The 130,895-nt window shown below is 42.6% G+C and overlaps 16 protein-coding genes across 32 annotated transcripts in view; 8 read left to right on the forward strand and 8 right to left on the reverse strand.

Moving 5' to 3' along the window:
- Window positions 1–1,931, reverse strand: part of znf384a (zinc finger protein 384 a) — a 10,792-nt gene extending 8,861 nt beyond the window's left edge. For 3 of the 4 annotated variants that reach the window (XM_084031647.1, XM_084031648.1, XM_084031646.1), the window contains exon 1: window positions 1,778–1,931. The gene's annotated coding sequence lies outside the window, so the exon portion shown is untranslated. The remainder of the gene's footprint in view (window positions 1–1,777) is intronic. The other variant, XM_084031649.1, reaches the window with a different exon arrangement.
- Window positions 1,932–5,880: 3,949 nt separating this feature from the next.
- On the reverse strand, window positions 5,881–11,245 carry flot1a (flotillin 1a). Its single transcript, XM_084031656.1, has 13 exons — window positions 11,104–11,245; window positions 10,654–10,717; window positions 10,314–10,389; window positions 9,734–9,824; window positions 9,089–9,232; window positions 8,858–8,977; window positions 8,532–8,627; window positions 8,297–8,449; window positions 8,008–8,189; window positions 7,709–7,754; window positions 7,463–7,600; window positions 6,923–7,087; window positions 5,881–6,380 (listed from the first exon to the last, which is right to left on the reverse strand). Exons 2-13 carry the CDS (start codon window positions 10,694–10,696, stop codon window positions 6,360–6,362), a joined length of 1,275 nt encoding a protein of 424 aa, XP_083887782.1. The 5' UTR covers window positions 10,697–10,717; window positions 11,104–11,245; the 3' UTR covers window positions 5,881–6,359.
- A 1,084-nt stretch (window positions 11,246–12,329) lies between these two features.
- LOC311027583 (tubulin beta chain-like) lies at window positions 12,330–17,593 on the forward strand (the record flags this gene model as incomplete). Its single annotated transcript, XM_084031654.1, has 5 exons — window positions 12,330–12,471; window positions 15,785–15,893; window positions 16,137–16,247; window positions 16,425–16,669; window positions 16,781–17,593. The coding sequence occupies exons 1-5, from the start codon at window positions 12,415–12,417 to the stop codon at window positions 17,591–17,593; spliced, it is 1,335 nt and encodes a 444-aa protein (XP_083887780.1). The 5' UTR covers window positions 12,330–12,414.
- Window positions 17,461–28,063, reverse strand: LOC311027586 (class I histocompatibility antigen, F10 alpha chain-like). 5 transcript variants are annotated; one of them, XM_084031659.1, is made up of 12 exons: window positions 27,911–28,063; window positions 27,155–27,421; window positions 26,452–26,730; window positions 25,774–26,067; window positions 23,750–23,878; window positions 23,507–23,524; window positions 20,387–20,440; window positions 20,257–20,296; window positions 18,561–18,633; window positions 18,403–18,468; window positions 18,144–18,229; window positions 17,461–17,599 (listed from the first exon to the last, which is right to left on the reverse strand). In XM_084031659.1, exons 1-9 carry the CDS (start codon window positions 27,957–27,959, stop codon window positions 18,624–18,626), a joined length of 1,140 nt encoding a protein of 379 aa, XP_083887785.1. In that variant the 5' UTR covers window positions 27,960–28,063; the 3' UTR covers window positions 17,461–17,599; window positions 18,144–18,229; window positions 18,403–18,468; window positions 18,561–18,623. The 5 variants fall into 5 exon arrangements, with proteins under 5 accessions (XP_083887785.1, XP_083887784.1, XP_083887783.1 ...); XM_084031658.1 differs by having other exon boundaries at window positions 18,144–18,234; XM_084031657.1 differs by lacking the exons at window positions 17,461–17,599; window positions 18,144–18,229 and having other exon boundaries at window positions 18,259–18,468.
- A 1,468-nt stretch (window positions 28,064–29,531) lies between these two features.
- hsd17b8 (hydroxysteroid (17-beta) dehydrogenase 8) lies at window positions 29,532–32,221 on the reverse strand. The gene is made up of 9 exons (XM_084031662.1): window positions 32,067–32,221; window positions 31,341–31,543; window positions 31,129–31,245; window positions 30,919–31,014; window positions 30,456–30,541; window positions 30,276–30,360; window positions 30,114–30,156; window positions 29,835–29,909; window positions 29,532–29,742 (listed from the first exon to the last, which is right to left on the reverse strand). The coding sequence occupies exons 1-9, from the start codon at window positions 32,110–32,112 to the stop codon at window positions 29,723–29,725; spliced, it is 771 nt and encodes a 256-aa protein (XP_083887788.1). The 5' UTR covers window positions 32,113–32,221; the 3' UTR covers window positions 29,532–29,722.
- A 534-nt stretch (window positions 32,222–32,755) lies between these two features.
- On the reverse strand, window positions 32,756–40,603 carry daxx (death-domain associated protein). Of its 3 annotated transcripts, XM_084031640.1 has the most exons (12): window positions 40,488–40,505; window positions 40,275–40,348; window positions 39,282–39,557; window positions 38,576–39,010; window positions 38,214–38,345; window positions 38,009–38,125; window positions 37,476–37,707; window positions 37,174–37,343; window positions 36,772–36,934; window positions 35,961–36,528; window positions 35,401–35,536; window positions 32,756–35,084 (listed from the first exon to the last, which is right to left on the reverse strand). In XM_084031640.1, the coding sequence occupies exons 3-12, from the start codon at window positions 39,525–39,527 to the stop codon at window positions 35,025–35,027; spliced, it is 2,259 nt and encodes a 752-aa protein (XP_083887766.1). In that variant the 5' UTR covers window positions 39,528–39,557; window positions 40,275–40,348; window positions 40,488–40,505; the 3' UTR covers window positions 32,756–35,024. The 3 variants fall into 3 exon arrangements, with proteins under 3 accessions (XP_083887766.1, XP_083887765.1, XP_083887764.1); XM_084031639.1 differs by lacking the exon at window positions 40,275–40,348 and having other exon boundaries at window positions 40,488–40,603; XM_084031638.1 differs by having other exon boundaries at window positions 40,275–40,597.
- Window positions 40,604–41,556: 953 nt separating this feature from the next.
- On the reverse strand, window positions 41,557–46,010 carry tapbp.1 (TAP binding protein (tapasin), tandem duplicate 1). Its single transcript, XM_084032130.1, has 8 exons — window positions 45,851–46,010; window positions 44,987–45,181; window positions 44,101–44,349; window positions 43,651–44,010; window positions 43,014–43,337; window positions 42,667–42,768; window positions 42,412–42,440; window positions 41,557–42,275 (listed from the first exon to the last, which is right to left on the reverse strand). The coding sequence occupies exons 1-8, from the start codon at window positions 45,909–45,911 to the stop codon at window positions 42,264–42,266; spliced, it is 1,332 nt and encodes a 443-aa protein (XP_083888256.1). The 5' UTR covers window positions 45,912–46,010; the 3' UTR covers window positions 41,557–42,263.
- Window positions 46,011–47,979: 1,969 nt separating this feature from the next.
- Window positions 47,980–53,706, forward strand: LOC311027861 (class I histocompatibility antigen, F10 alpha chain-like). Its single transcript, XM_084032043.1, has 8 exons — window positions 47,980–48,169; window positions 48,681–48,947; window positions 49,293–49,568; window positions 49,964–50,257; window positions 50,562–50,666; window positions 51,557–51,610; window positions 51,701–51,740; window positions 51,859–53,706. The coding sequence occupies exons 1-6, from the start codon at window positions 48,121–48,123 to the stop codon at window positions 51,604–51,606; spliced, it is 1,041 nt and encodes a 346-aa protein (XP_083888169.1). The 5' UTR covers window positions 47,980–48,120; the 3' UTR covers window positions 51,607–51,610; window positions 51,701–51,740; window positions 51,859–53,706.
- A 3,798-nt stretch (window positions 53,707–57,504) lies between these two features.
- LOC311027859 (class I histocompatibility antigen, F10 alpha chain-like) lies at window positions 57,505–81,966 on the forward strand. Of its 5 annotated transcripts, none has more exons than XM_084032036.1 (8): window positions 57,505–57,678; window positions 58,544–58,810; window positions 63,924–64,202; window positions 64,604–64,897; window positions 65,202–65,306; window positions 66,234–66,287; window positions 66,378–66,417; window positions 66,536–67,380. In XM_084032036.1, exons 1-8 carry the CDS (start codon window positions 57,621–57,623, stop codon window positions 66,543–66,545), a joined length of 1,107 nt encoding a protein of 368 aa, XP_083888162.1. In that variant the 5' UTR covers window positions 57,505–57,620; the 3' UTR covers window positions 66,546–67,380. The 5 variants fall into 5 exon arrangements, with proteins under 5 accessions (XP_083888162.1, XP_083888161.1, XP_083888165.1 ...); XM_084032035.1 differs by lacking the exon at window positions 58,544–58,810 and adding an exon at window positions 63,211–63,477 and having other exon boundaries at window positions 57,507–57,678; XM_084032037.1 differs by lacking the exons at window positions 57,505–57,678; window positions 58,544–58,810 and adding exons at window positions 61,907–62,797; window positions 63,211–63,477.
- Window positions 68,229–83,329, forward strand: LOC311027860 (class I histocompatibility antigen, F10 alpha chain-like). 3 transcript variants are annotated; one of them, XM_084032041.1, is made up of 7 exons: window positions 68,229–68,371; window positions 69,543–69,809; window positions 80,452–80,730; window positions 81,120–81,413; window positions 81,718–81,825; window positions 82,025–82,130; window positions 82,242–83,329. In XM_084032041.1, the coding sequence occupies exons 1-6, from the start codon at window positions 68,314–68,316 to the stop codon at window positions 82,102–82,104; spliced, it is 1,086 nt and encodes a 361-aa protein (XP_083888167.1). In that variant the 5' UTR covers window positions 68,229–68,313; the 3' UTR covers window positions 82,105–82,130; window positions 82,242–83,329. The 3 variants fall into 3 exon arrangements, with proteins under 3 accessions (XP_083888167.1, XP_083888168.1, XP_083888166.1); XM_084032042.1 differs by having other exon boundaries at window positions 68,252–68,371; window positions 69,151–69,809; XM_084032040.1 differs by lacking the exons at window positions 68,229–68,371; window positions 69,543–69,809 and adding exons at window positions 77,848–78,022; window positions 78,888–79,154.
- A 1,329-nt stretch (window positions 83,330–84,658) lies between these two features.
- On the reverse strand, window positions 84,659–87,767 carry psmb8a (proteasome 20S subunit beta 8A). The gene is made up of 6 exons (XM_084032044.1): window positions 87,407–87,767; window positions 87,001–87,142; window positions 86,731–86,842; window positions 86,260–86,389; window positions 85,661–85,865; window positions 84,659–85,005 (listed from the first exon to the last, which is right to left on the reverse strand). The coding sequence occupies exons 1-6, from the start codon at window positions 87,554–87,556 to the stop codon at window positions 84,917–84,919; spliced, it is 828 nt and encodes a 275-aa protein (XP_083888170.1). The 5' UTR covers window positions 87,557–87,767; the 3' UTR covers window positions 84,659–84,916.
- A 573-nt stretch (window positions 87,768–88,340) lies between these two features.
- Window positions 88,341–90,863, reverse strand: LOC311027863 (proteasome subunit beta type-7-like). Its single transcript, XM_084032045.1, has 8 exons — window positions 90,729–90,863; window positions 90,519–90,603; window positions 90,003–90,100; window positions 89,607–89,747; window positions 89,328–89,443; window positions 89,141–89,199; window positions 88,730–88,881; window positions 88,341–88,501 (listed from the first exon to the last, which is right to left on the reverse strand). The coding sequence occupies exons 1-8, from the start codon at window positions 90,788–90,790 to the stop codon at window positions 88,390–88,392; spliced, it is 825 nt and encodes a 274-aa protein (XP_083888171.1). The 5' UTR covers window positions 90,791–90,863; the 3' UTR covers window positions 88,341–88,389.
- Window positions 90,835–93,608, forward strand: LOC311027864 (proteasome subunit beta type-6-B like protein-like; the record flags this gene model as incomplete). The annotated part of the gene is made up of 6 exons (XM_084032046.1): window positions 90,835–90,951; window positions 91,343–91,413; window positions 92,011–92,142; window positions 92,255–92,384; window positions 92,491–92,635; window positions 93,229–93,608. 6 exons carry the CDS (start codon window positions 90,835–90,837, stop codon window positions 93,354–93,356), a joined length of 723 nt encoding a protein of 240 aa, XP_083888172.1. The 3' UTR covers window positions 93,357–93,608.
- A 417-nt stretch (window positions 93,609–94,025) lies between these two features.
- Window positions 94,026–96,208, forward strand: psmb9a (proteasome 20S subunit beta 9a). The gene is made up of 6 exons (XM_084032047.1): window positions 94,026–94,227; window positions 94,317–94,384; window positions 94,830–94,961; window positions 95,353–95,482; window positions 95,726–95,867; window positions 95,991–96,208. The coding sequence occupies exons 1-6, from the start codon at window positions 94,177–94,179 to the stop codon at window positions 96,116–96,118; spliced, it is 651 nt and encodes a 216-aa protein (XP_083888173.1). The 5' UTR covers window positions 94,026–94,176; the 3' UTR covers window positions 96,119–96,208.
- A 215-nt stretch (window positions 96,209–96,423) lies between these two features.
- On the forward strand, window positions 96,424–101,048 carry tap2a (transporter associated with antigen processing, subunit type a). Its single transcript, XM_084032034.1, has 11 exons — window positions 96,424–96,970; window positions 97,234–97,348; window positions 97,434–97,564; window positions 97,982–98,187; window positions 98,291–98,488; window positions 98,636–98,764; window positions 98,968–99,156; window positions 99,309–99,482; window positions 99,733–99,892; window positions 100,056–100,192; window positions 100,456–101,048. The coding sequence occupies exons 1-11, from the start codon at window positions 96,469–96,471 to the stop codon at window positions 100,675–100,677; spliced, it is 2,163 nt and encodes a 720-aa protein (XP_083888160.1). The 5' UTR covers window positions 96,424–96,468; the 3' UTR covers window positions 100,678–101,048.
- A 7,558-nt stretch (window positions 101,049–108,606) lies between these two features.
- Window positions 108,607–119,232, forward strand: brd2a (bromodomain containing 2a). Of its 2 annotated transcripts, none has more exons than XM_084032496.1 (12): window positions 108,607–110,710; window positions 113,111–113,417; window positions 113,746–113,883; window positions 114,180–114,321; window positions 115,032–115,231; window positions 115,340–115,885; window positions 116,015–116,143; window positions 116,233–116,424; window positions 116,585–116,850; window positions 117,033–117,352; window positions 117,494–117,622; window positions 117,858–119,232. In XM_084032496.1, the coding sequence occupies exons 1-12, from the start codon at window positions 110,679–110,681 to the stop codon at window positions 117,980–117,982; spliced, it is 2,526 nt and encodes an 841-aa protein (XP_083888622.1). In that variant the 5' UTR covers window positions 108,607–110,678; the 3' UTR covers window positions 117,983–119,232. The 2 variants fall into 2 exon arrangements, with proteins under 2 accessions (XP_083888622.1, XP_083888621.1); XM_084032495.1 differs by having other exon boundaries at window positions 108,609–110,710; window positions 117,855–119,232.
- Window positions 119,233–130,895: the final 11,663 nt, after the last annotated feature.

A 130,895-nucleotide genomic window follows, 5' to 3' on the forward strand; every position in this document is an offset into this window, starting at 1 on the left:
TCCGGTGACACACACACTGAACAAGTTTCATGATGAGCGTGGAGCACAAGCAGGCAGGACCGCTCAGGTTTAAATGTGGCCGGTTAAAGCGTCCACATTGAGAGGCAAGCAACCATTGCTGAGGGATCTCAGTCCAGAAAAGATGTGTAAGACGGATGTAACAACTTCCTGGTCGAAGGGGAAATGTTTTAGGTTCATGCTGATGAGGGTTGTTGCTGCATTGTTATAATAGTTTATCAGATTTACAGAGAAGAGGATGTGAAAGGAATCAGGCTCAAGATGTTCAATCCCGGGGGGGGATGGACATTGAGAAAAATCTAGAGGAGGACAGAAGATGCAAGTTGAGAAAAACACTAATTGTAATCAGTCTTTGAGGCTAATCTCTTATAACACAGCCCATGCCATGCACTTCCTTACTCGTCTCTCACAGTTGGCTATTAATAAATTGCACAATATTAAGAGTGGTTGCTTTGTCCGTGTTAATGTGTCTAGTTTTGGAGTGCAACCCTAATGCTGTGTCATAATTGTCTGTTTATTTGCCTGTTAGAGTAACAAACTAGATGCTGGTGCAGTACATGTTGAGTGCACAATATGGCTTGTTGAAGACTAAAAAATCTATCGTCTATCTTTTCATTATCAAACCTCCGGTCTTCTGTTTTCCGATCATCTCCCACTGACACATAGGCAACATGTTTTCTGCAGCACAAAGAGGGAAGTTTCATTGTTCTACGTTTGGCACGCATTTGCAATTTTTCAACTTCCACATAGGTTTTCTAACACCGTCACAGAGCAACGGTGAAATATGTTTTCTGTATGCATGTGGAGACTGTTAAATGCCATGCATAGTATGCCACATACCAAGAAAAGAAAGCATGTAACTGCATGTTAGTAAAGCCTGAGTGACACTTGAAATAACTAATAGCAGGTTAGCCCTTTGGAGAGTGTTGGCCCGTGGGAAAAAAAACAGCAATGCATTAATAAAACAAACTCTTACAACAACTGAGATAACAATATATTGCATGCAAAACATTCGCAGTGCATCACTCAAAGGCGTGTTTCACGTTGTTTTCATGAACTCTCCTCTGCAGATGCACAGCCTAAACATGACCTAACGCTTTTTTTAGAGAGGCTGTTTGACAATTCAGGGGGTCCATTGCTAGTCAACGCTTCGGAGCTCAGAGAGCCATGTTTGGCGAGGGGCTCCAAAACTGTGGCACAGCTAGCTTCGGCGGGTTAGCAGCGATTCATGAAATCCTGTAAATACGAAATGTGTCATTAAATGTCTGATTCAGGAGCACTCAGCATCGATGTGTTACACAGCACCAGCTGCCACCATCTCAACCCGATAACTGTGTGTTACGAACATGGCTAGCGTTTAGCTGGTTAACGCAACAAGCCGAGGGGGAGCTAGCTAACTTGCCTCCATTAATTTTCTCCCTTTTGTTCGCTGGCTTTGCTCTAGCTTACAAGCGGGCCTGTATGTTCGCAGGCTAAGCCCGCTCGCCACTTGGTAAACACAAACATCCTCGCCCCCCCTCACGCCTCCATGCCTCGCTCCCTGTAGCTCGCCTCGCCGAGAGAAAATAAAAAAAGAGAAAAAAAAAAAGTCTGGAATAAAAAAAAAAAACCCAAGACAGAAAAAAAAACCGTCGACGCCGTCGCCTCTGTAGGAGACGCAGCTTCATGCAGACTTCCGGCGGTTGGGACGACGGTGCTCTCAGACACACTGAAAATAACAGTTAATTAACAACGGAATAATAACTCCTGTGTTAATTACCGGTGAAATCGACTCCCCGTCAACCCCCCCGGAGCCTCTTCGGGTCGGGACAGTTGGAAACTTTGACCAAATCCGCCTCTCAAACCCTTCAGATATGGCTTTTTTTTTCTTCGGTTTTTTTTTTCTTTTTTTCTTTCCCTCCAGCTCTCCTCAGCGCAGTCGGAGGTGAACAGACGCGTTTCCGGTCGCACTTTCAAAAATAAAACACGTATTGATTATCCATCGAGTCAAAAAAAAAAACGATTTTAAAAGTACCCAGATGTAAAATTTAAACATGTATTAGTGACATAATTTAAATTTGTAATTAAATAACAATTGTCTGACATTTATTCAAATAACATAATGACTATTTGCAAAGTAAAGCTGCCCTCAATATGTAATGTATGAGTCTGTTTGTTCTCCACACATTAATACTTGCTTTCTCAGGCGGTTAATGTCTTAATTTTGAAGACAAATTCTCTTACTTCCTGTATGTCGTTTTTAAATAATCTTTATTTAAAAACGGTCAGCCTACACAGCAAAAGGAACATCAGATTTACACACAGAGATGAAGCCTTGCAAAAACACAAACTTAAAAAAAGACCACAGAAATTAGACAAATCCAAGTAGGAAAAAAACATGTGTGACAATACATTCACGTAAAAACGTTTAAGATATTGCACACATTCATTGTTTCATAGCTTTTTTGGTTCAATTTCCAACATAATTTCAAAGAATTTTTTTTTTTTAATGTAGAATTAGCCGAGAACTGAAATGAGATCAATGAGGGGAAATGCATAAATGTCTCTGACTAACTTCCTGTACTATCCTGCCTATCTCTAGCTAACTTGACACAGCTGCCAATGTCGAATACAGTGCTTTCCGGTGTAGCATATTAAGTATCCCGTCAGTGTCAGTAGCTACACATCCCTTTTCAAAAGGTCTGCATTGCTGCAGTGTTCTTATATCCACAATATAAAGTTACTTTTACTTCAGAAAATGGCCCACTTCTTTTGTCAACAATTCTCACGGCTTTAGCATTAAAAACCAGGCATTCTGACAGATCATTGAAAGGGAAGTTTATTAGGACTCCACCATGCTTATTAGTGCTTAGAGGTCCCCAATGAAATGCTATTCCAATTAAAAAGCAACAAACAAACAAAACAAAAACAAAACTGGAACAAATATACAAAGTTAAAAACATGCACAAATCACAAACAGAAATATAAAGCCAATAAAACCAATAAAAAAAACATATAATAAAAAAAATTGTAGAGGACATATGTGGTTTCCATTCTCGAAATGAATGACAACTTTATTGTGTGGCTTGTAGAATAGAACAGTTTCCTAAAAAAAAAAACACATTTCCTGAAGTGCACAGAGAGTAATTAAAAAGCAACAAAGTGGTTTCTTCCTGGCCACACCTTCACCAGTGACTTGAAACAACACAGAGAACACCACTGAACTGATTATAGCTTAAATACATTTATATTGAAACACTGCCGTTAGTAGGAGTTAGTAGAGTTGTTAATGGTGGCTTGTGAAGCAAACAATGCTATTTAATATCAAATATATACTATATAAAGACATCTATATCAACAAAGGGCCACTTCAGCATGTTATTACACTTCACATCCAGCTACAGAGATGCATTTCATTTTCTATAGCTAAACAATGAACCTCCTTTGGTAATTCCACAGTAAAGTAGCACACAAATTACGGTTCAAGTGTGAGAGGCATGCATGCATAATAACAGCAGTATTGATCTTCAGACAAATACCTTCAGAAAGCGATTTCAACAGATTTGACTGTGCTGGGCTGAGAAGAGAACATATATATATATAAATGAAGAAAAGAGTGGGGAAAAAGTACAAGCCGGTCATCATTTGATGATCAGAAATGTAACCAACTGCATCTCGCACATGTCTCTTCACACTTTAATAACAAAAAAATCTACATACTGAGTTCAGCATCCAATCCAGTCATCTCATAATTACACTGTGGTACTCCCATTGCTACAATCGAAGGCTAAAGCTAAACTTTACCCAACATTTAGCTCTAGTTCCACAAGCGACACCTGAATGAGAGCTGCTACATAACAGGCCATAAAAACACAACGTGTGCCACTTTCCTTAAGGTATACATCTAGTACAGTGAATGTATTACTGGGCGGCAGAGTGGCAAAGTCTCAAGGGAACCTGAACCACAAGATCCAGGTTCAGGCCCCTATTTTGTTGCTCAGCATGGACTGGGAGAGAGGTACCTAACTCAGATGCACATCACAGCAAAAACACACTGCTTTTTATCTGTGAACTTTCATCATAAATAACAAAATTCATATAATAATTTATAAATTAAGACATTCTCTTGTAACACATAACGTGATATTCTCATTGTATATAATTTCTGGTATTCTAAGGATCCAGTAGAAAGGGCTGGAGGGTTTAAAGTGACTACTGCAGTGTTTTCCGATGATGGATACCAAATGGTAAGTATGGTTAGTGAGCCACTTGCTAATACGTTTGCAGCGAAAAAGTGCCGTATGGGGCGGCTGCACAGGTTTTTAAAGTTTGACATGATATTATACTGGTATGCCTTGAGTCAAAGTGTCAAAGTGTCAAACTATCTTCCTAAAATATTGACATTGATTCAGCATGAGGAAACGAGAAGATCTGAGTGTAGACAGAGAAGACACAAATATGAAATAGAAATAAATAAAAAATATATAAAATACATAATAATGGCAATTTAATAATTTACTACCTGTTAGTTTGCAACCATCCATGACAACTTTAAAGACTTAAGGTTGATGTGATCACCCTTAAATATGAATTCTGTCAGAAACTATATGGTGAGAAATGAGCGATGACTAAAACCACAGGCCGTGGCTTTGGTCTAGTATTGCAATGCTAGTAGCATTAGCAAACGAAGGTCTGTTTGTGTTAAACATCCATGTTAAGATGCACTTAAGGTTCGGCAGCAAGGCAGTCATGGAGGAGATATTAAATCTAAACACAGGCAGCGGACGGAGACTCACGTGAGACGGTTGGGACGAAGGTTGAACAAGACCTCGTATCTGGCTGGACCGGGTTTTTAATGATAAGCTAAATTTCTCATCATCAGCGATTATTTTGTTTAACACCACACGAAACAAAATCCATCTCTCGCTCTCGAGAACCTGCAGCCTGTCCGTTGGTCACCATGGCAACACCTTCCCGGCATTAGCAGCACCGCTGCGTTAGCGCCTCTGTACGTCATACTGTGGTATTTCCCCGTAGTCTCCCATTTAAGAATACTGGGGGTGTTTTATATAAATAAATGTCACACAGTGTTGTGGTGACTAAACATCATGTTTTCAGGCGCAGCCAGTGGCTGAGTGTTGGCTAATGCTAGTAAAAATGCTAAGCCAACCATGTTATCACTGTAAACAGGCCCAGTTTTCTCCAACAACAACGTATCCAACGAGCCAATTGATCACGTAAACATGTCGATGAAGTTTGCGATGCTTCACTTATAGTTTTGTTGTCTATTGGGGGGTGAAGTTAGATTGTCTAGACGCTGGCTGCAGGCGTGCTAACACTGTGCTAACGCTAGCTACGGCTGCTGCATGGGATTTAGCGTAGGAGGCCTACGTCACTCGACTGACCAATGGTGCAACTTGATCAGTCACTCACTTACTCACTCATTTACTTACTTGCTTACTTACTTACTCACTCATTTACTTACTCACTCACTCACTCATTTACTTACTTACTTACTCACTCACTCACTCACTCATTTACTTACTTACTTACTTACTTACTCACTCACTCATTTACTTACTTACTTACTTACTTACTCACTCATTTACTTACTCACTCACTCACTCATTTACTTACTTACTTACTCACTCACTCACTCACTCATTTACTTACTTACTCACTCACTCACTCATTTACTTACTTACTCACTCACTCACTCATTTACTTACTTACTCACTCACTCACTCACTCACTCATTTACTTACTTACTTACTTACTTACTTACTTACTTACTCACTCATTTACTTACTTACTCACTCACTCATTTACTTACTTACTCACTCACTCACTCACTCATTTACTTACTTACTTACTTACTTACTTACTTACTTACTTACTTACTCACTTACTCACTTACTTACTTACTCAGCCACAGAGCCACTTAAAGGGCTGGCCCTCTACAGTCCAGCCATAAAGTACAGACACACAGAGGGCTACTGTTACATTTGCTGCTTGTTTCGATGCCAACGTAAAGTAAGTCACAGGCTCACATCTTGTGGTGTTGTAATTTGAATGCTCTGTGTAAGCAGACTACATAAAAACAAAAACAGCAGTAACTGTAGTCAGCTGAGCACAATACTGTAACCCAGATAGACCTGCGTGTAACAAACAAGAAAAAGAAGAACAATGTGTGCCATTTCTACAACACAGAAGCATCACAGCGACACGTGGACAGCTACGAGGAGGGAAAACGGCCAACCGGATGGTGTAAGACAGTAAAAGAGGAGTGGAGGAGAGAGGCTGTGTTACTGTGGTCGTGTCTGCAGACTCATGCAGAGTCCAGGGAGGCTGGCTGATTCTCTTCAGCCTGTACGAGAGGTCACCTGCAGAACGGAGAAGATCATTATCATTATAACTCAACTCTAGGGCTCAAATTCATTTTTTTACAGTCTGGTTCACTCTCACCGCCCTGATTACGGCGAATTAAGTAGAATCATACTTTTCCTGGTTTGGCTGGACGTGGAAGTGGAATACATTACCTTTATGGACATAATAAGATGATAAAAAAAAACAACACAGGTTAAAAATGACATAAGTTCCAAAGTTGGAATTGACATTTTAAAAAAAGGAACAAAGACCATTTGCAAAGTTTTATGCGATAAATTAAATCAGATAATTGTTTGAGTTAAAGGGTCGGAGCTACTTTTGCACCTTTTCGTACATGTGATATTTATGTTGTTTGTGAATGTGGGCGGGTTCAAATCCTGGTTTGAATCTGGACAAGACATACAGGTTAATTGATGACTCACTTCTTCTGCCCCCTTTTGGCAAAAAAATCAAATCAAGGTATATTTGGTATATTGTGCTTTCTTGCGTCCTCCATGATGCATTTGTCGTGACATGTTTTCGTATGTGGCCGCGTTACCTGGGAGATCTCGATGCCGGTCAGCTTCCCCACAGCCTCGGGGATGCGGACCATGAGGTCCAGCACCTCTCCTGACAGTTTGGCTGCGCCCACCTCCCCGTGTCCGCTGGACACCATGGTAATCTTGTTGGCCTCACACAGGGGCTTGCTGATCTCTTCTGCCATCTGGTGGAAGACAGATATCACCAAATGTTTACAATTCGCTCCTCGGCAGGTGAAAGATGAAGGACGTGAAGTGACTGAGAAACACAGAGATGAGAGCGTACGCTTAGCAGTGAGACTAAATGAATTAAATCAACCATGATTTTTAGATTCCATTCATTTAAATACATATTAATTTGCAAAATAGAATTATTTGTCTTTATGGTTTTAAAGGTTTTTTTTTACATTTTCTGAAAAGTAATACTGTGACTAAATATCCAAAGAAAACAATTGACTGACTGCCAATAATTAGCTGTTAAAAGGTCAGTGATGTTTACAATAACACTGTATATGAAAGGTAGTAAACCTGTTATGGGCTGTACAGTGCGGGTCTCTTACCAGAGGCAGTTTCTCCAGCAGCATGTCCACCATGGCTCCATCCTTGTACTGCCGGAAGGCCTCGGCCTTCTTCGCCATCTGCTCTGCCTCAGCGCGACCTTTGGCCTCCACTGCAAACGCCTCAGCCTCGCCTTTAATCTGAAGGAGACAAGAGGAGAACTCTTCGTACCGGAAAAACACATATTTCACAAAATCCTCAACGAGATTTCCATTTTATTTAGACAACTAAAGACAGTTGTGACTCACCCTGATGGCCTCGGCATCGGCCTCCGCCTCCATGATCAACTTCAGACTGGACAGAGAGACGGAGTCAGATGGGTCGGCCATTAGTGAACTATACTATAATATCCTGAACAACAGGACAATGTGATCTATCTATATCTTCACTTATTTGCAGGATTTGTTTTCCTTCAGGTTTGATATTTTATCTATTAGTAAACAGAACTGATTGGTCGGCTGCAGGTGAATAAATTAAACTCTTTTATGTTAAATTTTCATTATTAAGTTGACTTATAACGTAGTATATGAAGCATCTTTCAACTCACCGCTGAGCCTCGGCCAGTTTCTCCAGGCGGTACCTCTCAGCCTCGGCGGGTTTCTTCACCTTGGCCTCCAGCTCCTTCTCCCGGCGGGTGATCTCCTGCTCCTGCAGCGTGATCTGCTGCGTCCGCTCCACCACCTGGATCTGCATCCTCTCCTCCTCGATGCGCTGCTTCGTCTTCGCTACCTGGGAGATATACGTAAGTAGACTATTCCATCATTCAACATCAGAAGAAGCCCACAATTGCGTTACTGATCGCCATCACACATGACCCAGATCGTATTCATGTGTACCTGCAGCTGGTAGGCCATCTCCGACTCGGCCTTCTTGGTGTTGACCTCGATGTCGTAGGCGGCCTTCTTCAGCTCATAGTCCCTCTGGGCCTTCGCCATGTCGATCTCATTTTTATACTGAGCCGAGATCTTCTCCTGCATCGCATGGGCTTCCTGTAGAGAGAGTAACACCGACACATATCAAGGGTGACGAAGGACATCCTGGAGGACGGAGACAACGTGAACAGCGTCTCACCCTGATCACAGCGTCTCTCTTGTTCTTGGCCTCTCCAATGCGAGCGTCTTTCTGAACCTGAGCTGTTCGAGCCTTCCCCAGAGAATGCAGGTAATCCTGCGTAACGCAGAGAGGTGTCATTTTTCACGATTCACAGGATACAAGAACAATGCTTTGGTATCTGACCTGCTGTGATGTACAACAGAAAACAGAAGTGAGAAACGGTGCGTGTCATTCTTTGTCGTGCAGGTTGTTTTTATTGAATCCCGGTGAACCCACGACATAAACACACTTTACACCGTTTTTTTAAAGTTATAAAAAAGGCTGATTGTAAGGTAAGTGGTTACCTGGTCGTCGTGGACATCTTTGAGCGTGTAGCTGACCACGCTGATGCCCATGTTGACCAGGTCAGAGGAGGCCACCTTAAAAACCTGCTCTGAGAACTTCTTACGGTCCTTGTAGATCTCCTGTAAGAGGAACACGTTTTACCACCTCTCAATGCTAGAAGAGTATAGCAGTTAAAGGTTCCTCACAGTAACTCTGAAGTCCAGTAAATCCAACACTGAAGACAAACAGACCTCAACAGTCAGGTGGGCGATGATGGCCCGCTGGTGACCCTCCAGCGTTTCCAGGGCGATCTGAGCGATCTCGGCCTCCGACTTCCCCATGAACATTTGGCAGGCCGCAGCCAGCATCTGTTTATTCTGACCCTGGATCTTCATCTGCAGGAAACAGCAACACGTTTATTATGAAGACGCAATGATATTCATCCCCATGTCCACAATTCAATTAAACAGGTTATAAAACTAAAGATAACAGCAGCAGTGGCTATAATAAAATGATATATGATAAAGCAGAAACAGTAGCTCATTCATAATAGGAATATAGCAGAAATAATAGCAGCAGTGGGTGTCGAGCAGCAGGTACAACCACGGTCCAGCTGCACCTGCAAACTTTTCTATATTATATATTTCTATTCTAGAATGAGAGCAACTGTAAAGTGACCTAATTTCCCCCCAGAGATCAATAACGTGTTTCTGATTCTGACATTTGTTCATAGCTGTCTCGCTGCCATCGTGGTAGAGATGTTAAAAATAGAATCTGTGCACAGAATGTAAGAGAAACAAGCTTTTTGTGTGGAAAAACAAAAGTGTTTATGTTTTCGTTCGGTGTATCCATGACGACCACGTCTTGTTCCCCCGCTGGAGTCGTCTCACGCTGACCTGGGCTATGCCGGTGACAGAGATGGGCACTCCGTGGCGAGTGTAGACCTTATCGCTCTTCACATTCAGAGTCAGAGTGTTCAGGGAAATCCTGGAGAGAGGCACGGTGAGACATGATTATTGATCTAATGGTGTACATATTATAGTGCAGTCATTTAGAAAATATAGATGTTATTAATCATTTTTAATGTAGTGACGCGGAGGAAGCTGGTCACCGTTTTAAATATGTGTCATTCTGGCTCCAACTACACGTTTTCAATCACATTCATATGATTTCTTACTTTTTTTAGATGTTATGCTGCTGCAGTGCCGTTTGCCTTCAGAATCAGAAATACTTCTATATAATATTGATCCCCGGGAGGGAAATGGAACGTTACAGTTGCTCTTTATATGTATAGAATAAACAAGTATAAACAAGAATCAAATAGGAAAACAGTATTAATGGAAGAGTATTGCACAGTAGAATTAGTGTACAATTATTGCACAATTTAATCTATAGTAGATCTGCTAACGACGTTAAGTTAAAAAGCAGCAGCGTCGGGGATATTAAAGCAGACAGTGGACGGAGACATTTGCCAACCTCTGTATCTGCTGGATGCACGGGACGACGAACACTCGGCCTCCAGGGATCATCAGTGGAGGAGAGCGACAGAATCCTGGGAGAGGTGAGAGAGACTGGAGTAGACTGGAGGAGCATCATGTTTAACTTCACACTTAGACTTTCTACCAAAAAAGAATTAAATAGCATTGAGTAATTGAGTTTTTTTAATTGCTTATTACATTTTGACATTTGAGTAAATGCTATCATTAATGTTTTTGTTTTTTATTGGTGTATTTTTGTATATTTTGTCTACTAAAAAACAAACAAGACACTCTAAAAGGTTATGTATTGTAGGTTTTTGTTGATAGCATCATCATACCTGACACCACCATAGCCTCGTTGGGACCACAGGTGTAGAACATGTTAGCTGATCCTCTTTAAAACTTAGAAAAAACAAAGAAACACACACACATTTTATTATCTTAATAATAATAATAATAATAATAATAATAATAATAATAATAATAATAATAATAATAATAATAATAAGGCCTCCAAAACTGCAGAAAGGTTTCTATGACTCAGGGTTGTGATGCTCCAGAGGGCAGACCTGACCAACGTGGCTAAAATCTAATTTACGCAGATACTGCGCAGTAAAAAAAAGTCCCGCACATTAGAGGCACTTATTAAGAAAAATAAATAAATGAATAAAATAAAGCCTACATAGAGTGCTAGCGGCTAGCTGTCTATCCATTAAGTGTGTCCCACATAGGTTGTTTACGATGCGCGGATGGATGTGGACGGAGGCGCAGTGCAGCGACACACTTACCGGTTGGTGTAATGATGGTGGTTTGTGGCGAACGAGGGTGAATGAGGAGAAATGAGTGGCTGTGTCTGTCTGCGTGAGAGTGAATGAAATGTTTTTGCCCCAGTTCACGGTTATTCCCGTTGGATAGCAGCTGGTGTGACCAGTAAGTGCAACACACACACACACACACACACACACACAGCTCAGCGGCTTTTATTCAGCACACCCATCATCCAGACTGTGTGCGTCCGCCATCTAGTGGCGCGGTGGCGAACTGACATAATACACCTGATTTAGGGGAAACGAGCATCTTCAGTTAAGATGCCTCTCTGCTAATGGCGATGCAGGAAGAAGCAGTCAGTATTTTCCACTGCTGGCTCATAATAAACTGGGTTATTAAAAATACCTTCATACATGAAGTAACTATAGTAACCGTGTGAGGAAATGTGGTCCAAATGCATACAATTTGTTTGAATGTACATTGAAGTATTGCAGATTTACCTCAACATCGATATGTGTAACAAATGTTTCCCAAACTCCAGTTTAACATTCCAAACTATATATATAAAAATATACATATATATGTATGTTGTTATCATTATTATTATTGTGCGATAAACAGACATTAGATAAGTTCAACTTTATTCCTACAGAGGGAAATTGTTGTACAGCAGCTGCAATACAAAGTAGGACTAAAAGGGCTAGTATAAAAGTATAAGATTACAATAACAATGAAGTGCAAATAAAGTGCAAGTCCAAAATGTGTATATGTGGTCGACATGTACATTTTATCACCTCATTATAAAATTAAATATAATCTAACTATTATATTATATTGTATTGTGTTATATTATATTATATTTTATATTATATTATATTATATTATATTATATTATATTATATATTATATTATATTATATTATATTATATATTATATTATATTATATTATATATTATATTATATTATATTATATTATATTATATATTGTATTGTATTGTATTGTATTGTATTGTATTGTATTGTACATTGTTTCATTTAGGTTGGTGGGGCTCCAACGGGGCAGTGATGACAAAACCTTGCACTCCTTCCTTCTCTTCCGGTCCTTGCCTTTGATACATGGAAACCCCTTTATTAACTAAATCTGTCGTTTCAGCCAATCAGCGCCGAGGCTCTAGCAATAGCAGCCAATGACCGACGTGAAGAGCGTGACGGCAGGCGTTGAGCCCCGCCCCCAGCTGAGAGCAGCGCTCCCTCTCTCCGTGCGTCCGTCAGTAGACCTGCAGCAGCGCTTCATCCCGCCGACCCCCCGCTGTCATCACTAGCCTTCCATCATGAGGGAAATCGTGCACATCCAGGCCGGCCAGTGCGGGAACCAAATTGGTGCAAAGGTGAGGAAAAATTCACTTTTTCTTCTAGCAGTTTACTCAAGTTTTTCCTTCCAGTTATGCTTTGTTTATTATTTTAAAAGAGAACTTTCTTTTATTGTGTGTTTTGACAGTTTGATACAAAAAAAATGTTTTATTTCATAGCTAAAATAAACTAATATTTTATGTTAGACGACACGAAAACATATATTTCTAGAAGACATAACGGGAGCAGAACCCAACAAACATCAGTTGACCCAGCACTTAGGGTAGTTTATGCTTTGAACGTGACTTCTCCCGTCATCCACCACAAGCAGCGAGCGGCTAACGACAGGTCATCCTCGTCGCGGCGAGCCAAGTTCAAGGTTTGTGCACACTATATTGAATTCATATGTCCGTCTTGCGTTACGTATTAATGTAGTATCTATATATTGTCGTTATCATTGAAGCACACACAGATGCAGTTCATTGGTTTTAGCCGTTTACCAAATTAATTAATGAAACGTCCATAATGCCAGCGGGCTTTTGGTCATGTTTATTGAGTAATTTATTTATTTATTTATTTATTTGTTTATTTCGGGCATGTACATTTAGTCATCATCACATTTAGTCATCATCACACATCTTGCTCACACAGTAAACATGTATACACATGGCCGAAAGGGAAAGCGGGAGAAGCCAAGGCTTATCTAGTCCCGCCCCCATTACCCACAGGGGGGAAAAGAAAGAGAAAAAATAAATAAATACAAAATAAATAATAATAATAATAATAAATTAAAGAAATAAATTAAAAATTAAAAAAAAGTTAGCCAGCTAGCTCGCTGGTTCGCTAGCCTGGCAGCCGGGAGCCAGTGGGCTAATTATCCGGCTGGTTTGCTCGCCAGTCCGGTACTTCGCCAGCTAGCCGGTTTGTTGGGTGCGCGCGAGCTAACTAATGGGCTAGTTCACCGGTAGTTGCTTTGCTATCATACATGTAAACCGCCAGCTAGCCGGTACGCTGGGTGCGTGCGAGCTAACTAACAGGCTAGTTCACCGGTAGTTGCTTTGCTATCATACATGTAAACCGCCAGCTAGCCGGTACGCTGGGTGCGTGCGAGCTAACTAATGGGCTAGTTCACCGGTAGTTGCTTTGCTATCATACATGTAAACCGCCAGCTAGCCGGTACGCTGGGTGCGTGCGAGCTAACTAATGGGCTAGTTCACCGGTAGTTGCTTTGCTATCATACATGTAAACTGCCAGCTAGCCGGTACGCCGGGTGCGCGCGAGCTAACTAACAGGCTATTTGACCGGCAGTTGCTTTGCTATCATACATGTAAACCGCCAGCTAGCCGGTACGCCTGGTGCGCGCGAGCTAACTTACAAGCTAGTGAACTAGCTTGTTAGTTAGCTCGCGCGCAAAACAGCAGGAGCATTAAAAACGCGCGCCGCGCAGTGTGAGAGCGAGAAGCACTGGGGTGACGACTTCTAGATGGCCATTACTGTTTATTATATTAAACCAGGTTTTGTCTTTTAATTAAGTTATTTATCTATTATTGTTCCAGGTCAATGGGCAGCGTTGTAGAAAAACTCACAGTGGCAGCTGACAGACCTCCATGATAGTTTTAAAGGTAAGAGCATAATTTTATCATTCCCACTAAGCAGATGGCCTGCATAGCTAGGTAAAGGGATTATTTGAAAAGTCATGTAATTGACTGCATTATGTTTTAGTGCTCATTCAGTCTTGCTTGTATTTTAAGTTAATAAATTGTTACTGAAAATGCATTTTAATTCCAATAGCTTCATGTAATTGACCCCATATTTTTAGCTGTTCTCCGTTGTAAAAAATAAAGATGTCTTTGTGTTTTGTTTTTGTCTTTCAGATGAGGGAATTGATGAGGAGAGTGTTCTTCTTTTAGAAGAGGGGTCCATCAGGCAGTTGATCCCGAAAGCAAGATATATTACATTTATTCGTGTTATTTTGCAGTGCTGTCAATTGTTGAAGATTGTTTTGTACCTTAATCCTCTGATCTGCCAAAAGTTGAATAAATATTTTTACTATATACTAACATTGTTTAAAAGTGTTTATTGTGTTAATTATAGGATGTATTTGAGAGGGTTTGTAATGTAACTGTTTACGAGACATGGGTATTCTGTTACAGTAAAACACAACATCACGACAATCACCATTTTTGAGGTAGAATTATCCCATTGCAGTTTGTATGAATCAGCATTAGGGTGGAATATTATATAAAGTATAATTTGCCTAATATTTAACCAATTCATATGGTAGAATTTACCCAGGGTTGAAATTAATTTGACCCAGCATTTGAATTAAATGTGGAACCCATTTTGTTGGGTCAAATTAACTACTGCTGGGTTGGTCCAATAGTTACCCAGCCATTTTTTTAGGGTGTAGTCCTTTAATGTGTTCATATTTATTTTTGAATAAATCTAAAAATTGAGTCTTTGTTTAAAATTACTTTTTTTTAATACTTGTTGAACCACTATTGACATATATTGCACTCGTTAGTGTTTTAAAGTTTTAGGTTTATGTATTAATACAAGAGGAGGATTCCTCTATCCTCTACATAGTCCTCTATATAGTCCTCTATCCTCCATATAGTCCTCTACATAGTCCTCTACATAGTCCTCTATCCTCTACATATTCCTCTACATATTCCTCTACATAGTCCTCTACATAGTCCTCTATCCTCTACGTAGTCCTCTACATAGTCCTCTATCCTCTACATAGTCCTCTACAGCAGGGTTTCCTGGCAGGGCAACGAGCGGCGTGGCAGCAACATATGTGGTGACTCAAACTCCCTGATCAGTGAAGACGAGTGCATTTACAGAGGATTTAGTCGGACTGAGGTCGTCCTCATTTCACAATGGATTAACTCCGCTTCAGTTCACGAATTTACTAAATCTAGCTTCAACCAAAACCTGCTCCGGTCTGCAGTTAGGAATGGGACATATATAAAACATTTATGTCACCATTATCCTGGGAAAATAATTGTGATTCATTTGGCCCTCAAAATATGCTCTGAACTTAAAATAGCATCTAAACATACTGGAATAACTTAATATACACACACAGTATGAGGCACAGATTAGGGTCAGTTGACTGAGCTGGTGTGACAGTCTGCGCTTGAATCTTAACACAGTTTGACGTTAATGTGTCGGCATGTAGAATCAAGGCCGACAGAATCCTCCGCTCCGACTGAGCCTCGACGACGAGGGGAACAAGAAGTCTGAGGATTTATAGACGTTTCAGAGGCCAACGTTTGTGTTAATGTGTGTGACTCGCATCTGTTGTGGAGTCCATATTTACTGATGCCTGTGCGTTTGTGTGCTTAGTTCTGGGAGGTGATCAGCGATGAGCACGGCATCGACCCAACAGGAACCTACCACGGCGACAGCGGCCTGCAGCTGGACCGGATCAGTGTGTATTACAACGAGGCCACCGGTAAGTTCATCCCGACACACAGCCGAGGTCGGATCAAACTCCCCCCGGTGGAGACACGGACTCACTGCAGCTGCAAGGAACAGAACACATGCAACCTTTACGAGCCTCATAAAAGTTCTACAGTGTACCCATCAATCCAGACTCCATTAAAAAAAAAAGCATTTTAGAGTTCTTTGCTTGTCGTCTTGCCACCTCCACCTTTGGAGACAAAAATGAGCTGACATGTTGTTTCTGTGTGTCCAGGTGGGAAGTACGTTCCCAGGGCCATCCTCGTGGACCTGGAACCAGGCACCATGGACTCGGTCCGCTCTGGACCTTTTGGACAAATCTTCAGACCTGACAACTTCGTCTTTGGTAAGAAGTTTGAGTCTTTAATGTGGCCCTCTTTTGCAAAGGAGGTCAGAGGTCAGGCTGGGATACAAACCGGCAGTCAAGGAGCTTGTAGAGTTCGCCCAAGGGACACTTTGACAGGATGAGTCGCTCAAACTCAGTGCTACAGCCCCCCGTGTGTGTTGTTGTCTTGCTCCCCAGGTCAAAGTGGAGCTGGAAACAACTGGGCCAAAGGTCACTACACGGAGGGGGCGGAGCTGGTGGATTCGGTCCTGGACGTGGTGAGAAAAGAGGCGGAGAGCTGCGAGTGTCTGCAGGGTTTCCAGCTCACGCACTCTCTGGGAGGAGGGACCGGCTCCGGCATGGGCACGCTGCTCATCAGCAAGATCCGGGAGGAGTACCCGGACCGCATCATGAACACCTTCAGTGTGGTGCCCTCCCCGAAGGTAACACACACACCACTGTACTTAGATACAGTAAAAACCTCCGGGTTCATGACATCATCCAGAGGTGGGATCTATATGTTGTGATGATGTTCCTCGTCTCTTTGTCCTCAGGTGTCCGACACAGTGGTTGAGCCGTACAACGCCACGCTGTCGGTCCACCAGCTGGTAGAAAACACAGATGAGACCTACTGCATTGACAACGAGGCCCTTTATGACATTTGCTTCCGCACTCTCAAACTGACCACGCCCACCTACGGCGACCTCAACCACCTGGTGTCGGCCACCATGAGCGGCGTGACCACCTGTCTGCGTTTCCCCGGCCAGCTCAACGCCGACCTGAGGAAGCTGGCGGTCAACATGGTGCCCTTCCCCCGCCTCCACTTCTTCATGCCCGGCTTTGCCCCTCTGACCAGCAGGGGGAGCCAGCAGTACCGCGCCCTGACGGTGCCCGAGCTCACCCAGCAGGTGTTTGACGCCAAGAACATGATGGCGGCTTGCGACCCTCGCCACGGGCGCTACCTGACGGTGGCGGCGGTGTTCCGCGGCCGCATGTCCATGAAGGAGGTGGACGAGCAGATGCTGCACGTCCAGAACAAGAACAGCAGCTACTTCGTGGAGTGGATCCCCAACAACGTGAAGACGGCCGTCTGCGACATCCCGCCGCGAGGCCTCAAGATGGCCGTCACCTTCATCGGCAACAGCACGGCCATCCAGGAGCTGTTCAAGCGCATCTCGGAGCAGTTCACCGCCATGTTCCGCCGCAAGGCCTTCCTCCACTGGTACACGGGCGAGGGCATGGACGAGATGGAGTTCACGGAGGCCGAGAGCAACATGAACGACCTGGTGTCCGAGTACCAGCAGTACCAGGACGCCACGGCCGAGGAGGAGGGGGAGTTCGAGGAAGACGTGGAGGAGGACGCCTGAAATGAGCTGAAGAAAGAAGGAAAGGAAGGCTGGTTAGAGAAGAATGGGAGTCTGAGGAGGTTTTAATGGAGGGATGGAAACATAAAATACTTCCTTATTGTGTTCAAGTAGAATCTTCAACTGTTACTTTTCCTCCCTACAGTTTTAAACAAATGTCTGTACTTTATAATCCTCACGTTTTCAAAACTCGTTCCTTTAGTTTTAATGCATTTGAGGTGAATTATCCATTCTTTTTTTTTTACCTACTCAAAGGCAGAGACGAATCATTTTTGTTATCTGGTTTGAATTTTGGCATGTGTTACACGTCTGATGTTTGTCATTTTAAAAGATCTGACACTTTTACATTATACACTTCAATAAAGTTGCCAATAAAGTTGCATTGAACATAATTATTTTCACAATAAAATAGTGTCAACTGAAAAAAAACAAGATCATTTCTGATCTAAAGATTAAATTGCTGGAATGTTTTTTACACTTTGTTAAAGGGGAAGATTTCAACTAACATAAAAAGCTTATGAAATAAGTTGTGGTCACCAAATAAATAAAATACCCTTTAAAAGGGTCAGACGGGGTCCAGACTGAGGAGGTGTGGTCATAGATCCCATGTTGGATCCCACCGGGGCTTCTCTTCTGATTCTGAGCTTCCAAAGTAAAACACGGAAATATTACAAACAAAAAGGTATTTATTGGCACAAAAGTGTCTTAACACAGTATAGTACATGTTCACAATCAGGTTTATGGAACCTAATAAACTGTGATCGACAAAAAACAGCAAGCAGAATCATTTAAGCCTTGAATCCGCTACAAACCAGCTGGCCTCCCATTGGTCTTCTTCAGGTGTGATTGACAGCTGATTCATCCAATGAAAAGTCCACCTGACACCGACGGACACACAAAATGTTTAACGAGATGAAAAACCAACGTGTTTTTAAAGAAGCGGCCGTCAGAGACTTGAAGCTCAGCGTACCTGTCACTTCCAGGCTCGCTCCTGTGACGTAACGAGTCGTCTGAAGCCAGGAAGGCGCAGACATCAGCGACCTCTGGTGGAGGACGAGGAGAAGGACGGGGGAGGAATTATTTATAAGTTTCTACCAAACTAAGAGAGCAGACGTCCGCTGTCCCAAAACACCAGCAGGACATACTTTCAGAAACATCTCATTTCATTTTCACCATCAGTGTGCTGAGAAGCTCCAAACAGCCCAGAAGCCTTTAAGGACCCCCCATCATAAATATAAATATATAAAACATATAAATATATTTCAAAAACACATCAAAAGAGATATTATGTAACAACCTGATCTCATGTGAACAAATAATAATAATTAATTTTATTTATGGGCACTCAAGGTCCATAAACTCAAGGTCACCGTACAAATCCTCATATTCCACAAAGAAAAACCTCTAAGACGTCGCTCACCGTAAAAACAAACGTTAGTTTTCAAGAAATATTCAAACAAACTATTAATACAACTGGAAAATGTGTGTGTGCATGTGTGTGTGTGTTGGGGTCAGCAACACTGATCCAACAACGGAGAGAAAAACGCTAATATCTGTTATCTCTCGTTGATACCATCAAACTGCCGGATGCTACGAGTGTAGATATGAAAATGTGAATGCACGTTCATGGATGTGTGTCGACATGTGAATTTACATTTGTGAAAAGCCCAACAGCATTAAAAAAGTATTTATAAGTATTACAGTTCAGCTAGGCTGTATTATTTATAGATGAACATAAACACCAAAAAAATGTAATTTTGTAAACTAAAACAAAAAGCAAAAATCCAAATCATACTTAAGGTTATATAAAATATATACCAACCTAATTTTGAAATGTCGCATTCCAATCAATGAGCATCTACGATGACATCACCGACATCATCGATAATCCTCGGACAAGTCGCCTTTCAAATTACGCATCGTCATTTGATACATTTTTAATTCGCAAATATTGATTATCGCACCTTTTAAAGCCTTGTTGCGTTTGGCAACGTTAATGTTTTGGCCACATGAATATCGGGGACATTCAACCGGTTTTGTCGGTGATCCGGTTCTTTTGTTTATATTAGATTTCAGATTGTGTCAAACTTTGTACATAACAGAGTATAAAGTTATGGACTGAAGTTCACCCTCCTCTTCCTGCAGTCACTCACATCTGTCAAATACACAAGCATTAAAAATCCATCCATCCATCCACCCATCGTCTACCGCTTATCCTGTATTCAGGGTCGTGGGGGGGGGGGGGGGGGGGTGGAGTCGATCCCAGTTGTCATTGGGCGAAGGCAGGTTACACCCTGGACAGGTCGCCAGTCTATCACAGGGCCGACATGTAGAGACAAACAACCATTCATACTCACATTCACACCTACGGGCAATTTAGAGTCATCAATGAACCTATCCCCATCCTGCATGTCTTTGGACTGTGGGAGGAAGCCAGAGAACCCGGAGAGAACCCACGCTTACACGGGGAGAACATGCAAACTCCACACAGAAGGAACCCGGGCCGACCCGGGAATCGAACCCGGGAGCATTAAAAATGAACAGTGCAAAACGTAATAATATGGCAATAAAGGTATTAGAAATGGAAGGTGTGAAACCACTGGGATAGACAAGGAAATGTTTGTAAGTTCTCAACGTTCATCGTACAGACGTCACACATTAGTTACCTTTTATCCAACGGTGTGTTGCTGCTTGAACTCTCTGAATCTGAAGAGACCAAAATACAAAACAATAGTCAAGTAAAGGACAAAATCAGATAAAGAAGTGTTTTGTACGGACAAACAGATGGATATGGACCTGATTGGTTAATCAATGATCCTGTAGATTTAGTCTCACATTGGGTCTTCTTGTCTAAAAAACAGAACAAAATAAATCAACACAAGGCCAATCCTGGGTGACTGTCGTGACATTCTCTAGTCTATAGTGTTACTACTCACATATATATACACATTCACAGTATATCTGCAGTATCATACTAGCCTACTTTACCTATTCACTGTACAATGTACATCATTTGTAAGCATTAAAGTACACAAATAAGAGAATCCTCCTTCACCGCTTCATTTCAGTTAGAAAATGTCAAAAATGTCACATTCATCATTTTATCCCGTCAGATATTTGTGTTAAATTGTCATATTAGCGTATGAACTCATTCATCCTTCCATGCAGTTGGAATGAAAATTTAAAATATAGGGAGCGACTGCTTTTCAAGTGATTATTACTTTTAAATGTTATTATTATTTAAAGTTTGAATTGCACCAACTCTTATCTAGTAACAACTTGAACACTCATCAGCATGAACGCAGACTTTGTTAAAGGAAAACACCACCGCATTTCCATACTGAACTATGTTCTGCTCTGATCTTAGACGAGGTGATACATACCTCCCTCTCCTCTGTGCGTGCACTCAATGGCTCTTGCGCGCACTCCGCGCAGCGCTAATTTGCTAGCATGTAGCTTGTCCCAGTATATTCCTTAGGATCCAAAGGGGGGTGAAGTTAGAAGCGACCAAGCACTTCCACGTTGTCCCTATTTAAATACGGTTACGTGAGTAGTTACACGACCCAAGTTTGGTTACACAAAATGAAACATGCCAATTTTTCTAAGCGGATAACAAGGATAACTATATAGTATGGCGGAATAACAACTGGAAGCACTTCGACGTCGGCGCAGTAATATCATCACTCCCCTCCCCCTCTTACTTCCGTCAATAGAACCTACGTGACCTGCACGCCGTCGCCTGCACTACCTGTAGTAGTTTGTGCACAGTTGAGGAAGCATCAGGTTGTAGTAAGATAGTTTGTGAACAATCAAACATCATGGTTATAACGTGCATCGTACAGGGTTGTGAAAACAAGCAGAAGGTATATAGTCCCGTCATGTTTTGAGTGATGATATTACTGCGCCGACGTCGAAGTGCTTCCAGTTGTTATTCCGCCATACTATATAGTTATCCTTGTTATCCGCTTAGAAAAATTGGCATGTTTCATTTTGTGTAACCAAACTTGGGTCGTGTAACTACTCACGTAACCGTATTTAAATAGGGACAACGTGGAAGTGCTTGGTCGCTTCTAACTTCACCCCCCTTTGGATCCTAAGGACAAGCTACATGCTAGCAAATTAGCGCTGCGCGGAGTGCGCGCAAGAGCCATTGAGTGCACGCACAGAGGAGAGGGAGGTATGTATCACCTCGTCTAACATCAGAGCAGAACATAGTTCAGTATGGAAATGCGGTGGTGTTTTCCTTTAAGTACGTGAGAGACCAGACGACATGGTGACTACAGCAGTACCAGCAGAGGGCGCTGTTTCTCTGAGCCTTGCACCCCATGCTGCTGGTCGCTTCACATTTTGTTTTCAGCAGGAATTAAACCTTGACCAACTTTAGCACTCAGTGAAAGCCACTTTTGAAAATCAACGCAACAAAAATGTTAAAGGGATAGCTCGGAATTTTGGACATAAGACCTATTTTCCAAGTGAGCCGGTGTGTTCGAGACGTAAGGAGACGTTTTCAAGACATTTTATTCAGCTCTTCTAGTTGCCGAGTTCGCTTATGCTATGGCTAGCGCAAATCAATCGTTCTTAGCTAGCATGGCATTAAAAACAGTCTTGCCCACTCCACAGTGCACCCGAGGCAAATCCATTGTAACGGCAGACTATCGCTGTACATATGTGTTGATAGAATGTTTGAAATAAAACCAACCTTGCATTTTTAAGGATTTATGTCTCAGCAGCAGCAGCGTGTCATACTTCCTAGTAGGCTATGGCAGCGGCGGAGTGATATCACCTAGCACTTATAAGTTACCGGTTCTATAATAGTTTGTTTACCTGCTGTCATTGCTACAGACGCACAGTAGCCTGCAGTGCTAGTTTCTTCAATCTCACAGAAATGGACACTTTTGGAGAATATACTGAAACCTTTGAAGACTCTGATGAATATGAATATGCAGAGGAAGAATTGCGCGAGAGGGATGCTCAAAGGGCAGAACGTGAACAAGAGTCTGTGGAGACCAAGATAGCCCCTGCTGGAGCTGAGAACCGGGACCGAACAAACGGAGACTGGTGGTGCCAGGAGGGAATCCCCTGCAACGCGTCCGAGGGATTACGGGTCTACGGACGGAGCAGAGGTCCGGGTTCGCGGTGCGTAATTGTGGGTTCGCGTGGCCGTGGGCTGCCCGGTGTTTGCGTGAGGTCTAAGCGCTTTTTCACCCAGGTCTGAGGGTATGAGTCCCGACAATTCGTCCCGGTTCGATTGCCTATTTACGGGCAGTATTTCGGGCGGCGCGTTTTAGAGTTTTGAGTCCAACGGAGAGTCCGCATGTGTGGATTTGCGGAGCCGCCCACTGTCCGGTGTTGGTCTGCGGTCCAAGGGCTTTTCACCCAGCTCTGAGGGTACGAGGCCCGACTATTCGGCGGTGTTCATGTGTCTATTTACCAGAGGGAATCCTCGCAACGCGTCCGAGGGTTTACGGTTCTTCGGACGGACCATGGTCCGGGTTCGCGGTGCGTAATTGTGGCTTTGCGTGGCGGTGGGCTGCCCGGTGTTTGAGTGAGCTCCGAGGGCTTTTCAGACAGCCTTGGGGGTATAAGTGCCGACAGTTTGGCCCGGTTCGATTGCCTATTTACGGGCAGTATTTCGGGCGGCGCATCTTAGAGTTTTGAGTCCGACGGAGCAAAGTAAAATTCCGCTGCTGCTGAGAAACTAGTTCCTCAAAAAATGGATGATTCATGCGATGCAAGGTTTTGTTTCAAATATTATTCTATCAACACACATATGTACATCGACAGTCTAGTGTTTTAATGGATTTGCCTCGGGTGCACTGTGGAGTGGGCAAGACTGTTTTTAATGCCTGTCTAGCTAAGAACCATTGACTTGCGCTAGCCATAGCATAAGCGAATAATAAAACAGGATGTACTTACAAGTATGCGGGCATTTGTCTGAAAGAAAAACTGGGATTAAACAAAATACATGAAAAATAGGAGCAAATCTGATGAAACCTGAATCTGACAATAAAAATAACAATGAATGTTGAACTTGAATATGAGTTTGTGTCTTCTAGTCGTGACCTTATAGCGCTTGTTGTTGAAGTTTGCTGGATAAAGTCACCAACTCAAAGCCTGAAATCAAGAAGAGATGAGACAACGTCTCCGTTTGGGTCTTACAGTTCCTCTTTATGTGAACCACGAATCCAATCCCAGCGAGGACGAGAGCAAGAAGTACGACTGCAGCGATGACGATGATGACGGTGGTCATGTCAGTGGTCATGTCAGTGGTCATGTCAGTGGGCTTCTCTGTTGAGCACAAAACAAGAGGAAATAGTCACAACCTGAACAGATGAAGCAGGTTCCAGGAGAAGAACCTCCATTTGTCAACCGGACCACAATCCTGTATTCAGTGTGTTTGTTGGTCCTTTTGAAAACGTGATCCTGACTAATCTCCTGACAGATACATACATTCATCCAGTTATTAAATCATTCTACTCATCCTTTAAAACTGACCAGTAGTTCATTCAATACGGCGCTGTAGAAGAAAATGCGTTACCTTACAATTCTTATTTTAATCTCATACTAATATAGCTTTCTCTTGTACTCATCTAATGTCCTGCTGCCCCTATTTGATTGTGGTTAACTTGTGAGTCTTGATGAAAAGACCCTTGGATCTTCCCCCCTTCCTGAACTGTCTCCATAACATCTTTGTCTCACATACATTGATCAAGGCCCGACGAGTGGCTCCTGTTGTGACCAGTGTTGGGCAAGTTACTCTAAAAAATTAACTAGTTAAAGTACTAGTTACTTCTTCCAGAAAGTAACTAAAGTAGTTACTGAGTTACAAATTCTAAAAGTAACTATTGCGTTACTTTCAAATCATTTTTAAATACCGATGTGTCAAACAATTTGGACCCCATCTCCATCCCTCTTTGACGGAACTTAAAAAACATGTGCGTGTTCAATTATTTATGATAAATCTGAGTATTATAATGAAATGGATACTCAATACAATACAAGCAGAAATCCACAGTGCACAAATCTAAACCATTTTAGTGGAGATCTTATAATTACTATGCTTATAGAGTGGATTGGTAAAAATCACACAATATCTTTTGGAAAAGCATGTAGCAAAACATTATCAACCAATTCTAATCCAATAGTAGTAATAATAACAACAATAATAATAATAATACATTTTATTGATCAGATTGAAGTGGATACGCTGCTTTATTGGGAGCCAGTGAAGGTGTTGCAGGATGGGTGTAATGCATTTCTTTGAGTAACTTACACTTTGACTTCTAAAGAAGTCTCTTATGTCCACTTTTCTTTTTTTAGACATCCTGGCTGCGTCTAATTACCAAACACACACGCGCGCACATACGCACATGGACACCGATTCAAACGTTAATGTAAATGAAACCTCTGATATTACAATCCTTCTAGCTGACGTGAACCAGGCAGAACAAACTCCCAACTTCCAGTAGCGGACTCCTGTAGGACTCCTGACCGCAGACTAGCAGACCGTCGGTGTGCAAGCAAGATGGAGTGACAGCGGGGACGGCCAATCACACAAGAAACGGCAGAGCCAATCGAAGAGCTTGTGGGCGGTCTAAACTAAGGGAAACAGGCTTCAGCTTGAGCGGCCGTTTTCCGCTTGGTCCTAGTGCTTGACGCGTCTCTGTTTACTATAGCGTAACATTTGTTTCTTTCTGCCTTCAACGAGGTAACGCAACACATTTTTGGCAGTAACGATAACGGCGTTATAATAATGAGATAAGTAATCAATTGGATTACTCGTGACTGAAAAAAGTAACGGCGTTACTAACGCCGTTATTCCCATCACTGGCTGTGACATTGTCTAGCTGTCCCGAGAACAGTCACACCTTGTAGACATCCACAGATTTCTCTTCCTCTGCAGAGAGACGTGTTGATTCAATGCAAATCACTCATGACGCCTTCCCTTTTGTTCTCCAGAGAGTTCTGTATAAATCCACCTCGGCCAGGCCATTCGGTAGACTGGATCTTCATGGATACACTGTGAATTTCTTTTCTCCACTGTCAGTGATTAAACCTCATTTGAACCAGCTACAGAATTGGACCTGAAGAGTTTTTCTTCCACAGCGCCTACGACCTCTGAACTGTGGTTTGATTATTATGTTTCTAATAATGTTTCTCATCACTTCTGGTCTCAGTCTCACCTTCGTTGCTCCTGATGACGTCCAGTGTGTTGACGATGTCCTTCTTCACACCAGAGAGCTGAAACACACACTCGTACCTGCTCCGGTCTTCAGCTGCCACTGAGAGTTTCAGGTCGGCACTCATCTGGAAGGTTCCATCGTGGTTGGGGAGGATCTCTCCGAGGTCCACGTCCTCATGGAGATCCTCTCCATCTCTCCTCCAGAACAGTTCGGCTCTTTGAGGGTAGAAACCTGTAGCGTGGCAGCTGATTGGAGAGGAGGGAGTCTTCTGGAGGAAGGACACTGAGGGAAGCTCTGAGGAGAGAGAGTGTTTTGATTATTGCTACCATTGTATTTATATAGTATTGGGGCTTAACAAATATCTCCTGTAACACACTGTTCTATGTCATTCTGTCTTCTGAGTATAATATAGCAAGACAAGGAGACAAAAATAATCCTGTTCTGCTTCCTCTGCAACGTAACACAAACATTCAAAGTTATCAAAAGAAGATGCCCATTATCAGAGGCCATAGTTATATTTTCCATCATTATGATGAAAATGTTACTAAACAAGTCTCTTTTTCAAACAAGTATTTCAGACGATGTGAGCAACTCACCTTTCCTTTACATCAACAAACAAACAAACATATCTTTAAAATGATTGTGTCCAATTAACTATGTCAGGTCATGTGATTCTACCTTTTCTCAGCAGAGAGCTGCTCCCGTACTTCAAATACTTCTTCAGCCAATCAGGACAAATCTGGGTGAGGTAGTGTTTATACTGTTCTGTCAGAGCTTTACTATGATCCAGCTTTTGTTTGGTGATGAAAGCCTGGCGGTTTGGAGCGATCCATGTCTCTGTCTTCAGGTCAAACACTATGAAGTCTTCTCCATCAAAACCATATTGAAAATAACCATTAAATTTATCAGTCTCATCATCCCATTCACAGCCGTACATCCACTGGAAAATGTGGGCACCTGAGAGAGAGAGAGAGATTGTTTCCATGGAGACACACTGATCCACAGACAGCAACAGAGGAGCTACACCTGCTGCTGTGATTGGCTCCATGAAAGTCACTTACAGCCAATTAACAGTTAATTGATGTGTAATAATTATTATGCTTGCTATGTTTTATAAATAAAATATTGTTTATATTGTTTGCTTCGATGATTTGTACATTTTCTTTCTTTGTCGATGTATTCTTAATTTAATTAATTAATGTGATTTAATTGACATGCCCGAAATAAACAAATAAATAAATAAATAACAGTTGATACAGAGTGAGACACATTATTATTTAGTGCAGTATAGAAACATTGAGGTGTATATTGTGTGTTTATTAAAATACAGGATTAAAGTATCAACCAAATGTTGTCAGAATGAAGTGAAACATAAACAAACCTCCAGTTTGGTTGAAGCGCTTCTTTGCAACTTCAACGTTGTTTTTGTTGCCCTGCTGGTTACCCACATTGATCTCAGTGCTCGTCTGCCAGTACTGAGGATCATCTTCTGTGATTCTGTTCATCCAGTCCTGTTTGGGTTCTGCTCTCCTGGTGTTGCTGTCATAATGAATTATCTCAACGTCATCAACCAACCCAACAGACACATACTCTGGGAAGTTTGGGACTCCAGAGGACGACGTGGAGAAATACTTCAGAGAGTGAATCTCTGCAACAGACAATAAAATGATTTTTTTTTAATTAAAAATAATAATAAATTCCCCATGGACAAAGAGTAATCGCAGATATATCGGTATCAGCGCAAACGCTGACATATGTGCACATATAAAACATGCATGTTTAAAGAATCTAACTTTGAAATGGTGTCATTATATAGTTTTAACAGCAGAAAGGAAGTAAAATACCAACGAAAATAAAAAGAAACAAGAAATGAGAAAAAAAGTTCTCTCTCTCTCTATCTGCTACACAACGCTCCAGAAACCCTGTTCCCTGTGTGAATATATCTAAATAAATTAAATATAAATTAAATAAGTTAAAGGAGTACAACATATTGGCTACTTATGACTAAATTAATGTCTCATTTAGGCGTACTAAAGAAACACAAGGCCTATAAAATGACGGAAGGTGGTTAGTTTCGCTTTAACGCGACGTTCTACACAGTTCTTCAGTTATGGTTGTTTAGTCGCCTGATTCTTACCTGCTGCTGCTTTGTGGCAGATCAACAGCAACACCATGACCGCCCTCATTTTCTTCTTAGGACGAGATTTGGAGAAGAGAACACTTTGGAGAACATTTACTTGAATGTCGCCTCGCTGTTTCCCCTTATTGTCTCTCTGACACACAGCTTCAACCGTCTCGTCCGTGACATGAAGATACTTGAATCCGACCAATAGAAAATTCTACATTGGCTGTGCGTCACGAGTTACTAGGTGGAAGCAAAGAGAAGGGGTTGTTAGCAGTGATGCCACTAACGCGCTACTTAGTAACGCGTTACTGTAGTCGGACTACTTTTTTCAGTAACGAGTAGTCTAACGTGCTACTATTGCCAAACCAGTATTCAGTGTGTATTACAACGAGGCCACCGGTAAGTTCATCCCGACACACAGCCGAGGTCGGATCAAACTCCCCCCGGTGGAGACACGGACTCACTGCAGCTGCAAGGAATAGAACACATGCAACCTTTACGAGCCTCATAAAAGTTCTACAGTGCACCCATCAATCCAGACTCCATTAAAAAAAAAAAGCATTTTAGAGTTCTTTGCTTGTCGACTTGCCACCTCCACCTTTCGAGACAAAAATGAGCTGACATGTTGTTTCTGTGTGTCCAGGTGGGAAGTACGTGGTAGTAAGTACACCATGGACTCGGTCCGCTCTGGACCTTTTGTAGAATTTTAGAATGACACTGATTGATTTGAGTTAAGGACATCTCTGACTACATACAGACTGGAAATCAAGCATTTTTACTGTTAACATATATTACAAAGTAAATGTTCTACATCTTTACCAAATACGTAGATTTCTGAATATTTAAGGCGCTATAAAAATACTTTACTCAATAATTATTCGTTAAATGTAGGACTTTTACTTTGTAATTTCTCTTAATTGGTACAGTAGAAATGCTTGATTTTCAGTATGTGTGTAGTCAGAGATGTCCTCAATACAAATCTATCAGTATCATTCTGGAATTATTGAGAAAAGTATTCTTATAGCACCCCAAATATTCAGAAATATACCTATTATTCATTAAATGTAGGACTTTTACTTTGTAATTTATCTTAATTGGTACAGTAAAAATGCTTCATTTTTGTTATGTATGTAGTCAGAGATGTCCTCAACTCAAATCAATCAGTGTCATTCTGGAATTATTGAGAAAAGTATTCTTATAGCACCCCAAATATTCAGAAATATACCTATTATTCATTAAATGTAGGACTTTTACTTTGTAATTTATCTTAATTGGTACAGTAAAAATGCTTCATTTTTGTTATGTATGTAGTCAGAGATGTCCTCAACTCAAATCAATCAGTGTAATTCTGGAATTACCTCAAATATTCAGAAATCGACCTATTATTCGTTAAATGTAGGACTTTAACTTCGTAATTTCTCTTAATTGGTACAGTAAAAATGGTTCATATTAAACATACCTGTAGTCAATTATGTGTAGAAGTCAAATATACCACCCATAGCCAGGAATTATTGAGCAAAGTGTTTTTACAGGAAGTCAAATATGGTCAAAGATGCTTGATTTAAAATCCCATGTTGGATCCCACCGGGGCTTCTCTTCTGATTCTGAGCTTCCAAAGTAAAACATGGAAATATTACAAACAAAAAGGTATTTATTGGCACAAAAGTGGCTTCACACAGTATAGTACATGTTCACAATCAGGTTTATGGAACCTAATAAACTGTGATCGACAAAAAACAGCAAGCAGAATCATTTAAGCATTGAATCCGCTACAAACAAGCTGGCCTCCCATTGGTCTTCTTCATCATGTGATTGACAGCTGATTCATCCAATGAAAAGTCCACCTGACACCGACGGACACACAGAAGGTTGAACGAGATGAAAAACCAACGTGTTTTTAAAGAAGCGGCCGTCAGAGACTTGAAGCTCAGCGTACCTGTCACTTCCAGGCTCGCTCCTGTGACGTAACGAGAGTCGTCGGAAGCCAGGAAGGCGCAGACATCAGCGACCTCTGGTGGAGGACAAGGAGAAGGACGGGAGAGGAATTATTTATACCTTTTTAAAGAACTTCTTCCACAGAAACAAACATGTTTTTAGCTGCAGCAGCAGAGTTTGGAGCTTAGAAAAGTACACATCCTCTCCATTATGCATAATAATAATAATAATATAATTATAATAATAAGGTTGTGATGAGTTAAATAGAGTTTTCACTGACCTGCAGGCTCGCCCATTCTTCCCAGAGGCACCAAGGACTTCATCTGAAAGCCAACCGACAGGAAAATCCCCTCAACTAACCCTAATTACACTGAAGGGAATATCTTGTTTTTGAAAGGTTTGCATGCTATTCAGTGAGTCATGACCCGTGTGTGTGCCATACCTTGCTGAGAACCTTCTCTGGAACTTTATCCGTCATCGGCGTCGATATGAAACCTGGCAGCACACAATTACAGCGAATCCCAAACCTGCAGGCAAAGAGAAGGAAAAGCAACCGACTGGGTTTCTCCTCTGGTTCTGAAGCCTAAACTCCTTGACGTGTGATCGTCTGTGTTCGTTGTACCTGCTGAGCTCTTTGGCGGCGGTCCTGGTTAGACCCTCCACTCCGGCTTTAGAGGCGGCGTAGTTCGCCTGTCCGATGTTCCCCACCTGCAAACGTTCAGACACGAGGAAAACACGAGGAGACTTCACTGTCATTATTCTTGGCTTTAAGTTGATCAGAGAGGTAAAAGGAAACATTCCTTCACATCGAGTGAAACAAATTCAACTTCATTTGGTTTGATACAAAGAAAAAGCAGAAAGTCTCAATCTTAGAGGGGACATATGCTCATTTTCAGGTTCACACACATTTTGGGTTTCTACTAGAACACATTTCTTTGCTTTTAAACACATTATTTTCCCACGTTGCCTGTGTGGATCTCCCCGTATTCACGATCCCACTATCAAACTTATCGTTTGGTCCTTTCCGGATACAAACTTCACAGCTTCAGCTGAATATCGAGACTGTAAAATAGAAATGAGCTCACCTTTCCCACGATGCTGCCCACAGTGACGATGGATCCTTTGGGTGCTCCACAGGCCACCAGAGCCTGAGCCACAGCCTGAATGACCAAGAATGAACCCTGGGAGAGGGAAAGATGACCGAATTAACCACGTCACTCTCTTCTGCTCTTCGTCTAAGAGACAGACAGGCAGAGAGACAGGTCTGTCTGATGATGAACAAACTGTCATGCTACCTTCAGGTTGACCTGGAGGACTCTGTCAAAGTGAGCCTCCGCCATGTTGAGCAGGAAGTCGTCCTGGGTGATGCCCGCTGCGTTCACGCACACCGAGGGAGGCTGAAAGTATCGAGTCTGCAGAGGAAGAGGAGGAACCGAGATGGACAAACAGGCCCTGCAGCGTTGTAGCACAAAGTCAAGAGGGCAACAAAAAAGCAGCACACACACACCTGCACACTCGTGAGCATCTTCTTCACGCTCTCCGACGACGACACATCCACCACAACCGCCGTGTGACCCTGTCCTCGGAGGTCACTGGGCAGGCTCCCGAGGGTCTCATTGGCCGACTCCTCGCTGATGTCGGCGACCACCACGGAGGCGCCCTCGGAGGCCAGACGCTGACACACCGCACGTCCAATCCCGCTGCCGCCACCTGGGTGGGAAGAGCAGCATGAAGTCAGCATGTGTGAAGCTTGTTTCATGACCTGAGGAAGGAGTCTGGATACGTTTGACAGGAAGGAGGTCACTCATTTGAACGGCCAGAGGTCACTTAATGACCTTCCACTTGAACCTCTTTGCTTCATCTGGACTTGTGTCTGCAAACTGAACCCCCAGAGACCCAAAACTCAAGTGAATGTAACTTTTTCTTCTATCCCAGACAGCTTCACTTCTACTGCCTGACTTTGGAAGTTTACCAGGAAAAAATATACTTTATTGAAATGATTACAGCCAATGAATCAATTAGAAAATACATCTATTGGTCTAACTATTTCGTCATGTATTACGTAGAGACCGTGTGGTTGCTGCTTCTCCACATTAAGGCGCAGCTGCTTCGTTGAATTATGAAGTGAAACGTCTTTGTTTTGCTGGTCGGACAAAACAAAGACTTGGTGATTCACACACAAAACGATTCAAGCAGAGAATCGATAATGATGAACGGTGAAACGTAAACGTACCGGTGACAACTGCCAACCTTGATATAAGCCTTGTGGCAGCCGCCATGATGGTTCCGCCTCCTTCCGGTTGTTAACGTTTGCCCCACATTCGAGTTTGACGCCGACAACGAACGCAAACTAGGATAATATTAATAGCAGCTTCCGGGGGCAGCTTTATCTGTATTTATCGATGTAGAGGCACTGCAACATGACTAAAAATCAAACAAACAGCTGCGATAACCGCTAGACGCGATCACGGCGCGACATCTCACGTCTGCCGTTTAAGCTTTATTTTGAAAGTGGTCACCGGAAGTGCCACTATCTATCTTTACACGAATGCTGGAGTTGCTTGTTCTGGCCACTAGAGGGCGTTACGGCTACGGATATACTTTGGTAAAAAGTAAACTGAGGTGAAACTGTTGTTCAACAGGACTTGTAGTTTTTACATCAAATAAATATTTTTCTTTTCATCGTCATGTCAGCTAGCAAGATAGCTAGCTACTTTAGCCAATCAAGGATGCCAGTATATTTATCTTGTACCAATTTTCACTGTTTATATAACATCAGCAAATAAAATGTCTTAAGATTTTCATGATTATGTTGTTGTCTCATTGCATAACAAAGAGAAAATAAAAATTAATACTGTTCATTTGAAATACATTATTTATTGCCAAGAAGCCACAGATGCAAGCTAGTGATATGGAGTAACGATGTAGCAGCCCTCTTTTATCCAGATTTCAACATCTCCATGCAGCTACCATAATGCCAGGGATGGTTATGCATGAACCCGCCATGATGGGATGACTTTATGAATAATTGGTTGTTTTGGTTGTTGGTTCATGGCCGATACCAGATTCACTAAATAAAGTCAGCATGGATGCATCCGTAGCTCCAACTACAAATGTGGGATAAAACAGTGGCGTGATCTGTGACAACATCAACCAGCTGAGCAGACAAACGCTGCTTTTAAAATTACATTCACTTAATAAAATTCATCCCACAGCTTTTGAGGAATAAACAGATCTTTTAAATACTGATAAATGTTTAATTTATTTACAAGAACCAAGCCAAACACAGAAAAGCAACAGAGGCTTCTTTTAATTTATAAAAAAAGTATAATTTATTTATAAAAAAAAACAAAAAAAAAATGAAAATAAAAAATAAAATCACAGTGAACTATGGATCACTCCGCTGCATAAATGAGGCCAGTTCGATTGTATCAATGATAACTACATTCCAGGGTCTACATTCTAGCAAGTCTGAAAAGACCGTTCACCCTAAAGTACTATTTCACCTGTGTGGGACGATTTAAATAAAAAGGGGATTCACAAGAAAATGACAAAACAGGGAATTGTTGTCATGAAAAAAAAAATGTAACGTCCCCTCAGACTTCAACATGCTAATGCTGCATTACATGAGGACCAGTCAGACAGGTCGCTAGAATAAAGCTCACGAATCAAAGGCTTCATCGCATGTGCAACACTATTTAAAGTCATACTCTCAAAGATTTTTAATTTAAATAAATGTGTTCAGTCACTATCTATTGCCCGAATGAGGAATGGTGACTGAGCGCCACTAGAGTTTTATGAACTGGGTGTGGAAAATCACAAGAGGTGACCGTTTGGAGTCATTTTATCAACCTGCGCCGACACATGATCATCGGTGTCAGAATAAAAAGCTCCTCTCGTCATTAGACGTAAGTGTTTCGGGTCCTTAACGGGGCCAGGTTTGTTTGAAATTAAATTAAAACATTCAGGGGTGATGTCCAGGTGGATAAATGTAGTCGTCGTGGCAGAGACACAGCTTCCCAGTGTCATGGCGAAATGCATTAAAGGAGATCCGAACTTCCACTCTTTTGCTTTGCGTCACAAGGAAACATGTTTGTGCTATAGCTACTTCAAGGACGAGGCTCACTGTCAATGAATCCCATGATTGATCAGCTGCTCTCGTATTTCCAACAGCAGGACATGAATGTGGGAGAGACTTGACATAAACCAGAATCCATTATAACGAAGAGCAACGGTGTAGCATGGGATTTGTTGACAATAAGAAAATATAGAATATTACTGAACCTCTTCACCATACAGACCAACAGCTGTATGGGAACTATTCAGCCACCCTGCAGCAGACATAGGCCTGAATAAAAATAGCAACTTACTTTATTACAAACCTAAAAAATAGAAATATGTTTGGAGGGGAAACATAAAAAAATGTTTTTTTGTAAATGTTCTCTATTATCAAACCACACGGCTCACTGATTCAATGCACATCATAAATAGCAAGTAAAACAACGTCGTCTCAAAGTTCCTTTGATACAGACCATACCTCTCCCCTTTATGAAAAAAAAAAACAATGCATTTGAAATATAAAAATTTAAACAAACTGGCAGTGAGCTAACGAAGACCTCGCCAGTCAAGTGTCTGTGAAAACAGTTCATGTTTTCAGGCACTGTTATTTTTTCGCCTAAGCCACACTTAGAAAAGTTCTCCATGTTCAGCAAAAAACAACAACAACCTCATTTCTTTTGATTGCTACTGCCAGCTGACGCATGACGAGTGTTGCACTGAAAGACGGGAAACAGCGACAGAAGTTTGGCTGCTTGGATCGCCGGTCCATCCGGATGAGGTCGTCTTCACTGCGGCGCTAAAAGTACAGAGAAACCGGAAGTAGAGAAAAGGACACCTGTATTCTCTGGTGCACACGGTAGAAAAAGTGGCATATGATACTAAATCCATAGTGTTCCCTGTCTTCCACAGCAGTAGCAGCTGTTTTGTAAAAAAAATAAATAATAAAAAAACGACAAAAAAAAAAAAACGACAAAAAAACCCTAGAAATTTCAAAGTTTAATCGAGAAAAAAATGCTTGCTTTCCCCCTCTTCGTACAAGCCAGCCAACAAGGATGGTCCTTAAAAATGCATTGTTGTCCCGTAATACAGATGCAAAGTGGAAGAATCTTGCAGTAGTGTGAGAGGTCAAAGGTCATTCTGAGTCCGACAGGATGATGACCTCATCCGGGTCACACTGGGTGGCCACGTTGACCTGGAAACGCAAACACACAGTTAGAGTGTGATCTGAATGTATCACCATATATAGAATATATATACATTTGTTCTGATATTCATGGAAATTGTATTTATAAAAGATAGCTTTGTTTCAGTTAATTCTTTGTAGTGGGCTGGACTGCATTGGCTCAGTTATTCTATTTTTACTTGGCTATAAACAGTGTTGGACAACATCTTCATCCTCACACAGCCTTCATCAGTTTAAACTGACTTTAAAAGGTCTTTTTACAACAACAAAAACGGTTTTATTGTTGCATAAAAAGGCCGATCATCTCATGTCTACGTGCCCCCACCTTGTTTTTCTTGGGAGGTGGCGTCGACTGCGAGCTGCTGACCATGTGACGGGTTGGAGTGTCGGCTCGGGTTGACTCTGCCTGCTGCGGAGAACTGCAGCTGAAAACGCCCATATCCAGAGGGATATCGACCTCACTGAGGAGGAACCAGGAGGGATGTCGGAGAGTATAAAAGAAGGAGAAGAAAAAACAAATAATGGTTAAACAGCTTTGCTAATAAATTAAACCTGGAGAAAACGTTTCTTTGCAGAGAGCATTGTCACTGATCAGTGAAAATACTCTTAATATAGCGTACACTTAAACTGATTTGGATTCTTTTACAGTGTCTAAAACATTGCTGGTGCTCCAAACTCCATCTACTGCAGCCCCCGTAAAAACATCCCTTCAAGCTTCTATTTCCCTCATTCTTGTTTTGATAAACCTATGAAACTGAAAACATCTGAAACCCGATCCAACAATACGTGCATGTAAAGTGTAATCGATTTATACCCACCCCTAAGAAATGATCATATTAATTATTATGTCACATGTTTTCTCCACGTCCCTGAGCCTTACAGTACCTGTCGTGGATGAGTATGTGCTTTGTATTTCTTGAGTTCCCCTTCGTATCGTCCTCCCTCTTCCTCTTCCGGCTCCTCGTGACTCTGACGCTGCCGTTGGTCGTCTGCGTGTCACAGTTTTCCACGATGGCTGCTGGCGACAGTGGCAAAGACACGCCGTTGGCTGCCGCCGGGGACGCATCTGCCGCCGGGGACGCGTCTGTGGGGTCCTCCGTGACCATGCTGGTGCTCACCAGCACGACCGAAAGGTGATTGGAGGAATCCACGGGCTCCTCCAATCCTGCATGGGTGCCGTTAGACAGCGGCGTCTGGTTATCAGTCTGCATCGACTCCGATTGGCTGGGGCTCTGTCTAGGGGAGGGGAGGTCGGACAGCGGAGAGATTTGAGACTTGCTCTCATCAGAAAGAGGACTGAGTCCACTTGCTGGCTCCTCATCCTCATCTTTCACGCTTCCTTCTTCCCCTGCAGAAACACTTCCTGCCAACGGAGCCATCTGGTCGTCCTTGTTGTTACCATCACACGCTTGTTCTGCCTCGTTACTGTCGTCCTCCTCGTTCTCATCGTCGTCTATAGAAGATGGGAAATTAATGCAATTAAATCTACTCTCTAAGTTTCCGTCTCCCTGCCACCCGGACTGTACCGATCAAGTGAGGGAAACCTTGTAACTATAAACATGCAAAAGAGAAGCCCAGGAGATATTCAGCACTAATTAAGGAGCTCTAAATGAGTCTTAATAACCAAATACAATCCGAGAGGAACCTGGATCACAACTTTCAAATTCAAAACCTATATTTAATTAACATCTCTAACCTGGTCCATCATGCTGAGTGCTGGCCTGGATCTCTTCCTCAATGTCTGTGTCTGATGATTCATCGTCTTCATCGTCATCATCCTCCACCTCTTCCTCTTCCTTCTCCTCCTCTGCCACTCCGTTCACCTCTTTATTTCTGTCTCCGTTTTCTGATTTGTGGGCCTGAAAACAGATGTGTGAGGGTCAAACAGATGTGAGAGGGTCAGACAGCAGGAGGAGAGGAAGAGAGTGTGAAGAAAACAAAAAGAAACATTAATGATGTTATTTTTAGTCATAATTTATTATTCTGATGATGATATTGAATGAAACTTAATATTTCTGAGAAGAAATGCAGTTGAAAGATTCTACCACTACGGCACAGTCATGTGTTGATAGAAACCAGAAGCATGTGCATCTCATACCTCTTTCTCCTTGCTGTCCTTCTCCAGTCGTTTGGCCCTCTCCTGCTCCTCCGTGTCCTCTTGTCTGTTGGCGTACTTGGTGATGACCTCCTCCAGACTGGACAGAGCCACTTCTCTGTTCGCCCGAAGCTTCCGCAGCAGTGAGGGGTCTGTCAGAGCCGGGTCTGTGGCTTTAGAGGGTGGTGGAGAAAAGCATGGAAAGATGTTGGAAAGCACTTTTATACACGGCGCTGCCGTTCTGTAAAGTCAAAAACAACAATCTAAAAGTCCAGACTGTCAGTGCAACCAGCCTGACACCTTACTAGGCTTGTAGGCGTCGGTGAGGCGCGAGCCGAAGTTGTACACCAGGTCCAGGTGACGTCTCTCCTGCAAGCTGCTCCCCGTCTCTCTGAAAGCCTCCTGGGCGATCTGGTTCAGCTGTTTCCGGCTCAGTTGGAGCTTGTGGCGCTCGTTGGCGCGCAGCACCTGCTGGAGGATGTCTTGGTAATCAGGAGGGTTACGCTGTGCGTCGGGACTGTTGATGAAACGCTCGATCTGACAAGAGGAGGGAACACAGTGTACGGGATCAGGAGGGTATCAAATGCAGCCACAGAAACATACAAAAAATGTTCTCATGTAACTTTGCTTTTATATTAAATGCATAAATAAGCTAACACTACAACTTCTACCACTGATTGTCCCTGATTAAGTTTTTATTTTGGCCCTCTACCCAAGTCCTTTAACATTGGTATCTGCTGATTTGGAGTCTTATCTGATACTTATATTAACTCAAATGTTGATTAGATATGTATCCGACACCTGTTGACATCTAAGACACATAAGACAACCAGCTCACCTTCCTGTTGATTTCCGGATAACGAGTGCTATTGTAGCGGATCCTCTGCTCAATGACTCGGCCCGTCAGAGTGCCGCAGTCCTTTAGTTCACACAGCTTTTCATAAATCTTCATCATCTGGAAGAGAAAAGAGAAGAAGAGGTGGGACTAGATGTCAAACAACCTGGATAAAGTGTTTCTGACCAGCATCAAACTCCAGGCTGACCTTGCGTTTCAGCTTGTGTTCCTGGATGTATAAAGAGTCCTCGGCTCCGAGGTCGTCTAAATTCAGCTCGGCCTGCTGCAGACGGGAAATCTCGTCGTTGTACACCTTCAGTAGGTTCTCCAGGTACGCTATCTGAGAGAAATTGAGAAAAGACACAGTGTGTCAGGTGTGTTTGCCTAAACATACTTCTAAGGCCTGTACTACAAGGTGAGTTCAACATACCCGGGGTATATTTGGGTTACCTGGCTTAACTAACCCTTCATAGTACGGGACTGAATTTTTAGAGTCAACAGCTAAATTATTTAGGCCGTTCTCCGACCAAAACACGACTAATCACACACCTACTGGTGTCCGACACTAACCTGTTTCCTGGATGCCCTCTTTGCCTTTTTCTCTGCTTCCTGTTCTTCCTTATTATCGCCCTCATTCTGCCCTGAGGTGGAAGGTTGCCCCTCCTCCGCTGCCGGTTGCTCTTCCTCATCCATTTGATTTTTACTCTCTTTGAGGAACTCAGAGGTAAACTGGACAGAAGTTGATGTTGAGGTAGAAGGCCGGGGTTCAACCTTGCTGAGGATCTGCCTCCTCTTGGCCGCGTGCTGCCTGAGTGCAGTGCACAGTTCATTAATGTAGACAAAGGCTTTGGATCGGTTGGCCTGAGCGCGAGTCAAACATCGTCCCAAGGTGTTCCTGAACTCCACGGACGACAGATAGACAGGAGAGGCCTTGGCGTGCTTGGTTTGGAGGAAGGTCAAGACTTCCGGGCAGTCCTTGGTGAGAGCTGAACAGTGCTCCACAAACTAGGAGGAGGGAGAGAAGAAAACATGAAGGGTGAGACGGCAATGTGACAGAGGAGGGACGCAAGGAGAATACAAATAAGAGTTCTGAAGGTTGCTTTTAATTGCAGCATTTCAATTCTACAAAATATCAGGGTGAGAAATCAACCAGGCTAATTAAAAAAACATTGTTTTCACACATTTCTAAATTATCTGTGGGACAGATTAAAAACACATGGTTAGAATTGACGTGCTACTTCGGATCAAACCCTCAGTTTGTGCAATAAACGCTCACCTCGGTGAACAACCTCTGATTCTCTGCCTGCAGAACATGGGTGTCCTTCTTTGCCGAGGCAAAAGGCGACTGGGTAATGTGGGTCGGCGCAGGCTGCTGAGCTCTGAGTCGCGAGACCTTTTTGGTTTGTTGCTGAGGGGACGAGGTGGCGGCGGCGGCGGCGGCGGAGCAGGAGGGCTGAGGACTCTCCTCTTCATCGTCAAGGACGATGATCTTATCCGCCATCGAGGCTGGAGCCACCGCCATCCGAAATGTGATTTCTGCTTTCAGAGGACACTAACGGGGAGAATTTTGATCAGGGCAACAGAAGATACAAGATGGCGATACGGAAAAGTGTTCTGGGGGAACATGAGGGTTGTGGTGGGGCTAATAACAGTAGTAATGACTATGAGTATATTTTCTATTAATAAGCGAAATAAGCCAATAATTAAAGCTTTTAAATAAATGTAAACAACGATATTGACTTAAATGTGGATTGTAAGGTAGCACACGAAAGAAACACTCAATACAAGCACGAATACATTCAGATATGTTCTATTATATATTTAATTTCCCAGCATGCATAGAAGATGTGACGCAAATGTACGGAGCCCCTTAAGGGACATTTTATTATGTTTTGGCTTTTTGTGAGGTTTCGTCTGTCTCGCCTCACAAACATCAAAACCTTTTAATAATAATAATAATCTGACGTCCCTTCCGGGTCCCGCACACCTCACCAATATGCAGTAGCTACTTTGATATTCTCCCTCCCTTAGTATACATGTTTTTACTCCACATATACATCATATACACACTACGAATACTCCCCATTAATACACGGGCAAACAAAAGAAGCCGTTTAACATAATTTGAGGAATTAAACGAACCGCCAAGACAAACAAAACAAGTGAAGCTGAACCGCGACGTGTCGGAATGACAGTAACGTCAACTAACGTTACACACACACCGGCACATTAAGAGATAAAGGGTTGCGACACACTCACGCATACAGACCTGTGTGTTTTATGAGGCGTCTGACGTGACGACAATAGAGGATAACGTCCCACCACGACGCACCATTAAAAATCCTGTGTGCCAGTTAGCGAACGTTGGTTAGCATCCGCTAGCTAGTTAGCATAGTGACAAGTAAGTGAGTGAAGTAAGAAACTAAACGAGCCAGAAGAAATGGAAAATAAATTGTTGTTTTTTTTTCATGACATAACTTACCGGACAAACAAATCCGCGATACTATTTAAAACCATGTATTTAATCCCAGAGACTTCCTGTTTACAAAATCAAGCTCGCTGTCTTTAGCTATGCTATCCACTCGAGAGCGAACGGCTTGCCGAAAGTGTACCCGCTAAAGTGACGTCAGCATCGCTGCTTCTGATTGGTCCAGAGATGGTTAACGGCCAGTAATGTCGTTCGCCATTGGCTGACTTGCTCCCGTTGAGTACCATTGATTCGTTTTGTGTGTGTGTGTTTTTAAGCATCGTTTTGTCAACATTCAGGAAGAGCCTTAAAACCTAAAAATAACATTACATAAACTACTGTATCAAACGCCCATTAACCCAAATGCTTTACCTAATCACACATCATCAATCAACAACATATATACCGAACATAAAATGTCATAAATGTCTAATAAATCATTTCTTTCTCCCAAGATTGACAGGTTTTCATAGTTTACATATATTTAATAATTATTCATAATTAATCAATCTTGAATATCTGATGAGTGGCTGGGATTAAACAGTTTCGTTTTATGTATAGTTTCATTACTTTCTATTATGTCTGCCTTCAGATTCTAATAATTTGTAGATATTAAACACCACTCCACAACAAAACGGTCACCATTTAGTTTTACTCTGAAAGGGACAAACGGAAGTTACACTCGCATTAATGCTAGCTTTACACCCCACACTGACTTCTCTCATTGAAATACGGAGGAGCATCTGTTTGGTACCTACTTCCTTCGCTACTATCAACATCTACATTATTATTTTAAAAAAACACACACATTTAAATAGGACTTTAACCAGCAACGTTTTATAGCACTTAATGGATTTCATCGCAATGTATCTCGACGTCTAAACTTTTACATAATTTGTCAAATTAAAATAATAATAATAATTTCTTTATTTATCCTTCTTTCAAGTATGATTATTGATATCTTATAGGCTTGGCCCCGTTTCGGGCTTGTGACCTCACCTGCAAAATGTTCAAGCTTATTTTTTCAAATGTCTTACCGTCTCTTTTGTGCAAATAAACAAATAAAAACAATACAATCAGACCATTTCCTTCACACTTTTGTATGTTTTTAATATTAGCCCAGGCAAACACATAATGAGAGAAAAAAACATCTGTAAAAATAGTTTCTGTATTTACATAAACAGGATTCCATTTTTGGGTTAGACAACTTAGTCTCATATTAATTTTACCATTGTGGAGCATTATGATTAGTATGTTTTTGTTGTTGAAATATGTTTTGTAGTTCTTTCTCTTACTTAAAACAAGCACACACACACACACACCTCATTATTACTTCAAAGATATATACATATTTTTTGCATTTAAACATACAGGAAACATTAACATCTCAAAATGTAAGTTATTTCCACACATTTCCTTTTCAAAATTCCTCTTCTGTTAAGATTCTGGTCTTTTTCCAGTGTTCATGACAAGAAACAGTATGTATGTGGAAGGCCAAACTGATATAACAACATCACAACACAGTCACAGAAAATAGTCAATGTACCACAGCAGAACAGTATGCACATCCCTACGTATTATTACTATTTGAGCAAAATTGTGAAAAACAACCGATGCAAGCAAGCTTCTACATGGATCTGTGAGAAAGTGAAAAGATGTAGCACAACGCTAGCTTTGAAAAAAGTCATAACTGTCTATTGGAACAGGAGGATCATCACTTCTGAAACACCCATCCTGGATTTGGAAACAGACAGGTTTGTTGGTTCGGTATCACACTTCCTTCCTTCTTCTTTACTTGTCTTTCTATAAGTGGAAGAAGCACAAAGTTGATATTTGGGAGAAGACATGCAGAGCAGCCGGGAGCGGCTCCAGACTTAACATAAACTAGAAGAAGACAAGTGGTGCATCTATGTGAAGAAATCTGAAAAAGTAACATTACCCTGTCTTGTTGAGCAGCGTCGTCTGAGCCTGTGTGCAGGAAAAAGACAAACCGGTGAATACAGAAATTAAATATATATATTTTTAAATAGTTTAGTGTTCAAGCACATGCATAAAACATATTTACATTTTGTCAGATTTCTCCAAGTATGTCCTTATCTTATTAATAATATAATCCCTTTTGCAGTTACAAATTATTAAAACAAACTATCAGTTATTAAGTATACAGGCTTTTCTTTTGCAGATTACTTGTTACCTGAGCTGGTGAAGGTCCAGGAGATGAACTTGATGAGACCGTAGAGCACCAGCGCTACACCGACCATTGCCATCGAGTCCTCAATGGAGGGAGAACTGAACCCTGAAGGGAGCAGAGATGGACTATTAGAATGATTGATTCCCATTTATCTGAGCTGCATCCTGTCCTCAAGCTTGATGAAAATAATGAATTTAATGACCTTTTAAATGAAAATAATATCTATAAACCTTCCCTCTCTAAATCATTCATTATTGACAGCCTGCAGAAAAATCCCTATCTGGCCTAAAATTAAAGTCCAAACCTATTGTCGAAAAAGAGCTTAATTAATGTCTTAAAACAACGATTACCAATGACGTTGACGGCGGTGCTGAGCCGTCGTGTGCCTCCAAGATGGACGGCCACACAGGTGACCTCCCCTCCTCCGCCCAGGTCCAGCTTAGCGGGGTCGAGCTCCAGCCGGGTGCTCTGACTGTAGGTTCCATCCCAGGCCTGTCTGTGTCCCGTTACGCTGCCTGATCCCAGAGACCTGGACTTCCCATCGGCGCCTTTAAACTCCCAGCTCAGCTCCAGGGAGAGCGGGGCAAAGCCGGACGCCTCACAATGAACGGTCAGCGCCTGGCCGGGAACAGCGAGGGGCAGAGGGGACGGGTGGATGGAGAGGGATGGAGGTTCTGGGTGGAACGAGGAAAAAGAGTGGAGCAGCAGAGAAAAAAGGGAAGACAATGAGAGGAATGTAATAATAACGGTTATAAAGGTTATATGTGCTCTTGTTTGAAGTTTTATTGGCCAGCAGATACTAAACAACACCATGAGACTGATAAATGGTGCACTCGAGTACATTTTCCCGTCATCTCCAGACCTGCTTTAGAGAGAGAATGTTCTCCGAGAGCAGAGGTCAAGGGTTAGAAAAATAATTACAATTCTAAAGCATGAAGGATTTTCTTCAAACACAGCAAAAAAAAAAAGCGCAATCCATCCGCTCACCTACAATCTCAAGCTCCACCGCCACCTGAGCCACGATGTACGGCAGATACACCGTACAAATATACATCCCGGAGTGACGCACTTTGGCCTCCTGCAGGATCAGGGACACATTTCCTTTGTTGCGCGAACCCTCAAAGTCCAGCGTGGCGCCTTCCTCTTGTGCGTCAGCCAAGCGGTCCGTTTTACCGTCGTAGGCCAGGACCACGCGTCCGTCGCCTCTGAACTGGTAGCGCCACTCTACGGCGTACCCCGATCCGGATAGAGGCGAGGAGGGGTCGACCCAGTAGCCGCAATCCAGCAGCACTGGTTCCCCAAGTCTGGCCTGCACCGAGACCGTCTTACTGGTCAAACTCATGATCACTGAGGAGACAGACAGGAGGAGGATGCTTTTGACTTTGTGTCTAAACGGTGGCAGACATGTGACTCGTGGTCTGGGTCATAAATCATTACCATTGTGCTCTTTGGATGCCGTGGCGGCACGCGTGACGGTGGAAACGACGAGCTCTCCGTTGAGGCCCCGGACAGAAGTTGAATACCAGTCAGCTTGCAGGTATATGGGACTGAAGGCGGAGTCTGTGAGCGGGGCAGCCCACCTGAGGGAGGAGGTATGTGGCAGGAAGGGGTTGATCTCACACTGGGGCTTCTGGATGGAGCCTCTGGGCGGGTTCAGAGAGCGGTGGCAGAGAGCGGCAGCTGGGTCTGAGGGAGGGGAACACGTACACATCGTCATAGAAACAGCACATCACTGACGCTCGCTTTGCTTCTACGTGAACGAAGAGACAAGAGAGTGGTGGATCTAAAGAGGGAGATACATGAGGCTATTTTAAAAAGACTTTAAAGACTTTTCTAATAAATATCTAATCTATTACAGAAAACCTGATAAGCTACATCATTATTGAATATTAAACGAAGAAACCATAAACAGATTTTTAGTTATTTTTCTAAATAGGGGGAAAAAAGAGGAGGATGCAGAGAATACATGCAATGCTATCTATTTAATGCTCTTTCTTCTTTGGGTGTGTAGATCCCCTCTGTTTAAATAACTATTTTAAGACTATCCTTATGGAATAATACCCAGAAGTCACATAAGGCCTGTCAATGCATGCCATTCACAGAAAATGTGCATTCATACTCTGGTATTTTAATGCTTTTATGAACCAATAGTACCTTTATATCTGTTATAATTTACCTTCAACTAGGAAGAAATGTGACACATTTGTATCTACAGACAACGAGCAGCAAATGCCACAGAATCACATTCAAAATCCACACTGGCTCTCGCCCACATCAAGATAAATGTGACGTCACACTTCCTGTCCTGTTGGTTCACACTAACCGGTTATAAAGAAGATCCTTTCGGGGCTGATGTCGGTTGGAGCGTGGTGGGCGTCTGCAGCGTGGCCGTGTGCCTCCGTCCTGATGCGAAGCAGGGATTTCTCCTGGCTTGTAGCTGCGGTTAAACCTCCTCCTCGACCCACTTTCTCCTGCACAAACCAGCACTCCAACACCGGACAGCTGCTGCTGCTGCAGGCTTTACAAAATACATTCAACAAGAAATTAACAATATGTTTTTTTTTAAACTGTGAGATGGGAGTCTGTTTTTTGACACAACCCTAATATTTATAAATAATAAATCTACTATTTATGTCAAATAAGGCCTCATAAGTAGTCATTGTCAGAGGAAATACAAAATATGGACGCAATTATGACAAGTTAAATGGCATCAAACACTGAAAATAAAAGTAAAACTGTGACTCACATCAAGGAGCCAACAAAGTTGTGTTTTTTTATTTATTTTTTTTCTCCTGCTTTTTCACGTAGAAGTTGGACTTTAAACAGATTTCTGATCAAATTACGCAGACTATCTATTTCAGTTGTTCCGAGTTGCGAGCTGTTCCCACTGTTTATACTGGGTGTTTCCAGTTTCGGCAGCGAGAGGGCGCTACTGCACCGAGACCAAACTCCCTTTAAAAATGTGCCGTAATTCAACATAAACTCTATTTAAGTTTAAAACATATACATAAACAATGCATACTTTAAAAGTATATCACGTGACTCGAGGTTGCGCTAAATTCGGCTCACGAAGAATCACATATGACTGTATTTTAATAGCTTTAAAGTTAAAGAAAAAGAAACGACGCATCCGGGCGACAGAGCAAAGGTGTCGTCGGGTAACATTAGCCTGTTAGCTTAAGTTTACCTCGGATTAAGTGGATCACCGTAAGCAGAGACAGTTTGTAGATCGTAGAGAAGTTCGTCATGGTTGCGTCCTCTCTCCTCGCTCTCGTGCACTTTATAGCAGCGTCGGTTTTCCCCTTCTACTCCGTGTTCTATTTAGTTTCGCTTTCACGTACACGGTGCCAAAATATCAGTTTCCGGTCGTACTTTCAGAATAAAGCAGACATGTTCAGCGCTTAGCGACGCCCAACTCAACGTTATATAGGGAAATTAAACTGTCAAACTCAAATAGGAAAACCCCTTCATCAGCAGTTCACTTCCTTGAATACGTTGAATTGTAGGTCGATAATAAGAAGTGCTTCAGCTGTACCGCTAGATGGCGCTCTTTGCCACACATTAACACACCTGGACTCATCTGGGTGTGCGCCTCCACCATTATATGACCCCTAGAATAAACTTTATTATATGTATATTTAACAGAAAATGTATTTCTTCTGAAGACATTAAAAGTTCCGTAATTAAAGACATCTGAAGAAAAAATAATTCGTATTATTTTAGAAGTTAATTTGCATATTGTGTTAAACAAAACCCTTCAGATGAGGTCAGATGAGGACAAGAGAAACGGAAACAGTGAGCGGCGTACTCCTTAAGCCTTTTATCGACCCTTTAATACATCAGGGATTTTAGGTGCTTTTAACTGGAAACTGTTTTTTTAAGTATTTATAACTAATTTTCATTTAAATTAGTTATAAATACGTAAAAACATATTGAATGGAAATTAGGCCACTGATATTTTCCGTTCTATGGTATGGTAATATTGGCGATTTAAAGCAAATTGTACACATTTGAACTATGGCTTCTCAGTTGAATATCTGTTGAAGTTTTACTGATGCTCATGTTTGATTATCATATTCATATTCTTTATTTGGATCCCCATTAACTTGCACAAAGTGTTCGAGAAGAAATATGATGACAACCTTGTGCCAAAAAATGAGCAACTCATCTCTTGCCAGATCTCTTGTGGCACAGAATCGAAACCTAACAGGCTCATCACGTGATTTCCCAGAAACGGTACGGAGGCTGAGACAGGTGCTGTTTCTGCCCAGTAGAGGAGCTCTAACTCTGTTTGTTACTGAGTCCGGACAAGGAAACTGTCATCAAAGTCTCATATTTGACCAGAAACAGCAGGGTTCTGCAGAGAGAACATGACCACCAGGAGTTAAAGGAGTTCTAGCCTAGAAATGATAAATATTCATATTCATGAGAGAATGTATTATTTGGGAAGAGTACATGGAAAATCATTCAGGAAAACACAGTTCTCAATATTCTATTACATTTTGATCCCCCTAAATCCTACACACTGGCCCTTCAAATACACCCTGGTACTGCAAGTATATATTTCAGGTACTTTTCAGGAACACTTCCATCAGAGGGGGGATGTTGTACTTTTTACTCCACCACAGTAATGTGACAGCTTTAGTTACTTTTCAGGTCAATTAATCATTGGATTAAATGAGTGGTTCTGAACCGTTTTGGCTTGTTGCGTACAAAGAAACAGTGTAGTTGTTCCACATGTCTAGTTGTTAGAGGTTCCTCAGACTTAACAAATACCAAAACAACATGGAGGAAGGTAATACTTCTCACCCTCAACACATTGGTGTATATCAATATAATTAAGATTACTTGAGCTGGATTTCAAATGCAGGACTTTTATTTGTGATGGAGTGCTCTCATATCGATGTATTGATACTTTTACTGAAGTTAAGTATCCGAGTACTTCTTCCACCACAGCTGTCAAGTATGTGAGTACTTCTCAGGTAAATTATTTCAATTACATTTCTTCGGTTGCTTTGTATCGTGCCTTCTGGAAGTTACACTGATCTGTGATCTGTAGGAGGGTTTATGTTGTGATCCTGTCGTCCCTAAACAATAGGATGACGTCAAATAACGTCAAGGAAACATATTGTTACACTTGTTTACAAAAGTCTTTAAATGTCTTAAGAAAACCAACAATCATTTGACGAAGTTCAGGATTATTTATGACAAACCTCGGAGTATTTCTGCCCATAAGGTTCATTTCCTGCTAACAACCTCTTCTCTTTGCTTCCACCTAGTAACTCGTGACGCACAGCCAATGTAGAATTTTCTATTGGTCGGTTGAAGTAGCTCCATGTCACGGAGGAGACGGTCGAGGCTGTGTGTCAGAGAGACAACAAGGGGAAACAGCGAGGCGACATTCAAGTAAATGTTCATCAAAGTTTTCTCTTCTCCAAATCTCGTCCTAAGAAGAAAATGAGGGCGGTCATGGTGTTGCTGTTGATCTGCCACAACGCAGCAGCAGGTAAGAATCAGGCGACTAAACAACCATAACTGAAGAACTGTAGACTAACGTCGCGTTAAAGGGAAACTAACAACCGTCATTTTATAGGCCTTGTGTTTCTTTAGTAGGTCTAAATGAGACATTACTTTAGTCATAAGTAGGCAATATCTTGTACTCCTTTAACTTATTTTTATTTTATATTATTATTTTATATATATACTGTATATATATATATACATATAACATATATAATAACATATTTTTACAGGGGTTCTAGAGTGTTGTTCTGGAGAGTTGTGTAGATAGATAGATGGATAATTTGTTTCTCATTTCTTGTTTATTTTTATTTACTTCCTCTGCTGGTAAAACTATGTAATGACACCATTTCAAAGTTAGATTCTTTAAACATGCATGTTTAATATGTGCGCATATCGGCCAGCACTGATACCGATATATCTGCAATTACTCTTTGTCCATGGGGAATTCATTATTATAATTTAAAAATATATATATATTTTATTGTCTGTTACAGAGATTCACTCTCTGAAGTATTTCTACACGGCGTCCTCTGGAGTCCCAAACTTCCCAGAGTATGTGGCTGTTGGGTTGGTTGATGACGTTGAGATAATTCACTATGACAGCAACACCAGGAGAGCAGAACCCAAACAGGACTGGATGAACAGAATCACAGAAGATGATCCTCAGTACTGGCAGAGTGAGACTGAGATCTCTGTGAATAACCAGCAGGTCGCCAAAAGCAACATTGAAATTGCAAAGAAGCGCTTCAACCAAACTGGAGGTTTGTTTATATTTCACTTTCAAGAGTGATACACCTCAATGTTTCTATACTGCACTAAATAATACCATGTTCATTCCACTAATAACCAACAGAGATTATTAACACTTAATCTCCATCAGATTAGATCCCAATAACTTTATGTCGATCCATCCCAGCACACTCTGGTTGACTGTGTGTCTCACTCTGTATCAATGGTTAATTGGCTGTAAGTGGCTTTCATGGAGCCAATCACAGCAGCAGGTGTAGCTCCTCTGTTGTTGTTGATCAGTGTGTCTCCATGGAAACGATCTCTCTCTCTCTCTCTCTCTCTCTCTCTCTCTCTCTCTCTCTCTCTCTCTCTCTCAGGTGTCCACATTTTCCAGAGGATGTACGGCTGTGAATGGGATGATGAGACTAATGAGGTTAAAGCTTATTATCAATATGCTTTTGATGGAGAAGACTTCATAGCGTTTGACCTGAAGAGAGAGAAATGGACCGCTCCAAACCGCCAGGCTCTCATCACCAAACAAAAGTGGGCTTATAATAAAGGTCTGACAGAAGGGTTAAAAAACTACAACCAGACTTGTCGTTATTGGCTGAAGAAGTATTTGAAGTTCGGGAGCAGCTCTCTGCTGAGAAAAGGTAGAATCACATGACCTGACATAGTTAATTGGACACAATCATTTTATATATATATATGTTTGTTTGTTTGTTGATGTAAAGGAAAGGTGAGTTGCTCACATCGTCTGAAAAATAGTTGTTTGAAAAAGAGAATTGTTTCGTAACATTTTCATCATAATGATGGAAAATATAACTATGGCCTCTGATAATGGGCATCTTACTTTGATAACTTTGAATGTTTGTGTTACGTTGCAGAGGAAGCAGAACAGGATTATTTTTGTCTCCTTGTCTTGCTATATAATAATCAGAAGACAGAATGACATAGAACAGTGTGTTACTACAGGAGATATTTGTTAAACCCCAGTACTATATAAATACAATGGTAGCAATAATCAAAACTCTCTCTCTCCCCTCAGTCCTTCCCTCAGTGTCCTTCCTCCAGAAGACTCCCTCCTCTCCAATCAGCTGCCACGCTACAGGTTTCTACCCTCAAAGAGCCGAACTGTTCTGGAGGAGAGATGGAGAGGATCTCCATGAGGACGTGGACCTCGGAGAGATCCTCCCCAACCACGATGGAACCTTCCAGATGAGTGCCGACCTGAAACTCTCAGTGGCAGCTGAAGACCGGAGCAGGTACGAGTGTGTGTTTAAGCTCTCTGGTGTGAAGAAGGACATCGTCAACACACTGGACGTCATCAGGAGCAACAAAGGTGAGACTGAGACCAGAAGTGATGAGAAACATTATTAGAAACATAATAATCAAACCACAGTTCAGAGGTCGTAGGCGCCGTATTGAATGAACTACTGGTCAGTTTTAGAGGATGAGTAGAATGATTTAATAACTGGATGAATGTATGTATCTGTCAGGAGATCAGTCAGGATCACGTTTTCAAAAGGACCAACAAACACACTGAATACAGGATTGTGGTCCGGTTGACAAATGGAGGTTCTTCTCCTGGAACCTGCTTCATCTGTTCAGGTTGTGACTATTTCCTCTTGTTTTGTGCTCAACAGAGAAGCCCACTGACATGACCGCCGTCATCATCGTCATCGCTGCAGTCGTACTTCTTGCTCTCGTCCTCGCTGCGATTGGATTCGTGGTTCACAAAAAGAAGAACTGTAAGACCCAAACGGAGACGTTGTCTCATCTCTTCTTGAGTTCAGGCTTTGAGTTGGTGACTTTATCCAGCAAACTTCAACAACAAGCGCTATAAGGGCACGACTAGAAGACACAAACTCATATTCAAGTTCAACATTCATTATTATTTTTATTGTCAGATTCAGGTTTCATCAGATTTGCTCCTATTTTTCATGTATTTTGTTTAATCCCAGTTTTTCTTTCAGACAAATACCTGCATACTTGTTAGTACATCTTGTTTTATTATATTTAACATTTTTGTTGCGTTGATTTCCAAAAGTGGCTTTCACTGAGTGCTAAAGTTGGTCAAGGTTTAATTCCTGCTGAAAACAAAATGTGAAGCGACCAGCAGCATGGGGTGCAAGGCTCAGAGAAACAGCGCCCTCTGCTGGTGCTGCTGTAGTCACCATGTCGTCTGGTCTCTCACGTACTTAACAAAGTCTGCGTTCATGCTGATGAGCATTTAAGTTGTTACTAGATAAGAGTTGGTGCAATTCAAACTTTAAATAATAATAACATTTAAAAGTTATAATCACTTGAAAAGCAGTCGCTCCCTATATTTTAAATTTTCATTCCAACTGCATGGAAGGATGAATGAATGAAATGTTGCGGTGAAGAAGGATTCTCTTATTTGTGTACTTGATTGCTTACAAATGATGTTGTTCAACTACAATATCAATACATTGTTTAGTGAAAAGGTTAAGTAGAAAATAATAAGAATGAAATCAATACAAAATAAAAGGTTAGTATGATGCTGCAGATATACTGTGAATGTGTATATATATGTGAGTAGTAACACTATAGACTAGAGAATGTCATGACAGTCACCCAGGATTGCCCTTGTGTTGATTTATTTTGTTCTGTTTTTTAGACAAGAAGACCCCGTCTGAGACTTCATCTACAGGATCATTGATAAGCTGATCAGGTCCATATCCATCTGTTTGTCCGTACAAAACGCTTCTTTATCTGATTTTGTCCTTTACTTGACTATTGTTTTGTATTTTGGTCTCTTCAGACCCGGAGAGTTCAAGCAGCACCACACTGTTGGATAAAAGGTAACTAATGTGTGACGTCTGTACTATCCCAGTGGTTTCACACCTTCCATTCCTGATACCTTATTGCCATATTATTACGTTTTGCACTGTTCATTTTTAATGCTTGTGTATTTGACAGATGTGAGTGACTGCAGGAAGAGGAGGGTGAACTTCAGTCCATAACTTCAGACTCTGTTATGTACAAAGTTTGACACAGTCTGAAATCTAATATAAACAAAAGAGCCGGATCACCGACAAAACCGGTTGAATGTCCCCTAAATTCACGTGGACAAAACATTAACGTTGCCAAACGCAACAAGGCTTTAAAAGGTGCAATAATCTATATTTGAGAATAACAGATGTGCTGGAGCTTAAAGGACTGTACGAGAGTTTCACCTTAGGGGGGTTGGCGGATGCTTTAACTACTTCATAAATGTACCAAAATTACTCAAACCAAATAAACTTAATTCAACTGTTTGTATAAAGAGAGCGAGGGGAAACCAAATCAACACTTAGAACAATTTATTGCACTTGGGGAGAAAAAAGGGTTAATGTTCTTCAAATACTTATCACTTTAAAATTATGAGTCCTAATTAAATCCTATCAAATCTAAATTTAGTTGGGCGCCCGAATTATTATTCTAATACAAAAAATGTTCTGGCCAACGTTGCCGCGGTTACTGGAGAGGAGAGGCGGAGAAAACTGTTCGTCCGCCTGGAGAGAGAGCGAGTGCACCTTGTTGTTGACAGACGGTGAGGTGCTCGGCTGTAGAGTGTGGCTGACTGCTGCGGTGCCGGTGGAATCGGGAAGACGCTGCCCAGTCCAACGGATGCACAGTCTGCCCCTGCAGACTGCGACACACTGCGTATGGCGATGGGTGTCCTCTCTGGTTCCGTGGGTGAGCTAGCTTAAACGCTACCTCGCTCGGGGTATCTCCGCAGGCAGCCGGGCTGAGAACACGCGATCGCCTCTCGTTTGCCAAGGTGGAGGTACTCACAACAACTTCTACCACTTAAGCCACACTCGATCTGTCTTCGTAACAGCTTAATTCCTCCACTGCACGAACATGCTCAAAAACAACTGTCTAACTCACCGCGCGCGTTCTGATATTCATACACTTAACAGTCACATGACATTGTACGTAAACACAATTAAAAAAAAAAACTCAAACCCTCCGCGAAACAAACTAGAACTTATTTATACAAACAACATTACAGGCAGACAATGAAGTATGGGAAATTATAATAAACGAACTTCCACATATGAAAAACATGCCCTCTTTTATGGAATCCCACCCAAATTGCAGACCCTTCAGCACAACAGATATTAGAGTTTTTCTCTCCGTGGTTTGATCAGTGTTGCCGACACACTCACACACACACATTTTCCAGTTGTATAAATAATTAACGTTAATTGATGACTCTAAATGTCCAGTAGGTGTGAATGTGAGCGTGAATGGTTGTTTGTCTCTACATGTTGGCCCTGTGATAGACTGGCGACCTGTCCAGGGTGTACCCTGCCTTCGCCCAATGACAGCTGGGATCGGCTCCAGCGACCCTGAATACAGGATAAGCAGTAGACAATGTATGGATGGATGGATGTTGACATGAGATCAGGTTGTTACATAATATCTCTTTTGATGTGTTTTTGAAATATATTTCTATTTTTTATATATTTATATTTATGATGGGGGGTCCTTAAAGGCTTCTGGGCTGTTTGGAGCTTCTCAGCACACTGATGGTGAAAATGAAATGAGATGTTTCTGAAAGTATGTCCTGCTGGTGTTTTGGGACAGCGGACGTCTGCTCTCTTAATTTTGGTAGAAACTGAGCCGCGATGCTCAGAATCACTTCTGGTGTTGCATCAAGTCGATGATTGTACAACTAAGTTGCTCAATTTCATTGCTTTTCTACTTTGTGTTTTTTTTTGTCAATAAATTGTCCGATATTCCAAAATGCTGTGTCTTTTTGTGATTCCATATATGCTTAGAGATCTTGTGATCTTCAGTTTATTGATATGAAGGATATTGATTATTGGCATATGTATGCTAACTGAAGCAACAGGAAGTAAAGAAGGACAACACAAGACAGAAGGACTACAAAATAAAACAGGAAACCAACAAGAGACAGAAACTACAAAACAACAGATCATCACATTCAGTCGTGGTCAACTGTTAGTTTATTGATATGGAGGATATTGTGGTGACTATCTAAAACCAAAAACGTATTAGTCACCTGATGGTGGTTTGAGGACGAACTTTACTCGAGTTCAGAGGAAAAAAGAAAAGAAAAATTACGGTTGTGCAAAGGTTGGTCTCTTTGGGTGATGTTCCCATTTATTGCAACAAAAAATGTTATTAACAAATAGAAAAGTTCCTGGCTTTCCCCTGGCTTTTGGTAAGAACTGTGTGAACCCATCCATCCATCTAGTGTCTACCGCTTATCTTGTATTCAGGGTCGCGGGGGTGCTGGAGCCGATCCCAGCTGTCATTGGGCGAAGGCAGGGTACACCCTGGACAGGTCGCCAGTCTATCACAGGGCCGACATATAGAGACAAACAACCATTCACACCTACGGGCAAATTGGGACTGTGGGAGGAAGCCGGAGAACCCGGAGAGAACCCACGCTTACACGGGGAGAATCGAACCCGGGACCCTCTTGCTGTGAGGCGATAGTGCTACCCACTACACCACCGTGCAGCCCCCTGTGTGAACCCACCAACTCAAACTAATCACTACTCATTTCAGGCAGCTGGGCCGCTGCTGGGTGTCAAACAAACAAAAGAAAAAGGTACTGCACCCTTGTGGTCAAAATAAAACTTGCACAAGACACTAACTAAAAAGGTGGCTCCTACAAAACCCTTCAGATGAGAAGTCAGATGAGGACAAGAGAAACAGAAACAGTGACCAGGCTTGAATGGAGCGGCGTACTACTTTAGCCTTTTATTGACCCTTTAATTCATCAGGGTTTTTCTGTGCTTTTAACTGGAAACTTGTGTTTTTAAGTATTTATAACTAATTTACATTTAAATTAGTTATAAATACTTTAAAACGCATATTGAATAGAAATTAGGCCACTGATATGTTCCGTTCTATGGTATGGTAATATTGGCGATTTAAACAAATTGTACACATTTTAAGTATGGCTTCTCAGTTGAATATCTGTTGAAGTTTTACTGATGCTCATGTTTGATTATAATATTCATATTCTTTATTTGGATCCCCATTAACTTGCACAAAGTGTTCGGTGAACAAATGTGATGACAACCTTGTGCCAAAAAAATTGCAAATCATCTCTTGCCAGATCTCTTGTGGCACAGAATCGAAACCTAACAGGCTCATCACGTGATTTCCCAGAAATGGTACGGAGGCTTGTGCTGTTTCTGCCCAGTAGAGGAGCTCTAACTCTGTTTCTTACTGAGTCCGGACAAGGAAACTGTCATCAAAGTCTCATATTTACCAGAAACAGCAGGGTTCTGCAGAGAGAACATGACCACCAGGAGTTAAAGGAGTTCTAGCCTAGAAATGCTAAATATTCATATTCATGAGAGAATGTATTATTTGTGAAGAGTACATGGAAAATCATTCAGGAAAACACAGTTCTCAATATTCTATTACATTTTGATCCCCCTAAATCCTACACACTGGCCCTCCAAATACACCCTGGTACTGCAAGTATACATTTCAGGTACTTTTCAGGAACACTTCCATCAGAGGGGGGATGTTGTACTTTTTACTCCACCACAGTAATGTGACAGCTTTAGTTACTTTTCAGGTCAATTAATCATTGGATTAAACGAGCGGTTCTGAACCGTTTTGGCTTGTTGCGTACAAAGAAACAGTGTAGTTGTTCCACATGTCTAGTTGTTAGAGGTTCCTCAGACTTAACAAATACCAAAACAACATGGAGGAAGTTAATACTTCTCACCCTCAACACATTGGTGTATATCAATATAATTAAGATTACTTGAGCTGGATTTCAAATGTCGTAGAGGTTTTTCTTCGTGTGTCTGGAATATGATGATGTGTCAAACAGCCTGTTTTCTCCAAACGGTGAATGATTGATGCAACAATTCGTACGTCTCGTCGCTGCAATAAGAACGCCTTTCTAGCTTCTTGTTAGTCGTTCGTACGCCACGCCGTCTGCACTGCAACGTAAACACATCTGCATAAAGAAGCAGCGTCGTGAACAAGTGAGGACGTTTAGAACGTGAGTCTGCCGGTGGAGGGTCAAACAAACACACGACTTGCACCAAGGAGACCGGTGTCCCAGACCCGTGTCCCGGAGCGTTGCTGCTTTCTTTTAAAAGCTCATAGTTTCACGACGCGTTTCCTGTTAACTTGTTGACTCGCTGTGATGAATGTCTGATTGATGCTCTCATTGTTTTTATTTGACTTTGTATGGTGACCTTGAGTGTTTAGAAAGGCGCCCATAAATAAAATGAATTATTATCATTTGTTGACATGAGATCTGGTTGTTTCATCTCGTTTGATGTTTTTTTGAAATATATTTATATTTTTTATATATTTATATTTATGATGGGGGGTCCTTAAAGGCTTCTGGGCTGTTTGGAGCTTCTCAGCACACTGATGGTGAAAATGAAATGAGATGTTTCTGAAAGTATGTCCTGCTGGTGTTTTGGGACAGCGGACGTCTGCTCTCTTAGTTTGGTAGAAACTGAGCAGCGATGCTCAGAATCACTTCTGGTGTTGCATCAAGTAGATGATCGTACAACTAAGTTGCTCAATTTCATTGCTTTTCTACTTTGGTTTTTGTTTTTTTGTCAATAAATTGTCGGATATTCAAAAATCGTCTTTTTGTGATTCCATATATGCTTAGAGATCTTGTGATCTTCAGTTTATTGATATGAAGGATATTGATTATTGGCATATGTATGCTAACTGAAGCAACAGGAAGTAAAGAAGGAACTACAAAACAACAGATCATCACATTCAGTCGTGGTCAGCTGTTGGTTTATTGATAAGAAGGATATTGATTATTGGCATCTCTATGATGACTTCATTCGTGGTCGATCATTACTTTGTGGTTCATTGAGAGAAGGAAAGTCGGAGAAAACCTCACGTGGTTTCTCAGGAGCTCAAAGGCAGATACATGAAATGTCCACAGGGGGGCGCTGTCACGCTGCTGACTTCTCTGTGAAGATAAACTCTGGTATTGATCAGCTGTGATGAACTCAGGTATTGATCAGCAGTGAGCAGGAGGAGCTTTTGTTTAAAACTCAATATCATGAACAATATAAACACATTGTCTGGATAAAAGATGGGGCCCATATTGATTTGTTGATGATTCATAATTTAGTAATGGTATATAATACTGTATTCATCATATATAACACCGTGATAACAATTAATAACACGCATAATACATTCATTAACATAAATGACATGGCATTAATGCTAAATAATATAGTATGAATCATGAATGACACTGTCCCAGTTAAAGAAGTGAGAACAAAGGAGGAGTTTCCTTGTGAAACGGAATTCTCTCCTCTTTTCTAAAGTGCTTCAACAACAACTAGTGAGGCTGAAACAGAGTCCAGACGCTGGTCTTTGATCAGCAGGAGGTTAAATGCTCCTTTCAGGTGCGGACAGCGTTGAGAAACCAGAATAAAGGCTCTCCAGCGTCCTCTCACGCAGGCTGAAATAACATCGCTCCACTTTAACTTTCGTTATTAACCTCAGTGGCTCAGTCTTACCCGGCTATTAGTGACGTCGGTGCTCAGCTAAAATCCCCATTGGCTCAGACGGAGGGTGAAGTCAGCGCTCCTCCTGGTCTCAGCCTCACTTCAGCCCGGATAGAGCAGCAGCTCGGACGTCATCACTTTGCCTCCACAATAATAACAAGTGAAGAGTTGAAGACAGCTTGAGAAGGACAGGTGACGATGGAGACGTGGACTGTGCTTCTTCTCCTGGCCGTCGGCCTCCACAGCGCGGCCGCAGGTGAGTCCACACTTTAGTTGTTGGCTTTTAAGTTGCTCGCTTGGAACAGAAGAACTGCGTCATGTCTTTAAGCCCTGTTTATATGAGCCGACGCTTCTTTCGGTCGTCTTTGGTGTTCAGCTCCAGGACTTCCTCCAAGTTCGGGATGAAATGTGTCTCCACACTGAAACACTCGTCTGTTTGAATGTAGTACGTCACTACTGAGTTGGTTTGGTCAGATCTGAAGCTGTTTAGTAGAACGTCACTCACAAATCATCCGTATTAGCACATATTATCATATGACATATAGATCATATCAGAGTGTATAAATATTGTGTGATAAGTAAGAAGAAATCCAGGTGAAGAAATGACAAAGTTTGAGGTAATTCATGAGCAGCGTCTCCATTACATAGTTTGTCCTCCAGAGGGAGCTATTTCATGTTTAAACAACAGCAGCTAATGAATCTGTATGAAGTCTGTTCATGTTATGTGTTTATATTAAAAATGCTATCGGCTGATGTAGAACAAATATTAATATATCAGAATATTCTGGAATATAAAGCTGAGAGGATTTGGTTTCACACAACATGTTGTTTAACAACGATGTTGAGATTTAACTTCAGTTTACAGAAATCAAGATTTATGAAAGTGAGGGACAAACGGTCAGATTTGGTTTCTTGGTTCTTTCTGTATTTAAAAAAATAACTTTTATACTCAAACATCTGAAATCCACAAACACTCTGATTTTTGTGTTTGTTGAGTACAGCAGATATTATCAACGTGTATTGAATGTAGTTCTTCTGGATTGTTTGTGCAGGAAAACAACATTGTTCAGTGATTTGTTGAAGATAAAAACTGAGATCATGACGTTCATCTTGTGTTGCAGAGATTCACTCTCTGAAGTATTTCTTCACGTCGTCCTCTGGAGTCCCAAACTTCCCAGAGTTTGTGACTGTTGGGTTGGTTGATGACATTGAGATGGCTCACTATGACAGCAACACCATGAAAGCAGAACCCAAACAGGACTGGATGAGCAGAATCACAGAAGAGGATCCTCAGTACTGGCAGAGGGAGACTGAGAACTTTGTTGGTGTTCAGCAGGTCTTCAAAGCCAACATTGAAACTGCAAAGCAGCGCTTCAACCAAACTGGAGGTTTGTTTATGTTTGACTTTATTCTGACAACATTTGGTTTATACTTTCATCCTGTATTTTAATAAACACACACACACAGTCAGACAGGAACATGACTGAGACTACTGGATGCTGCTGGACTACACTGGTTCAGTGTTGCTGTCCATCCCATAATAAGCTCCAGAGGTCTACTGACCTGAGAGCAGGTCCAGTGAGCGTCCCACAGCGAGCTGCTTCACAACAAGTGTGCTGCAGCAGCAGCTTGTTTCAGGACACACAGCTGATGGAGGAACATGAGCGGCTGCTTTCTGAACGGACCAGCAGGACTGGAAACGGGACCCGGGCTGCTTCTGCTGGTCCACATACCAGACCAGGCTCAGCAGGTTTCCATGAAGCGGGCTGACTGGACCTCATGGTCCACGTCTCCTTCAGATCTCAGCGTGTCCATCCCATCAGATATATGACTCCCAAATATATGCTAGAAGGACAGCTTAGATTCACTGTCCGTGCCCCAGTGTGTCTGTGCCATAATACACATTTATATAACGCTGGAAGAAGGAATCCACCAGTTGATCAGCTGTTGATCCTCAGAGGAAGTCTTTATTTCATAAATATGTCAAACATTTTCTACTTCCACTTTCTCTAATATGAGAAATGTATGCGTTTCTCTGTTTTATATCATTTTATATTAAATACTGTTCAGTGTTGTTCAGACAAAAGATTTGAAGATTTCACCTTTAACCTCTCAGAACTTTTTTCTGAATAAAAGAACAACAATTGTGACAGACTCAATAATCAGAAGAATAATGAGCCACAAATATGGAGGATATTACAGAGTATTTAGTGTATTTATGCCACAATAAACAATTAATCGACTGGTTGATCAAAAGATAATCGGATTCAAGTCTTTTATTATGAAAAACCGTCAAACATTTTCTAGTTCCACTCTCTCAAATATGAGAATGTTTATTGATTGATTGATTGATTGATTTATCTTTATGGATTATCAGAAAAAGAAAATAGGATCACATGTCAAAGTGAAAACACGTATTTCCATCGTGATCCAAAGATGTTAGAAGACAAAGTAAACACAAAGAAGACATTCAACATAAAAACTACATAAAAAGTTAAAATATATTTCATCACCTGTTAGAGAAATAGAAAAACATCTCCAACACAAACGAGGAAAAATAACATCATCATCAATCAATCCATAATCCATAAAAACTCTCTCTCTCTCTCTCTCTCTCTCTCTCTCTCTCTCTCTCTCTCTCTCTCTCTCTCTCTCTCTCTCTCTCAGGTGTCCACATTTTCCAGTGGATGGTTGGCTGTGAATGGGATGATAAGACTGATAAGGTTAATGAGGTTAAAGGTTTTTTTCAATATGGTTATGATGGAGAAGACTTCATAGCGTTTGACCTGAAGACAGAGACATGGATCGCTCCAAAACAACAGGCTCTCCTCACCAAACACAAGTGGGATGTTAATAAAGGTCTGACAGAACAGACAAAACACTACATCACCCAGCTTTGTCCTGATTGGCTGAAGAAGTATTTGAAGTTCGGGAGCAGCTCTCTGCTGAGAAAAGGTAGAATCACATGACCTGATGTGGTTTCATGGACACCATGTTCATGTTCCTTCTTTTGTTTCTAACCGACAGTAACATTACACACATGTCACCAACACACACACACACACACACACACACACCTTCATCCCTCTGCCTCCTGTCTGTCTCAGTCCCTGTCTCTCTGTCTCTGTCTCACCCTCTGTCCTACCTTCCTCATCGATGTCTCTCCTCTTCATCAGTCTCATCATCTCTTCTGTCTCTTCTTTTCTCACTTATCTTCACATCACAGTTATTTTCATTGAATACATACAAACATAAATGGTGTATGTGTCACTAAGGCATTTCAGATCCATCAGACATGATCATTAATACACAGCAGATCATAATAATAAGGATGAAGAACCTCTAACCCGTCTCTCTCTCCTCAGACCTTCCCTCAGTGTCCTTCCTCCAGAAGACTCCCTCCTCTCCAATCAGCTGCCACGCTACAGGTTTCTACCCTCAAAGAGCCGAACTGTTCTGGAGGAGAGATGGAGAGGATCTCCATGAGGACGTGGACCTCGGAGAGATCCTCCCCAACCACGATGGAACCTTCCAGATGAGTGCCGACCTGAAACTCTCAGTGGCAGCTGAAGACCGGAGCAGGTACGAGTGTGTGTTTCAGCTCTCTGGTGTGAAGAAGGACATCGTCAACACACTGGACGTCATCAGGAGCAACAAAGGTGAGACTGAGACCAGACGTGATGAGAAACATTATTAGAAACATAATAATCAAACCACAGTTCAGAGGTCGTAGGCGCCGTATTGAATGAACTACTGGTCAGTTTTAGAGGATGAGTAGAATGATTTAATAACTGGATGAATGTATGTATCTGTCAGGAGATCAGTCAGGATCACGTTTTCAAAAGGACCAACAAACACACTGAATACAGGATTGTGGTCCGGTTGACAAATGGAGGTTCTTCTCCTGGAACCTGCTTCATCTGTTCAGGTTGTGACTATTTCCTCTTGTTTTGTGCTCAACAGAGAAGCCCACTGACATGACCACCGTCATCATCGTCATCGCTGCAGTCGTACTTCTTGCTCTCGTCCTCGCTGGGATTGGATTCATGGTTTACAAAAAGAGGAACTGTAAGACCCAAACGGAGACGTTGTCTCATCTCTTCTTGAGTTCAGGCTTTGAGTTGGTGACTTTATCCAGCAAACTTCAACTTCAACTCTTTTTGTTGTTCTCCAGATCCACTCCTTCCATCATGACCTTTCACAGTAAAAGCCCTGGACATGTCATATCCACAGGAAGGATTTCACATGTTCATGTTTTTTGTTGCAGCCGATTGTCATCAGTGTCCTGACAACAACTCTGAACCTGAAACTGTGGAACTGAAGGACAATCCTGAACCCAGACCCTAAAGGACCAACTCAGCACCCTGCACACCGTGAGTATCTTCACATGGAACATGGACTCTTAGAAATGCTGACGTGACTGAACCGTGGACACTTGAGGTCTAAATGATTCTGTAAATATGGTTTCCTCTTTGTCTCTTTAGGTTTATGGATAAATATTGGACTTGATCAAGGAGCGGTGCCGCCAGCTTCTCCTCCGTAAACTGGGAACTCATCGCTTCTTCATCGTTCACGTCATGAACCGTTGAATCAGGGTCGGGAATCTAGTGGTAGATGCTCATCCATTGGAATACAAAGAAAACAAGCTGTCGGCTTTCCTGGTGAGATCAATATCGGGGACACAAATGTAAATTTTCCAGTTGTGTAAATAGTTTGTATATTTCTTGAAAACTAAAGTTTGTTTTTACGATGATCGACGTCTTGGGGTTTTTCTTTGTGTGTCTGGAATATGATGATGTGTCAAACAGCCTGTTTTCTCCAAACGGTGAATGATTGATGCAACAATTCGTCGTCCCGTCGCTGCAATAAGAACGCCTTTCTAGCTTCTTGTTAGTCGTTCGTACGCCACGCCGTCTGCACTGCAACGTAAACACATCTGCATGAAGAAGCAGCGTCGTGAACAAGTGAGGACGTTTAGAACGTGAGTCTGCCGGTGGAGGGTCAAACAAACACACGACTTGCACCAAGGAGACCGGTGTCCCGGAGCGTTGCTGCTTTCTTTTAAAAGCTCGGAGTTTCACGACGGACTATTTCTGCCCATAAGGGTTCATTTCCTACTAACAACCTCTTCTCTTTGCTTCCACCTAGTTACTCGTGACGCACAGCCAATGTAGAATTTTCTATTGGTCGGTTGAAGTAGCTCCATATCACGGACGAGACGGTCGAGGCTGTGTCGCAGAGAGACAACAAGGGGAAACAGCGAGGCGAAATTCAAGTAAATGTTCATCAAAGTGTTCTCTTCTCCAAATCTCGTCCTAAGAAGAAAATGAGGGCGGTCATGGTGTTGCTGTTGATCTGCCACAAAGCAGCAGCAGGTAAGAATCAGGCGACTAAACAACCATAACTGAAGAACTGCGTAGACTAACGTCGCGTTAAAGCGAAACTAATCACCGTCATTTTATAGGCCTTGTGTTTCTTTAGTACGCCTAAATGAGACATTCATTTAGTCATAAGTAGGCAATATCTTGTACTCCTTTAACTTATTTAATTTATTTAGATATATTCACACAGGGAACAGGGTTTCTGGAGCGTTGTTTTGGAGAGTTGTGTAGCAGATAGACAGACAGACTGCCGACCGACACCATTTCGAAGTTAGATTCTTTAAACATGCACGTTTTATATGTGCGTTTGCGCTGATACCGATATATCTGCGATAACTCTTTGTCCATGGGGAATTCATTATTATTATTTTTTTATTTAAAAAAAATATTTTTATTGTCTGTTGCAGAGATTCACTCTCTGAAGTATTTCTACACGGCGTCCTCTGGAGTCCCAAACTTCCCAGAGTATGTGTCTGTTGGGTTGGTTGATGACGTTGAGATAACTCACTATGACAGCAACACCATGAGAGCAGAACCCAAACAGGACTGGATGAACAGAATCACAGAAGATGATCCTCAGTACTGGCAGAGGGAGACTGAGATCAATGTGGGTAACCAGCAGGTCAACAAAAACAACGTTAAAGTTGTAAAGCAGCGCTTCAACCAAACTGGAGGTTTGTTTATGTTTCACTTCATTCTGACAACATTTGGTTGATACTTTAATCCTGTATTTTAATAAACACACAATATACACCTCAATGTTTCTATACTGCACTAAATAATAATGTGTCTCACTCTGTATCAACTGTTATTTATTTGTTTATTTCGGGCTTGTCAATTAAATCACATTAATTAATTAAATTAAGACTACATCGACAAAGAAAGAAAATGTACAAATCATGAAAGCAAACAATATAAACAATATTTTATATATAAAACATAGCAAGCATAATAATTATTACACATCAATTAACTGTTAATTGGCTGTAAGTGACTTTCATGGAGCCAATCACAGCAGCAGGTGTAGCTCCTCTGTTGTTGTCTGTGGATCAGTGTGTCTCCATGGAAACAATCTCTCTCTCTCTCTCTCTCTCTCTCTCTCTCTCTCTCTCTCTCTCAGGTGCCCACATTTTCCAGTGGATGTACGGCTGTGAATGGGATGATGAGACTAATGATGTTAAAGGTTATAATCAATATGGTTATGATGGAGAAGACTTCATAGTGTTTGACCTGAAGACAGAGACATGGATCGCTCCAAAACAACAGGCTCTCCCCTCCAAACAAAAGCTGGATCATAATAAAGCTCAGACAGAACAGACAAAACACTACTTCACCCAGATTTGTCCTGATTGGCTGAAGAAGTATTTGAAGTACGGGAGCAGCTCTCTGCTGAGAAAAGGTAGAATCACATGACCTGACATAGTTAATTGGACGCAATAATTTTATAGATATGTTTGTTTGTTTGTTGATGGAAAGGAAAGGTGAGTTGCTCACAACGTCTGAAATAGTTGTTTGAAAAAGAGAATTGTTTAGTAACATTTTCATCATAATGATGGAAAATATAACTATGGCCTCTGATAATGGGCATCTTTCTTACTTTGATAACTTTGATTTTGGTCAGTTTGTGTTACGTTGCAGAGGAAGCAGAACAGGATTATTTTTGTCTCCTTGTCTCGCTATATAATACTCAGAAGACAGAATGACATAGAACAGTGTGTTACAGGAGATATTTGTTAAACCGCAGTACTATATAAATACAATGGTAGCAATAATCAAAACTCTCTCTCTCTCTCTCCTCAGACCTTCCCTCAGTGTCCTTCCTCCAGAAGACTCCCTCCTCTCCAATCAGCTGCCACGCTACAGGTTTCTACCCTCAAAGAGCCGAACTGTTCTGGAGGAGAGATGGAGAGGATCTCCATGAGGACGTGGACCTCGGAGAGATCCTCCCCAACCACGATGGAACCTTCCAGATGAGTGCCGACCTGAAACTCTCAGTGGCAGCTGAAGACCGGAGCAGGTACGAGTGTGTGTTTCAGCTCTCTGGTGTGAAGAAGGACATCGTCAACACACTGGACGTCATCAGGAGCAACGAAGGTGAGACTGAGACCAGAAGTGATGAGAAACATTATTAGAAACATAATAATCAAACCACAGTTCAGAGGTCGTAGGCGCCGTATTGAATGAACTACTGGTCAGTTTTAGAGGATGAGTAGAATGATTTAATAACTGGATGAATGTATGTATCTGTCAGGAGATCAGTCAGGATCACGTTTTCAAAAGGACCAACAAACACACTGAATACAGGATTGTGGTCCGGTTGACAAATGGAGGTTCTTCTCCTGGAACCTGCTTCATCTGTTCAGGTTGTGACTATTTCCTCTTGTTTTGTGCTCAACAGAGAAGCCCACTGACATGACCACCGTCATCATCGTCATCGCTGCAGTTGTACTTCTTGCTCTCGTCCTCGCTGCGATTGGATTCGTGGTTCACAAAAAGAAGAACAGTAAGACCCAAACGGAGACGTTGTCTCATCTCTTCTTGATTTCAGGCTTTGAGTTGGTGACTTTATCCAGCAAACTTCAACAACAAGCGCTATAAGGCCACGACTAGAAGACACAAACTCATATTCAAGTTCAACATTCATTATTATTTTTATTGTCAGATTCAGGTTTCATCAGATTTGCTCCTATTTTTCATGTATTGTGTTTAATCCCAGTTTTTCTTTCAGACAAATACCCGCATACTTGTTAGTAAATCTTGTTTAATTATATTTAACATTTTTGTTGCGTTGATTTTCAAAAGTGGCTTTCACTGAGTGCTAAAGTTGGTCAAGGTTTAATTCCTGCTGAAAACAAAATGTGAAGCGACCAGCAGCATGGGGTGCAAGGCTCAGAGAAACAGCGCCCTCTGCTGGTGCTGCTGTAGTCACCATGTCGTCTGGTCTCTCACGTACTTAACAAAGTCTGCGTTTATGCTGATGAGCCAACAAAATCCATTCAAGTTGTTACTAGATAAGAGTTGGTGCAATTCAAACTTTAAATAATAATAACATTTAAAAGTAATAATCACTTGAAAAGCAGTCGCTCCCTATATTTTAAATTTTCATTCCAACTGCATGGAAGGATGAATGAGTTCATACGCTGATTATGACAATTTAACACAAATATCTGACGGGACAAAATGATGAATGTGACATTTTTTACATTTTCTAACTGAAATGAAGCGGTGAAGGAGGATTCTCTTATTTGTGTACTTTATTGCTTACAAATGATGTACATTGTACAGTGAATAGGTAAAGTAGGCTAGTATGATGCTGCAGATATACTGTGAATGTGTATATATATGTGAGTAGTAACACTATAGACTAGAGAATGTCATGACAGTCACCCAGGATTGGCCTGGTGTTGATTTATTTTGTTCTGTTTTTTAGATGAGAAGACCCCGTCTGAGACTTCATCTACAGGATCGTTGCTAAGCCGATCAGGTCCATATCCATCTGTCTGTCCGTACAAAATGCTTCTTTATCTGATTTTGTCCTTTACTTGACTATTGTTTTGTATTTTGGTCTCTTCAGACTCGGAGAGTTCAAGCAGCAACACACCGTTGGATAAAAGGTAACTAATGTGTGACGTCTGTACTATCCCAGTGGTTTCACACCTTCCATTCCTGATACCTTATTGCCATATTATTACGTTTTGCACTGTTTATTTTTAATGCTTGTGTATTTGACAGATGTGAGTGACTGCAGGAAGAGGAGGGTGAACTTCAGTCCATAACTTCAGACTCTGTTATGTACAAAGTTTGACACAGTCTGAAATCTAATATAAACAAAAGAGCCGGATCACCGACAAAACCGGTTGAATGTCCCCTAAATTCACGTGGCCAAAACATTAACGTTGCCAAACGCAACAAGGCTTTAAAAGGAGCAATAATCAATATTTGCAAATTAAAAATGTATCATATGACGATGCGTAATTTGAAAGGCGCCTTGTCCGAGGATTATCGATGATGTCGGTGATCTCGTCGTAGATACTCATTGATTGGAATACGACATTTCAAAATTAGGTTGGTATATATTTTATATAACCTTAAGTATGATTTGGATTTTTGCTTTTTGTTTTAGCTTACAAAATGTCATTTTTTTGGTGTGTGTGTTCATCTATAAATAATACAGCCTAGCTGAACTGTAATACTTATAAATACTTTTTAATGCTGTTGGGCTTTTCACAAATGTAAATTCACATGTCGACACACATCCATGAACGTGCATTCACATTTTCATATCTACACTCCGGCAGTTTGATGGTATCAACGAGAGATAACAGATATTAGAGTTTTTCTCTCCGTTGTTGGATCAGTGTTGCCGACCCCAACACACACACACACAAACACACACACACACACATTTTCCAGTTGTATAAATATTGCTTCAATATTTCTTGAAAACTAACGTTTGTTTTTACGGTGAGCGACGTCTTAGAGGTTTTTCTTCGTGGAATATGAGGATGTGTTTGACTTTGTTCGGTAACCTTGAGTGTTTAGAAAGGCGCCCATAAATAAAATGATTTATTATTATTTGTTCACATGAGATCGGGTTGTTTCATAATATCTCTTTTGATGTGTTTTTGAAATATATTTATATTTTTTATATATTAATATTTATGATCGGGGGTCCTTAAAGGCTTCTGGGCTGTTTGGAGCTTCTCAGCACACTGATGGTGAAAATGAAATGAGATGTTTCTGAAAGTATGTCCTGCTGGTGTTTTGGGACAGCGGACGTCTGCTCTCTTAGTTTGGTAGAAACTGAGCAGCGACGCTCAGAATCACTTCTGGTGTTGCATCAAGTAGATGATTGTACAACTAAGTTGCTCAATTTCATTGCTTTTCTACTTTGTTTTGTTTTTTTGTCAATAAATTGTCTGATATTCCAAAATTCTGTCTTTTTGTGATTCCATATATGCTTAGAGATCTTGTGATCTTCAGTTTATTGACAAGAAGGATATTGATTATTGGCATCTTTATGATGACTCCAGTTTATTGACAAGAAGGATATTGATTATTGGCATCTTTAATGATGACTTCAGTCGTGAGCAGACACTACTGCAGAATGTGTGAGCTGCAGCTGACAGTGACCTCTGACCTCCCGCTGCATTCATACATTTCTGCACATTACATTGCATTAGCCTGCAGATGATCACAGCAGAGCTGATCAGCAGGAGGTTAAATGCTCCTTTCAGGTGCGGACAGCCATGAGAAACCAGAATAAAGGGTCTCCAGCGTCCTCTCACGCAGGCTGAAATAACATCGCTCCACTTTAACTTTCGTTATTAACCTCAGTGGCTCAGTCTTACCCGGCTATTAGTGACGTCGGTGCTCAGCTAAAATCCCATTGGCTCAGATTGAGGGTGAAGTCAGCGCGCCACTACTGCCAGACTCAGGACCGTCATCACTTTGCCTCCACAATAATAACAAGTGAAGAGTTGAAGACAGCTTGAGAAGGACAGGTGACGATGGAGACGTGGACTGTGCTTCTTCTCCTGGCCGTCGGCCTCCACAGCGCGGCCGCAGGTGAGTCCACACTTTAGTTGTTGGCTTTTAAGTTGCTCGCTTGTAACAGAAGAACTGCGTCATGTCTTTAAGCCCTGTTTATATGAGCCGACGCTCATGTATAAATATTGTGTGATAAGTAAGAAGAAATCCAGGTGAAGAAATGACAAAGTTTGAGGTAATTCATGAGCAGCGTCTCCATTACATAGTTTGTCCTCCAGAGGGAGCTATTTCATGTTTAAACAACAGCAGCTAATGAATCTGTATGAAGTCTGTTCATGTTATGTGTTTATATTAAAAATGCTATCGGCTGATGTAGAACAAATATTAATAGATCAGAATATTCTGGAATATAAAGCTGAGAGGATTTGGTTTCACACAACATGTTGTTTAACAACGATGTTGAGATTTAACTTCAGTTTACAGAAATCAAGATTTATGAAAGTGAGGGACAAACGGTCAGATTTGGTTTCTTGGTTCTTTCTGTATTTAAAAAATATCACTTTTATACTCAAACATCTGAAATCCACAAACACTCTGACGACAACATCAAACAAAATAAAACCTATTACTGGAATATGAAAAATAACAAACAGCAATAGAAGAGAGAGAGAAGCTGCTGTTTTAGCAGAAATTCATTATTTCAAACCTGAGAAGAAGAAATGTAAGTTTGATCAAAGTTTAAAGTATAAAATATAGACCATAAGGGAGTTGTATAATAATATGGAAGATGTTTGAATCTGTTGAATCTAGAAAATCAAAGATCATTTTATATTTCAGTGGGAGGTTTGTGATTTCAGACTTGAAACTAATGTGATGATGAGGAGTGTAAACTACTAACGATGCTTCCTGAAGAAGAAACCACTCCACCAACTGGAAACTAAACTGGACTTTCACTTCACATGGAGATGAAATCAAATGAACAACGCCTCTTTCTACAAACTGCTTTCTGTCAACCAAAGTCAGGAACACAACTGACCTAAATATGAGACTCCTTCACTATTTCATATCAGAATAAACACAGTTTTCAAGACAAAAGCACCAGAAACATGTTTGTGTTTGTTGAGTACAGCAGATATTATCAACGTGTATTGAATGTAGTTCTGTTGGATTGTGTGTGCAGGAAAACAACATTGTTCAGTGATTTGTTGAAGATAAAAACTGAGATCATGACGTTCATCTTGTGTTGCAGAGATTCACTCTCTGAAGTATTTCTACACGTCGTCCTCTGGAGTCCCAAACTTCCCAGAGTTTGTGACTGTTGGGTTGGTTGATGACATTGAGATAACTCACTATGACAGCAACACCAGGAGAGAAGAACCCAAACAGGACTGGATGAGCAGAATCACAGAAGATGATCCTCAGTACTGGCAGAGGGAGACTGAGAACTTTGTTGGTGTTCAGCAGGTCTTCAAAGCCAACATTGAAACTGCAAAGCAGCGCTTCAACCAAACTGGAGGTTTGTTTATGTTTGACTTTATTCTGACAACATTTGGTTTATACTTTCATCCTGTATTTTAATAAACACACACACAGTCAGACAGGAACATGACTGAGACTACTGGATGCTGCTGGACTACACTGGTTCACAAATATATGATAGAAGGACAGCTTAGATTCACTGTCCGTGCCCCAGTGTGTCTGTGCCATAATACACATTTATGTTGGGGTTGTAGCAGGAGCAGATTTGGTTATCAACAGTTAATTATTAATATCAATACGATTATCGGTATTAATAATTATATTTAATATGTTATCATGATATAATCATGAATATACGGGGCACCACCCTGGGATCAGGGAAAAGATAACCTAAAACTGTATTCAGTCTCAATATTAAGGTTTTATACTCACATGCCAATCATCGTGATCATTGGCATAGAAGCATAAAAACAATCTAACAATTAAAAAGGTGTGAAATTCAAGCACTAGCCTTCACAACCTGCTGTTATCCATTGACATATACACAACAAGCACAAGAGACCGCTAGTTATAATATAATAAGATTGATTAAAACCAGTAATAATGATCACAATCAATAACACTGCAATTAACAAAGCCGTATTACCTAACTACCTAACACACAAAACTAAGCTAAACAGAAGGAGAGACACACGTGGAGTGTGTGTGTGTGTGTGTGCGTGTGTGTGTGTGTGTGTGTGTGTGTGTGTGCGTGCGTGTGCGTGTGTGTGCGTGTGTGTCGAGAGAGAGAGAGAGAGAGAGGGAGAGATGGCTATGTGCGGCCACCAGATGGAGCTATTCCTCACAGCGTTCAGAGGCGGAGCCACTGACGTCAGGTGGAGTAGCGAGAGAGAGAGAGAGAGAGAGAGAGAGAGAGTGAGAGATGGCCGGATGCAGCCACCAGATGTAGCTATGTCCTCAGCGTCTGCCGGGAGCAGCTGGCGTAGGACACGTGTTTGCGGCGTAGATGTGTGTGTGTGGGTTAGCGGGACACAAACAAAAAGAGAGAGAATGCGCGAGCGATATTCTGAGGCTCAGAAGGCGTGCCGCTATCACACGGGCGCGCGTGAATGAACTGGCGTTTATTCCGCGAGACCGGTCTTTTAACTGATAGTAGAGGCTTTCTGAGCTCGCGAATATGGCGGAGGTTATAAACACTGTTACAGAAATCAACCCAGCGGCGTGGGTACACGATCAGCATTCAAATACAGCCGTACATGAACAAACGGACTCGGCGGTCCGCAATCAGAACTTAAAACACATTAACAAGAATTACAAGCATGTCCTACACTATCGAATCTCTGCTTCTGCCCAGACAAATAGCCTCTTACTTTTGTCGATGTGAGATGCGTCGATGTGAGGGTTCCGTCCGTGCGGTGATGGCGTTCCTTGACGCAGACAACGGATGGCAGTTCGTGGGCGCTCGTTCAGCGCCGGATCTAATTTAGTTGAAGAAAACCGTTAGTAATTCTTCCTTCTGCAGGGAACGATGAACAATCGCGGGGCTCAGCGATTTAGTCAGCTGATTTCAGACAGAGACGGGTCGAGTTATCCGTTCTGCTGGCAGCTGGGACAAAGAAAGTTTTTCTTCTTACCGCGGGGAACGGGAGAGTCGCGGTGTTGCGGCGGTCTCCTCGGTATCCAAAATGATAAACAACAGTCTGTTGCCTGTCCAGCGAGTTTGGGGGAAAGACTGCGGCCTAGGACAAAGGAAAACGCTGCAGACGTAATGTTCACCTCCTGTGTAACGCGAGTTACGTGGAGAGAGCGTTCCTCTGGCGACGCCTGATTATATAGCTTAGGCCGCTCCAGGGGACCCCCCGGGGTTCCCTGAAGATTGTCAGCCAATAGGGCACCAGTTGTGTGCATTTCTCACCTGGGTGAGATGTGAAGCTAAAATGGCGGTGTAGTTTTTAATCCCCTTTGTCCCTTTGTTCTGGCCGCATGTGTAGGCTTTTGTAGGCCGCATTGTGTAGTCCTAACGGTTAGGTCCCCAACAGTCCCCCTTTTGGTCTGAAGGTTGAGGTGTGGGACGCAACCTTCGGAGCAACATAAGGGCCGAACCGTCCATGTATTCCTTGAAACACGTGGGAGTCCAAACAGTCTGTGTATTCCATGGAAAAGAGGTTAAACAGTCATTCAGGTTAAAGTCCATAACTTGATGGAGGCATTGTCTGGGCAGAGATTGAGGCAAAGTCTGGGCAGAGATTGAGGCAAAGTCTGGGCAGAGACTTCTAACTAACTAACCTATATTAAACATCACTAAGGCACAATTTATACAAACATCAGCATTATCATTTCATTCGGGAAATTTCAAACAGGACCCATTCCTACTATGAAAAACAGAACGAAGACTGAAGGAAAGCGAGGAAAAGGAAAGGGGTTGGTGGTTGCTAGGCTTACTCCGGGAGGAGGTTGGAGTTAGCCTGTGGGATGTGTGTGGTATCTCTCCAAAACCTAACATTTAGTATGGCTTTAGCCTATGCGTATCCTGTTTCCCTATGATAGATAGATTGAGGCTGAATCTTATGCCCAGGTTCCTGGGGTCTACTGAGATCGGGATTGCATTGCCAAGACTATAAACCAAACGCACTTATGAAGGTTGCACCACAGTTGTAATAGCGGATTGGAGGATTTTCGTGACCAGGCATCTTAGGCATGTAAGGTGTTATTGAGCAGGCTGGAGTGTAAGTTGACAATGGCTACGATTCCCTGAGGGGTGTTGCCTAAGTTCTACAGTTGTTGTCACTGTGAGAAGGGTTTGATGTTTAGGTGTTAGTGCATGCGGTTACCCTGCTGTGGCCATGGTGAGTCTTCTCCTGGGTGAGAAGGAGACTGCCTCCCCCTTTCGGGTGCGGCAACTGCGATCTCTAAGAGGTGTGACAGGTTTGTAGGGCTTGATCTGATTCGCATGAACCCACTCGTGTCTGGCTGGGTGCCTTGGTTGTGAGACCCTGATGCGGTAAGCCACTGGTGATAGCTTACCAACGATCTCGAAGGTCCGATTCCTCATGAGGATGTCGTCCACGTAGATGAGGTTGCCGCGTGCAGCCGCGTCACTCATTGCCTTGTGGAGGAAGATGTTGAACTCGGCTGGGGAGTTCGAATACCCAAAAGGGCAGCGGTTCCAGGTATACTGGCGGTTCCCAAAGGAGAAGGCAAGCTTATATTGGTCTGTTGGTTCAACTTTCATTGTCCAGAAACCATTAGCGATGTCTACCGTTGAGAAGAAGCGGTCTCCCTTGACCTTAGCTAGCTCCTGATCCAGGTGAATCATGGGCCAGCGGGAGAGAGGAACCTGTTTGTTCAGTGGCCGGTAGTCGATGGTGAGATCAGTGGAGGTTCTAGACCAATTTTACTGAGGGGGCCTGGCTGGGGCCAGAGTTTTTGTCAGAGGGGCACATTCAACCCGGGGCGTATTATTAGTTCCGCCTTTTGCGTCGGCGTAAAAGGCGGAACTGATTAATACTGTATTATTCTTCGTTCGGAGGGGGGGCCACAGGGGGGTCCAGACTCAGTGTTACAGGGGCCCTGGCCCCTGCTGGCCCCCCCCCCAGAACCGCCACTGGGTGAGATGCCATTTCCCAGTGGGTGTCAAGACCGGCCAGATTGGAGAATTATATGTTGAGTTGCATTCCCGGATGATTTGCTTCTCCAGCAATTTATCCAGGATGTCTCGGATAGACTCGCATGCGGCTAACGGGATCCTGTACTGCCGTACGAAGGTCAGTGGCGCATTCGGATCAGTGGGGATGCGGACCGTGTGAAGTTGGGTCTCCCCACAGTCCTGCGAGTCTCGGGAGAAGATCGGCTGGAAGTCGTGGAACAACTTCTGTAGCGCGTCTCTCTGGTCCTCGGTAGTGAAGGACATGCTTGTCATTCTTGTTAATGTGTTTTAAGTTCTGATTGTGATCATTATTACTGATTTTAATAAATCTTATTATATTATAACTAGCGGTCTCTTGTGCTTGTTGTGTATATGTCACTGGATAACAGCAGGTTGTGAAGGCTAGTGCTTGAATTTCACACCTTTTTAATTGTTAGATTGTTTTTATGCTTCTATGCCAATGATCACGATGATTGGCATGTGAGTATAAAACCTTTATATTGAGACTGAATACAGTTTTAGGTTATCTTTTCCCTGATCCCAGGGTGGTGCCCCGTATATTCATGATTATATCATGATAACATATTAAATATAATTATTAATACTGATAATCATATTGATATTAATAATTAACTGTTGATAACCAAATCTGCTCCTGCTACAACCCCAATATATAATATTATAAAATATATAATATCTCTCTCTCTCTCTCTCTCTCTCTCTCTCTCTCTCTCTCTCTCTCTCTCTCTCTCTCTCTCTCTCTCTCTCTCTCTCAGGTGTCCACATTGTCCAGATCATGTACGGCTGTGAATGGGATGATGAGACTAATAAAGTTAATGGTTTTCATCAAGAGGGTTTTGATGGAGAAGACTTCATAGTGTTTGACCTGAAGACAGAGACATGGATCGCTGCAAAACAACAGGCTCTCCTCACCAAACACAAGTGGGATCTTAATAAAGCTCGGATAGAACAGAGAAAACACTACCTCACCCAGATTTGTCCTGATTGGCTGAAGAAGTATTTGAAGTTCGGGAGCAGCTCTCTGCTGAGAAAAGGTAGAATCACATGACCTGATGTGGTTTCATGGACACCATGTTCATGTTCCTTCTTTTGTTTCTAACCGACAGTAACATTACACACACACACACACACACACACACACACACACACACACACACACACCTTCATCCCTCTGCCTCCTGTCTGTCTCAGTCCCTGTCTCTCTGTCTCTGTCTCACCCTCTGTCCTACCTTCCTCATCGATGTCTCTCCTCTTCATCAGTCTCATTATCTCTTCTGTCTCTTCTTTTCTCACTTATCTTCACATCACAGTTATTTACATTGAATACATACAAACATAAATGGTGTATGTGTCACTAAGGCATTTCAGATCCATCAGACATGATCATTAATACACAGCAGATCATAATAATAAGGATAAAGAACCTCTAACCCGTCTCTCTCTCCTCAGAGCTTCCCTCAGTGTCCTTCCTCCAGAAGACTCCCTCCTCTCCAATCAGCTGCCACGCTACAGGTTTCTACCCTCAAAGAGCCGAACTGTTCTGGAGGAGAGATGGAGAGGATCTCCATGAGGACGTGGACCTCGGAGAGATCCTCCCCAACCACGATGGAACCTTCCAGATGAGTGCCGACCTGAAACTCTCAGTGGCAGCTGAAGACCGGAGCAGGTACGAGTGTGTGTTTCAGCTCTCTGGTGTGAAGAAGGACATCGTCAACACACTGGACGTCATCAGGAGCAACAAAGGTGAGACTGAGACCAGAAGTGATGAGAAACATTATTAGAAACATAATAATCAAACCACAGTTCAGAGGTCGTAGGCGCCGTATTGAATGAACTACTGGTCAGTTTTAGAGGATGAGTAGAATGATTTAATAACTGGATGAATGTATGTATCTGTCAGGAGATCAGTCAGGATCACGTTTTCAAAAGGACCAACAAACACACTGAATACAGGATTGTGGTCCGGTTGACAAATGGAGGTTCTTCTCCTGGAACCTGCTTCATCTGTTCAGGTTGTGACTATTTCCTCTTGTTTTGTGCTCAACAGAGAAGCCCACTGACATGACCACCGTCATCATCGTCATCGCTGCAGTCGTACTTCTTGCTCTCGTCCTCGCTGGGATTGGATTCGTGGTTCACAAAAAGAGGAACTGTAAGACCAAAACGGAGACGTTGTCTCATCTCTTCTTGAGTTCAGGCTTTGAGTTGGTGACACAAGTCAAATATATAGTCAAATGAAAATATAGTAAGCGCAAAGCCGGGCTAATTTCGATAAGCCTCGCTACCTTTAGCGAGAGTTGCGTTCCATCAACGTGACTTGAGGCACTCTCCGCTAAGTAACCATGGGAATTTATCCGACCAAACTAGCCTGCTCCGGGGCAGGCTAACCATCAGGCTTACTTTAGCGGGGGTTTCAGAGAAGTCCGTCTGTCGGAAACAACTGTACCAGCAGAAGGTTCCGCCAAGCCTAGTCCTCGTGATTTCGTCACGTGAAAGACCAAAAATTACCAGAATTACATATATGAAGTACAAACAGACTATATTTTCATCAAGCGTCTAAAAATACATGCTTGCAATTAAAAAAATATATGAATAAATCGTTTATTTTGTTTAAGAATGACTGGCCATATCATTATCTCAATCCCTCAGTTGGGTGAGTGGTGATGCACCTGCCCTCGATTGTGAACATCGTAGGTTCACATCCCGGCAAGGACATCTTATGTGTGTTTTTTTTTTTTTTGCTTGTATAATTGTCTGTAGATCAGAGAATTAGACCAACATTTTACCTTAACTATGATAAATATGTCATACAATTTCCCCAGAACCCAAATATAACTTGCAAAAACATGATAGACATAAAGATGTTATTATTAATAGCATGTTATAGATCCCAATGACAAAGGCATTGCTGCATGCAATTGTCAGCCACATAAATTCCTTTCAGGTGAGTTCATTAATAAGTTCATTGAATTGTTGAGATAAATGTGTTGGTCAATGTAGATGCATTTACTAGGCCTCTCTAAAAGAGAGAGAGAGAGAGAGAGAGAGAGAGAGAGAGAGAGAGAGAGAGAGAGAGAGAGAGAGAGAGAGAGAGAGAGAGAGTAACACAGACAACGTTAACCTGGCTTGAATTAGCCTCAACAAGGCGCGGCTGAAATGCGTTAATGGAATGGGTTTAGCCGCAAGTGGAAGTTGGCGTTAGTTCTAACCAGGCTTAACCAGGTAAGCGCCGCTTTAATTAGCGAGTTTGGTGGAATACCCCAATGATATTCCAAAATGCTGTCTTTTTGTGATTCCATATATGCTTACAGATCTTGTGATCTTCAGTTTATTGATATGAAGGATATTGATTATTGGCATATGTATGCTAACTGAAGCGACAGGAAGTAAAGAAGGACAACACAAGACAGAAGGACTACAAAATAAAACAGGAAACCAACAAGAGACAGAAACTACAAAACAGATCCGTCACATTCAGTCGTGGTCAACTGTTAGTCTATTGATATGGAGGATATTGATTATTGGCATCTCTATGATGACTTCAGTTTATTGATAAGAAGGATATTGATTATTGGCATCTCTATGATGACTTCAGTTTATTGTTATGAAGGATATTGATTATTGGCATCTCTATGATGACTTCATTCGTGGTCGATCATTACTTTGTGGTTCATTGAGAGAAGGAAAGTCAGGAGAAAACCTCACGTGGTTTCTCAGGAGCTCAAAGGCGGATACATGAAACGTCCACAGGGGGGCGCTGTCACGCTGCTGACTTCTCTGTGAAGATAAACTCTGGTATTGATCAGCTGTGATGAACTCAGGTATTGATCAGCAGTGAGCAGGAGGAGCTTTTGTTTGAAACTCAATATCATGAACAATATAAACACACTGTCTGGATAAAAGATGGGGCCCATATTGATTTGTTGATGATTAATAATTTAGTAATAGTATATAATACTGTATTCATCATATATAATACTGTGATAACAATTAATAACACGCATAATACATTCATTAACATAAATGACATGGCATTAATGCTAAATAATATAGTATGAATCATGAATGACACTGTCCCAGTTAAAGAAGTGAGAACAAAGGAGGAGTTTCCTTGTGAAACGGAATTCTCTCCTCTTTTCTAAAGTGCTTCAACAACAACTAGTGAGGCTGAAACAGAGTCCAGACGCTGGTCTTTGATCAGCAGGAGGTTAAATGCTCCTTTCAGGTGCGGACAGCGTTGAGAAACCAGAATAAAGGCTCTCCAGCGTCCTCTCACGCAGGCTGAAATAACATCGCTCCACTTTAACTTTCGTTATTAACCTCAGTGGCTCAGTCTTACCCGGCTATTAGTGACGTCGGTGCTCAGCTAAAATCCCCATTGGCTCAGACGGAGGGTGAAGTCAGCGCTCCTCCTGGTCTCAGCCTCACTTCAGCCCGGATAGAGCAGCAGCTCGGACGTCATCACTTTGCCTCCACAATAATAACAAGTGAAGAGTTGAAGACAGCTTGAGAAGGACAGGTGACGATGGAGACGTGGACTGTGCTTCTTCTCCTGGCCGTCGGCCTCCACAGCGCGGCCGCAGGTGAGTCCACACTTTAGTTGTTGGCTTTTAAGTTGCTCGCTTGTAACAGAAGAACTGCGTCATGTCTTTAAGCCCTGTTTATATGAGCCGACGCTTCTTTCGGTCGTCTTTGGTGTTCAGCTCCAGGACTTCCTCCAAGTTCGGGATGAAATGTGTCTCCACACTGAAACACTCGTCTGTTTGAATGTAGTACGTCACTACTGAGTTGGTTTGGTCAGATCTGAAGCTGTTTAGTAGAACGTCACTCACAAATCATCCGTATTAGCACATATTATCATATTACATATATATCATATCAGAGTGTATAAATATTGTGTGATAAGTAAGAAGAAATCCAGGTGAAGAAATGACAAAGTTTGAGGTAATTCATGAGCAGCGTCTCCATTACATAGTTTGTCCTCCAGAGGGAGCTATTTCATGTTTAAACAACAGCAGCTAATGAATCTGTATGAAGTCTGTTCATGTTATGTGTTTATATTAAAAATGCTATCGGCTGATGTAGAACAAATATTAATATATCAGAATATTCTGGAATATAAAGCTGAGAGGATTTGGTTTCACACAACATGTTGTTTAACAACGATGTTGAGATTTAACTTCAGTTTACAGAAATCAAGATTTATGAAAGTGAGGGACAAACGGTCAGATTTGGTTTCTTGGTTCTTTCTGTATTTAAAAAAATAACTTTTATACTCAAACATCTGAAATCCACAAACACTCTGATTTTTGTGTTTGTTGAGTACAGCAGATATTATCAACGTGTATTGAATGTAGTTCTTTTGGATTGTGTGTGCAGGAAAACAACATTGTTCAGTGATTTGTTGAAGATAAAAACTGAGATCATGACGTTCATCTTGTGTTGCAGAGATTCACTCTCTGAAGTATTTCTACACGGCGTCCTCTGGAGTCCCAAACTTCCCAGAGTTTGTGTATGTTGGGTTGGTTGATGACGTTGAGATAACTCACTATGACAGCAACACCATGAGATTCGAACCCAAACAGGACTGGATGAACAGAATCACAGAAGATGATCCTCAGTACTGGCAGAGGTACACTGAGTTCTCTGTGGGTGGCCAGCAGGTCTACATAAACAACATTGAAATCTTAAAGCAGCGCTTCAACCAAACTGGAGGTTTGTTTATGTTTGACTTTATTCTGACAACATTTGGTTTATACTTTCATCCTGTATTTTAATAAACACACACACAGTCAGACAGGAACATGACTGAGACTACTGGATGCTGCTGGACTACACTGGTTCAGTGTTGCTGTCCATCCCATAATAAGCTCCAGAGGTCTACTGACCTGAGAGCAGGTCCAGTGAGCGTCCCACAGCGAGCTGCTTCACAACAAGTGTGCTGCAGCAGCAGCTTGTTTCAGGACACACAGCTGATGGAGGAACATGAGCGGCTGCTTTCTGAACGGACCAGCAGGACTGGAAACGGGACCCGGGCTGCTTCTGCTGGTCCACATACCAGACCAGGCTCAGCAGGTTTCCATGAAGCGGGCTGACTGGACCTCATGGTCCACGTCTCCTTCAGATCTCAGCGTGTCCATCCCATCAGATATATGACTCCCAAATATATGCTAGAAGGACAGCTTAGATTCACTGTCCGTGCCCCAGTGTGTCTGTGCCATAATACACATTTATATAACGCTGGAAGAAGGAATCCACCAGTTGATCAGCTGTTGATCCTCAGAGGAAGTCTTTATTTCATAAATATGTCAAACATTTTCTACTTCCACTTTCTCTAATATGAGAAATGTTTTACATCATTTTATATTAAATACTGTTCAGTGTTGAAGATTTGAAGATTTCACCTACCTCTCAGAACTTAACAGCATCGTTCTCTATTTCTCAACATTTTTCAGTGTAAATAATTTATTGATTCATTGAAAAAAGTTTGTGACAGAATCAATAATGACAAGAATAATTAGTTTCAGCCCCAAATATGGAAGATATTACAGAGTATTTAGTGTATTTATGCCACAATAAACAATGAATCGGTTGGTTGATCAACAGATAATCAGATTCAAGTCTTTTATAAGATAAATGTCAAACATTTTCTAGTTACACTTTCTCCAATATGAGAATGTTGGTTGATTTATTGATAGATAGATTGATTGATTTGTCTTTATGGATTATCAGAAAAAGAAAATAGGATCACATGTCAAAGTGAAAACACGTATTTCCATCGTGATCCAAAGATGTTAGAAGACAAAGTAAACACAAAGAAGACATTCAACATAAAAACGACATAAAAAGTTAAAATATATTTCATCACCTGTTAGAGAAATAGAAAAACATCTCCAACACAAACGAGGAAAAATAACATCATCATCAATCAATCCATAATCCATAAAAACTCTCTCTCTCTCTCTCTCTCTCTCTCTCTCTTTCTCTCTCTCTCTCTCTCTCTCTCTCTCAGGTGTCCACATTTTCCAGTGGATGTACGGCTGTGAATGGGATGATGAGACTAATAATGGAAATGGTTTTATGCAATATGGTTATGATGGAGAAGACTTCATAGTGTTTGACCTGAAGACAGAGACATGGATCGCTCCAAAACAACAGGCTCTCCTCACCAAACACAAGTGGGATCTTAATAAAGCTCGGATAGAACAGTTTAAACACTACCTCACCCAGCTTTGTCCTGATTGGGTGAAGAAGTATTTGAAGATCGGGAGCAGCTCTCTGCTGAGAAAAGGTAGAATCACATGACCTGATGTAGTTTCATGGACACCATGTTCATGTTCCTTCTTTTGTTTCTAACCGACAGTAACATTACACACACACACACACACACACCTTCATCCCTCTGCCTCCTGTCTGTCTCAGTCCCTGTCTCTCTGTCTCTGTCTCACCCTCTGTCCTACCTTCCTCATCGATGTCTCTCCTCTTCATCAGTCTCATTATCTCTTCTGTCTCTTCTTTTCTCACTTATCTTCACATCACAGTTATTTACATTGAATACATACAAACATAAATGGTGTATGTGTCACTAAGGCATTTCAGATCCATCAGACATGATCATTAATACACAGCAGATCATAATAATAAGGATAAAGAACCTCTAACCCGTCTCTCTCTCCTCAGAGCTTCCCTCAGTGTCCTTCATCCAGAAGACTCCCTCCTCTCCAATCAGCTGCCACGCTACAGGTTTCTACCCTCAAAGAGCCGTACTGTTCTGGAGGAGAGATGGAGAGGATCTCCATGAGGACGTGGACCTCGGAGAGATCCTCCCCAACCACGATGGAACCTTCCAGATGAGTGCCGACCTGAAACTCTCAGTGGCAGCTGAAGACCGGAGCAGGTACGAGTGTGTGTTTCAGCTCTCTGGTGTGAAGAAGGACATCGTCAACACACTGGACGTCATCAGGAGCAACAAAGGTGAGACTGAGACCAGACGTGATGAGAAACATTATTAGAAACATAATAATCAAACCACAGTTCAGAGGTCGTAGGCGCCGTATTGAATGAACTACTGGTGAGTTTTAGAGGATGAGTAGAATGATTTAATAACTGGATGAATGTATGTATCTGTCAGGAGATCAGTCAGGATCACGTTTTCAAAAGGACCAACAAACACACTGAATACAGGATTGTGGTCCGGTTGACAAATGGAGGTTCTTCTCCTGGAACCTGCTTCATCTGTTCAGGTTGTGACTATTTCCTCTTGTTTTGTGCTCAACAGAGAAGCCCACTGACATGACCACCGTCATCATCGTCATCGCTGCAGTCGTACTTCTTGCTCTCGTCCTCGCTGCTGGGATTGGATTCGTGGTTTACAAAAAGAGGAACTGTAAGACCCAAACGGAGACGTTGTCTCATCTCTTCTTGAGTTCAGGCTTTGAGTTGGTGACTTTATCCAGTAAACTTCAACTTCAACTCTTTTTGTTGTTCTCCAGATCCACTCCTTCCATCATGACCTTTCACAGTAAAAGCCCTGGACATGTCATATCCACAGGAAGTATTTCACATGTTCATGTTTTTTGTTGCAGCCGATTGTCATCAGTGTCCTGACAACAACTCTGAACCTGAAACTGAGAAACTGAAGGACAATCCTGAACCCAGACCCTAAAGGACCAACTCAGCACCCTGCACACCGTGAGTATCTTCACATGGAACATGGACTCTTAGAAATGCTGACGTGACTGAACCGTGGACACTTGAGGTCTAAATGATTCTGTAAATATGGTTTCCTCTTTGTCTCTTTAGGTTTATGGATAAATATTGGACTTGATCAAGGAGCGGTGCCACCAGCTTCTCCTCCGTAAACTGGGAACTCATCGCTTCTTCATCGTTCACGTCATGAAGCGTTGAATCAGGGTCGGGAATCTAGTAGTAGATGCTCATCCATTGGAATACAAAGAAAACAAGCTGGGAAAATGAGTTAAATTAATACATTCATATTTTACAAACACAATCAAACACAAACTCTGACATTAAACTATTTGGATCATTTTGTTTCAATTTACAAAAATGTAATTTCCTCATTAAAACCAAACGAGGAGGATTTGTGTGTTCATCTCCAACAAATGCAGCAGAGATGCTCGTTAACACTTCTGCTGTCGGGCTTTCCTGGTGAAATCAATATCGGGACACAAATGTAAATTCAGTGTAATGGTTGTCTCTGTGTCGGTGATAAACTGGCCTCCAGCTCTACCCAGAATGCACTGGGGTTCACTCCCGTCTCCCTCAGTGACTCAGCAGGATGAGCTGGAGAGGAAATGGATGGATGGAGTTTGTTTATGACAACATGAAACAAACGATGATGGGTTTTATCAAAACGCCGACACACACACACACACACACACACAGAGAGAAATACACACACACACACACACACATACACACACACACACACACACACACACATGATAGACTTCAGCATTGATTCTCCAGTTGTGTAAATGTTTTGCTTGTTTATTTCTTTAAAACTAAAGATCTTGTTTTGATTCTAAGCAGCGAATAAATAATAATTTATGTCCTTGAGGGTTTTTTTCTTTCATATTATCTTTTGACGTTTTAAAACAATATTGTATTTAAATTTGAGCTGAGATCCTAAAAGGCTTTCAGGTTGCTTGAAGCTTTGAAACAAACTGGTTGACATGTTCTTCTATATGTGGTGGAGCATCTTGGGGACGTTTTCTCTCTTAGTTTGTAGAAATTGAACAGCGATGTTTAAAATCTCTTCTTGTGTTCGGGGGTCATAGAGGTGGTTTAAGTAGAATAAATGTCAAATATTGTTTCACACCGTTTGTACTTTTGTGTTGCTTTGCAATAAATTGCCCAATAATCCACAATCCTGCGTCGTGTTGTGATTCCAGTCGCTCTGATCAGCTGAATGTTCAGGATTCACTTCTGTCACAGAGACTAACTGGACGCGTCTCCGACCGAGAGATGGAAAACTAAAGAGCAGGAAGAACTCAAGTATTCCTGCAAACCTGAGATTCTTCACAGAGTTGGACTTTTTACACAACAAGAACACAAATGGCATGATTGTGTTTGTTTGTGGAGCCATTTTGCATCCCCTCCCTGTCGTCTGGTTTGTTGCTTTCTCTAAGAAGAAGAAGGTCTAACAGAACATTTCAATGTGTTTTCCTCCATGGAGGCATATTAGGTTTATTCATGTAAAAACAGAAAAAGTGATGATTCCTGTTATTTCATATTCCTTGTGTATGTGTGTGTGTATGTGTGTGCGTGTGTGTGTGTGTGTGTGTGTATGTGTGTGTGTGTGTGATCCAGCTAGTCTCCAGTCTACTGTGTCTTGCTTTGGTTTCCCTGTAGAAACCTGTTGCACTGAAATCTGCCTGGCAACTGATGACATGACAACAACCAGGAAGTTCTCCAGGCTCCTCTGAATCCGCTTCACTCGATGTACTTCTACTTTATAAAACACCACAGATACGTACTATATATCATTAACGTTGGTTTTTACTGTATTTTTATTTTAATATAATTAACTGAACAACATTCGTGACCTTCAAAGATTAACTGAAGTGCAAGAAAACAAACTTCCGATCATGAAGACAATAAACCTGGAAAACAAAACCTACGCTGCCGAGTTCTGCATGGAAACAGATGACATCACAGCCGTCCTGACAAACATGGTGTTGCTTTACCTACCTATATTACACTTTATAGTATAAATAGACTATTGTAACATAATTGAGAGTGACATGTATGTATGTTTAGAATTATGGTGTTATTAGTTGGATATACTTTAGAAATCTCACCAGACAGGTTTAGTTGTGGAAAGGAGGTTTGGCACTTCCTGTGTGTTTGTGATCACATTTCACGCCCAGAGATAATGAAACACATACTTCTCAGCTCAACATAAGAAAAAACAACAACTATTATTTATGTTGTACACCATCAATAAACACGTTTTACTCTAAACTACCTCTAAATCAAATTCTTCTCATGTTCAGTGACATAGAGCCTCACTCAGTTTTGTATCTGACTCTTTATACCATAAAGCAACATCATGTAAAAATTGTTCAGGAAAGAGCAATGGGTGGAACAGCTCTTTATGTGGAGCTGTGTGTAGCTGAGATTATTTTAACACCAACACAAAATACAACACCATTTATAGTTCCTCCATTACATGATATAAAGAACAATAAGCAAACAAAGATCTTAACAATTTAATGGCAGAGTTTAGGTTCATCTGTAAGGAAATACATGTTTTACATGGTAATTAATATCTATCTCATATCCATAATCACACACGCTTCCTTACACACTCTGCTGTGACACAAAGTGAAGTCGTTCATTCACGAAAGCAACCATTCAGTTACATTTTTAAAGAAACTCTCTTGACATAGTTGAGTTGCAATCATTTTGGAAACAAACGCATCGTTGTGCTGATCCGGGTTCAAGGGTCAAACTCAGAACATTCCCTTCCTGTAGCGGTGGATCAACTCTGATACGTCTTCCTTACACACCTTTATCCAGCCGTCCTCCTGCATGTGGTACACTGGAGACACACACACACACACACACACACACACGTTACCACAAAAACATTTATGGACTTATACATTCAGTCTGTGAATTATTATTCCTTTGCACATTTAGCCTCTATTTCACAGTAGAGACGTGACAGGAAATGGAGGATCGGATTTGGGAAATGAAGTCAGTCCAGAACCAGGTTTCAGGTCATAGGTTGACTCAGTACTTTGATATGAGCTTGTTTTTTGTTTCTAAGCGTTTATTTTATGTCTAGTTTTGTAGTGTGTGTGGTTTATGATTGTAGGAGAGCCCTTATATGTGTGTGTTCTTCTTAATGTTATTATTTTTATTGTTTTATGTCATTAAGGTTATTCTATTCTACTATCATGGCTTTTGTTTATATATATTTATTTATGTTTAAATGCCTGTTCATTGTGTTAAACATGTTTTTGAGTCTGTGGAGTTGAGGATGACGGGAACACCATTCGAATGGTGATGGATAAAAAGGGAAATTACAGTTTTAACAGAAAACCAATATGTGAATCTTGTGGTGGAACTAGAGGGAAAGTCAGCAAAATAAAAAAAAGAGGATATATCCTTTGGAATGTCTGTGAAAAGAAATGTCCAAATTGTTGATTTAAGTCTGAACCAAAGAGGACCCTCTCAGCGTATATACTCACTGTTGACCACCCCTCCAGAGTAGGCGTCCCTGTGTGTAGCGTGAGTGATGCCCCGGCGGCCCAGCTCGTATGCCTCCTCCACCGTCATGTCTTCACGGTAGCCGCTGTCCACCACCCCGTAGGCGAAGCTGCTGCCGCAGCCGGTGGAGAACATACGGCCAGACAGACGCGTCCCATTGTCATCCACATAGTACAGACCGGGGCCCTGGGGAGCACACGGTCAGGGAAATACCATTTTTTACACAACACAAGCGTACATTACTACGCTAGATGTGTGACAATAACGGACTAATGTTTTCAAATGTAACAAGCTGCTCCATCACTGAGTGTGAACCTCACTATTAAATAAATGGTAGGCTACTTTCAGGCATGAATTTTGTGTCCGAATCCAGCATCCATCCTTCCAAAAGGAACATAAAACATCAAAATCAAGCTTCCTGAGTCCTACACTCACCTGACCTGTAGTGTAATGTCTATTTTAGGCTCTGCTTCACAGAAAGTGACACAAAAATAAGATTATAATGCTGTCAGTGCAGATTGTAAGACTCTCTCTCACACACACACACACACACACACACACACACACACACACAGCTGACCTCTTTGTCCCATCCACAGATCATGCTTCCCATAGAGAGGCCCATGCCTCTGTAACCCAGCATCATGTTAGACAGCAGCTTGGAGGCAGCAGCCACCGAGATCCTTTGGTTGTTCCTCAGCCTGTACAGCCTGCATGGACGGAATAATAAAATAAAGGTAGTCGACCTCTTTTATAACGTATGAATTAGCTTATAAACATTGACTTTTGATGCATTTATTTTATTGTGGATGTATTCTTCTAAAAACAGCCACTCATGTGGCGGTTTACATCCGTGCCTGTTCAAAATGACATCACTGAATCATTTTAACCTATTAGATAATTTCCTGAGATATGGCGTGAACTGTAAAACTAAATCAGAGCTCTCTCTCTTGTTCTCTCCTTTTGGACTGACCATGTTTTACTCGGCATGTGAATGCAACTTCCTAACGTACTTTTCATTCACAGATACGTAGAAGATGACGTGACAGACCTGCACTCTTTGGCCAGGAGTCTCTCCCAGTACTGACAGTCTGCAGCGCTGCCCGACATGGTGCCCAGCAGGTAGGGGTTGATCTCTATGACCTTGTTGACGTCGTTGGATGCTGCAGAGCCGTGACACACACACACACACACACACACACACACACACACACACACACACACACATGCAGGTTGAAGCATGATGAAACCCCATGTTTTATACATGATACAGTATGTTGAGTTAAATTATAAAGTTCATGCTTTAGTCGTGCTTATTTACCCAAGTAACGGCCTGCTGAGGCTCTGGAGTCCACAGCCACGATGACCCCATGTCTGAACTTGAAGGCCAGGGTGGTCGTACCGTGGTTCAGGTCTATACTGACGCCTCCGTCACGGTTGCAGGATTTGAGAAACGCTGAGGGCTAAAAAATGAAATCAAAGAAGGCATCAAGATGCGTAATGGCACAGCACGTGTGTGTACAAGAGAACATGATAGTAATAATTTAATATTCTAACACAATAACTGCTGATACTTAACATAAATGGATGCTATGACGTGTTATAAGATGCAAACACGCCACACACTGAAAAGCACAGACGCGTAAAGTAAGTTGAAGCAGCGCGTCTGACGCTTCATTCATGTGTGTCCCATCGTAATGGCAGTAGTTTGATGAAAGGACACTCACGTCAACACCCAGAGGGACAGCGAATTCTGGAGTTTTGGTCCCGAAGCTGTAGTGGTTGGTTCGGTCGACGAGATGCGTCTGTCCCGCCGGGAACATCTGCCCGCGGAGTTCATCGTAAGGCTTAAAACCAGTCACTTGGAAAAGAGCCATGTTGTATTGTGAACAGTGTAGAATTAGAATCGATAGTTGAGGTGGTGAGTTTCCCAAAAAGGACGAGGGCGACGGACAAAGCGTCGTACGCAGCGAAGAATTCGAAAGTGAAAGAGTTTCAAAGCTCTTTTATTGTAATCCGTGTCCCGAATGCAAAATCAACCAGCTGCACGAAATCTATTAATTCAAATGTTTGACAACTCCTGCTGTTGTTTTTCTTAAATTACAATTCAATTGTTCAAAATATAAAATACTCCCTGATAATTTGACTGAAAATAAAATAAAAAAATGGCTTGAGCCCGCATAAACCAATAGGAAAGCGCTACAGGTGTCTCGTCATCAGTCTCTAAGAGGAAACGCAGCACGCAGGTTTGGGGAAGAGATGTAGGTTACATCAACTTCCCCGTGTCAGAGGGCTATGCAGCAACCATTTTGGCCAATTCCAACTCAATGTAACATTAAGTTACATTAGTGATGTTAGTTTGCATATGTCATAATTGTCATATTCATAAATAATAATAAAACAAATCATTAGGTTGATGACGTGTAGCACAAAACAAAAATGCGGCTGCTTGGGCTTTAAAATACTGCATTCAGTAAACAAATACAAAACTTTAAAATAAATTTGCCTAATTCAATGTTATTTTTCTGAAAATATTATTCCATATTGTAAAAATATGAGTCTTCTCATTATGGCGGAGCCTAATAGCAGCACAGAAACCATGATGACAATGCTGATCACATGTTAGATGCTACTCATATTTAAAAAGCTGGAGACCAACGATGAAATGAAAGTCATTTTATTGTTAAAGGCTGTGACTGTGTGTCGTGGCTCAGGCTGTATCCATCTGCTGCACCGTCTCCTGGACCACCTCCAGCTGGAGGCGGACTACGGCCTCGGTCAGAACCGGGGTCGTGCCCGGACCGTATTTGTATCTGCTTTTCCTAGGAGAGGGTAAGAGATGGAGGTTGATCAATCAAAAGGCAAGTCTATCGATGGAGCTGTGATTTCAGACGGACGGTCGGCATCACGGATGAAAACAGGCGTCTAAGAGAGCGGTGCCGGCGTGACGCCATGCTGGCTGGACCTTTTCACACAGACAGACATGGTTCAACACCACATCTCTTCTTTGAAGGCTCCGTCCAGACAGCAGATCTGGATTGAAGTCCTACCTGTTGTCTTTGTACTCTGAGACCTGGTAGGGTCTGACGTAGTCCACTCCTTGTTTAGTGATGACGCAAATGTCGATGTTGTTGCCTGAGCCGAGGTCACTCATGATGCCTGCATGGATGGCAACACGCACCAGCTCCTTGGCCTCGTCCAGCTGAGAGTTAGGAGTAATGAGGGGAACGATGGAGAAGAGTTTTAAACACACCTAAATACCCACACTAGTGCAGTCTTTCTATCTGGTCCATAAGGAGGGAAATTCATGGCGTTCATCATGTTTTACAGAGGCTCATTTGGCCTACAGTCCCAACACACTGCAATTCATATTAGTAGTACTTTGTGATCGTGTCTAAACGATCCAGACGAACAGATATGAAGATGATATTTAATTAACAACAGCTGTCCAGGTGGCTTACCTCCAGGTCGGGTTTGTACCCGTCCTCTAGAATCCCAAGAGCAGCCAGATCACCAGATCCTGCACGAAGAAACAGATTGGATGAAGTCTGAGAGTGAAACATTCACATTTTTACAATTTAAGGCACTTCAGCTTTGGCTTCACTTTTCCAAACTGGAGGACCCGCCTGAGTCACGTCACATACATACCCATGGCAAGGTAAGGCATCGTATTGACACTCCCATAGGGCCCCACCGTGTACAGGTGGTTCCCGGTGTGATCTACTCCTCCCAGGATAAGACTGGCACCAATCTGGCCGTGATACCTGAGGGGGAAACCGGATTAACACATAGTTGTTCTAATGAGTTTAACTCATTCACACACCTCAATACAAGACAACAACATTTAAAATCATTAGTAATACAACGTTTAATAAAACCAGATGCTTTATTAGACACTTTAATAGCTTAGCGTTGTGCAACACACACCTGTACAACATATCCTGCAGTATGTTGACGGCCATGACGATACGAGGGTTCCTGCCGCTGTTCAGAGAGAAGATGGCGAGGTTGGAGGAGAGGAGCGCTGTGGTCTTCTCTGTATCTGCTGCTGTTCCTGCTCCACAGCAGCTGCACGGAGAGGAAGGACACACTTTGTAAATGAAGAGACGAGGGGAAATAAAACAAGCTGAAGGGATTCAGTGAAGCCGCACGGCATTCTGGGATGTGGAGGAAATCATTAAGGAGGCCGTTTATGGGAAAATGTGCACCGAACAAGGAAATGACACTTCATCATCAGGATGCGTTCCGTATCACAGACTGGTACCAGAGAGTATTTACAGGACATTTCTACGTTTTATACATATATATCTATAAGACACTTACTATATATTCGGAGCAATGTAGTGGATCTTGGCACACATCTTGTCGGCCACCACTTCACTGGAAGTAGCTCTGGTGTCTGCTCCCAGCACCACCCCATCCTGCACCAGCACACATGGGTCGGCTTCAACCAAGGTCATCATGACATTACCACACAACCACCCTCTGGCTGCCCTTGAGCAAGGCATTCAAGTCTCAGTCTCCAGCGGTGGATGACTGTGAATGCAGCTCCCATCATTGCATTAACTGTATGTTGTGATCAAAGTTAAGCCTGGTGGCGTGCAGGTGAGAACAGGAACGTTTCATTGTGTTTGTAAACTCTCCTGGTCTGTTCAGTGATGCACTGATGGAGTTAAAGATCATTCTGGTATACTATATATATATATATATATATATATATATATATATATATATATATGTGTGTGTGTGTTTGTAAACTCTCCTGGTCTGTTCAGTGATGGAAGTTAAAGATCATTCTGGTATACTATATATATATATATATGGAAGCTTCATACTCGCCTTGAACACCAGTCCTGCTATGGTGGTGCCTGTTTTCAGGGGTTTAGGTGTCTGTCCATCAAAACGAGCCTCCAAATCAGCGTTCCTTGATCAACATCAGGGACATTTTACTTTCACTTTTGATCGCGCTGACAGCTCACTTTAATTCGGTGTAATCGTTTCTTTCTGGACACAGTCAGCTGCTGAGAAGTCACAAACAGAAGCTCATACCTGTCGGCGTTGTCGAAGTTAAAGCCAGCTGCAGGAGTTTGGAGGACATTTGATAGCGCCATGCTGGAGAGGTACCGGGCAGAGCGACGCTTCTCTGCGCGTCCCGATGCGCCTGGGGTCGCTGTTCCGGCTTCAGCGTCACCTCTCCTCCTTCTCTTTCGGTTCTGGAGTGAAAATGGAGAGACGCTGCTCGGACTGGCGCGTGAAAGGAGTCAGCACAGGGGTGAGTAGACCCGGACCGCTTCACTGGTCTTTATCGAGACTCCTGAGCAGCACTGAAGCTCATTCAACGACCGACTGGATCGAGAAAAAAACAACGTGGGATCACAGCGACTGTACAACTCGCGTGTTTATTATCAGTCAGTTGTTTCCGTGTTTGAACGAGTTTAGTCTTTATATCTACAAACAACTATATTCATTTAAAACCAATTCCTTGACAGAACTCTAAATCCCATAATTCATAGCCTTGCTCCGTCTGCTGGATGGACAGGAAGCCGTGAGAAAGAAGACATGTCTGTGATGCTGCTTCACCCAGTTTAACATGGCAGTACTTCCTCCAGGCTGGAGGATGAACACGTATCTCCAACCACACTCTGCTCCTCTCCCCTCCTCAGACCACCATCCTGGCTGCCACCTTTGATGGGGGGGTCGTGATCGGCTCAGATTCCAGGGCCTCCATGGGAGGGTGAGGGTGCAACGCTGAAGTTGACTTGATTGTGAATCGCAGAGGTCTTCAACGTTTTTACGGCCAAAGAACCTTATTATACATCCTATAAAATGATGTATTTAAATAATAATGTGTAGTGCAGCCTATAGTACCGTGTATACAAGTACTTTGTAATGATGTATGTATACAATGCTGAGACATTAAGTTAATATTTGTTGATAGATTCATATATTTATAGAACATATTTTAATTCTATATCTGAATTTCACTTAATAGGAAGATTCATATTTGCTTATTATAGTTTTATTCATGTTAATATGTATTTTTTGGACTCACTGAAACATGAGTAGGATGGTGATGTGTTGTAAGCCGGCCTGCTTCTTGACCTCTTTGATTAGAATCTGGTGGTCAAAGGTCACCGTGACTTCACAAAACACAGTTTTGGACTCAATAATTCATATGCAAATTTAAAAGTTTCACACAAATGTCTAACTGGACGAGACGAAGACGTGATGACATTTTGGACAGAATGGATGTGAACTACTTGACTGGTGGAGGAATACAAGCAGGCGGTGATCCCAGTCCCTTCATCTCACTGTCTCCGTGTCTCCTCAGGGAATATGTCTCATCTAAGACCATCAACAAGGTGATTCAGGTTCATGACCAGATCTTCTGCTGCATGGCCGGCTCCCTCGCCGACGCTCAGGCCGTCACCAAGGCTGCAAAGTTCCACCTGTCCTTCCACAGGTGCCAACACACTCATGGACACGTTATTCCACCAGTATGCACTCAGAGACAACATGTTCATTACGATGACATCATAGTTTATTCATTCCCCCCCCTCCCCCCTAACCCACAGTGTCCAGATGGAGACCCCTCCTCTGGTGAAAGCAGCAGCATCAGTGCTGAAAGACCTGTGTTACAAAAACAGGGACGAGCTGCAGGCCGGCTTCATCACAGCAGGCTGGGACAGGAAGGAAGGCCCACAGGTAGCAGTGATGATGATGATGATGATGATGATGATGATGATGATGATGATAGCAGGAAGTCCACCGTGCTGCCTACAGCTCTCTATAATCCTCCGTCCTCCTCCAGGTGTACGTCGTGTCTCTAGGCGGGATGTTGATCCGTCAGCCGGTTACCATCGGTGGCTCAGGCAGCACGTACATCTACGGCTACGTCGACGCCAAATACAAGCCCAACATGAGCCGAGAGGAATGCCTACAGTTTGCCACTAACGGTACTGGTTGGATTGGTTTACTTGTGTAACCAAACCTACATCTGTTCGTCCGTTGTTAGTCAGGATTTGAGTTTTGGGGGAGAGTTCGGGTTGTGATTCCACACAAATGAAAATAAATAGAAGAATAGAGAATAAGAGTTCAGTAGATGTTTGCTTGCTTTGTAATAGTTGGCTTTCACAGCTCAGGGCCCTAACAGCATAGAGAGATAACTCGGTTGTCATGGAGACGAAAGTATGAACATTTAAAGTGAAATGAAAGGTTGAATAGAGAAGTTAAGACACGCCCCTTCCTGTGTTCCCCATTCAACCTTATTTCATAGAAAATATTCACGGCAGTCAAAAGCCAGAGATAAAGTGTTTTATACAAAATGACTCTTAAAGTGACGAACATTGTGTGTAATTGTCTCCTGCTGTTGACTTCTGTACATATTGTTCTGTTTGTCTTCAGTATAAAGAGCTTCCATTCAGATTATGAGGTCTTCATTATGAGAAAGAGTTCAGGCTGAATGTTTGTTGGTGACTTGGTGTTTGTTAGGAGGTGATAAATGCTTGTTCAACTCCTCCTCCTTTAACCCGTCTCTCCTCCTCCTCAGCTCTAGCTCTGGCCATGGGCAGAGACAACGTCAGCGGGGGCGTGGCTCACCTGGTGGTGGTCACGGCAACCGGGGTGGAGCATGTGGTTGTCCCCGGTAACAAGCTGCCCAAGTTCCACAATGAGTGACCTCATTTGAACCACCGATTCATTTGTTTTCCTGTTACGGCGACTGGGATGTAACAAACAACACACGACCTGGAGAACAAGTCAGACACGTGGAGATTCATTTGTTTCCTGCTAATGAAAGCGTTCTGATGGTGCAGACTAGTTTAGAATCCTTCCATCATAAATAAGGTTCTCTGTGCCCAGATCACATTTTATGTTTTTATTAATGTATGGAAATGTGTGATTTATGAATAAACATTTTCCAAACCCTCATTGTTCATCGTCTCTCTTTACTTGTTGCTGTTGCACAATATCATATGCAGGTTTTAAAATGTTCTGGTCTGATAGCCTCTCCTGTGGATTATAGTGTTTTGTGGTAGTGGAATTACTTTAGATATGTCTAATTCATGCTCAAAGACAAGGTGTTGAAAAGTGTTGACATTCAGGCTCAGAATGAAAAAAAAAAAAGCTTATTTGAAGAACACAAAAACAGCATTGAGCTCCATAACATTGTGTGTTTTCTTATTATGCAAATAAACCGTTCTTATTTCTTGGTAAAAGCTACACACACACTTTTTTTTACAACAGTTTCATAAATTATGCTTTTATATTTCAAAAAAAGGTGCCAGTGTGAATGGAGAACACGATCCTCGGTGAACTGAAATGTGCGCAGCTCTTTAGAGAGGAGGAACAACGTCACTTTCGATTTCGGGAAAAGATGGAGTCCGTCTGACGTGTGACTGAACCCGGAGAATAGATTTACTGCTGTAAGGCACCAGAACACTTGAGAAAGCCTTTCCGTCGCTGCAGACTGTGGTTGTTGTCGTCACAGAGAGTCGGTATGTTGGGAGACGCGGGGCCGGAGTGGTTGTCCGAGGAGGTGAAGACCGGAGTGAGTACAACCCTCTTTTAGACTTTATGGTTTATCGGGCGCCGCATGCACGACAGATAAGTCTCATCTGCTCTCACTCCTGTTTGTAGACCACCATCATCGCTATAGAGTTTAACGGAGGGGTCGTTCTGGGCTCCGATTCCCGAGTGTCTGCAGGGTGAGTTCGTGCGTCTGCGCGTCCACTTCTATCCGCATAATACCAGCATGATCTTCACTCAGACACCAGCTTCTCTTCCCAAACCCTCCTGCCTCTTATTGTCGTTGAACAGAGAACAAGCATTGAGTCAATGAAATGCAGTTTAGTATCAAACCAGAAGTGTAAAAAAAGGTGCGAAGAAATGCTATTTATTTAGTCTTTTCATGCTGTTTTATCACTATTTAAATGCATCAGTAATCACTTTTGACCAGCAATGATTACATTATGTGTCCCAATCAACCAGGTGAAATGAATTCATGCACAACATTTGTTTGGTGCTAGAAAAGATTTGCAAGTTATTCCAACTTCATGGGCGGCCCTGTAGTTACATAACTAGTAGTGTACATGTGAATACACTGAGATACATTATCTGAGATACACACTCCCTCTTCCTCCCTCCATCCAGGGCCTCCGTGGTGAACCGGGTGATGAACAAGCTGTCTCCCCTCCATGACAAGATCTACTGTGCTCTGTCCGGCTCGGCAGCAGACGCCCAGACCATCGCTGAGATAGTCAACTACCAGCTGGATGTCCACAGGTGCAGACAACCTCCAAGGAGATCCACACACGTGTTAACCTTTTTTAGCAAATGTTACTTAATGGAAAAATATAATCAAACTCGCCTTCCTGATCCCAGCCACGTAGAAACATCCCATAACACGAGCGAGGGCTTGCAGTACATGTTGCACCTTTTATGTATTCATATAGAATTGCTCAGATAATTGGGTCCATTGATGGTGAAAATGCTGGACCGGAAGTTTTCTGAAATGTGATGAGAAATTACAGAAAACTCCACTGAATTAATGATTTTGTCTAAAGTCTAACACACACAATTGGAGCTGCTTAAATGTAAAGATATCAGTATCGGCCCTCAAAAGTGTCCATAAGCCTCACCCTGTCACGCTTGATGTTTTCTGTTCCTCTGTCAGCATTGAGATCGATGAGGACCCCCAGGTCCGCTCAGCTGCCACCCTGGTGAGGAACATCTCATACAAGTACAAGGAGGAGCTGTCAGCGCATCTCATTGTGGCCGGCTGGGACAAAAGAGCTGGAGGGCAGGTCAGTGAAATCATTGGCTCCAGTCTTGAGGGACGAGATTCAAGCCTTAAACCAGAAACATTACTGGACAAAGAAGGGGAATTATGTCAAAATGAACATCTGGAACTCAAGTAATCTTGAGGCTGCAGCTGTTTATGTTGTTGTTTTTTATTGCTGCTGGATGCGTTGAATAAAAGAGCCAACACACTTCATACAGGATGACATTGTGGTGTCTCTGTCCTGGTGCCCTTTGACCTCTCCCAGGTGTTTGCAACCCTCAACGGTCTCCTGACAAGGCAGCCTTTTGCAGTAGGCGGCTCCGGCAGCTCGTATGTTTATGGGTATGTTGATGCTGAGTATCGCAAGGGGATGAGCAAGGAAGAGTGCCAGACGTTTGTTGTCAACAGTAAGTTTTTAACCCCTCAGAAATATGTTTCTTTGACAGCTGTGAGCAGCTCTGTTGTGTTTGGTCACGTTATATCAGCTGTTTGACCTGTCATCACCTGTCTCTCTGTTTTCTCTCTCTTAGCTCTGTCTTTGGCAATGAACCGTGACGGCTCCAGTGGGGGCGTGGCTTATATCGTCTCCATTGATGAACAGGGCACAGAGGAGAAAGTCGTTCTGGGAAATGACTTACCCACCTTCTTTGATCAGTGATACTATCTGGAGTCAGCCACTACTGTCCAGCATCCAGTTATATATCTGTACAATCTGGCTCTGTCAACTATTTCAGCTTGTAAAATAAAAGAATAACTGCATGGCTCTATGATTCTCTTATTTCAGGTGTAATATTAGTTAGCATTTGTGTTTGTGTCCTTACAAAGCTGTTTGCTCCCTCACTATATATATGTTTATATATAAGGCGAAAAGGGCAATTAAAAGGAATTCACTTCTACAGTAGAGGTTTCGGGGAACCCTGTGGTCCTGCAGGAAAACGAAACTGAAAGTGGATGCAACATAACAACGCAGCGGCAGAGAGAGCAGGCAGAGCCGACAGAGACGGGAACATGGCGACGGCAACCCGCAGAGTCGCCGCTCTGACTTGTGCGCTTTGCGTCGACCTCTGCGTGTTTTCCTTGTCCGGGTTTCTGCTGAGCCCCGCCGTGTTCGGACGTGTTGCGCGTCTCTGTGTTCTGGCGTCTCTCCGGGTTCTGCTCCTCACGGCGGGGACTCTGCTGAGCCTCGGAGGCGTCAGCCCGGTGTCGCTCCGTGTCATCACGGCGCACAGTCTGCTGCCCGTGGTGCTTGAGATCGGGACCCAGGCGCTCCGCCGCGAGGAGTCCAGATGTGGCGCGTCGGAGGATGTGCGCTGCTGGCTGATGGGAGCCGGAGCGTCGCTGGCTGGCGCGCTGTTCTGGGAAACCACCTTCCCGGACGACGACGACGAAGCCGCCGGGAAAGAGAAGAAGCAGAAAGCAAGAGTGCTTTTTGGGAGAGTCCTGTGTTTGTACAAACCCGAATATCTGCTGCTGCTGGGAGGGCTTGTGATGCTGACGCTGGCTGTTTGCTGTAAGTACAGCAGGTGATGACGACGATGATGATGTCATGCTTTAGTAGAGATGCTAAGGAAATATAAATATCAACTATGAACACAGTGGAAAGTGTTTCTTATACATTTGTTGTCATTATTGGTTTTGTTTGCGTGTATTTTCAACATCATGGCCTTGGAAGAGGGAGTTCTCTGGACCAGGACCATGTTTTCAGCATCATCTAATGCTGATGCATCTTCATCACCGTAAACGTCTGATGCACCTTTGTGTCCCTCTTCTCAGGTGAGATGTTCATCCCCTTCTACACCGGCAGAGTCATCGACATCCTCGGCCGTCAGTACCAGCCCAATGAATTTGTATCGGCGCTCCTCCTCATGGGCCTGTACACTCTGGGGAGGTATGGTTGTTCTCCACACCCAGCGGCATGTGTCTGTGGCTCGCAGGTCATTTCTACACCACTCTCTCCTTTCATGATGTTTCAGCTCTGTGGGTGCCGGCTGCAGAGGGGGGGTGTTACTTTGTGCCATCAGTTCCTTTACATGCAGGATGAAAGTCAAGCTGTTTGAGGCTCTGACCAAACAGGAAGTTGGATTCTTTGAGGCCACAAAGACAGGTAAGGCTTAAAAATGTACTGTATTAATAATTCATGAGTGCACATGAAGGACGACACAATCAGGTTGAGACCAGACGTCCTATAAGACAAGAGGCAGACATGAGACACTGGATGGACCAGGACCAGATCATAGACACACTGCAGAGCAGAGCAGGACATGTGAGGACGTAACAGAACAGGACATGTGAGGACATAACAGAGCAGGACATGTGAGGACGTAACAGAGCAGGACATGTGAGGACGGAACAGAACAGGACATGTGAGGACGTAACAGAGCAGGACATGTGAGGACGGAACAGAGCAGGACATGTGAGGACGGAACAGGACATGTGAGGACGGAACAGAGCAGGACATGTGAGGACGGAACAGAGCAGAACGTGACAGAATGTAACAGAACAAGGTCTTTTCATCTTCTAGGTGAAATCACATCCAGGTTGTCTAGAGACACCACTTTGATGGGAAGAGCTGTCTGTCTGAATGTCAATGTGCTGCTGAGGACCTTCATCAAGACGGTGGGCATGATCTCCCTGATGATGAGCCTTTCATGGAAGCTCACATTCCTCGTGTTGATGGAGACGCCGATCACTGGCCTCATCCAGAACATCTATGACAGACGCTACCAGGTGTGTCATAGACTCGCTGAGTGTTTCCACAAATGTAACGTATTAAACCTTTAAAACGTGGGATGAAAGCGAGTTTCCTCGTCCGTATTTATTCCTCCCTCAGCGGCTGTCTCTGGAAGTGCAGGACTCCATGGCTCTGGCAAATGAGGTTGCGAATGAGGTGCTATCTGGTGTTCATGTGGTACGGAGCTTTAATGCAGAAAAGCACGAGGCCCGTCGCTATGACAACAGCTTGATGGTCACACACGGCCTCAAGACCCGCCGGGACACTGTGAGAGCTGTTTACCTGCTGGCACGGAGGGTGAGAAGTTTGTAATATGTGGTTGAATTAGGTGTCATTGAATATCACTTTATTTAACAGTAGTTCTTCCTGTGTGTGTGTGTGTGTGTGTGTGTGTGTGTGTGTGTGTGTGTGTGTGTGTGTGTGTGTGTGTGTGTGTGTCTACAGTTGACAGGGTTGGGCATGACGGTGTTCATGTTGTACTACGGCAGGCTGTTTATCCAGAGTGGACAGATGACGACTGGCAACCTGGTCTCCTTCATCCTCTACCAGTCAGATCTGGGAGACAACATCAGGGTGTGGAACTGCTTTTAAGATTTATAGAGATTTAAGAGTAAACAGATACATGTTTTGAGGTTGCTTTTAATACAAGAGTATGAGTTTCCATGTCCTCAGGAAGGATATGTCAGTGACTCATAGCTTTGTAGGATTTCTATTGACTCCATCAATGAAAACAGTGTTTAAAGAGCTCAGTTTTGTGACATCTTGTCATGTTTTAGACGCTAACCTACATCTTTGGCGACATGCTGAACTCGGTGGGGGCTGCTGGGAAAGTGTTTGAGTATCTGGACAGGAAACCTCAGGTCAGCATGGACGGGAAACTCAAGCCTGATCAGCTGAAAGGACACGTCAGTTTCCGCCGGCTCAACTTTGCCTATCCTTTATACCCCAACAAAACGGTGCTGCAGGTGAGTGCTGGCTGGCTGGCAGACAAGGGGACAGCTTTAGCTTTAGCTTGTGTTAAAATAACATGACTGCACCAAAAGTGAATCCTTTACACCGGCGTTCCCTCCCAAGTATTTACAGCTCCCTCTAAACCGTCGTTGTGTCGTCGTTTCAGGACTTTTCTTTGGAGCTGAAGTCCGGTCAGATGACGGCTCTGGTGGGTTCATCTGGAAAAGGGAAAAGCACCTGTGTGAGTCTGCTCCAGCGATTCTATGAGCAGCAGGATGGAGAAATCCTATTGGACAATGAACCACTGAAATCCTATGACCACCGTTTCCTCCACGAGAAGGTAATTCATTGTTACTACGACACGTCTTTTATCATCGGACAATCCTGCAGGAAGATCAGGAAGAAATGAGAAAAAAGAGATGGTAGCCTAGTTAGACCAGAATGCAGTTCCACCACGACACAAGTTGAGTAACGAGCCTGAGGCTGATGAGGAGACTCAGTGAAGAACTTCAGTAAACAACTAAACTGAATGCATCACCTGTAAACTAACAGGATTCAGGAATCTGTAGGCTGATGAGTGTATTTCACAGATTGCAGTGGTGAACCAGGAGCCTGTGCTGTTCTCTGGCTCCATCAGAGACAACATCGCCTACGGGCTTGCTGAATGCTCATTGGATGAAATCCAGGAAGCAGCGCGCAAAGCCAACGCCCATGACTTCATCGAGCAGCTGGAAAAAGGCTACGATACAGGTAACCGTCATCAGTCCCTCTTCATGCTGGTTCACATGCTTGAACGGCGTCCTGGAGACACGAGAGTCGACCCTCGAGTAGCTTTTAAACACTCATATCTGTCTGCATCTGCATCACATCTGGAATCCTCTTATGATTTTATAATGGTCCGTCCTTTTCTCAGAGGTGGGCGAGGGCGGCAAAAATGTAGCCAAGAGCGAGAGGCAGCAGATTGCCATTGCTCGAGCTCTGGTCAGAAAGCCACAGATCCTCATTCTGGATGAGATGAGCAGCTCTCTGGACACCAAGAGTGAATATAAGGTATGTATGTGGTGTTCATCAGGGTTCCCTCCAGGGACTATAGAGTTCTATACCGTCAGATACAGAGTGAGTCATATATAATACATATGTGGAGAAGAAGAACTCATCGATGAATGGTTGAAATGAAAGGCTAAAAACATCCGGTCAGCATTTAATAGAGAAACAGTATAAATAATAAACCTCAACGTTTCTTCTGACATCATTAGCTCTGATTAAAAACGGATAAATGCTGGAAGATGAACGTTGTTATTGATTCTGCACAGATTCAGCAGGCGCTGGCCAGTTGTCCCGACCAGACGCTGCTGGTGGTCGCTCACAAGCTGCAGACCGTGGAGAAGGCAGATCAGATCGTTGTGATCGGGGACGGAGGAGTCCTGGAGCAAGGCACTCACCAGGAACTGATGGACAGGAAGGGGAGCTACTATAGAAGCGTCTGTGGAGGGAAACTCAGCCCAGCGACGGAGCGCGGAGCGGAGCTGATGTAGCTCCGTGTGTTCTGGGAGGAACGTTCTGTGTGTGCTGAACGTGGACAAACAAGCTCACCTGATTAAATGAGTCTTCCTGTATAACTAAGACCTCACTGCAGCGACCGCGGGTTCAAATCCCACCCTTTCTGTGCATCGCCCCCCCCTTCACTCTCACGCTGTCCTCTCTGATTACATTCATAAGTAATACCTGTAATAAACACCTTATTGTTCAATAAATCTGACCTGCATGTTTTCCTGATGTTCTTATTTATTTAGTTGAAATAACCTTCGATATTTCGATGTTGATGGATTTATGTCTGTTTTTATCATTTTCTATTTCATGCTCTTGTCTTTGGAACAAATTAATAAACGTTTAAAGTGACATCAAACAGTTGACGACTTTATTTATTTGTTTATCAGAGCGGTCAAAGGTCGGCAGATAAAAGATTGATCAACATCGTATGACATCTTGGATCATGTGACCTCTGATGACCCCGGCCAGAACAATCAAACCAAACCTGAATGTTGTTGCTTGGATTGTATTTTTCAAGCCTTGCTTCCTTCACAGCTGTGTGTGTGTTCATGCCAGAATGTGTGTGTGGTTCAGTTTGATTCATATTGTTCTGTGGGATGAAAAGGGAGATGACTCTGATTATGGAGATATGTCTGAGCACGGTGGTTGTGAATTTATAATATTGGTGAGTTCTAATCTTTGTGTTTTTTATCGTCTGATCTGATCTGGAAAGTCCCGAACTACCGACGTGTTGTTTTTTTCTGGCAGTGAGTCTTTTTGGAAAGTTGCCCGGTGATTTGTGTCATAAACACACAAAAGGACAGTGAAGTCACATGTGGCCAAACACCAACCACTGCTGACAAAGATCAGGCTCCGCCATTTTGTCAAGACACCTGTGGATCCACAAAATGGTGAGGAAGTCACGTGCAGACAAGTCGGCCATGTGTTGCTCTTGGTGAACGGCCAGGTTGTAGAAACGCACATTCGTGTTGTTCTGGTGTCTGAAAGTGAAGAAGTAGGACGAGCAGCGACAACGAGAGATCTGTAAAAATACGGGGGTTTGACACGTCGACCCAGAATGTGTGCTGGTCCGGCTGAATCCAGATCTGTCGTTGGTCTTCAAAGCTGACAGTTTGGCGATATAATAACCGCGATGATGACTCATCAGAAATTTGGCTGCTTCCTGTCAACGACTGAGCAGCGCTGCAGCGGCATGAGGGCACAACGGGGAAAAGTTGCGGCCATCTTAGGGTGAGACTTAAAAAAAACACAAGGCAAAATGGCCGCCATGTGATAAAATATAGGCTTTAAGGCAAATCAAAGATGATGTAGTGACTGTGGTGTACTAGAGCAGAGCCATGCATCCTGAAGCCTCAGTGTGCACCGTCACATTTACTGCATATGTGAGCGTTTGTGCCCAGAAGCTTCTGCCGAACCAGTTCTGCACCGATCCACTGCAAAGCACCGCCATGCTGCCGATCTGGGAAGTCCCTTCTCTGCCTGCTTTCACTTTCTGTCTTCACTGTGTCGGCTGTTGTGTTGGGAGGCTGCCTGACTCAGCCCAAACACGCAGCATTCCGAAGCATTAGCTGGATGACGCTCCTCAAGAAACGTGGCTTCTGTTGATGACTCCCAGCATGAAGACGAAGAAACGATGCCGGTTTAGCTTCTTTTTCACACCTCATTTCACTTAGTTTGACAGACGTGACGAATGAGTTTGAATAGAAAAGACGTGATCATATTGTATTCTGGTTTGCTTGAGGTAAAGGTGAACATGTGTCTCTAATGTGCAGGGAGATGTTGTACTCTGTCGTATCAGAGCAAACCCCACTGTCTTCTTGTGAATCCCCTAACGTCTCCTGGACGTGGGGCAACATGAACACTTGCATCACTTCTGCAACATCGAACCGTAGCTGTGTGGTTTCCTCAGTCAAAGATAAAGAAGAAGGAAAAAACAAATCAAACACAGCCCACATGATCAGTGGAGGAAAGTCCCCGTTTATTATTACTAAAGCACTAAAATACTGAAGCCTATAAGACAATGTGATGCTGCCCCGGCTGGTTGTATTCGGCACTTCTACCAACAGCCACGTGATTTCCTGGAAACTACCAGGCAGTTTGGTGCAGGGTAGGGGACTCCCATGAGTCCCAGCAAAAGGCTGAATCATTGCTGTAGACTGCCATCTAGTGGAAGAAGTACAAATGTAAAAACCAACCAACAACAAAAACCCTCCCACATACATGTTGGCCATTCAGCAGTGTTGTCATCTAGTAGAATGATCCTCCTTTGAACAGTGTAGGTCCTGTGTTGTGGGCGAGCTCGGTGGGGATGTGTGCAGAATCCACATGAGACCACAAGCTTGTAAGTGCAGAGATGACAGGAAGCCACAGAACCACATGTAGACAAAGAGATCCATTCCTCTGGTTCAATCATGTTGTGGGTTATTCTAGATTGCAGACATACTGTATGACATCTACATGATCTTGTTCGTAAGCAGGTGATGGGATCACAACCACACCGCCACACTGTCTTAGAAATAGATCATTTCATAGATATTTAGATGTTTGAACACCAGTCAGATTCTCCCGACGCCAGCGCTGTCTGGCAGTTTGGCACGAGGGCAACGTCATCAACTTAATACAGAGTTGTGATGAAGAGCAGCAGCTTCATCTCAGGCACTTCCAGTACCAGGCAACCACGTGATTTCCTGTACCTCCTCAGTCTGGTTGAACGGCAACTGTGTGGCAACTGCCATTAGTCCTCTGCAGAACATAGGAATAATAGATCATGAGTGCCCCCTAGTGGGGTGAAATAAGAATGAATTCAGACCGGTTTTGTGATTAAGAGAAACACAGTTCAATATGAAGCATGTTTAGATGGATTGAACTCAATGTAAGAGCATTTATAAAGAAATATTTCTTAAAAGCCATCTGAAAAAGAGATTTAGCAAGAGTGGTATATTCCTAATAAATGTATGTATTTAAACTCAACAGTCTAAAGCCGACTTTATTAAATACTTCAACTTAAAAATAATTAACTGATATAACAGGCTTGTTTTAGTGGTGCAAATGATCCCCATGTCTAGATGAGCAATTTAAAACAATTATTTATCACAAATGTTGTGGACCCTCTGACTCTGACTCACTGCTGACTCACTGCCCTAGAAGGTAGATGGACATGTGGATATATAGTTATTGTATTTGCTATGAATCCAGCTGGTTAATATCTTTGCATTTTTTATTTATACATTTTATTCATATTTAAAAAAAAACAAACATTTTTCTACATCTTCATCTTTACAGGTTTAGCTTTTTACTGCGTTATTATGTATTTATGCCAAACTTTATATTATTTCATTGAGAATACAAATAAAGTTAAAAAAAAAGAGCACTGCATGAACACTAATCACCATCGCTCTTTCAGAATAAAAGTACTGAGGTTATCATCAAACTGTGGCTAACAGGCCACTTTTCATTCAGTTGCTCTGGCTTACACACACACACACACACACACACACACACACACACACACACACACACACACACACACACACACACACACACACTAACAGTGCTGTTTAAAAATAAATAAATAATAATAATACATTTCTTATAAAGTTCACTTCAGTGTCCACTAGGTGGCGACCTAACACAACACATTTCAATAGCCTTCACAGTAGTGACGTGGAGCGGCCACTAGATGGTGCATTCCAATAGTAGACCGGTAATTTAGTGAATTTAAGATAAACCCACAGCTTCTGCTGAAAATGAAAACAGTGTTTTTCTCGATATTTCCATCGGACCATATTAGATTATCAGTGTATGATGTAACCCCTCATGTATGCCATCTGGGCAGGTGTTCTTTCCTCACTAATTAGGACTAATCCCAGAAGATCATCCCTAATTAAAAGCAATCTTGATTCCAGTACAAGGTTTCTTCTTATCTCGGAAGCAGTCTTAGACACTGTCTAAATCCTGGTCCAATCAACAGCTTGGGGTGCACCTGGCTCATATTTTGTCATATTGAATCTCATCCTAAAAAAGGAAGCTGCATCACATACAGAGATTTACTTCCTCTATAACGACACTGATTTTTATTTTTATTTTATTTATATGGCCGTACATAATACAACCTCAAATCCCCTTTAAACACAAACATCTTACATAAAAATCCTAAAAGTGGACAATCATACAAGTTATTTGTTATAATAACGTATTGCTATAATAAATCTATTTTTTTTAATGACTTTTCAACCCTAAAAAAACCCTACCAAAGCATTTAAGTCATGTGCACAGCATCCAAGAGTGTGACGTAAATGGACTGAAATGAAAGTGAAGATTTAGTTGAGAAGGATTCGAAGAAAAAACAAGATTTGATTTCTGTTCTCTTTAAGTGACTATGAAAGAAAATCCAGTCATTGGATGAAGTTACTGGCTTTCTTCAAATAATTAGACAACACTGCGTGCATCTGTTGAGTATTAAGGAAAATGTGACACTATTCTGTCCAAAAACATGTTTTGGAGAAGGATGTATTTTAAACAGAGAATGAATAAATCTGGATATGAGAGATGGTTTCCTCCATTGATTGTTGTGCACATCCCTCCTTGGAAGACACAAACAGGCGGCGAGAGGAGGCACGATGGGATGACTCGAGCCAGACTTTCACACTTGAGCCCAGCTTTGCACACACACACACACACACACACACACACACACACACACACACACACACACACACACACACACACACAAACACATTTCCTCGTGTCTCTTCTTTTCTTTTCTATTTTTCCACTCTCTTTTTGATGCCATATTGCATTCATTTGTAACTTGCACACATGCAGTATTTTTTTAATCAAAAACAGGAAACAGCAGCGTAGCACCCTTTTAACAAAACTACAAAGGCTCAGAGACATAATGCTCCTATAGAGAGATTACACATATAAGATCATCTTTGTTGATTTACAAGCATTAAGCATGTCCCGTCTTTTGCTTTGTGCGGTATTTCTAAATGTATCACCTTCAAAATACATTGAATTAACCGGCCACAGCATTACTATTCTATTTGATGGATTCGCCCCGCCCACAAGTGAACCTTCTGGTTCCATTCAGATGGAAATGACTCACCTCCTCGTTCCTGCTCCCTTTTTTAAGGGTAGAAGATGAAGTGTCCCTACTCATTTACAACTCACTTTGCATGACTGCATAATCAAGCGGCTGTTGTTCTCCATGACTGGGATAGTTTCCTTCTTGGAAGCTTTGCTTTTTAAATTCAGCTCTGACCTTTAGAGAAGCATCGGTTGTAAATGAGGTAAAGCACAGCAGTAGAAGGATGAGGCTTGAAGCTGTTATTAGTTATTCTTGGAGCTGTATCAAATATTTTACTGACTATTACAAAGTGTGTGTTCTTGTTGTTATCATTATCATGACAGTAGTTTTATTGATGTTTGTCATGTATTTTTAGTTTCTTGCTTTCATCTCTTTTGTTCCCATTTGCTTTGGATTTATAATTACATATGTTTTACATGATGATGTATGGTTTGCTTGTATGGACTCCAGGAAGAGTAGTTGCAACATTGGTGGTGGCAGATGGAGGACAAAAAATAAACCTACTGTTGCATATTTTTTTGCTTTTTATGGCAAATAAATAAATATCTCTAATTGATTGCACAACACAGGAAAAGCTTAGTGTGAAAATGACCACATGTCATTTCATGTGTTACCAAACCATGTCTTAAGGGGAAATTACAACAAAGTAATTTGCCAGAAAAAGAGAAAAACGCATAATAAACAAAGTTAAAGATGCATTTTTAACTATAAATATTGCAACAGTATAATAATTATGAATTATTTTGGCCATGATATTTGTGATTTAATGTGAAAGCCCAGACTATGTAGCCTAATAATACTACATGGTATTTGATTGGGCCGTTCAGACCAGAAATGCAGTCATGCTCCTGGAATGCTCTTTGGTTAAACATATATTTAAAATAACCCCTATATTTTTTAGAAATGTGTTTTTTCCTGAGAAAATACTCAAAAGTGGAAAAAGAGAAAGTAAGTATTTGCAGCAGCAACACAACGGAAAATATGTGTGTTTTTGAATACGGGCTTTGTAAAGCAAACAATAACACAGGATGTAAACGAAAACAGCTGGGAATGGAAAGATCAGCACGCTGGGGCCAAATACTGTGATTTCATGTACAAAACTATTTCATGAAGAGAGATTACTGTTGACATACGAGTGCGTGGGTGCCAGTGACATGCTTCAGGGGAGAGAACGCGACCGAATAGGAAACCTTCTGTATCGGACTGCTTGCATCAGCTGTCAAAGGGACTGTTGTTGTGAAGGAAGGCACAGTGAGAGGAAGTGAATGGACTAGATTTACAGAGTGATGCAAACAGGGCAGCCACAAAATATATGTGAGCCTCAGAGGGGAGTCTATTCATGACACCAGGAATATGCAAACAGCACACAAGCAATGTGGGATCCTGCTGCAGCAGGTTACAGTAGATTTGTAAAAACCCAGGGCTGAGGCGTCGTGAGGTAGAGAGCTTCCTTGGCAACCGGACTGATCATCATGTGACAGGCTGATGCAGCCAAGCGAGGGAGAGAGGGAGAGAGAGAGAGCGCACACTGATGAGTCAGAGGAGGCTGATTCTGATGTAATCCTCCAACCCCTCCTTTCTTTGCCTACATGGCTGTGCCTGGATCTTCAGCCTGTTTCCCCACATAATACAACAGCGACATTCCGCCGGTAACAAGTCATGTTGTGCTTTTTTATCTAGTTTCAGATCAGTGAAAGATAAACAATGTTCTGGCTTGTTCTTTTGGTTATGTGTGGGGTTTATTTTTTTTTGCATTTGGGGAACAGTGACAAGTCATAACCTTTTGTTGTTGTTTTATTCCAGAACTTCATAATGAATTAAAGAAATAAAGAAACTAGAAACCCAGAAGCAAAAAACAAAAACAACAAAAAACATAATTATATGCTCTCTTGTAAGAAGATATTCAACTGTACAGTCAATTCTGGTCAGGTATAATTCAATTCTGACACGATAAATACTTTACATCCTCAATATTCCTGTATTCCTATATGTTATTTATGTGAAATAAAACCCCCATCATGATAGAAATACAGTGTACATTCTGACACGATAATCACACATAATCACACACAGGATACAAAATAATGTTCAATATTCAAAGAGTAAACAAGTGCATCTGAGTTGTATGTTATGGATTAAAAAACAAATAATAAAGACTGGACATGAGTCGGTCTCAATAAGAAAACATTTCTCACAATCACATTTTTGTAATTTCACATTTGACGTGCTATTGTTTAAATGACACCATGTTTCAATCAGATTTGATTAAAAAAAGAAATAAGGCGATAAAGAACAATATTAAAATGACATGGTGTTAGATTTAATTAGACAACGAGTCACATATCATCTGATTCTCTTTAGCCTAGATTGGAACTTTCTTGAGTTTGAGATTACACCAGTGTGTGGTTTATTAAAAATGTAGGGCTATCCTGATGTTTTCATTCCCATCTTATAGCTTACACATGATAGATAGATAGATAGATAGATAGATAGATAGATAGATAGATAATTTGTAACCTAATACCACAAATCAATATGATCCTATGCTGAAAGGTCTCTTTCACTGAACAGCACGAATCACACAACCTATGTTGCTTCTTCCTGCTTTAGTGTGGAAACCAACACTCGTCAGCTCGTCTGCAGCGGGATCCACCTCCTCTCCAAGGAACACGGATCTCCGCATTTATCATATGAAAAAAAAAAAAAGAAAAAAAAGAAACTGCTCTTAGATCAGCCTCTGGCATTCTCGTTGCATCGTTGGCAATGCGTCTTCGCGGCGGGGACGCATGCGCAGTGTCCTGTGTTGCAACAACAGCTGAGCTCGACGGCAAAAACCCCACCTGGAGAAAAGCGACAGTACTATATTGAGACAAACTGCACGTGAGGTGTGAGGGATTATTGCGATCATACATGGATTACAATTGAGGAAGTCTGGGAAATAGCACAATCGATAATATTGAAATGGTTTTCGTCACGTGGTCACGGGAGACCAATGGGAGCGAGCATAATGCAGCGGAAAGTATGCTCTTTGTTCGGATATTTGCCAACTTTACGCCAAAATGTGGGCCTAATACTTCGTATAAATCACCGGGTGCGTATCCGGGGGGACGCTTTTCGTAAGAAGGAGACGCCGTGGATACGTTTTGTTGCGTTTCTTTTGCGGAATGCCACGTGTCGAAGTTTGGATAAACAGTGCGCACAGCCTCGTTTCATCACATGACTCCCCTCCCCCACCCCAGCGCAGGCAATGGGGAAGAAGGCGGACATGTTTGAGGGAAATGTGTTGGTTAAAAAGTATCGAGGTGGAAGACAAGAAGATTATTTGAAGAAAGGTTTCGCATTATTTTTGGATTTAATCGACATTTTATTTTTATTTTAAATTCAAAGGTTTTTATGTCGTATTTAATGAATTATGTATTTCTTTGTCTTTTTTGGATGATTTAACTTGCTTTTGAATCGTAACTTTACTCCATTTCACGTTTGAACGGCGTACACGTTGTCAACACTTTAGTAACATGTAATGCTGTAAAGATCTAGTGTTCATTTCCGTCGTTTATTTGAGTGACATTGTTGGGGAATTTGTAACCTTGGCGTGGGGGATGGGCGCATGCGGTTAGGTAACCATTTTGTGAACGTTAGTCAAATTGTAGATCGTGTCGGTCGCTGTGGAGGATCAGGAGTCTTGTAAAGATGTTTTCTTTTTGTATTTAATCCGATTTTTGTTTTGTTTCGTGTGTTTGGTTTGATCTGTTTAGTAACTTTAAAAGGCCACGTATGTTTTTTGCAAACTTAAGATTGCGTTTCGATTCGATTTTTAAATACATTTTTGATTAACTTAATTGCCAGTGCGATTGTCCTATTTCGTTAAATTGTGGGAAAACGCAGCGTGTAATTTAATGTAGTCTGAGGTCAGAGAGGAAACTGCTGTGTCATTCACCGAGTGTTGGTGGTAGTTTTCAGCCCGTCTAGGTGTGGTCTTCCCCCGTTGAATGCGGGATACGACCTTATCGTCATACATGCACGCAGAATTAGAAATGTGGAATTGCATCGGGACTTTTATACTGGTTTGGCGTTGAAAGGCCGTGGAGGCCACGTTTTGGCTTCGTGCTCTGAAATGGTGGCCTTTTTTCTTCAGCAGACGAACGCTACTTATTTCACTTGGGTTTGTACGCGAACAACTTTGCATTTTGTAAGTTTTTAGTCATGTTTTCATCACGTATTGCAAACATTTACTAGTATAATACTCTATGTCACCGTTCCCAAAGATGGCGGATGTGCGCCTCTTCCGAGAGACAGAAATGCGGACATTCTGGTAAGCAGAGAGCTCGCGGGGGAGAGGCTATTGAGGGCTGCGCGTGACCCGGCGGAAGAACCAATGGGCTCCTTGGTATTTACCCTGGAAGCCCGCGTTACAACCTTGCTGACCAATCCCTGCCATCTGTTTGCACACGTTGACGTAATGTAATCTGATAAGGGGGCGGGTGGTTTCGGTATCTTCGCATTTTGTACAGGATTAAATGGAGGAGCCAGTTACAAACGAGCATCTCTGTATTACTGGATAGGCTGGACCAATAGTATTGCGCAATTTTCTTGACTGACAGCGAAAACTTGCGAATAGGTTGGTCCCAGAGATCATCGCTGAAGCCTCGGTATCTGGGGGCGTGGCGACTTTGACGGAAATGGTGGGCAGCGAATAGGAACTCGGAAGGCGTGGACAGCCAGAGGTATGCTGTCCAATAGGGTGAAAGGTGGGTCTATAAAATAACGGGTGTAGTCGCAGCGTCGCCATTTCAACGAAGCAGATTAAAGGAGCACTGTGGCGGGGAGCGGAGAGCCGACGAACAGAGACGGATCCAGGTCTGAGTCTAGCTAAAAACAGAATCCGGATCCATCCTGATGGATATGGCTGTTAACCCGCTCCTTGACAGGTATCTACCGGTAAAATTGACTCTCCGCTTTCCATCGGAGGGAATATTGTAAACGTTTCTCGTGAGTTTTTTTTTAATATCGTTGCTGGAAGGCTGTGTTCGCTGTAATACGAGTGGACGCGGGAAACGGACATTGAATGTGCGGCAGGAGGAAGTCTGTCGCGGCGTTAAAGGGATTAGAAACGAAATCCAGTTTGAATAAATGAACGTGTTTCGTGGGCTGTAACAAGCTGCGACTGTTGTTCGCACTACGCCGGCGCCATCTTCGGAGCGCCTCTGCCGTTGGCCGCTCTCTCTCTCCCGCTGCCTGGCAGTTGGTGCTAGCATTGCTAGCATTAGCATCACAGACCCTGGCTTACCCCCCGATTTAACAGTAGCTCCACCGCTAACCGCCGTTGTGTAATTGTTGTTAATGGTTGTACTTAACTAGCTGACACAAGGTGCGTTACCAGCAACGTTGCCTTTTTAGTAACATCACGGTTTATATTCGCGCTAAGAAGACGACAATAAGCTATTCTGTGCCAGATAACCGCCGGTGTTGTTATTGCTTGTTACGCCCGGTTGTTGTTGTAGCCATGTGACGGGCGGGCGTTGTTGTGATCACTGGTACGACGACACCGCATTAACGCTACAGCAAGGGTTAACGCAGCTAACCATGTGTGTTGGTGTTTCAGTCGGTTGCCTGGTTACATAGCTCAATGTCACTCAGTCCAAGCCGGGTAACGTAGCAACAAATTTTGCGTTGTTCATTCAGATTTTTAATTAAAAACTCCACTGTACGTTACTTCGTTATTAATTTGAATCTTTTTTTGTTTTTGTTTTTTTCCCCCCTTGGGCACAAATACCCAATTTGTTAATTCGATTTACAGCTAACATAAATGTTTTTGTTTAGTGTTGTTAATGTTGTACGTGATTACTTCCTTTTTTAAAAATAATAAAGTACACTAACTGTCAAATGTGTTTCCAAAAGTTGTATCATTCAAAGCAGATTACATTACCATTAAAATAGAGTTTGAAATATATTCCTGTAGCAATGTCTGCATATTTAATATAAAATATGAAGCTAAATTTACCATATCATGTTGTGTTGATTATATTTGAGTCCAAAAGCATGCAATACATTAGGTGACATGGAAACATCCATATGGTGTACTGCTGCACTTAACATGATGCAAACACTAATACATTGCATCCTGAAGCTCTTGCAGACAAAATTAGAATGACAGTGTAACTAATACAACGCCCTTTAAGAACTGTATGATAACCACAGTTTGCACTTAGAACAAATGTTGTGCAGTGTAGTCCAATGGAGATGCAATGTGGTGAGTTGTTGATGACATGGGAGTGGTTGTTTGCATTCCCCGGGCAACAAAACCAATATTTCATTGTTCAATAACAGAAGCTCATGTCGTTGCAGCGGTACATATATGTCTTGCAACTACATGCCACTGCAGGTGTAATGTTTTTGCACATAATGTCTGACATCCTAGAGTGTTTGTGCCTTTGCAATCATTTTAATTAAGACAAGGGTATGGGATGTTTTTTTATCACCTCAAAGTGGTGATAATTTTGGTGTGTAAACTGGAGTTCAGGGTTTGGTGTTTAAAAAAAGTAGTATGGTTGAATGCCAGATGTCTTGCAGTAGTACCTGCATTCTGGGGAGTTGCCCAGGAACACTGGCCTCTCATATTCCTAGGATAAAGAATAAGTTAAGTGTTTCCTTAAACAGTCCAAGTTAACCATGTCAGTAACCAGGAAGGGTCTGACAATCCAACACAGCTGGAATGTTACCTGGAACTCCCTCTGCTGCCGATCCAAGCTAGCGCAGCCACAGGATGTAGAGCAGTGACTGACGTTTTTAAAGGCTGATGGCAATCCCCTGATTCTTTCTGTAAAGCCATGCTTGCCCTCCGTACACCTCTAGTGTTGCAGTGGTCAAGTACTACTGATAATGTAGTGAGATCACTAGCATGGTCAAGTGGCTGGTGTTTTTTTTCAGTATTACATTTTTGAACTTTGTCATTTCTCTGGTAAACTCTAAAATAGACAAGTCACTCGTGTAAGATGGCAAATGAAAGACGCATGTTTCTTTTGGGAATTGTTTTCTACGTGGAGATTGTGTGGACCACTGTGTGAGATTGACGTAAAGAGGGGGCACCAACAGTCGGGCATGTTCTGGGATGGGAAGTGCTAATTTAGCAGGGTTACACCATGTTCCAATAGAGGCTATAAGCATTCTTCTGTCTTCTGGCAAATGCAGGTGATGTCGCCGGCTCCATAATTATACGACGGACAGTATAATGTCTGTTTTTAATTCAATCGTTTTGATTATTCTGATGGGGTGAAGACATTTCAGTCAACTGCCAGATAGTTAATTGGTCTTTCAACTACTCTCTACAGCTCCCTTGTCGGGGTTGATGTTGGCTTAATGGGAGTCACGGCGATGGACCAGGGTTCTGGCGCAGCCGGAAAACGCATCAGAAAACCGTCACTGCTCTATGAAGGCTTTGAGAGTCCTGGGATGCCCCCCCTCAGTCATATGAGCCATTCGGGACCCCCACAGCCGGCAGTGAAAGACCCCAACCGACACGGGAGGATGACCAACCAACTTCAGTTCCTACAGAAAGTCCTGCTCAAGTCTTTGTGGAGGCACCACTTTGCCTGGCCCTTTCATGAACCTGTTGATGCTTCCAAGCTCAACCTGCCTGTGAGTGTGAATACAACAACTAAGACATTACCTTCTGTTTCTGTCTAGAGGTATTTAGAAATAACCTCATGCCTGGCCACTAAATTAATTTTAACATGTCAAAGGTCATGCATACATTGTGTAATAAACACACTATACACTATTGTATTGTCTTACAAAAAGGTAGCCCACATAGAGCCCAATAGTACAGTTTTCTTTATCTATTTGGTAGCCATCTGGGTTAACTTTTGGGTGTCTTCCCATTACGTCTAAGTTGATATAACAAAGGCATTTTGGAACGTAGTGGCCACTGTTTCTGACCCTGAATGTGTCCCATGTCTCCTTCCAGGACTATCATAAGATCATCAAAACTCCCATGGACATGGGCTCTATAAAGAAGAGACTAGAAAATAACTTCTACCGCAGTGCCAGTGAATGCATGCAGGACTTCAACACCATGTTTACCAATTGCTACATTTACAACAAGGTAAGACCTTGTGTTTTTTAATCACTATGGCTGCTTTGTGCTTGCTGTGAACGATCTTAAGATCCGTGTCTGCTGGAAATTTCATAACGCCAGTGACAAATGTTAAACCATAACAAGAGTCTCGGATACAAAATGCTCTGAACGTAAACCATCATTTTGTAAAATCTAGTTCTAATTTTGTAAAAAGGAGTAATCTTGGGAAATCTAGCCTTTTTTATTGTATGTATAAAAATTAATTTGAATAAACATTCTTCTTTCTATTATTGTAATCATTGTGCCCAAATTTCCTCCTACAGCCTACAGATGACATCGTACTGATGGCTCAGTCTCTGGAAAAGGCTTTCCTGCAGAAAGTGGCTCAGATGCCCCAGGAGGAACTAGAGCTGCCGCCTCCCCCTCCGCGGCTTAAACAAGCCAAACCTGGCAGAAAGGGCCGAGGTAAATGGAGCTCTGGCTGCAAGCAGGCTAATATATCCAGACATGTTGAGTCTTAAGGCTTGATTATGCTTCCGCATAGTGATAACGCAACGGCAACGCAACGGCCACGCAGTTGCTGGGAGACCGTGATGGTTCTGCGTTGGGTTTACGTGTCGAAATGCAATTCAATGCCACACCGGGAAAGGGCGCTATGGTTTTTGTAAAGACTGACCGACCGACCGAGACTCTTGCCGTATATCGTCGTAGCCTCGTTATAGCGTATTTGTTTACTTTCCGGCTTTAAACGTCCACAATTTTTCAGAACTTGGTGTTTTATTTCTTTGTGCAAAAGCGAGAAGGTGCAAACAATAAAACGAGGTGAAAACAATAAAAGTAGCCTTTTAAAAGTTTAAATTATGAGTGGAAACCGGATAGCGGTCTCCAGCGGACGTAGTTAGCGGACCAATCACAGCCAAAGCCGCTGCGTTGGTGTTGCGTCGCCTCGACGCGCGTCTAGGATTTTTGGGAGGCACACGTCAGGCCCTTGCGTTGACGTAAGGGGGTCCGCAAGGACGCAAGGGGTCCGCAAGCCCCCTTGCGTTGTGTCGACGCGGAAGCATAATCCAGCCTTTACAGGACAAGTAAAGTAACGTGGTACATACATGTATGCATGAACATTTTTCTGACTATGCCCCTCCTCTTCTCCTTTCCTCGCCCTCGCTGACTCACAGTCTCCGGAGGAGTGACAACAGCTCATCAGGTCCCAGCTGTTTCCCAGTCGGCGTACTCGCCCCCCACCCCGGAAACGCCCGACTCCATCCTCTCCACCCCCCCACAGACACACTTGACCAAGAGCCTGCCCCCTATTCTTACAACTGAACAGAGCATCCCTACCATAACTGGTCTGCCTCACACACAGCCCACCGCTAAGGTAATGCATTAAGCTTAACATTGTATTTTTGTAGTCAGAATTCATTTTGAATAGGATGAGGACCACAGACTAATCGCCCTCTCTTCATCTAACGTTCTGCAATGACAGAAAAAAGGTGTGAAGAGGAAAGCAGACACAACCACCCCGACCACTGTGGCCATGCCCATCATGAGCACCATGGGCGTCAGCGGCATCAGCCTAGGGATGGGCGGAGGGCACGACTCCCCGCTCACCCTCACTTCTCTGGGGGTGGATCACAACTCCACGCTGGGGATGAACCAAGGCCTTAGCCTCAGCCAGGGCATGACCATGACCATGGGCCTGGGCATGGGTATGGGCATGGGCATGGGTATGGGTATGGGCTGTGGACCGGTGATGATGGGTTCCAAGGCAGGCGGGGGCAGGAGAGGAGCGAGTGGCCGAGCCATCAAGCCTCCCAAGAAGGATTTACCGGACTCCATGGTGCCAGCGCCGGTGCGCCGCAGCAAGCTGAGCCCCCAGCTGCGCTACTGCAGCGGAGTCCTGAAGGACCTGCTGTCGAAGAAACACGCAGCGTACGCCTGGCCGTTCTACAAGCCCGTCGACGCCTCGTCACTCGGCCTTCACGACTACCATGACATAATTAAGCAGCCCATGGACCTCAGCACCATCAAGGTATGTAGAAAAGGAATAAATGGAGAACTTTCAACACGTATTTTGTCAGATTTTTGGCCTGGTTCTTACAATGAGGAAAATACCTTTTTGTCAAATACAATGTGTCTAAAACCTTCTCATCGTCTTTAGCGGAAGATGGACAGCAGAGAGTATCGTGACGCCCAGCAGTTCTCTGCTGATGTTAGACTGATGTTCTCCAATTGCTACAAGTACAACCCCCCTGATCATGATGTGGTCGGCATGGCCAGGAAACTGCAGGTAATGTTCTTATTCCAGTCATGCAGTCTGTAATCCAGTGTGCTTCTTGTTTCTAAACTGGTCACTCACTGCTGAATCCTTTTTTTTAGGATGTCTTTGAGTTCTGCTTTGCAAAGATGCCAGACGAGCCTCCGGCGCCCCCTAGCTCCTCGTCCTCCTCCTCCTCCTCTTCGTCGTCATCTGAGAGTGAGCTCAGCAGTGAAAGTGAGGAGAGCGAGAGCAGTCCGAGCTCCGACTCTGAGGAGGAGAGGGCAAACAGACTGGCAGAGCTGCAGGAACAGGTTTGTGTTACACAATATAACACCACTTTATGAATTATATTTTATGAAATGTATCGACCAATCGGATCAAAGTTGCCCTGTGCAGACTGACACAAGCTATTCCTTTAATACCCATTCCTCAGTGTTTAATAGAAACATCCATCTTTCTTTCCTTCTTCAGCTAAAAGCCGTACACGAGCAGCTCACTGCGCTCTCACAGGGCCCGATTGTCAAACCCAAAAAGAAGAAAGAGAAGAAGGACAAGAAGAAGAAGAAGAAGGTAGAAAAGGAGAAGCATCGGAAGGTGGAGGAAGAGGTGACCCCTATCAGACCGCCCAAGACCCCCAAGATCACCAAAACTCCCAAACCCAAGAGCAACCGAGGGACACCCGCGGCTCCTGTAGTGCCGGTCAAGAAGGCACCGAGCAAGAAAAACAACAAGAGCAAGTGAGTACTGACACCTGCTGGACAATGTTAGAGGTGCATGCTGTATTTGCTCGGGACACGTGGAAGATGTCCTGAAGGACCCTTGAATGAGCACAAAGTCAGACAGTTAATGTTATTGTAGGTTTCATTAGACCAACTTTTAACAGTCTCCCTCCATATTCTCCTCTCCTTTCATCTCTCAGGACCAAAAAGGGTGGCATGACGTTCAGCATGCCTCAGCCGGTCCATGAGCCCATAGTGAGTCATTACGACTCGGACGAGGAGGAGGAAACGGCCCCCATGTCGTACGACGAGAAGCGCCAGCTCAGCCTGGACATCAACAAGCTGCCCGGCGAGAAGCTGGGCCGCGTCGTTTACATCATCCAGTCCCGCGAGCCCTCGCTCCGAGACACGAACCCGGAGGAGATCGAAATAGACTTTGAGACCCTGAAGCCGTCAACGCTGCGGGAGCTGGAGAGATACGTCATGACGTGTCTGAGGAAGAAACCTCGAAAGCCATATGGTTAGTAGAAGACATCAAATGATTGCTTTTCATGCAGATGTTTTATTAAAATGCTCATGTCTTTAATATTCCTCAAGGCTTGTGGTCTGATAATGTTGAACAGTATCTTATGGACATTGTTACTCGTCTCTTTCTATGCAGCAAGTAAAAACAACATTGCTGGCAAATCCCGGGAGGAGCTCGCTCTGGAGAAACAAATGGAGCTGGAGCGAAGGCTGATGGACGTCAGTGGTCAGCTCAACTCCGGAAAGAAGCCCCCGAAGACCAAACGTAAGTCCTCCATCCTGCTGCCTTGTGGAGTACTGTGTTGGGCTGAAAGTAATACGATTTACTAACAGAAAGTGACATGTTGTTACCACGATTACCCTTTGTTTTGTGGTTCATGTACAAAATGACATGAGAGTAAAATGTTGATGATCAGAAAGTTTTACTATAGATCCGAACTTTGTGTTCTATAACACATAAATAGCATAAGATATTAAAATGAATGCGTTTTCATCAGCAGAGAAACCGGCAGCAGAGCAGCACACCCAGCCGTCACGTCTGAGCGCCAGCAGCTCCTCCTCGGACTCCTCTTCGTCATCCTCTTCCTCCTCATCCTCAGACACAAGCGACTCAGACTCTGGCTGACGGGCGGGGGGAGCTTCTAAGTGAAAGGGTCATGTGAGGGATCCTGGGTGTTCTCACTCCCCACCAAGTGGACTGAACTGCAGTAGAGCTAGTGACGACGGAGCCGCAGGACGGATCAGACGAGACCAGCACTAGGCAGACCTGGTCCGACTCGACTAGTTTCAAACCAAGAAAGAGAGAGATGGGGCTTTCCCTGCGCTCGGCTCATTCATCCAGTCCTGTCCTGGACAAACACACACGAGTTGTGAACGGATGGAAAGGAGACGTACAGTCAAGTCCTGCTGTTCTCTGGAGAACAGAGCGAGGGATGCTCCATCTCCTGCAAAAAAAAGAAAAAAAAGAAGAGCGACGCATGCGTTGGAGGGATATGGGTGCTAGAGCCAGAATCAACCTTATTTCTGGAGATAATTTCCCTTCTTCCTGTGCTCCCTGTCTTTATGCTGTATAGATTAGGTGTACAGTTATATAAATATCTATTTTTCTTTTATAAAGAAGCATTTTATGGAAGTAATTTATTCCCTCATTCTGGGGAAGATGAACCGGTGCGGGCGGAGTTGTGTTTTAGACTTTTTTTTGTTTTTTTTTTCTTGAGTGACAAAGGGGGTGGAGGGAAAACACGCGCGTGTGTGTGTGCGTGTGTGTGTGTGTGTGTGTGTGTGTGTGTGTGTGTGTGTGTGTGTGTGTGTGTGTGTGTGTGTGTGTGTGTGTGTGTGTGTGTGTGTGTGTGTGTGTGTGTGTGTGTGTGTGTGTGTGTGTGTGTGTGTGTGTGTGTGTGTGTGTGTGTGTGTGTGTGTGTGTGTGTGTGTGTGTGAGAATGTGTGTGTGAGAATGTGTGTGTGAGAATGTGTGTGTATGAATGTGTCGCGTACCTGTTTGCATGTGAGAGTGTGAGATCCTCATAGTTTTGACGCAGGCGTTGAAAATCAGTCTGCACGCAGAAGCACCTTGGTTCAGTAGAATACAGAATGCATGCAATACAGAGGAGCTGCCAAACATCTGCATACTACTTACTGCATCCTTATGTACTCATGTACTTGTTTGAAAGGGTTGGCCACTGTACAGAAATGTGACATAGTTACACATCAGTTTATACAAACATATATCTGTTCCCATGTGTGCCGTCTTTTTTTTCTCTCTTCTCTCCATCCATTTGAATTTCTCTGTAAAACATGTTGCTTTTTTTCTTCTTGTGACCAATCTGCTAATAAATTGTGAGGACGTGTCTTGTCCACTCACCCGTGCCCAAATAACATCCTGGTTCTTTTGATTTCTTCCAGTGTTCATGTTCAGTTTGACTCGTCACGAAACGGCTGATGAGACTTGAGGGTTTGAAGCTGCATTAGATATAATATTCAAATAGGTGAAGCATTTGGGGTCTTTTTTTTCCATCACTTCTTAACTCCAGGGTCCCAAAAGCAAAACTGCTTTGTCTTTAATAATTTGGCCTTTGAGATCTATGGCAGCTTGAAGTTTTATTTCTGTATTAACCTGACTTTTGTTTAGAATTAAGTTGACTTATTAGTGTGATTTTAAAAACCTTAGCAACACCAGGTTGGGAAGTTCACACCATGGTGAGATTAGTCTCTACCGGCTCTGCTAAAACGTTGTTTTTGTTTTGTTTTTAAAGCAATGTGAAAACATGAACATGGCTTTTTGAATAACAAGATCCGAGTCAGTTTAGACAAAAAAAATATGGTTTAATGTTGCAAGTAATAACGCACTGTTTGTTTGGTGGTACTACTAAACAATTGTGTGATTTAGGTAAGGTCGTGTGTAACTCTTGTTCCTTTTAAAACTGCCTATGGCTTGAGATTGGAGTCGTGTGTGTTTGAAACAGATTATTTATTTAGAAGGAATATGAGTGGAGATTTTCATGATTCTGAAAGTAATCAAAAGCTTTTAAATTGAAGTTACTGTATGAAATATGCACATATGTACTGTCAGGATTGTAGAAGTGTACATATTTTATAGTCTCAATCTTCCGGCATGTTTTTGGTTTTCCTTCAGTAACTTAGTTGAGCTTTTTTCTTTGCTCAGCCAAGATTTTATTTTTGTTTAGTGGCTTTTGTTGTGAAATTAAATACTCCAGTTGTCGGTCTTATTTTCTGAAGTTTGTCAGAAATCTAAATGCCTCTGTACTTGACTCCATCGTTTCATCTGAACATCTGTACATAAATAAACTGAGACATGTTCCTCTTTTCCCTGACTGAGGGGATATTTTATTTACAGATGTCAATTTAGGAAAATACTAAACTCATGCAGCTCGAAGGGTGAGGATGTTTTTCATGAAATCTTAGTTCTTCACATCTTTTCTTAGTTCACATTTTTTTTTAAAGATAATGCTGTGAAACTCAGACGAAGCAAAGACTGAAGTTACTAAGCAAAGTCACTGCCAAATGTCTGACAAACACGGACAGACAGACAGATTGAATATATGCAAGTTATTTAAAAAATAAAACTGTTAATGAGTTAATTTAATCACTGAGGAAAGTCATGTCTTCCATTCCCAGAATACAGGTTATAACAGGTAACTTACAACGGTACTCTGATGTCAAGGCAGACAACATAGTTGTAGTTCCCGTTCACCAAAGTAAAAGTCTTTAACCCATGATGCCTTGTGCGAAGTTAACGTTTATGGTATTTTTTATGACATACTATAGGATATTATGACTTCACACTGACAGAATTGATAGCTGGCAAGAGATCAATGCTAGCTAGACACTGCCGTCTGGTGGTCACACTGTGTTACTACGACCAATCTGTTAAGTCAGAAACATTTACATCGTGCTACTTGTACGGTTAGCGCCTTCAAAATAAAACCAGAGAACCGTGTCGTAGGGTTTTCACGTTACTAGACTTTGAAAGTCGATACCCAGTTGGTGAATAAGTTGTTGGAAACATGTTTCAGAGCAGGCTGCTACTGTTTCTGTCCGTTTCAGACACGTTATTGTTCTATCCTGTTAAATTAACGTCTGTTAACGCTAGACCGGAAGAACTGACGTTAGCTGCCTAGCTCCGCCATTACGTTGCTGCTTTTAGACGTTAGCCGCTGGCGTACTGACAACCAAAACTTCAATATTGTTGAAACGGGAGCTTAACCGGCTCTCTAACGTCCCCATAAATACCGGGGTGTCGGTCGTTAAGACGTTTCGCAAACTTTGTTGTGCTACTCGACTTCGTCGCCACCACTAGCTAGCATATCGGCTTGTTGACATTAGCCTTTCCCTGCTCGTTAGCATCGTATGCTAAATACTTCCAAAAGGCACTTTTGCTTTGTTAATGTTCAATTAAAACGCGTCTTGAAGCCCCTCAAACAGCAACGCTAGCTGTGTTCAGTCAGCTCAGTGTTAAAAGGCGTCCATTTGTCCAGCTGCTCGAATCCAATAATAATTTTTAGTATCGATTATTTTTGACAACCCTAGGATGTAGTGGTGCACTGTGTCCACTGGAGGGCAGTGTCTACATGTGAGTGTATTATATACACCGTTATATATGGTCATCAGTGTATGGATGCCCTCTTGTGGCTGCAACGGGTAACTACAACGGCACTCGGATGTCAAGGCAGACAACATAGTTGTAGTTCCCGTTCACCAAAGTAAAAGTCTTTAACCCATGATGCCTTGTGCGAAGTTAACGTTTATGGTATTCTTTATGGCATACTATAGGATATTATGACTTCACACTGACAGAATTGATAGCTGGCAAGAGATCAATGCTAGCTAGACACTGCCGTCTGGTGGCCACACTGTGTTACGACGACCATTCTGTTAAGTCGGAAACATTTACGCAGTGCTACTTGTACGGTTAGCGCCTTCAAAATAAAATCAGAGACCCGTGTCGTAAGGTTGTCACGTTACTAGACTTTGAAAGTCGATACCCAGTTGGTGAATAAGTTGTTGGGAACATGTTTCAGAGCAGGCTGCTACTGTTTCTGTCTGTTTCAGACACACGTTGTTGTTCTATCCTGTTAAATTAACGTCTGTTAACGCTAGACCGGAAGAACTGACGTTAGCTGCCTAGCGCCGCCATTACGTTGCTGCTTTTAGACGTTAGCCGCTGGCGTACTGATAACTATAACGTCAATATTGTTGAAACGGGAGTTTTACCGGCTCTATACCGTCCCCATAAATACCGGGGTGTCGGTCGTTAAGATGCTTCGCAAACTTTGTCGTGCTACTCGACTTCGTCGCCACCACTAGCTAGCATATCGGCTTGTTGACATTAGCCTTTCCCTGCTCGTTAGCATCGTATGCTAAATACTTCCAAAGGGCACTTTTGCTTTGTTAATGTTCAACTAAAACGGGTCTTGAAGCCCCTCAAACAGCAACGCTAGCTGTGTTCAGTCAGCTCAGTGTTAAAAGGCGTCCATTTGTTCAGCTGCTTGAATTCAATAATCATTTTTAGTATCGATTATTTTTGACATCTCTAGTATGTAGTGGTGCACTGTGTCCACTGGAGGGCAGTGTCTACATGTGAGTGTATTATATACACGGTTATATATGGTCATCAGTGTTTGGATGCCCTCTTGTGGCTGCAACGGGTAACTACAACGGCACTCGGATGTCAAGGCAGACAACATAGTTGTATTTCCTGTTCACACTGTCAAAGTAAAAGCCTTTAAACCAGTTTTGCCTTATCCCGTGATGCCTTGCGCGAAGTAAACAAACGACTGGGCGTATCTTTCATTCACGAACGGCGGATATCTTGCTTCACAAATTAACGTTAGCTAATGATATGGGAACACAACATTTATATTATTTTAAGAATAGTTTCCCACTCATTCTGAGCCGTTATGCGAAGCAGTAACAGCCATGTTAGATAAACGTTAGCACGTAGTTTAGCTTCTCATCTGTGACTCTCAGTAAGAGATAACTATGTAGTGGCGCACTGTGTCCACTGGAGGGCAGTGTCTACATGTGATTACATTATACAGGGTTATAAGCGCTATGTTTAACCATAAACTCTACTAAGCAGAAAAACAGACACAATAGCCTTTTAAGATGTTTGGTGGGCACATTTGTTGAATATGTTTTCGTACATAATTATATTATAGATAATTCTGAAGGTTTGGAATCATAAAAATGATTTAAATGTTTGTTAAACAACCTGCCGTATTAATAGTTCTGACAAAGTCGTCCGTTTTTAATGCCCTCTTGTGGCCATAACGAGTAATTACAACGGCACTCTGCTGTCAAGGCAAGGCGCTTGGACAGTTATTTTATAATTTATAGAATTATATATATTATTAGGGCCCGAGCGCCGACAACGTCGGGCAGCGAAGCCCTATTGAAACTGAAGGGATTTTTATTCTTTTTCTTATTACGCAAGTTCGACGGCCTTTTTGGGGGCCTTGTCATATTCAGAAGTTGAAAAAAATTGCCATGCACATTTGGACTGGTGAAAAATTTGAGATTTCATAGTTGGCCACAAAAAAAGTTGCTCGCTAGCGCCATCTAGCGCCTTGTAGGCCACACCCCTCACACAGTAAGTCCGATTGACACAAAATTTGGTACACATGTGCAGGCAAGTGTGCTCTACAAAAAACCCTAAGGGATTACAAAAGTCCGCCTACCGAAATTTTCCGCCATTTTGAATTTTGTGAAAAACCCGTTTTTGCTAATTTCTCCTAAAACGTAGATCCGATTTTCACCAAAATTGCTGTGTGTCATCACAACAAATATTGTTGAACATTCAGAAGTTATAAGCCAATGAACATTAAAAGGGCGGGGCTCTAGAATTCAATACACATAACTCCACAATATTTAACCCAATCATCACGAAACTTGCAGGGTATGTTGAGATATGTCCCTGGGACATATCCTGAACGTTTTATTAAAATTGACCACTCGGGGGCGCTACAGTAAATCAGCCATTTTGGGCCATTTTAGGCCATTTTAACTAATTGTAGGCTTTATATTTTAACAAACTCCTCCTACACCGTTGATCCGATTCATGCCAAACTCGCTGAGGCCTCAATGATGCAAAATCATGGAAAGGTCTTACATAAGTCTAAGGGCGTGGCCAGGACGGCGTCCTGAACATGGACGAAATCCATGCTTCAACCACAAAAATCTAAACTGTTATAACTTCAATGTACATTGTCTGATATGATCAAAACTTCACAGGTTTGTCAAGAGTCCAACTCTGAACACATCAGCACTGCAATATTGACTCATATTCAGAGCGCTACCTAGTGGCTATAGAAAGTGTTAAGTCTTATACTTCAGCGGGCTCTTCCTAGCAGCTTTATCAGATTCACCTCAAACATGGTCATCATGTACTCAAGTCTTCAATGATGAAGAGTCATCAAAAGGTCTTGCATATGTCAAAGGGCGTGGCCAGTGCGTGACGTTTTTGCCAGTGTACAGGAAGTCATTGTAACTTCAGCATACAATGTCCAATCTGCTCAAAACTTGCAGGATGTGTTGACATCTCTCCCTGGAACATATCCTGAAAGTTTTATCAAAATTGACCACTCGGGGGCGCTACAGTTAATCAGCCATTTTAGACCCACGCCGTGGAGGTGGCCGGGGACGACCCGCGCCGTGGCGGTGGCCGGGGACGACAGGCGCAGTGGCTGCGCCAGGGAGGGGCTTGGTTGGGCTATAACCCAAGCCCTACCATAAAACCACCAAGAAAAAAACAACAACAAAATAACCAAGAAAAGTGCGGAGTTCAACAGCAGCACCACGTCACGTCGTAACGGCATTCAGGCAGCTGCGATGACAACTGTCACTGATCTGGGTTCATTAACAGACTGTACTGTCCGTACGTCAACGTCACTCATGTGAGCCCGCTTTTAGTGCATGCTCGACACAGAGACAGCAGGCTACTAGTTTGTAAGCTACCTGGCTCTAGCAGTTCGCGTTAGCGGCTTATAGTCACTCACGTTAAGTTAACGTTAGTAAGCCGGTCAAAATTGATCATGGATACATTTGTTTTTAAACATCGTCGGACGGAACAACAGATGGCGGTGGCGGGCGTGTTGGATAAAACTACGGACGCACCGTTGACACCTGCAGGGGAAGATGACCACTCGGGTCCCGGCTGTTAACGTAACTATTCACGTTTCGCTGTCTCTGTCTCTCTCTCTCACTGTGTGCGTGTTTATAGCTGCGGGAGGGTGTTGTCAGCGCCGCCGCCAGGATTCAATTTCAATGTACGCACAGAAACGGCAAATACAACAACAAATGGAAAAATACTTTTTTAAGACAAAATCTAATGTTTTCAGTATCAGTGAAATCAGTAGTGTATATCATGGTGATAGGCCTCGGTGCAAATAGTTTTTTGTGCCCTCCATCCCCGACCTAAACACAAGCGCACGCTTGTGAGCACTCCACGCACGCACACACACGCTTGGACACGCACGCACAGTACGGTATGATAACTCTGCCGGCCCGGGGAGAGAGACATGCATCGGCTCGGCCCACAGTGCTCAGCAGCAGAGAGGTGACGAGACTAGAGCCGAGCTGTATTGTGTAGTGGAGAGGGGCCAACACACGCTATGCGTAATTGCGCACACACGCGCGATCGTCCTCTCAAATGCGGCTGCATCCGGCCCGGTTCAGCAGCATCAATTTTTTTTTCCACCTTCAAAAAAAGTCCTCCCAGTGCGTACTGGATTCCGGCTGGCAGCGCCACTGGGTGTTGTTATATATTCACATTGAAATTCTGACATTGATTTGAGCCCCACCGTCGTATGAGTTAGCCCCACCGTAGTTGAACCAGAAAAAATACTCTGGCGCCGCCACTGCCTTTGATACATGTCACATCCCCGCATGCTTCTATATCGCGTGTCAATCAAAATCTGAGTGTAGTGAATCCAAAACAGTCATAAAAAGGCTTATTCATGGCAGGCAGGTGGTTGAGTGGTTAGAGTGCATGCCATTTACCCATGTCTGCATATATGCAGCAGCCTCAGGTTCGAATCCCGGCTGGAGATCCTTTGATACATGTCACATCCCCCTCTCTCTCCCATGTTTCCTCTCTATCCACTGCTAAATACAAAGGTGTCTATGCAAGAAAATAATCTTTAAAAACAAAAGCCTTGATCATATTGTTAAAAAAAGGTCATGCTATAGCATGTCGAAAATTCACGAAAAAGTCAGTCAGAATATATTCATAAAAAAATATTTAAAATTGTTAAAGAGTCATAAAAATCGCTCATATCGCTTGATGCACCAAGTCTCAGTGTAGTGAGTCCAAAACAGCCATAAAAAGCCACGGTCAACTTTTTCAGGGAAAAAAAAAGTCATACTATAGCATGTCGGAAAAAAAGTGAAAAATCGACAAAATTCATAAAATGTTGTAAAAATGATGTAAAAGTCCTAACATATGCTTCTATATCGCGTGTCAATCAAAATCTGAGTGTAGTGAGTGCAAAACAGTCATAAAAAGGCTTATTCATGGCAGGCAGGTGGTTGAGTGGTTAGAGTGCATGCCATTTACCCATGTCTGCATATATGCAGCAGCCTCAGGTTCAAATCCCGGCTGGAGATTCTTTGATACATGTCACATCCCCCTCTCTCTCCCATGTTTCCTCTCTATCCACCGCTAAATACAAAGGTGTCTATGCAAGAAAATAATCTTTAAAAAAAAATCCTTGATCATATTGTTATGTTTGTCAGCATTGGGTTCAATTTCTCGCCCAAGGATACTTGCATGCAGACTGGAGGAGCTGGGAAAGAAGTAATTTGTCCGAGTTTAAAGCCAGATAACAGAAAGATTGAGATTTTTAACATTTTAAGGTTATTTGTTATCCATTACAGCAAACCAGTTTTTAACTGAAAGCGTTGGGATGATATATAAAATAAAACAGGTTTAAAAGACATTCACTTAAAGAGAGGGAAAAAAAAAATGTGCCCATCAAGCTAGCTAGCTTGCTAAGCTAGCTAGCTCAACCACCTGGGCTGTCTTTGACTTACGTGTTCTCTGTTTCCTCCTCGTCTTCTGTTTCCTCCTTGTCGGTTGAAGTTGATGAAATTCAGAAATTCGCAAGTTGAAATCGACGAACGCGCAACGAACGGGGTTTTTGAACGCAAGTTTGAAACGGTTGTTTGTTGTTTTTGAGAGCTCACATTCATTCATGACATGCACTCCAGGGTGGCATACCAGGGGCAGGGATCGAACCCGCAGGTGTCGACGAGTCAACGTTGGCTACCAGCGTCCTCAACCACTGGACCATCCCCGGCACCCGGTGCAAATAGTTTTTTGTGCCCTCCATCCCCGACCTAAACACAAGCGCACACTTGTGAGCACTCCACGCACACACACACGCTTGGACACGCACGCACAGTACGGTATGATAACTCTGCCGGCCCGGGGAGAGAGACATGCATCGGCTCGGCCCACAGTGCTCAGCAGCAGAGAGGTGACGAGACTAGAGCCGAGCTGTATTGTGTAGTGGAGAGGGGCCAACACACGCTATGCGTAATTGCGCACACACGCGCGATCGTCCTCTCAAATGCGGCTGCATCCGGCCCGGTTCAGCAGCATCAATTTTTTTTTCCACCTTCAAAAAAAGTCCTCCCAGTGCGTACTGGATTCCGGCTGGCAGCGCCACTGGGTGTTGTTATATATTCACATTGAAATTCTGACATTGATTTGAGCCCCACCGTCGTATGAGTTAGCCCCACCGTAGTTGAACCAGAAAAAATACTCTGGCGCCGCCACTGCCTTTGATACATGTCACATCCCCGCATGCTTCTATATCGCGTGTCAATCAAAATCTGAGTGTAGTGAATCCAAAACAGTCATAAAAAGGCTTATTCATGGCAGGCAGGTGGTTGAGTGGTTAGAGTGCATGCCATTTACCCATGTCTGCATATATGCAGCAGCCTCAGGTTCGAATCCCAGCTGGAGATCCTTTGATACATATCACATCTATCCACCGCTAAATACAAAGGTGTCTATGCAAGAAAATAATCTTTAAAAAAAAATCCTTGATCATATTGTTATGTTTGTCAGCATTGGGTTCAATTTCTCGCCCAAGGATACTTGCATGCAGACTGGAGGAGCTGGGAAAGAAGTAATTTGTCCGAGTTTAAAGCCAGATAACAGAAAGATTGAGATTTTTAACATTTTAAGGTTATTTGTTATCCATTACAGCAAACCAGTTTTTAACTGAAAGCGTTGGGATGATATATAAAATAAAACAGGTTTAAAAGACATTCACTTAAAGAGAGGGAAAAAAAAAATGTGCCCATCAAGCTAGCTAGCTTGCTAAGCTAGCTAGCTCAACCACCTGGGCTGTCTTTGACTTACGTGTTCTCTGTTTCCTCCTCGTCTTCTGTTTCCTCCTTGTCGGTTGAAGTTGATGAAATTCAGAAATTCGCAAGTTGAAATCGACGAACGCGCAACGAACGGGGTTTTTGAACGCAAGTTTGAAACGGTTGTTTGTTGTTTTTGAGAGCTCACATTCATTCATGACATGCACTCCAGGGTGGCATACCAGGGGCAGGGATCGAACCCGCAGGTGTCGACGAGTCAACGTTGGCTACCAGCGTCCTCAACCACTGGACCATCCCCGGCACCCGGTGCAAATAGTTTTTTGTGCCCTCCATCCCCGACCTAAACACAAGCGCACACTTGTGAGCACTCCACGCACACACACACGCTTGGACACGCACGCACAGTACGGTATGATAACTCTGCCGGCCCGGGGAGAGAGACATGCATCGGCTCGGCCCACAGTGCTCAGCAGCAGAGAGGTGACGAGACTAGAGCCGAGCTGTATTGTGTAGTGGAGAGGGGCCAACACACGCTATGCGTAATTGCGCACACACGCGCGATCGTCCTCTCAAATGCGGCTGCATCCGGCCCGGTTCAGCAGCATCAATTTTTTTTTCCACCTTCAAAAAAAGTCCTCCCAGTGCGTACTGGATTCCGGCTGGCAGCGCCACTGGGTGTTGTTATATATTCACATTGAAATTCTGACATTGATTTGAGCCCCACCGTCGTATGAGTTAGCCCCACCGTAGTTGAACCAGAAAAAATACTCTGGCGCCGCCACTGCCTTTGATACATGTCACATCCCCCTTTCTCTCCCATGTTTCCTCTCTATCCACTGCTAAATACAAAGGTGTCTATGCAAGAAAATAATCTTTAAAAAAAAAAGCCTTGATCATATTGTTAAAAAAAGGTCATGCTATAGCATGTCGAAAATTCACGAAAAAGTCAGTCAGGATATATTCATAAAAAAATATTTAAAATTGTTAGTCATAAAAATCGCTCATATCGCTTGATGCACAAAGTCTCAGTGTAGTGAGTCCAAAACATTCATAAAAAGGCTTATTCATGGCAGGCAGGCAGGTGGCTGAGTGGTTAGAGTGCATGCCATTTACCCATGTCTGCATATATGCAGCAGCCTCAGGTTCGAATCCTGGCTGGAGATCCTTTGATACATGTCACATCCCCCTCTCTCTCCCATGTTTCCTCTCTATCCACTGCTAAATACAAAGGTGTCTATGCAAGAAAATAATCTTTAAAAAAAAAAGCCTTGATCATATTGTTAAAAAAAGGTCATGCTATATAGCATGTCGAAAATTCACGAAAAAGTCAGTCAGAATATATTCATAAAAAAATATTTAAAATTGTTAAAGAGTCATAAAAATCGCTCATATCGCTTGATGCACCAAGTCTCAGTGTAGTGAGTCCAAAACAGCCATAAAAAGCCATGGTCAACTTTTTCAGGGGAAAAGAAAGTCATACTATAGCATGTCGAAAAAAAAAGTGAAATATCGACAAAATTCATAAAATGTTGTAAAAATGATGTAAAAGTCCTAACATATGCTTCTATATCGCGTGTCAATCAAAATCTGAGTGTAGTGAGTGCAAAATAGTTATAAAAAGGCTTAGTCATATCCCCCCCCCCCCCCAAAAAAAGTCATACTATAGCACGTTGAAAATTCACGAAAAAGTCAGTCAGGATATATTCATAAAAAAATATTTAAAATTGTTAAAAAGGCATAAAAATCGCTCATATCGCTTGATACACCAAGTCTCAGTGTAGTGAGTCCAAAACAGCCATAAAAAGCCATGGTCAACTTTTTCAGGAAAAAAAAAAGTCATACTATAGCATGTCGGAAAAAAAAGTGAAAAATCGACAAAATTCATAAAATGTTGTAAAAATGATGTAAAAGTCCTAACATATGCTTCTATATCGCGTGTCAATCAAAATCTGAGTGTAGTGAGTCCAAAACAGTCATAAAAAGGCTTATTCATGGCAGGCAGGTGGTTGAGTGGTTAGAGTGCATGCCATTTACCCATGTCTGCATATATGCAGCAGCCTCAGGTTCGAATCCCGGCTGGAGATCCTTTGATACATGTCACATCCCCCACTCTCTCCCATGTGAAAAGTGCGGAGTTCAACAGCACCACCACGTCACGTCGTAACGGCATTCAGGCAGCTGCGATGACAACTGTCACTGATCTGGGTTCATTAACAGACTGTACTGTCCGTACGTCAACGTCACTCATGTGAGCCCGCTTTTAGTGTATGCTCGACACAGAGACAGCAGGCTACTAGTTTGTAAGCTACCTGGCTCTAGCAGTTTGCGTTAGCGGCTTATAGTCACTCACGTTAAGTTAACGTTAGTAAGCTGGTCAAAATTGATCATGGATACATTTGTTTTTAAACGTCGTCGGACGGAACAACAGATGGCGGTGGCGGGCGTGTTGGATAAAACTACGGACGCACCGTTGACACCTGCAGGGGAAGATGACCACTCGGGTCCCGGCTGTTAATGGAACTATTCACGTTTCGCTGTCTCTGTCTCTCTCTCTCACTGTGTGCGTGATTATAGCTGCGGGAGGGTGTTGTCAGCGCCGCCGCCAGGATTCAATTTCAATGTACGCACAGAAACGGCAAATACAACAACAAATGGAAAAATACTTTTTCGCACGCACACACACG

Source organism: Eutrigla gurnardus (assembly GCF_963514095.1).
Source record: "Eutrigla gurnardus genome assembly, chromosome: 17".
Classification (NCBI taxonomy): domain Eukaryota; kingdom Metazoa; phylum Chordata; class Actinopteri; order Perciformes; family Triglidae; genus Eutrigla; species Eutrigla gurnardus.

Bases quoted from the DNA above. Each gene is read 5' to 3' on its own strand.
- tap2a (XM_084032034.1), top strand. From the start codon at position 96,469: ATGGCGACGGCAACCCGCAGAGTCGCCGCTCTGACTTGTGCGCTTTGC. The intron at 97,349-97,433 runs GTATGGTTGTTC...ATGATGTTTCAG, and splicing joins GGCCTGTACACTCTGGGGAG to CTCTGTGGGTGCCGGCTGCA. The intron at 98,765-98,967 runs GTGTGGAACTGC...GTCATGTTTTAG, and splicing joins ATCTGGGAGACAACATCAGG to ACGCTAACCTACATCTTTGG.
- LOC311027861 (XM_084032043.1), top strand. From the start codon at position 48,121: ATGAGGGCGGTCATGGTGTTGCTGTTGATCTGCCACAACGCAGCAGCA. The intron at 50,258-50,561 runs GTGAGACTGAGA...TGTGCTCAACAG, and splicing joins CGTCATCAGGAGCAACAAAG to AGAAGCCCACTGACATGACC. The intron at 50,667-51,556 runs GTAAGACCCAAA...TCTGTTTTTTAG, and splicing joins GGTTCACAAAAAGAAGAACT to ACAAGAAGACCCCGTCTGAG.
- flot1a (XM_084031656.1), bottom strand. From the start codon at position 10,696: ATGTTCTACACCTGTGGTCCCAACGAGGCTATGGTGGTGTCAG. The intron at 8,450-8,531 runs GTGAGACGCTGT...CTCTCTCTACAG, and splicing joins AGAGAGACGCTGTGATCAGG to GAAGCCCATGCGATGCAGGA. The intron at 7,755-8,007 runs GTGAGTTGAAAG...CTCTCTGTCCAG, and splicing joins AAACTGGCCGAGGCTCAGCG to TCTGAAGTTGATCATGGAGG.
- LOC311027586 (XM_084031659.1), bottom strand. From the start codon at position 27,959: ATGAGGGCGGTCATGGTGTTGCTGTTGATCTGCCACAAAGCAGCAGCA. The intron at 27,422-27,910 runs GTAAGAATCAGG...TGTCTGTTGCAG, and splicing joins CTGCCACAAAGCAGCAGCAG to AGATTCACTCTCTGAAGTAT. The intron at 26,068-26,451 runs GTAGAATCACAT...CTCTCTCCTCAG, and splicing joins CAGCTCTCTGCTGAGAAAAG to AGCTTCCCTCAGTGTCCTTC.
- daxx (XM_084031639.1), bottom strand. From the start codon at position 39,527: ATGGCGGTGGCTCCAGCCTCGATGGCGGATAAGATCATCGTCCTTGAC. The intron at 38,346-38,575 runs GTTAGTGTCGGA...AATTTCTCTCAG, and splicing joins AGAGGGCATCCAGGAAACAG to ATAGCGTACCTGGAGAACCT. The intron at 37,344-37,475 runs GTAAGGTGTCAG...CACCCTCTAAAG, and splicing joins CACCGACGCCTACAAGCCTA to CCACAGACCCGGCTCTGACA.
- hsd17b8 (XM_084031662.1), bottom strand. From the start codon at position 32,112: ATGGCGGCTGCCACAAGGCTTATATCAAGGTTGGCAGTTGTCACCG. The intron at 30,542-30,918 runs GTGAGCTCATTT...GAACGTTTGCAG, and splicing joins TGGGCAGCATCGTGGGAAAG to GTGGGGAACATCGGACAGGC. The intron at 30,361-30,455 runs GTACAACGAACA...CTTTGCCTGCAG, and splicing joins GCCGCCAAAGAGCTCAGCAG to GTTTGGGATTCGCTGTAATT.
- psmb9a (XM_084032047.1), top strand. From the start codon at position 94,177: ATGTTGGGAGACGCGGGGCCGGAGTGGTTGTCCGAGGAGGTGAAGACC. The intron at 94,228-94,316 runs GTGAGTACAACC...TCCTGTTTGTAG, and splicing joins CCGAGGAGGTGAAGACCGGA to ACCACCATCATCGCTATAGA. The intron at 95,483-95,725 runs GTCAGTGAAATC...GACCTCTCCCAG, and splicing joins ACAAAAGAGCTGGAGGGCAG to GTGTTTGCAACCCTCAACGG.
- tapbp.1 (XM_084032130.1), bottom strand. From the start codon at position 45,911: ATGACGAACTTCTCTACGATCTACAAACTGTCTCTGCTTACGGTGATC. The intron at 45,182-45,850 runs GTAAACTTAAGC...TATTTTGTAAAG, and splicing joins GGTGATCCACTTAATCCGAG to CCTGCAGCAGCAGCAGCTGT. The intron at 42,769-43,013 runs GTAATCGTTGTT...TGCTCCCTTCAG, and splicing joins CACCGCCGTCAACGTCATTG to GGTTCAGTTCTCCCTCCATT.
- psmb8a (XM_084032044.1), bottom strand. From the start codon at position 87,556: ATGGCTCTTTTCCAAGTGACTGGTTTTAAGCCTTACGATGAACTCCGC. The intron at 86,390-86,730 runs GTCTGTCACGTC...CCGTCCATGCAG, and splicing joins CTCCTGGCCAAAGAGTGCAG to GCTGTACAGGCTGAGGAACA. The intron at 85,866-86,259 runs GTCAGCTGTGTG...TGTGCTCCCCAG, and splicing joins TCTGTGGATGGGACAAAGAG to GGCCCCGGTCTGTACTATGT.
- LOC311027860 (XM_084032041.1), top strand. From the start codon at position 68,314: ATGGAGACGTGGACTGTGCTTCTTCTCCTGGCCGTCGGCCTCCACAGC. The intron at 69,810-80,451 runs GTTTGTTTATGT...TCTCTCTCTCAG, and splicing joins GCGCTTCAACCAAACTGGAG to GTGTCCACATTTTCCAGTGG. The intron at 80,731-81,119 runs GTAGAATCACAT...CTCTCTCCTCAG, and splicing joins CAGCTCTCTGCTGAGAAAAG to AGCTTCCCTCAGTGTCCTTC.
- brd2a (XM_084032495.1), top strand. From the start codon at position 110,679: ATGGATATGGCTGTTAACCCGCTCCTTGACAG. The intron at 113,418-113,745 runs GTGAGTGTGAAT...GTCTCCTTCCAG, and splicing joins CTTCCAAGCTCAACCTGCCT to GACTATCATAAGATCATCAA. The intron at 113,884-114,179 runs GTAAGACCTTGT...TTCCTCCTACAG, and splicing joins ATTGCTACATTTACAACAAG to CCTACAGATGACATCGTACT.
- LOC311027863 (XM_084032045.1), bottom strand. From the start codon at position 90,790: ATGGCGCTATCAAATGTCCTCCAAACTCCTGCAGCTGGCTTTAACTTC. The intron at 89,200-89,327 runs GTATGTATGTGA...TTCTTCGTGCAG, and splicing joins GATGCCTTACCTTGCCATGG to GATCTGGTGATCTGGCTGCT. The intron at 88,502-88,729 runs GTAGGACTTCAA...ACCCTCTCCTAG, and splicing joins TCAGAGTACAAAGACAACAG to GAAAAGCAGATACAAATACG.
- LOC311027859 (XM_084032036.1), top strand. From the start codon at position 57,621: ATGGAGACGTGGACTGTGCTTCTTCTCCTGGCCGTCGGCCTCCACAGC. The intron at 58,811-63,923 runs GTTTGTTTATGT...TCTCTCTCTCAG, and splicing joins GCGCTTCAACCAAACTGGAG to GTGCCCACATTTTCCAGTGG. The intron at 65,307-66,233 runs GTAAGACCCAAA...TCTGTTTTTTAG, and splicing joins GGTTCACAAAAAGAAGAACA to ATGAGAAGACCCCGTCTGAG.